The sequence below is a fragment of the Pyrus communis genome, chromosome 1, assembly GCF_041283825.1.
Source record: "Pyrus communis isolate YQ-2024b chromosome 1, ASM4128382v1, whole genome shotgun sequence".
Lineage (NCBI taxonomy): Eukaryota > Viridiplantae > Streptophyta > Magnoliopsida > Rosales > Rosaceae > Pyrus > Pyrus communis.
The window spans coordinates 7,546,957-7,688,371 of NC_142565.1; the positions used below are offsets into that span (position 1 = coordinate 7,546,957).

Here is a 141,415-nt window from a genome sequence, read left to right on the forward strand (position 1 = left end):
GCACTGTATTTCCACAGTTTTCCTTGTGGTGAATGTTTTGGTAGTGTCAAAGAAGATACAGGCCTGTGGAAATAGCAGGCAATATAGCTTTGTTTTTGTTACTATTGAATTCATTATTCATTTTAACAAAACAAAAAAAGGGATGTTTCTTAATTAATACCTTATTCCAAATTCATGAATTAATTGTCCTTATTTCCAAATCAACTTCATTTTGGTCATAATGAATAATATTTTGCTACTCAAAAGATGAGTAGGAGTTCCTATTCAAAACTGTTCTTTGTCAATTTTTAGAACATCGTGTTTATTATTTGAACCATTGATATCATAAATCATTCTATAAAGCCGTCTCTGGAAAAAAAATCAATTAAAATTAGTGTCGATTAGTTATCGAACTTTATAAAAACATATTAACGGAATTAATAAAAGCATTACAAATCATTTCATCTATATGTTTGCTACAATAAATTGACTAAACGACTCAAGTTTAATCTGTTTTTGCAGAGATAATCTTTACAAAGTGATTCTTAATACGAACGATTTTAATCATAAGTACAAAACTCTGTAATTTGAACACAAAATATTTTAAATATGAAATCCTACTCATCTTTAAATAGCTAAACATTCTTCATCTACAAATATGTGGCAAAGTCAACCACAACAGAGGAGGAATGTCTGCTTGCCCAATTTAGCCTTACAGTTGACACCACCTACCCAATCCGACCCCAAAAGTCTATCAAAGTACCAAACAAAATTATCACAAAGATCATCATTAAGAGACTAAAACCTCTGTTAGATCTTTGCATCTCTCAAAATCAAGGTGATTTTGCTCTAGGTAGAGCCATTTAGGATAATATTCTTATTGCTCACGAAATGTTTGCTGGTTTCAATACGATGAAAAGAAGAACTAGAGCTATGGGTGTCAAGCTGGATCTAGAAAAGGCTTATGATTACTTACACTGGGAGTACATTCGGTATGTTCTGCTTAGATTTGGTTTTGATAACCGTTGGGTTGATTTAATTATGGAATGTATTACTTCTCCTTCATTCTATGTGCTTATAAATGGGTGACCTCATGGTTGTTTTTATCCGAAGCAGGGAATTAGACAAGGGGACCCATTGTCCCCTTATTTTTTCATCATTTGTATGGAATCATTAATTAGACACCTCAATACCCTAACAAATAATACGAAGTCTCATATTGGTATTTTGTCCTAACCTAGAGGATTTAAAATCACAAATCTTGTGTTTGCTGATGACTGTCCCCTGTTTGCTAAGGCCACAACGAGGGGTGCGAGTAATATTCTTCAAATCCTTAATATGTTTTCTAAAGCAGTGGGCCAACAAATAACTTTTCATAAGTCGTCCCTGTATTTTTCCAAGAATACAACTTCTCCAACTAGAATTGATATTGTTAATATTTTACATATTCAACATAAAACTACTATTGGTAAGTATCTAGGAATTCATAATATTGCTTTATGGAAAGACCAAGTTAATGGTAATGAGTTACTTAAGAGGGTTAAGTAAAAACTAGCAGATTGGAAAGCAAACACTCTTTCGAGAACGGGCAGGCTTACTTTAATTAACTCTAATCTAACAGGTATGCTTAATCATGTTATGTCTTACTTTAAGTGTATTGACAAGATTGTCAATAAGCTTAATAAAGAGTGTAGGGATTATTTTTTGGGGTAGGGACAAGAAAATATTTCCAGTGGCTTGGGATTCGATCTGTGCTCCTAAGAAAATGGGAGGTTTGGGAGTTAGAAGACTAGATCATTTCAATAATGCTTGTCTCACTAAATTGGGTTGGAAGGTAATGATTGAAGAGGATAACTGGTGGGTTAAGTTAGTAAAGAGTAAGTATCTTAGAAAAGAAAGTTTTCTAGATAATAAAATTAGACATAATCATTCTTTTGCTTGGAAATGTATCTTGAAAAGTAGGGATGTTATTCTTAAGGGTATGAGATGGAGAGTGGGTAATGGTAGGGACATTTTGTTCTGGTTCCATAATTAGGTTTTTCCTTACCTGTTATTCCATCTTTTACCCAATATTGACAACCAAAACATTAGTTGGGACTTGAAAGTCAAAGAATTTATTGATAACTATTGTTGGGATAGGAGAAAGCTTTCGCAAATGGTTAGTAATGAAATTGCAAGGAAACTTTGTAATATTACAATTCCCTTGCAGGATTCCAAAGATATGCTTGTTTGGGGTCCAAATACAAATGGTAAGTTCTCTGTTAAATCAGCTACTTGGATCCAAAAAAGGACATTGACTCAATCTACAAAGCATAAGTTAATTAATAAGATGTGGAAACTTAATATTCCTCCTAAAGTTAAGATGTTTGCATGATTGTTCATTCGTAATAGACTTCAAACTAGAAAAAGATTAAGTCATATTGTAACTAATAGTGATAAGATGTGTCCTTTTTGTAACTCCGTAGATGAGGACCAAATGCATTTATTTTTTAATTGTGCATGGTGTCACTAAATTGATTTGGGACCCTTGTTCAATTAAGCCAAGCAATTTCACTAATGCTAATTTCAACTCGGTGGTAGATTGGCTAAATTCTTTAAAATATGTTGATAAAGAAGTTCCTAGTGATTTAAGCTTGTGTTTGCTTCTTTATTGGCAAAAATTGGAATGATTGTAATAATATTGTGTTCAGAAATGTTTTGCCCATCCCTCCAAGATCTAAGATATTGGCCATATCTATGGATGAGAAATATCTTAAAGCCAATGATAAAGGTTTGAGAAGAAATACCAATGATAAAGGTGAGCGATATCTGGTGTTTGCGCTTGTCGTGCGTGTGAGTTGGTGGATAAATTAATGGATTGCAGTCATTGCATGAGCCACGATGTGCTGTACCCCTCAGCCGTGGTCCATTGCATGGCTGCTACGAAGACAATACCGGAAGCACGGCGTACATTTCACTCCCTCCATATTTTCCTTCTTCTTCCTCCTTTTTCTTCTCCTTGTTTTTGGTTGTCGGTGGGCTGAGAGTTTCAGTGGCCGGGTTCAACTGCCATGGCTTCCTCTCTCGTTTCCATACCATTCCTCGGAGCTCCAACCACCAATGCCCTTTCTGGTCTTCGGACCACCTCGTCCTCCGTTCAATTTGTGATGCGCCGGAGAACCGCAAAGAAACTACGTCAGTCTCTCTCTCTCTCTCCCTATTTTTGCCCATTTGGTTGCTTACTGTTATTTAACTAGGAATTAATTTAAGTACTTTTTTTGAAGATTTATTTGCATTTTTATTTCGTCAAAGTATTTTTAGTCATTTTAAAAGTACGTTCAAACGAGCTTTTAAGCTTTTTCGATTTAATTTTTGTATTTCCTCAGTGTGCGAGCATTTTTGTTATGGGAAAATTAGAATCCCCTACAGTTTTTCTATATTATTTAGATTAAACATATGTATCTTTTTAAAATTTAATTAAAGTGTTTTAACCAGTAATCATCTCTATTTTTAAAAATTAAAATAATTTTTGAATTTATCCTTTTATCTACATGATGCACTTTTCCTTATTCAGTGGACGTATTAGTAATTAAACTATATTTTTTCTTCTTCCAAATAAGTTTTTTCGATCATAGATTTTTTTTTTTTTTTTGTTACGCAAACGTTTAATATTAATTTTTTTTTCCAAATGGTTTTTTCTTTTTCAAGTAGTTTGTGATCAACATAAAAGCTCAGTGTAATTTTTTCAATTTTTTTGTGAAATTATATAATTATATTTTTTTTTCTGTGTTTTTAAGTATAGTTGTTGACGAATTATTATTAAGTACAATACATTACGTATATATTATCTAATTTGAATTTACAAAAATCATTAATTAGTACGTTTATTTGTAATTTTAGTACGTTTAATTTGATACATATTGTTAATATTGGTACATTATTTTTGTTTTGGTATGTTTTATTTTGTACACATTGTGTATTGGTACGTTTATATTATTCTCAATCTTATTTTGTTTTAACATACTAAAAGAAAAACTTATTTCAGTACGTTTGATTTTGGGGGATTTAAAAATATTTTAAACTATTTTGAAAAGAAAATATCTTAAATCGTATATAATTATTGCTAAATTGTAGCATTATTGTGAAAATAAATTGAATCTAACCAATTTTTGTTTAATTACAATTATTTCTAACGGAAGAGAGTGTAATCAAAAGGCTAGATTATAGGAAATTTGTTACAATATAATGTGCATATAGTACCAAAATTATGACAAAAAAAGAATTTAATCAAATAACTAAAAGACATGGATATTTGATTTAGAAAATTCAAACTGAAACGCCACTATCAAAAAGATCTCTTTTGTTATCTACAATGCAGCCACTGAAATTATCCATGTGCGCAAAAATCATGAACCTTTTGTAAAATGATAATCTTGTTTCGGCTCAAATAAAATGGTCCAACCCAAAGCAAATGCATGCTTACACTGTGTCAGAAAACTCTAGAAACATTAGGAAGGCATATTGCAAGTTGTAAAATTGTGTGGACATAAAGGCAAAGTCTAAGTCGGTGTGCATTAGTTGAAAAAATCTAGCAAAATTACAGATTTGTACTAGACGGCAGCAAATTGTGTGGCTGGGCATTAGTTGGAAAAAGCAAATTGTGTGGCTGGGCAATTCCACCGACTTGGTGAGGAGTGAGAAGTACGAAGTGTGAGGAGCGAGAAGTAAGAAGAAGCAACAAAGCTTTTAAAAGTGTTTGAATGTTTCTTTTTGCATTAATTTATTGTGTGAGAGTAAAAAACATCTTTGTATGTAATACTTGAGTGTTCTTTTTTTCTTTCTCTTATGTATCAAATTTCTGCTGTGTTACATTTTTCGTTGTGAGACAAACATCTACAAAATAATGAAGTCTTTTTAAGCCCCTACATCTTTCACTCTAAAGACTATAACTTATTAGCTTCTGCAATCACTAACCAAATTCCAAAACCCAACTTTTGAGCCATGTGGGGGACCAAAACGGTCCTAGGGCTATTCTAACATTCTCTTCACATAGGAAAAAAACAAGAATTGTGCCTCTGATTTCCGAAGATTTTTCAGGGTATTAGGGTCTCAACCATAATTTGTTCTTTATTTCCTTCATTAGGTTCGATTCAAGATTGATGGCTGTTATGTAGCTAACAGGCGTCAATGTGAGTTTTGGGGGATTCAGGTGATCAAAAGAGCGAGAGAGATGAAGTGGGCGAGAGAGCTCCCTTCATTCTTCCGCTTAGAAGGACTTTTATTTTTAATATGAGTAGTGATACTAGGCATGAGAGTTGAGTTGAGCAAGAGGATGACAAGAACGATGTCATACCAAACCCAAATGATGGTTCGGTTTTCGATTTTTCAAACCCAACCTACATTTAGGATACAAGTATCCAGCTTTTAGGATACATTTACACATTCAAAAAAGATAACGAGGATGAGTAAATTAACAGGAGACATTACAATTGAAAGTTGATGAATACAAAGAGTATCCCTCTAATTAAAACCTTGAATACAATTCTCACACTTCTTCTACTGTATATAAAGAGGATTATATTTCCAACTTTTCTTCTCCAACAACTCAAATGTACGTGAATTTGAATGAAGAATGATTTTTAAAATGTATATTTTTGTTGCTCTTTATATTTTTACTTGTATCCATAGCGCATCGTATAATTTTGAGAGATTTTTCGTATCACCTTATTGGGGTCGTATCCTATCGCCAGTAATATAAATTTGATATGTTAGAGATCGTAGTAAGTTACAACTTTGTTATCAATTCTGAAAGTTTTGGTGTTGAATTTCAGAGGTGCAGGCAGCTGGGAACATTACCGGGAATCATTTTCGTGTTACAACTTTTGGGGAAGCTCATGGAGGTGGTGTTGGTTGTGTAATTGATGGATGCCCTCCTCGTATGCCCCTCTCCGAAAAGGATTTGCAGGATGACCTTGACCGAAGGTATTCGATGTAGAGTTTGTGAGGCATTTGGTCTGGGATTATTGCATGCTGGCAGTATTAGTTTCCTTGGATGTATAGGTGTTTATATCGGGACATCAGTGTATATTATTCTATGCAATAATCATGGAAAGCTTCCTCTAAAATTGTTGAGTTGTTTTGATGCAAACTTGTTATGAACTTATGGGTTGTCAGGAGGCCAGGTCAGAGTCCAATTACTACCCTTAGGAAGGAAACTGACACATGCCAAATACTTTCGGGAGTTCATGATGGTTAGATCTTTGTGGAATTTTTGTGTGTGCGCGTTTATTTGGGATTTTGGTTCCTTTTGCAGCTGTCTTCAGTGGCGTGTATTCTATTTGATGTCATATTTGACTGCAGGAGTGACAACTGGGACACCAATTCTTGTGCTTGTGCCCAATACTGATCAGAAAGGAGGTGTAAGTATCCAGTCTAGAGGGCATATATATGAAGAGGAATGAAAACGGGTGGAGGGTTTAAGGACTAATATTTCTTTGCTCGTGTTTTTTTACCTTTATTTTTTCTGGGCTGTGGAATTTGTAGTTTTCAATCTATTTAATCATGCAACCATGGTTTTTGAAACTAGACAAAGCTTAAATATTTTGAAGTTCATCTCCGTATTAAATGTGTCGGATGCATGGTGCTTGTTTGAGGTGCCCAAACAATTTGCAGACAGATTAGATAAGTTGACGAACGCAATGTGAGTGCTGGGAACTTGATTAAATTGTATTTTGGGTGCTAGAACTCGTTATAGGGTTTACTGTTGTATTTCACTGATTCATGATATATAGGATACTGTACATTAACCATCGCATTTATACTCTGCATAATTGAGTCAGTAGTACAGACGAGCAGAGTTGTATTAGTTGGCGTTCTTTATGGTGCATGGAAGTAATTCTGTCGCTGGAATATCAGGTTTATGACGAAATGTCGGTAGCTTATAGGCCTTCGCAAGCAGATCGAACTTATGACCAGAAGTATGGTATCAGATCCGTGCAGGTAATGGTTTTAAGCTTAACGATTAAAGGTTCACAGGCGTATCTGGGAATTTCAGATACATAAATCTTAACCTAATTTGTAACTGAAGGGTGGTGGTAGATCTTCTGCTAGAGAAACAATTGGAAGAGTTGCTGCTGGAGCCCTTGCCAAGAAAATTCTCAAGGCTTTCTCAGAAACTGAGGTGGTTGTAGTAAACTATGTGTATGCTTAAATAATTGCACGGTGATGCCCGAGATTCCAGTTCGTTTAATCATTGTTTTTCTCCTTATTTTAGTACAGCCTTGTCGAATTGCAAATGTGTCCCGCTATTTGTTTTAATTTTACCTGATAAACTCAAGATGGACAGGAACACCTGACTTACAGTTGTCACTGAATAACTTATGATCTTTCTGTATAGGACATCCAAGTTGGTCGCGTCTTTGGATTCTTACGAAAATACATCTTCATTTGCGTTGAAAAATTATAAACTTATTTGAACCTTGAGAGTTTTTCAGAGATAAAATGGTTGTTACTAACGTAAATTTTTTTTGATAATTTGCTCAACAAATGATGAAATTTTCCATCAAAAAATTACACATGTATTGGCATGTCGAGTGCTTAGGCTTTCGGAACTGGACTTGACATGCACCCCATGTCCTTGTCAATACATGACAATCATGTCCCTGACCTTGGATCATGGCGAACGAGTACCTGAAGATTGAAAGAAAAGTTTCCAAACTTCTCTTGCCAATCTTGTGTGTCATAGATTTAGCTACATTATTGATATCATCTGCACCTTCTTTTACTGATTGCAATTCCTGTTATAATTTTGAAGACTTTTCCCTAATGTTTGTCACATTTCAGGTCCTAGCTTATGTTTCACAAGTTCAGAAGGTTGTGCTGCCCGAGGAATTGGTCGATCATCACACTTTGACACTTGATCAGGTGCGATAATGGATATTAATTTATGACTTTCGTAGCAAGCCATTCGAGAGTAGCAACCCAAAATGGGAGTCCTGGAAAAGGAATAACTTTCCAATCTGTCTCATTCCCTTATAACTTTCCAATCTGCCTCATTCCCTTATAAGGAAAAGGAATAACTTTATTTTGTGTTCTTTTGTGACATATTGCCAGATAGAGAGTAGTATATTTAGGTGCCCAGATCCCGAATATGCAGAGAAGATGAACGCTGCCGTTGATGCTGTCAGAGTGAAAGGGGAATCTGTTGGTGGTGTTGTCACGTGCATTGTTAGAAATTGCCCACCAGTATACTCTCTCTCTCTCTCTCTCTCTCTCTCTTCCCTTCACCTCGTGTTTCTATTTGCAAGAACATGTCTTCAATTGAGGGGCAGACTCTTTACCTTAACCACTGCAAAGTTACATTGCTCTTTCAGTGATTTGTTTAATCTTCATTAAGTCATATATGGAGAATTGCCGCTCATTTTCTTGCATCTCAGGGGCTTGGTTCGCCAGTCTTTGATAAACTTGAAGCAGAATTGGCTAAAGCTGCTATGTCAATACCTGCAACAAAGGGGTTTGAAATTGGAAGTGGATTTGCAGGTTAATATTCACCAACTTTGTGGGGTACTTAAATTGGACTTGATGATTGAAGAACGGTTGCAAGAATTTCTAGTATGACGGACTTTTTTAAATTTTTTTCTCCAACTGTATTTTGAATAAGTTCTTGTTCTTGAATGCGTAACAGGTACCTTTTTAACTGGGAGTGAACATAATGATGAGTTCTATTTGGATGATCAAGGAAAAATCAGGACAAGAACAAATCGCTCTGGTGGGATACAGGTACCTGTTGTAGATTCCCGTTACTTCTTCCAAATGTAGAGTAAGTTGGTAAAATGTTTTGTTGAGCATCTCTTTATACTGAAATTGTATATGCTGGCATTCAGGGAGGACTATCCAATGGGGAAATCATAAACATGAGAATAGCTTTGAAGCCAACAGCTACAATTGGAGTATGTCTGACCTCTCTCTCTCTCTCTCTCTCTCTCTCTCTCTCTCTCTCTCTCTCTGAGTACTAATTCGAAAAGAATATTGGTTTCTACACTACGTATTCATTATTCCTGCTGTATATATGGTCAATAGGAGAATTGTGAACCACACTCGGGTCTTTCTTTCGTTTATATGTAAATTCTTGTTAAATCATCAAACTGTATTAACTGACTAATCTGTCATGGTGGTTCTGTGGTATTTGTGCAGAAGAAGCAGAATACAGTGACTAGAGATAAAAGAGAGATAGAACTTAGAGCCCTTGATTGCTTTGATCCTTGTGTTGTTCCGCGAGGTACGTCTGTGAATGATATCCGAACTCTCATGCATCATTCTCTATGCACTTTCCTTTTGTCGAACTTGTTTTCCTTTCTTTTCTGCTATTAGATATAATTCAACAGCCGTATTTCACTAAGGGGCTCGGCTGTATGAATCATAGAATGCCGCTGTCCTCAGTTTTGCACCAAGTCTTTTGTTAGCTCTAAGTACTTGATGTCTTTTCATAAAGCTTCTTTCCAAGTCTTTCTAGGCCTTTCTCTACCTTTTTTGTCCTGAGACTGTTTCGTTATCGCACTTTGTGTATTAATTACATAGGCCATTATAATTTCAAACTCTCATTTTCGCCCTTGCTTACATATGTTTTGCTTGGTGGAACGGCGCAGCTGTGCCGATTGTGGAAGCTGCAATAGCCCTTGCACTCGTGGACCAACTAATGGCTGATTTTGCTCAGTGTCACATATTTCCTATCAATCCCGACCTACAAGACCCTGTGCGGCAAGCCATTGGTTGAAGCAATGGAGGCAGCTGCTTAGCACATTTGAAAGTAGACCAACTTTCTAGTGACTCTGTCACACTGGAATAAATGTGAGAACTTCAACTTTGAAACTGAACGCAGCTCACTCAATTGAATCCAAAGCTGGAATCTCCCCTTTTCATTGGTCACAAGATATGAAAAAGTGAAATTTTATTTGAACCCATATATAATCTCTTTCTACATCCGACTTATTCTCTACAGTCTATACTCATATTATTTTTAATTAAACTATCAAATATCTCTTTAAATCCAAATTGACTACCTAAATAGAACTACCCTGACAAACCCAATCCAATATGTTAATTTAACTTTACACCAATTTAGAAAATAAAAATCCAAATGTTCTGCTATTCGAGGTGTAAGGAGAGCAGTCAAATGAATGATGTTTACTACAATATGTGAGTGATCATTCAAAAAGAGTGTAGGGTATTGTGAGTGATGTTTACCACAATATGTGAGCGATCATTCAAAAAGAGTGTAGATGTATTCAATAATGTGGTTTGTACAAAGAGTTTAGATGTATTCAATAATGTCGTTTGCACAAAAAAAAAAAAAAAAAAAATGTGTAAAGAGAGCAGTCAAATGAATGATGTTTACCACAATACGGATATATATAGACATATAGATATATAGATATTCAAAAAGTGATATCTTATTTAGTCTCTCTGTCTAAATATATATACATCCATATACATGTTCTTTTTCCCACTGTAAACTTTTGGATTCTCATTATTCTACTCTACAAGGTTACAAGGATTTATATATACATGACTTCAAGTATCAAGATCAAATCACCCTAAATTAAGGGATACAAGTGTGTAGGTAGGACGGCTTATACTTTGTAGGTAGGACGGCTTATAGGACGGCTTATAGAACGGCTTATACTTTGTAGGTAGGACGGCTTATAGGACGGCTTGTACTTTGTAGGTAGGACGGCTTATGACTACTAACAACCTTATCAACATCCCCCCGCAAACTTGACTCCGGGGAGGAGACAAAGTTTGAACACAGAGATCGAAAACGCGCCGTAGACAGCCCCTTCGTAAAGACATCTGCAAGCTGCAATGTGGAAGGCAGAAACTTAACTCGATGAGTACCAGAAGCAACTCGTTCACGAACGAAATGATAGTCAAGGACAATATGCTTAGTGCGAGCATGAAACACGGGGTTAGCAGCCATGTACGTTGCACTTAAGTTGTCACAATGCATCAAAACAGGAAGACGAACAGGCACCCGTAGTTCATGTAGTAAACTGAGGATCCAAATGGTATCGGCACAAGCAAAGGCAAGAGCCCTATACTCCGCTTCAGCACTAGAGCGAGACACTGTCCGTTGCTTCTTGGCACACCAAGAAATTAAATTATTCCCCAAGTAAACACAAAAACCAGTTGTAGAACGGCGGGTGTCTGGACACCCCGCCCAATCCGCATCCGAATAGGCAGCAAGCTGAAATGGTTGAGCAGAGGGTGTGAACGTAATTCCCATGCCCAAAGTCCCTTTAAGATATCGCAAGATACGTTTAACAGCATCCATATGGTCAGTGGTAGGACGTCCCATAAATTGAGCGACAGTTTGCACCGCAAAGGAGATGTCAGGACGCGTTAACGTGAGATACTGAAGTGAGCCCATAATTTGTCTATAAAGGGATGCATCTGGAAGAGGTGAACCTGAGGTAGCAGATAAAGAAGTCTTGGCAGCAACTGGAGTAGGGCATGGTTTACACTCAAGCATATTACTACGTTTCAAAATATCAAGAGTATATTTGTTTTGTGTCAACCGGAGGCCAGAAGATAGATGGGAGACTTCGACACCCAAGAAATAGTGTAAACGCCCAAGGTCTTTAAGTTCAAACTCCTTACCCAAAACTGCAATAAAGGTTTGAAGTGGAGAAGAAGCATTACCCGTCAACAATATGTCATCAACATAGAGAAGAAAAATCAAAATTGTAGAACCCTGATGAAAAGTGAACATGGAGTTATCCGCCCTACTTTGAACAAAGCCAGAATGGACAAGGAAAGCACTGAGGCGTTGAAACCAAGCACGTGGTGCTTGTTTAAGACCATAGAGTGCCTTATGCAATTTACACACATAATTAGGGCGAGTGGGATCAACGAAACCTGGCGGCTGCTGCATATAAACCTCCTCCATAAGAGAGCCGTGAAGAAAAGCATTCTTCACATCAAGTTGATGAAGAGGCCACCCAAAGTGCACTGCTAAACTCAAAACTGTGCGAATCGTCGTAGGTTTAACCACGGGACTAAAAGTTTCTGAATAATCAACACCGGCTTGTTGGTGAAACCCCTTGGCGACAAGACGTGCCTTATGACGTTCAATCGAGCCATCCGAATTCTGTTTCAACTTAAACACCCATTTACAACCGACGATGTTGGCACGAGGAACCGGAGGAACCAAAGACCATGTACGTTGTTTTAATAGAGCATTGAATTCATCTGACATCACCTGTCTCCATTCAGGGGACTTAGATGCTTGGCTGTAACATGTAGGTTCAGAATCTTCCCCAACCAAAGCAATGAAGGCGTGAGGAATGGGATGACGCGATGCAAAATAAGACCGAGCTTTGGGTTTAAAGATACCCGATTTGGAGCGAGTTTGAGGTCCAATATATGGAATTGGGGCAGTAACAATAGCTTGAGATGGCTCGCTAGCTGACGGGAGTAAGCTACCAGATGTAGGTGGAGCTGTGACGCTAGGACCAGAGGGAGGCACAACACCCTGTCCAGTACCAGAATCTGAAGCAGCTGCTGCAGAGAGAGGAGCAACAGGTGGTTGCAGAGAACTAGTAGATGGCGGTGTAGGCAGAGTTTGCGTCTCAGAGGGCAGCGAGTAAGGTGCATGAATAATTGGCACAAATGCAAAGTCTGATGGTGGCATCGTGGAAGAAGCAGCAAGAGCACCATAAGGATAGGAGTCCTCATTAAAAATAACATGACGAGAGAGATATACTCGGCCAGTCGGAGGGTGAAGACATCGATAACCCTTGTATTGGTCATTGTAGCCAAGAAAAACACAAGCCAAAGATCTAGGTTGTAGTTTATTAGTCATATAATCACCAAGATACGGAAAGCAAGCACAACCAAAAGTTCGGAAAGCCATATAATCTGGAGACCGTCCAAATAGCATTTGGAATGGAAAGGCCCACTTAAGAACATGAGAGGGTAACCGATTCAAAACATAAACAGCGGTGCAAAGTGCCTCAGCCCAAAATTTAGGAGGAAGATTGGCAGCAAGTAACAATGTGCGTCCCATTTCAGAAATATGACGGTGTTTGCGTTCAGCAAGGCCGTTTTGCTGCGGGGTATGCGGACAAGAAAATCTGTGGTGAATCCCTTTTTGCGCACACAAGGTCCGAAACAATAAATTATCATACTCCTTACCCCCATCACTTTGGAAGATTTTAACCATGGTCGAAAATTGATTATAAATAAGAGTGAGAAAAGTATTAAAGTGAGTAAAAACCTCTGACTTATTACGCATGGGATAAATCCATGTATACCGTGTGTAGTCATCGGTAAACAAGACATAATAACGAAAACCGGAGACTGACAAAATAGGCGACATCCAAACATCAGAATGAATTAATTCAAAAGGAGACTTAGCATAATGTTCAGAAGAATGAAATGACAGACGATGGGATTTAGCCAACGCACAATGATTACAAAATTTTTTATTTGAAACTGAAAAAGACGAGCCTAATACAACACTAGAGGCTAATACACTAAGAACTTGACGAGATGGATGCCCAAGACGACGATGCCAAAGTGATGACGACGCTAAAACAGAAACAAAAGCACGTTTGGGAGCTGACCAATTCCTAGAGGCAAGACCAAGCTTAATGGGATATAGGCCATCCTCACATGGGCCTTGAAAAAGAACAACACCGGTTTTTAAATCACGGATGACAAAACCCCAAGGAATGAACGTTAAACTAACAAGATTATCACATGTAAACTTAGCAACCGACAATAAATTCTTTTTAATTGCTGGAACATGCAAAACTTGGGATAATCGAAAAATAAACGACCCAGACTCAAAGGAAATATTACCAGTGTGCGCAATAGGGAGGGCCTCACCACTACCAACAACCACCTTGTCATGAGAACCATACCCAGTAGCCGAAGTCATTGTTCGAGCATCACTCGTCATATGATGAGTAGCCCCAGTATCGGGATACCATGTTGGATCAGAGGGAGAAGCAAGATGCATACCAGCAAAGGCACGAGAGATATCATCATTTGAACGAGTAGCTTGAGGACACAATGCAGCAATGTGACCAAATTGGTTGCAGGCCCAACACTGAGGACCACGATTGACAGGAGCAGGTCCAAGAATACCAAGGCGTTGTTGTACAGCACCACGTTGACCATATCGCCCAACACCTCCATGTTGATTCGATCGGCCACCACTAGGGGTACGGGGAAACCGATTGCCACCAGAAGCACCATTGGGGCGAGAAGAAGAGTGACCACCGCGTCCATTAGACGAACCACCAACCGTATGACGGGCAGAATAGAAAGCAGAATGGGATGATGCAGCAACCTGTTTCATGGCGTGCTTGGACTCAAAGACTAGGAGACGGGTACGCAGATCATTAAAGGATGGCAGAGGTGGAAAATTGGTCAGGGCCAAGACAAGCATTTCATATTCAGGCCCCAAGCCGTTAAGCACATACGTAACCAAATCATCATTCTGAACAGGTTGACCAATGGAGGCCAATTGATCTGCCAAATGCTTGGCCAGACCCAAGTATTCTGCAATTGTTTGGTTCCCTTTCTGAAGAGAAAGCAACTGAAACCGATGATGGGTAGAATTGGCAAGGGATTGTTGAGAAAAATTCTGACGAAGATGCTCCCATATCTCACGAGAAGTGGACAGCCCAACAGTCAAAGAAAGAATGGGCTCAGTAAGCGTAGCACGTAGCAGGCTCACAAGTGTCTGATCAGTCTGGTACCACACAAGGTACTCGGGATTAGGAGTCGTAGTGACCACAGGAGGAACCACCGTAGAAGTAACATCAAAATCAACAGAAGCAGTGGGGGAGGCAGCAGGCGCAGGGGTGGTGAGAAAGAGAGGAGGACAGGGGTGAGTTCCATCAACAAAACGCCAAAGATTTTGGCCAATCAGAAAAGGCTTAACCTGACTTTCCCAAGGAAGATAGTTGGTTTCAGAAAGCTTAACGGAAACGAGAGTAGAGATATTGGGGATTGAAAAGGTGGAAGATGAAGTTGCGGAAGCCATGAAAAAAAAAAAAAAAAAGGAGGATCAGAGGCTCAATACCATGTAAACTTTTGGATTCTCATTATTCTACTCTACAAGGTTACAAGGATTTATATATACATGACTTCAAGTATCAAGATCAAATCACCCTAAATTAAGGGATACAAGTGTGTAGGTAGGACGGCTTATAGGACGGCTTATAGAACGGCTTATACTTTGTAGGTAGGACGGCTTATAGGACGGCTTGTACTTTGTAGGTAGGACGGCTTATGACTACTAACAACCTTATCAACACCCACTCTGCAATCTGCAAGCTGCAAACACACAACGCCAGGCTTGCCTGCTGCCATCCAACTCTTCCCCAAGTGTAGAAGAATCGCATCAGCAAGAATCACCTACACTTCCAAGAGACATATGTAGTTGGTGGAGGTTTCCCCATGGTTGGGGCCTCAACTCCAAGTCGAAGTATTCTCTCTTCCTTGCTTTCTCTTGAGTTAATGGGATTGGACCAAAACCAAAGCACATGTTGAATTTTCCAAACTGCAACCCCCGTCAAAATCCAACATGTGAAAAGAAGTTCAACTCTTGATTTAATGAGATATTTCGTTTTGTTACACCCGAACTCTCGACTTTTAGAAATTATACTGCGGAAGAATTTTATATTGATGCCAGTCTATAAATACTTCTGTCACTTTGCACTTCCATACGTAGAAATCGTTCGCATGGTTATTGTTATGGGGTTATTTGATATCTCCATCATTCGCATGGTTTCAAAACTAGGACTAGTTTTGTTGTTGTTTCATGATGTTGTTATTGCTAACTCTTCCTACACTTTGCAGAAGCAATATCCATCTTGCCCTGATGAGGAGAGGTATGCCCTGCTGCGATTCAAAGACAGCTTTATTATTGACAAATCTGCTTCTGGATTTGCCGATGCTTATCCAAAGGTTTCATCATGGAAACCAGCTGAAGGATAAAATAGCACCTGCTGCTCATGGGAAGGTGTTAAGTGTGATGAGAAGACAGGTCATGTGATTAGCCTTGATCTTGGCAGCAGTTGTCTCCACGGCTCTGTCAACACCAATAACAGCCTCTTCCACCTTGTTCATCTTCAAAGGTTAAACCTCTCTGACAATAACTTCAATTACTCTCAAATTCCAACTAGCATTAGGAATTTCCCAAGCCTTACTCACCTTGACCTCTCTAGCTCTATCTTTTCTGGTCAAGTCCCTTCCCAAGTTTCACTGTTATCCAAGTTGACAAACCTTGATCTATCTCGTAATCTCGATAGATTGTCAAAACATGAGAATCGTCCCTTGTTGGAACTTGCAACATCGGATCTTGGCAGCCTAGTGCAAAACTTAACTAGTCTAGAAGTACTTTCTCTCAACTTCGTAAATGTATCTTTGGAAATTTCTCATTCAGTGGCTAATTTATCATCTTTGACAACCCTAACCCTCAGGAACTGTCACCTGTTTGGTGAATTTCCAGTGAGAATTTTTCGACTACCAAACTGAGAAAGTCTTAGTGTGATCGAACTAGTCCTCTCATGGTTCTGAAAGTTTCCTATACCAAGTTTTTCGGGAACATACCTTATTCGTTAGGAAAGCTTGATTCACTGCTAGAGTTGGATGCAGCTCATTGCTATTTTTCGAAAGGGTTGGTTCCATCTGCACTTGGGAATCTTAGGCAGCTCACTTATCTAGACATTTCAGCCAATCAATCTTACCCAGCTAACTGTATTTAGGATTGGTTGGTGTCATTTAACCGGTTCAATCCCATCTTGGCTAGGTGACTTTAGCCAACTAACTTGCCTAGATTTAGCTTTTAATAGACTGAATGGTTCAATTCCTGCGTCATTTTCCAATCTCACAAACCTTCAGATCCTTTGTTTACATTCGAATAGTCTAAGTGGTACACTGGAGTTTCAAATGTTTCAAAATCTACAATTTCTTTACCAACTCCAATTAAATAGGAACAGTTTAAAGTTTGTCACTGAATCCAGAATTGTGAATTCAACAGTTCCACAGTTCACCATTCTAGGATCGAGTTTTTGCAACGTAAGAGAGTTTCCATCGTTATTACAATATCAGAAGAGATTGGAGCGTTTGGACCTTTCTAGCAATAAAATCCAGGGCACAGTACCAAAATGGATGTGGAACACAAGCATATAAACTTTGGTATTATTAGACGTTTCTCAAAACTTCATTTCAGACCAACCTCCACTTGTCTTTCCTTGGCTGAACCTGATATGCTCAAGGATTTCGTCCAACATGTTTCATGGACCACTACCGATACCTCCACCAACCATGCGAGAATATGCAGCTACAACCAACAACTTTACTGAAGAAATCTCACCGTTGCTTTGCAATATGAAAAAGCTTATGTACCTTGACTTGTCGAGATATAACTTGAGTGGCATGCTTCCTCAAACATACAACAACAGAAGCAGTTTGAGGATGATTGATTTGAGTCATAACAAATTGCAGGGGCAGTTGCCGAGGTCATTGGCCAATTGTATGATGCTTGAGTATCTTGTTTTGTCAAACAATCGATTCGATGATGTTTTTCCCATTTGGTTGGGGGACTCTTCTGGAGTTTAAGCTTTTGGCAATTCGCAATAAACGAATTCTATGGTGTGATTGGAAAATCTAGAAAGAATGTTGATCTTCCCAAGTTGCGCATTCTTGATTTGGCTTGCAATAATTTTACTGGTGCGGTTCCATCTGTGTTTCCAGATATTATTATGAACAAGTCAGCAGATATGTACACAGACATAATTTATGATGTCAGTGGATTCACAATGGTTAACAGTGTTGATTACTCACTCACAATAGCAACAAAAGGATTGGAGCAATACTATCCAAAGATTCGGGAAGAATTTGCATCCTTTGATGTCTCAAGCAACAACTTCGAAGGGAAGATTCCAGAATTCATTGGGAATCTTAAGGAGCTTCGTTTGCTGAATCTTTCCCACAACATTCTCACTGGTTCTATCCCGTCATCCTTCGGAAACTTGATGAAGCTTGAATCGTTGGACCTCTCACAAAACAAGCTCTCGGGACGAATCCCCCAACAACTGATACAACTGACTTTTCTTGCCCATTTCAATGTGTCTCACAACAATCTCACAGGTCTTATACCACAAGGAACCCAACTTACTGCATTGAATATCACTTCATATGAGGGAAACCCAGGGTTGTGTGGAGATCCATTGCCAAAGAAAGCGGAAATCCTAAGGCCCCTCAACTTCCACCTTCAATCGTAGACGAAGGTAATTCTAGCTTAGCAGGGATATTTGAATTTGATTGGAAAATTGTTTCGGCCGGATGTGGAAGTGGGTTGGTAGTGGGAGTAGTTCTTGCAGATGTTGTCATCACAAGGAGGCCCGACTTGTTTCTTAAGATTGTTGGAACGATCAGACAAATGATAAGGAAAATATAGAGTTACAATGTTATGCATTTGTTGTTGTCGTTTGTTTTCTCAGTTGTGGTTTCTTTCCTTCTCTCTCTATATGTTTAGTTATAAGTTTGTTTCACGTTAAGTGTATCTCCCCTTATTTTCTTGTATTTTTGCTTTCTTTTTTCTAACCTCTTTTTATTTTGGAAGGTAAGGTTTATGTCCCTTCTGACTAGGTGTAACTTCATTTTTGGATTCAGTAAAATTGTCCCTCGTATCTTCGAGGTTTCTTTAAAAAGAAAAAGAGAATGTATTCATGTTTTTTAGCTTGTAGTTGATTGTGTTGTTCAAGTTTAAGACTCTGCCCTATATATCATATTATTTTAAGTTATATCAATGTTTGTTCTTAACGTTGAGTTTATTTGCCAAAAATGGAGTTGCAAGTATTGTAAATAAAGTCTGCATGTTTTTATGGAGTCCAAGGACTTAGAAATCTCTGGCTCACCTCACACAAACCAAATATCCGAGTCTCTCTTTCTCTTTCTTAATCAGTCCAGATTCTAATCCTTATAGTTCTTGATTTGTGAAGATACGTTGTTAGCTGCTTCCGAAAAATAAAAAATGAATTGACCAAAAGAAAATAGAAAATTAAATAATTCAAGGTTTATTTTTAGGAAAACTAATGAAAAGGGTTTGAAAATTTTGAGTTTTAAAGATAAGGACAAAATAAAGGGTAAAATACATAGTAACAGAATTGACATTTTAATGTAAAAATATAATTTTTTGTTAAAATAAACAGTACCAGAGTTTTTCGTTAAAGTGCCTTTAATTTTTTTGGGGGTAAAAGATTGAAGAACGGGGAGTTGTGAGATTTGGGGTAGGTGGAAGTGGGTTGGTGGATTGTATGGCAGCCACGAATACGAGACTTTTCACTCAAAACATGCTCATCAGTCATCACATCTAAATTCTCAGCCCACCTACTCCCTCCATATTTTCCATACAAATCACATTTTTATCACCCAAATATTTTAAATCGAATTCTTTTCTTTCCTCATCTTCTTCCATTTCTTCTCGTTGTTTTTGGTGGTTGGTGGGTTGAGAGTTAAGGGGGTTCAACTGCCATGGCTTCCTCTCTCGCTTCCAAACCATTCCTCGGAGCTCCAACGACCGATGGGCTTTCTGGGTTGTGCTCCTCCTCCGATCTTCGGACCCTCTCGTCCTCCTCCGTTCAATTTGTGATCCGCCAGAGAAACCCCAAGAAACTCCGTCAGTCTCTCTCTCTCTCCCTGATTTTTGTTCATTTGATTGCTCAGTGTTGTTTAGCTAGAAAGATTAGCTTTGTCGTTTTAATTTCTACTTCCTCGATTGCAATGTGCGAGAATTTTGTTATCTGCATTGCAGCAGCTACTGAAATTGTTTCGTGCACAAAAATCATGAATCTTTCACTTTAAAGACTATAACTTTACTTTAATTAGCTTTTGCAATCACTACCCAAGTTCTAAAATCTAAGTACACATATTTACATTCGGTCGAATTATTCCCGGGATTGAAAGAAACAATTGGGTCTGCTGTAATATAAATTTCGAAATAAATGGAATTTTGATACGTTAGAGAGAGTAGTAAGTTACAACTTTTAGATCAATTCTGAAAGTCTTGGTGTTGAATTTCAGAGGTGCAGGCAGCTGGGAATACTACCGGGAATCATTTTCGTGTTACAACTTTTGGGGAATCTCATGGTGGTGGTGTTGGTTGTGTAATTGATGGATGCCCTCCTCGTATGCCCCTCTCCGTAGAAGATTTGCAAGGTGACCTTGACAGAAGGTATTTGATACTGGGCTCGCCCTTGTCATGTTCATTTTAAAGTTCTTGGGGTAGCTGAACGATGCACCTGAATTGTGCATTATGACAGTTGTAATGGGTTGATGCCTACTTCACGTTCAATTTAAGGATATTTTACTAGTATGTCTTTTACATGTTCAATTCATCGTAGAGTTTGTGAGGTTTTTGGTCTGGGATCATTGCATGCTGGCATAATTAGTTTCCTTAGATGTATAGGTGTTTATATCGGGACATTAGTGTAGATCGTTTTATGCAAGAATCATGATAGCTTCCTCTAAAGTTGTTGAATTCTCGTTTGTTTTGATGCAAAATTCTTATGGGTTGTCAGGAGGCCAGGTCAGAGTCGAATTACTACCCCTAGGAAGGAAACTGACACATGCCGAATACTTTCGGGAGTTCATGAAGGTTAGATCTTTGTGGAATTTGTGTGTGTTTGTGTGTTTATTTAAAGGGGTGTTCCTTTTGTAGTTGTCTTCATTGGCATGTACTCCAATTGATGTTATAATTGACTGCAGGAGTGACAACTGGGACACCAATTCTTGTGCTTGTACCAAATACTGATCAGAGAGGACATGTAAGTATCCCGTGTTAGAGGGCATATATATGAAGAGGAATGAAAATGGGTGGAGGGTTTAAAGACTAATATTTCTTCGCTCGTGGTTTTTACCTTTATTTTTTCTGGCCTATGGAATTTGTAGCTTTCAATCTATTTAATCATGCGACCATCGTTTTTGAAACTAGACAAACTTAAATGTATTGAAGTGCATATCTGTATTAAATGTGTTGGATGCATGATGCTTGTTTGAGGTGCCCAAACATATTCCAGGCTGGTTAGATAAGTTGACGAACACATTGTGAGGGCTGTGGAGCTTGATTAAAAAGTTTGTATTTTGGGTGCCAGAACTGGTTAAAGAGTTTACTGATATTTTTCTAATATTTTCACTGACTCATGATATATAGGATACCGTAGATTAACCATCACATTTATACTCTGTATAATTGAGTCAGATGACATTCTTTATGGTGCATGGAAAAAATTCTGTCGCTATAATTTCAGGATTATGACGAAATGTCGGTAGCTTATAGGCCTTCACATGCTGATCGAACTTATGACCAAAAGTATGGTATCAGATCAGTGCAGGTAATAGTATTAAGCTTAACGATTAAGGGTTCACAATCGTATTTGGAATTTCAGATACATAAATCTACCTAATTTGTAATTGAAGGGTGGTGGTAGATCTTCTGCTAGAGAAACAATTGGAAGAGTTGCAGCTGGAGCCCTTGCCAAGAAAATTCTTAAGGCTTTCTCAGGAACTGAGGTGTGTGTGGTAAACTATGTGTATCCTTGAATACTTGCATGGTGGTGATACCTGAGACTCCAGGTCATTTAATCATTGGTTTTTCTCCTTATTGTAGTATTTTGTCAAATTGTAAATGTGTCCTGCTATAATTAGTTTTGATTTTACCTGATAAATTCAAGATAGACAGGAAACACCTGACTTACAGTTGTCACTGAGTGACTTATGACTGTTCTGTATATGACATCTAAGGACACATCAGTTGTGTCCACCCACGTTAATGACGTCTTTGGATTCTTACGAAAATACATCTTCATTTGCATAGAAAAGTTATAAACTTATTTAAACCTTGAGAGTTTTTTCAAGAAAATCTGAAAATGAAAAAATGGTTGTTACTAATGTTAATTTTCTGTGATAATTGGCTTAATAAATGAAGAAATTTTCCACTAAAAAAGATTACACATGTATTGGCATGTCCAAGTGCCTAGGCTTTTGGAAGTGGACTTGCCGGGAACCCCATGTCCTTGTAAACATGACACTCATGTCCCTGTCCTTGGACCATAGCGAATGAGTACCTGAAGTTTGGAGTCTTTTAATAATTGTTGTCCTGCCTGTTGATTGAAAGAAAAGTTTCCAAACTTCTGTTGCCAATTTTGTGTGTCATAGATTTAGTGATATTATTGGAAACTGTGTCCATAAATTATCATCTGCACCATTTTTTACTGATTGAAATTCTTGTCATAAGTTTGAAGATTTTTCCCTAATGTTTGTCACATTTCAGATCCTTGCTTATGTTTCACAAGTTCATCAGGTTGTGCTTCCCCAGGAATTGGTTGATCATCACACTTTGACACTTGATCAGGTGCGATAATGGATAGTAATTTAAAATCTTTTGTAGCAAGCCATTCAAGAGTAGCAACAAAAAATGGGAGTTGTATGTTGATACAAGAGTAACTAAACTGCATACTAAACTCTGAATGTTATTGTAGTCTATAACGTAATTACCGGGATGCTTCTCCTTTCACACTCAAGCAGTATCTCACCTCTACAAACTTGAGTGCCTCAATTTGCAACGTGACATTTTAGGCTTTTACGATTGCTACATTACAAAATTTTTTATGGGGTTGTCACATCTACTTCTATTTCCTGAGTTATTGACTACAAAAGTATCCACTCTCCCAAATCTGGGAAGAAAATTTCCCTCTTCATGAGGTGTCTCCTAATTGGTTCCAACCTGTAGCTGACCTATTGGAAGACAGACTCTCTATAGGAATACCTTTCCCTTAGTAATTGAATCCAGAGTTGTTCGAGGTTTCATGTCAGAATTTCAGATCCAAATTGATTCAAAGCAAGAAAGACAAGTACCAGTCTGTTGCTTGCTCTTTTTAGATGAACTCATTTTCTCTCAGTGCATTTTTGAAGTACTTATTGACACACATTTATCTTTTCTTATTCAACAAAATTCTTCTGAATTTTGTGTTTTTGAGCGGTTAATCAGTTGTGTGTGCTCACTCACTGAACCTTTATTTTTTCTTCTTTTGTGACATATTGCCAGATAGAGAGTAATATCGTTAGGTGCCCAGATCCTGAATATGCAGAGAAGATGATCGCAGCCATTGATGCTGTCAGGGTGAAAGGGCAATCCATTGGTGGTGTTGTCACATGCATTGTTAGAAATTGCCCTCCGGTAATCTCTCTCTCTCTCTCTCTCTCTCTCTTGCTCTCTCTCTCTCTCTCTATGTTTCTGTCAGCAAGCACATGTCTTCAACTGTTTAGATTAGGAAGCAGGCTCTTTACCTTAACCACTGCAAAGTTGTATTGCTCTTTCAGTAATTTGTTTAATCTTCATCAAGTCATATATGGAGAATTGACGATCATTTTCTTGTATCTCAGGGGCTTGGTTCACCAGTCTTTGATAAACTTGAAGCTGAATTTGCTAAAGCTGTTATGTCATTACCTGCAACAAAGGGATTTGAATTTGGAAGTGGATTTGCAGGTTAATATTCAAACTTTTTGGGGTACTTAAACTGGACTTGATGATTAAAGAACAGTTGCAAGAATTTCTACTGTGATGGAGTTTTTAAATTTTTTTTCTCCAACTATAATTTGAGTAAGTTCTTCTTGTTCTCAAATACTATACCTAACAGGTACCTTTTTAACTGGGAGTGAACATAATGATGAGTTCTATTTGGATGATCAAGGAAAAATCAGGACAAGAACAAATCGCTCTGGCGGGACACAGGTACTTGTAGATTCCCGTTACTTCTTCTGAATGTAGTGTAAGTTGGTAAAATGTTTTGTCGAGCATCTCTTCTACACTGACATTGTATATGCTGGCAATCAGGGAGGACTATCCAATGGGGAAATCATAAACATGAGAATAGCTTTCAAGCCAACAGCTACAATTGGAGTATGTCCGACCTCTCTTTCTCTCTCTCTCTCTCTCTCTCTCTCTCTCTCTCTCTCTCTCTGAGTACTAATTTGAAAGGAATACTGGTTTCCACGCTACGTATTCATTAATCATATCTATTCTACAATTTGGTATTATTCCTGTTGTATATATGGTCAATAGGAGAATCTTGAGCCAAACCCAGGTCTTTCTTTCATGTATATGTAATTCTTGTCAAAACAGAAAACTATAATTAACTGACCAATCTGTCGTGGTGATTTTGTGCAGAAGAAACAGAATACAGTGACTAGAGATAAAAAGGAGATAGAACTTATAGCCCGTGGTCGCCATGATCCTTGTGTTGTTCCACGAGGTATGTGTGTGAATGATATGTGAACTCTGATGCATCATTCTCTATGCCCATTCCTTTTTTCGAACTTGTTTTCCTTTTTTCTGCTATTAGATATAATTAATCTAAAAAAAATAGAAGCATATCCATTAGGAATGTGATTTGGTCTTCTATGGTCTTTAATAACAAAATTTGTATTAATTTAGGCCATTTCATACTCTCTCATCTTTCGTCCTTGCTTACATATGTTTTGCGTGGTGGAATGGCGCAGCTGTGCCGATGGTGGAAGCTGCAATAGCGCTTGCGCTCGTGGACCAACTAATGGCAGATTTTGCTCAGTGTCATATGTTTCCTATCAATCCCGACCTACAAGACCCTGTGCCGCAGCCGTTGGTTGAAGCAGCGGAGGCAGCAACTCTGCACATTTGAAAGTAGACAAACTTTATGTAGCATTGTATACGTTTTGTATCGGGCATTGAAAATTCATTGTCATGAAACGCATGTGTGGTGTGGGACGGCAAACCAACGTTTACAGTACTCAATCAAGTGAAACAGTGTCACACTGGAATATATGTGAGATGTGTCAACCATTTTTTTTTCCCAGTAAGTTTTTGTTCAATCATTCAATTTGTAGAAGTAAACTTTTGAGGCAATAAAATTCTTCTGTCATATCATTATCAGAGTTATTTATTTTAAATATGTGAAAACAATGTCGTTTTTCCGGTCGAGGTACGGAATAAAGTTGGGGAATGATGTGTTTTAACTCCAATTTTGAAACTAAATGAAGCTCACTGAATTGAATCCAACGCTCGAATTTTCCCCTTTGCATTGATCAGAAGATATAACTATATATCAATGAAAAATTAGTAAGGAATGCATAAACCAACACTATATAAACTTTTTGGACCATAATTTTCAAGGACTATGACCCAAAATAAAAACGGACTTGGGCCGAAGAGAAATCATTTGAAGCCCAAGTCATACAAGACCTAAGATGTGAAGTTCAAACTAAGATGGACAGAAAGGGATCCGAGGACTTTATGACATGAGTTCACCGTCACTCTTGTATCTCTTATTGGAATGGAACAAAGTCCCTCTAAAAGGAAGTCACCTTTTTTACCCCATGCAATGGAAAAATCTTGGGCGATTAGGGTATTTCCCTCTTTATTTTCTGGTCACGTGATAAGAGAGAAATTTATCCATCTTCATATAATAGAAAGAACCCCAAGTTACGCGTCAAATCTCAAACATGCCCAACACATGTAATATTATATGTTAACACGAAAAGCCCAATTGATTATTCTAGGTTATCAATTTCATTTAACGGCCAGAGAGAATAATTACCACCTAATTTCACCTATAAAACTATGCTTCCTTAGGACTTCTCCCCATTAAGCATGATAGTTGGTGACATCAAACAGGGATTCATGTCTTTTTTTTAGTCCCGTTTATGCTATATCCGCCGAACAACTAATTTACCGAATATTTAGCCTGTTATATTTTTTAAGATTCTTTTGACCAAATAAAGAAAAGAAAAATCTTGACTCTCTGTTCGACTTTACATGTCATACAATAGAGCATGATAAAACTTTTCGAGAGGAGATATGCAAAAGCTAACCTGAAAGAAGATTCCTTTATAATGTTTGGTTATCCAAATATCGTTGAAGAAAACGAACTAACATTAGTTAGTCGTACATAAAACAGGCGACTAAACATTGTATATGACATTTGTCCAAAAAAAAAAAGAAAAAATTATTGTATATGACAGACAGGTGAAGTGACTAAAACAATGACATTAGGCAACATATTTCAAATTACAAAAAATATTAATGTGGATTTTTTAGAGATGACCACCGACAGATACTTTTTTTTTTTTTGAAAAAAAAAATACCAGTTGGTGGCTTTGTCAAAGCAGTACATATTTTCGGTGGCCGGGAAGACTCAAGAGACATTTCAACCTCCTCCTAACCACCATCGTGTGATTCATCAGTGTTAGAAATCAAACCCAGCACGTGTCGTGTGGAATATGAGTTTAAAATTCATCCCCAACTCTTAGGCCACCGCATGGTAGTTACCACCGACAGATATACATGAGGTGGTGTCAAATATCTCATTTTGGTAAAGAGATTGAGGTGCTTTAGCTCTCTTATGGTGGAGTCACTTTCTGCTACATGTGGTAATATCCCTTTCAAGTTACTGTGGGCGGAGGTTTAGAATTTAGGGTCTAGGGTTTTATGGAGTGACTGTTGCTCCCTGTTCTTAAAGTGTGATTCGAAGACGGGGGTAAAAAATATTACTTAAATTACAGGATCTCAAGTGCAGGTATAAATTGGCAATGTCATATTAAATATTAGGTAAATTATGTGAAGGAGGTTGAAGGGGAAATACTCTTTTCAGTTTTTGGTTTCAATTGAAATGAGAAAAATGCTTTATATATGTGAATGCATGCATGCATGCTTGTATATCCTTAGATATAATTGTGGTGTCTACTGTTTATCATCATGATTTACTTAATTAATTATCTTATCTCCAATAATACATGAGGTCAAGTCTATTATACGCTTCTTTTCATCATTAATCTGACATTACGTTTAACAAGAAATTTTTCAATGTTGGGATATGTGTGATGAAAAATTAAGAAGTTAAAAAATTAAACTTTTCACCATTTATATAACAACATGTAGTGTACCATTTGTGTTCTCATTACAATGAAAAACTTCTCATGTTTTGACAGATAATTACTGTTAGCGACCTGACATGCACCAGTATGAGCTAGGTGGTACATGAATACATAAATAAATTAATTAGGACGTATTAGCTTCCTTCTTGATATTGATCGTTGCATGCTTGAGTACCTAATTTTCCTTCATGAAGCGTAGACGCGTGCAACCAACTCGATCGACCACATAAACCTAGAATACTCGATGACTTTAGTAACAATCACTTAGCAACTACTATAGCTAATTAATTAGGAGGAACAGTTATACACACACACACACACACACACATATATATATAGTAGTATATTTTATATATTATATATGATATGCGTGTAGGTAAATCTCCCACGATATTATGTTCACCAAAAAAAATTAATTGATTTGTTGATGCTCACTAAAGTCTAAAGTGATGTAGGTTTAGGATGCATAATCAGGATTTAAGTGTGCAGATGTATTATGATTAATTGAGGTTGATAATTATATATAATTTGATAAATTTTTTAGTGTGTTCGGAACACAAAATGATACGTGTCATTATATAAGTGGAGAAAAGTTTTATTTTTTAAGTTGTTAATTTTATAACACGAGTATCCAACACTTGTATAATGACACGTAGTGTATTACTTCGTGTTCCGAATACATTGTAAAATCTCTCCTATAATCCTACACCACGTCATCATGTCATGTTGAATTATAAAATGATTTGTCTAGCTAACAAACGCTCTTGTTTAAGCTAATTATAATATAATTATCATTATGCGAGAAAGATAGGGAGAGAGGTCTGTCATGTCATGTAGGAATTAGGATGGAGACGATCGAACGTTTAATAAACACCAGTTGGCAAAAAGAGAAATAGCACCATGCAATATTAATTAACAGATGGTTTACCAACCAAACCCATATACAAAAGCAAAACAATACGAAGCTAAAAATATGAGAAGAAGGTGACAAAAAGGAAACATATTCTGCACCCTTTACTTTGTTTTGAACAAGGACTTAGCACCAAACTAAGCAATGACTTTCGTACAACGACTTGGCCATTTTCCCAACTCCATCGTAACCAAAATAATACACGCTCCATGCTCCTACATCATTACCAAATAATACACGGGAATCTACTTCAATGATAGTGGTTAGGGTCCTCTTTTATAGTATGATTAGGTCTGACAAACCAATCGTGTTCGTATTGTTTTCATATCATATTTGTTATTTTAACAAGTTCGTGTCGTGTCAAATCCGTTATCTTAATGAGTTCTTAACAGGTGACTCAATAACGATCTAGTTCATTAATGGGTCATGTTGTTTCGTGTCATGTTAACGGATCGTGCAAGAAATTGTCATGGCTAATGTCTAGATCTGGCAAACGATATCTTATCGGGTTTTTAACGAGTGACCTAATTACGACCCGACTCATTAATAGGTAGACCCGAAATTCGTTATTGTCATATCGTTTCGTGTCAAGTTAACGAGTCATGTAAGAAATTACTAGGTCTAATTATGATCTTACGTAAAATGTAATTTCTAAAAGAATCACGCTAACATGAGACGCTCACACGAAAAGTTGTATGACTTTTAACTAAGTGGTTTACGTATTGTTTATCAAGCTCCGCGTGAAAGGAGCTACAAAGCCAAATTACCATGGAGATTAATTAGGTTTTGATGATTGATCATTGCTTTGTCGCAAGAAAGGTTATGCAAAAGGGAAGAGGTCAAAAGAGAGGATTCACTTTTCTTTTCATAAGTAGGCCGGAAAGGTTGTTAAGCATTGGGTAATGGCTAGGGATTAGACATCGAATATTACTTAAAATGCAAAAGGAGAGCTACTGCCAACCTCACAATATGCTTTGGTTCATGTCAAACTTAATTTGGTTGAACAAGATTAGGTGCATCCTCGAGTGCAATTTCTTGTGTACGACTACCAAATTCTCGTCGTAAATTTATCATAATTGAAAATGTTCATATTTTTTTTCAATTAAATCAATCGAATTAGAGATCGTTTAGTGGTTCATAATATCAAGCAAATCAATGGTTTGGTAACAATTCCGACGCTCATAATTAATGAATCGCTCATTTATTTAACACATATGGATTACCAAACGAAACGTCAAATTCAATTTTGTTTTTAATCTTACATGGTAGTTATTGGACGATTCTGGTTATGACATAAGAAGAAAATTTGTTAACACAAATAGGTAGACAAGGAGAGCATCCAAGGGTGCACCGATTGGACTTGGTGGGTCAATGATTGGTTAATTTTCACCAAAGCCAACTTATGCGGAGTAATATTGGTCTAATCAACCCTTTTGGCTTCAAGTTGTTGTACTAATTGTGTTGAAATTTGGTTAAACTGGATGCTTGCTTGAACATAAAACCTATGTACTTTCTTGCCATGTAGTAGTCATCAGGTGGGGGAAGTTTTGGAGATAAAGTAGCAAAATATTGTGGCCACAGTGATAAGATGCCCATACTAAAGAGGTAGGTTTTTTTTTTATTTATTTATTTTTTTTTAACAAATGATAGTATTTACGCTAAGGGGTGGGGAGTGAGTTAAACCTTATAATAGTCGAGCCATAATAATCTCTCACTTACAAGTGAAGAGAAATACTACTAGACTATAATAATGAATGAAACTAAATACGTAGTTTTAAGGAGGGCAGAAGTTACATGCAAAAGATTGATTACCACAAGTAAATAATTATGAACAGGTAGTGATGGTTGCATGAGGTCTCAAAAGTTTACTTTCTTTTTTTGGGAACTTTATTGGACAACTTTCTTTGGTCTTGAGAGATTTGGAGAGAGAAGGATCCTCTTTTTCCAATTGAGTAACACATTTTGAAATCCTTGGTCATGATATAAAGTGGCATGGATGAAAAACAACTTACATTTTGCTATCAACTGTACACTTTTTCTCAATATTTGCTTTTTGGCCCTTTGATCGATCAAACAACTGGTTCCTCCTCAAACTTAATAGTTGGTCTAAACACAAAGGATAGGGACCAAAAATACGTGGCATGTGTACTCGGTGACACGACAAAATTTATCCAATAAAGATGAATATTGCGTATAATATAAAGTTTATAAAAAGTTGTGAAAACTATTTATAAGCTTTATAAGTTTCATCTCTCACAAATTACTTAAATCCTTTTTGGGGCATTTCAACGAGTGATTTTGAATCTCATAACAGAACTAAAGAAATCACAAACGAAGAAATCAATGGAAGCAAGAAAGGCTCGAAAGCTTAGAGAGAGAAAGAGAAATGAGAGTTTGTTATTTTCTGAAATGGTTTTACACACTTCTTACATTGTTATCTTAGCGCGTATATATATATATATAGCTTGAGAATACTAACAGATTATCCTAACCATTCTAACTACCTTGACAGAATAGTTATAACAGTAATAACCATAGCTACCAAGTCATCAATCTTTAACTGTAAATCTGCCATGTCATTAGTGAGCTGCCAAGTCATCAAGTCATATGCTATAGTTAATATCTCCCTTCAATCGCATCTAGGATTTCCTAGTTGCAAATTGTAATAATGCTTAACAAACAAAGGACTATGTGGACCCTTTCTCAAAATATCAGATGTTTCATCATCTGTTGGAACATACACTACCTCCAAGTCTCCTTGTTGAACTCTCTCTCACACGAAATAATAATTTGTGTCCAAGTGTTTTATTCGAGAATGAAACACTGGATTTGCACTTAGTGATATTGCAGACATATCATCACATTGAATTAGAGGAGGATTAGGAAGAAATACATCCAGGTCTTTCAAAATATATCTCACCCAACTAATGTCTGCAATAGTATGTGCAAGAGCTTTGTACTCAGCTTCTGTTGAGCTCCTTGAAACTGAGCTTTGCTTCTTAGATTGGCAAGATATAGGGTTATTTCCAAGAAAAACAACGTACCTTGTCATTGATCTTCATGTGTTAAAGTCTGCAGCCCAATCTGCATCTGAGAATGCATTCAAATTCATTTCTGCATTTGCTGAGTAACAAATTCCATACTGAATTGTCCCTTGAAGATATCTTAACATCCACTTTACTACCCCAAAATGTACCTCAATTGGTGTAGTCATGAATTGACACATTAAATTTACTGTAAATGCAATATCTGGTCGTGTGAAAGTCAGATATTACAGAGAACCAACTATACTTCTATAAGTGCTTGGATCTTGTAAGGGATTGCCTTCAGTCATAAGCATTGAGGTATGATGCTTGCAAGGTGTTGCTGCAGGCTTACAAGGTTCCAAACCTATTTTATGAATAAGATCTTTGATGTATTTTGCTTGATTCACAAAGATATCTCTGTTCTCTTTGTAATGTACTTGTAAACCAAGAAAGAATGTGAGTCTTCCCAAATCCTTTAAATCAACTTCAGATAGTTCTTAAACAACCTGATTAATCTTCAAATTATTTAAGCATGTGAGGATTATGTCATCCACATGTAACAACAATATAACAATGTCTGAACCATCCTTCTTCAGGAACAAACTTGTATCAAGTAAGGATGCATGAGACTCCATTGCAAGAAGGTAACTTGTGAACTTGGAGTTCCAGGCCCTTGGTGCCTTTTTAAACCATATAATGACTTTATCAATCAAACATGATTAGGGTAGTTAGGATCAACAAACCCTTGTGGTTGTTTCATGTAAACATCATCTTGCAATTCCCCACGAAGAAAAGCATTTTTGATGTCTAGTTGCTTTAAATCCCAATGATTCATTGTAGCAATAACTAAAATAATTCTCACTATCGTATGTCTCACAACAAGACTGAAAGTTTCTGAATAATCCACACCATGTTCTTGTGAAAAGCCTTGTGCAACTAGCCTTGCCTTAAACCTTGATACAATGCCATCTGGATTCTTTTTCATTTTAGAAACCCATTTACTTCCCAGAATTGCCCTATCATCAGGTATAGGAACCAAACTCCATGTCCCTTGTGCTCTTAAAGAATCTTATTCATCTTGCATAGCTTGCTGCCACTATGGTATGCTAAAAGCTTTTCTAAAGCTTGATGGCTCTGCTATATCAGTAAACAAAAGAGAAACCCCCAATGAATAGTTCTTCTTCACCTAATTGTAATGACTGTAACTCTGGAAATGTAGCTAGTAAAGCTACATAATACTTCTTCTCAATTGCCCCACCCTTTAATCGTGTTGTCATGAGATGATTTGAAACTGAATTTATCACAGAGGTTGAAATAGCACTAGTATTGTTATCATGAGTTGAAAGTGGAAGGATTACCTCTAACTAGGAATTGTGATAGACATGCAGCAAGGGTGACATTGTTGAATCTGGAATAGAGTGATGATGATGAGGAATTTCATTTTCCGAAGAATCTTGCATTTCTGAAGAATGAGAACTATATGAACTTGATTGCAGTTAATCTTCTGGTACAATCACAGCCTAAGCTTATTGAGAATTCCCAGAGTGTGATTTGGATACAAAATTGACACTTGGAATTGATAACTGAACCATAACTATAGGTTGTCTAGAACACTGTGAATGTGACATAACATTTGCTTCTAAAACAGGTTTCTTTTGACATGGATACATAGTCACATCATGAATAACATGCCTAGACAATATCAACTTCTCTTTCTGCTCATTATAAACTATTACCCTTTTATGTCCAGAAGCATATCCAAGAAAAACCCTATGAGTTGACCTAAATTGTAATTTGTTTACATTAAAAGGTCTAAGAAATGGATACACAGCAGTTCCAAAATTTTTGAAGTGATTAACTTCATGAACTTTTCCAAAAAAAAAAAAAAAAAAGGCATTGATAAGGTGACTTCATTTTTAATACTTTGCATGGCATTCTGTTAATCAACAAAGTTGCATGAGCACAGGCATGATACAAAAACTTTGGTGCTAGATTAGCTTTTGCCATGAGTGTGATGACGGTCTCCACAACATATCTATGTTTCCTCTCAGCAAGACCATTTTGCTGAGGGGTATATGAACATGAAACCATGTGTTTAATTCCTCTATTTGCCAAGAAATCACTGAACATTTGACTCATAAAGTCTCTTCCATCATCAGACTGAAAACACTTTATGGATGCAATAAATTGAGTTGATACAAAGGCATGGAACTTCACAAAAATAGCAAAAGCTTCTTATTTATTAACCATGAGAAAAATCCACATGAATCTTGAATATTCATCTACAAAATTCATATAGTATCTATCCCCCTCTTTAGACTTTATTAGAGATGGACCCCATACATCAAAGTGGATCTTATCAAACATATTTCTAGCCCTATCTTGTTTTACAAGAAATGGATGTCTACTCATTTTTCCTTGAATACAAGATTGACACATAGACATACGTGAATTAGAATCTGTACTAACTGATATATCTGAAGATTTAATCATAAAAATTAATATCTCCTTAAATGGATGTCCAAGCCTTTGGTGCAAACTGAAACCTTAACCTTCTTTCCCAGAAAAGCAGCACAATTACTCAACTTTGCAGCAAAACTATTTGAAAATGTATTGACTGGTATCTTGAACAATTCTCCATCATCATTCTTTTCTTGGTATAAAATCATCATCACTCATTCCTTCGTATAAAATCACCGTTGTGGCCTTATCCTGTATAAAAAAGGTCACATCATCACAAATAAACCAGCAAGCATTGTACTTACATAATTTCTTAGCTGATAGTAAATTAACAGTGATTATAGGCACATGCAAAACATTGTGTACTATGAAGGAATGATGTGATGATGTAGGAATAATTAAGGAGCCTATATGCTTAACTATCAAACCTTCCCCATTTCCAATTATGATCTTGTCATTCCCATTGTATGTAGTGGCTTGATTGAGATTATTAACATTGATTGTCATATGATGGGTATCTCATGTATCTATGATCCAAGTATCAGATGCAGAAAAACCATGACCATTTGATGCATGTGCCTGTTGCTGTTCAATATTATCATATGCAATCATTGCAGTCAATGGAGGAGGTGGTGAAGTCCCTTGATAGGTGAAATTGTTCCTATTGGTAGCATTCCAATGCAATATGGCCTCTTCTCCCACATATTTGACACATTATAAACCCTAGAGAATAACCACTATTATCAGTTCTATGGTAATAATTAGGTGACGTGTAGCCCTTTCTTGAACATATTTAACATTCTGAAGAAATTGAAAACTTGTAACTTGTGTTACCATTCCAATGACTGCCTTTTGTACCCTCATTTCCAGAGAAAAAACCATTATTCCCAGAGTATGAATTTCCAGAATTTGAATTGCCATTTTGAGACTGTTTGCCATTGCCCAAGAAATGTCCACTGTTGTTGCCATCTCTATTTCCATTTCTGTTGCCAAAATTTCCATTACCAGAATACTGTCTTGAATTAGTATTCCCATTATTAAACCTTTTATTGTTACCAGAGAAATTTCCTCTTTGTTGATAAGACCTATTTTCATTGCCAATTCCTCCCTGAAAACTTCCATTATAATCTTGCTAACTTCTCTGAGTATTAGAATTTTCTCCATGTTCATAGCCCCCTTGAAATCTTTGAGAACTGGATCCTTCACCTTGTACCACCATTGCAGACATAGATGTACTCAGTGAATGCATTCTTGATTCAATGCTTGTTTCAGCCCCAAGCAGTTGTGCTCAAAAATCTTTCAAAGATAGTTGTTTCTCTATCAAGAATCAATGTCTTGATCATCTCAAAGTCAACAGGCAGTCCTGATAGCACGGCAATCATATAGTCATTATCAGATACCTTTTCCCCAGTAGAAATTAGTTAATCCCTTATAGCCTTCAAATTTAACATAAACTTCTCAACAGATTCTACACCCTTTTATGAAGAATAAAACTCAGTCTTCAATTAATTTGAACCATAGAAATAAATACAAACCTTTCCTGCAAGCATGTCCATGCTTCTTAGGAAGTCTTACACTCAATGACATATTTCATGGCATCATCAAACAGGTTTGCAATCATTAAACAGAGCAATGCCAAATCCTTCTTTACCCAATTCTTATATGTTGTTGTGACTGCTTTTGTAACACCAGTTTCTGTATTGATTACAAACCTTGGAGGACAATGTGATACCCTGTAAAGTAATCAAACAGATCATATCCCCTTAGCATCGATTGGAATTGATAACTCCACTTAACAAAATTGTCATCTTGGAGTTTCACCGTAAGCATACCCAATAATCCTTCAATCTTCACCGACTCAGACATTGTTGAATACCAAGAAAATGTTCTACAAACCAAGCATAAGAAATTCCCATAAAATTCCTTCAAACAAACTTCTGAATAACACTACACTTCGGCTTCGACCTTATGAAATGTAGAAAAACTCAGAAAAACTAATGAAAACTTTTGAATGTTCCTTGCAACTTCGGCTTCGGCCTCTGAAGCGCATAAAATCAACAAATCTTCAATATTTAATACAGAAAGAATGGCCTTGGCCTTGTATTCTTTCAATCTTTAACACTTTCAATCTTTACTACTCACATATGGCATCGGCCTTTAATTCATCAAGAAAATATATGCTAAACCCAAAAATCTTCTCACTTAGACATTTAATCGAATATCTGATAAACTGAAAAACCAAAAAACAAGAACTAATGAACCTGAGAAAATTTACAACCTTGAACTTCGAAGAACACTGAAATCTTGAACATGTGAGATGAATCCACCCAAAAATCCTTCTAGGAAGCACAGCGAAAAACAATCCTACGATCTTACCTCGGCGAGTGATACCATCATAACATAACTAAAGAAATCACAAATGAAGAAATCAATGGAAGCAAGAAAGGCTCGAAAGCTTAGAGAGAGAAAGAGAAATGAGAGTTTGGTATATTCTGAAATGGTTTTACACATATCTTACATTGTTATCTCAGCATATATATAGCTTGAGAATACTAACAGATTATCTTAACCATTCTAACTACCTTGATAAAACAGTTATAACAGTAATAACCACAGCTGCCAAGTCATCAATCTTTAACTGTAAATCTGCCATGTCATAAGTGAGCTGCCAAATCATCAAGTCATCTGCTATAGTCAACAGAATCTACATATAACTTAGTCTAAATTATTTATGAATGCACTACAAAAATTAGACAAACATACTTAAAAATGAGTGGTTAAGGAAAATTTCAAATGATACCATGAAATGTGTCACTTGTAAGTCCTTAATTTATTGCCTTTGTTGTCCATTTGTAGTATTTTAGTAGTATCTTTATGACTTCATCACCCTCCCGGTGTCGCCCAGCACATCACGACTTGAATGGATACGTGGACATTCCGGGTCAGGGTATATTAATGTGGTATCAGAACCAAGGGGCGAGCTTGTACTGGCACGCAATTGGGTGGGTCCCATTTGGCCCCATGTGTTAGGTGAGCCCCGACTTGGGTCCGCATGGTTGTCAATGTGGATCTCCCACGTATGACTCACTAATTGGGTCCCGCGTGCAGAGGCATGTTGAGTATCCTACATCTGATTGGGGAGAAAGAAAGATGAGTTTAAATATGATTACCCCACTTTAACTAACACCGAGATCTTTTGTGATAAAACCCCACACCTGACGATTTGGGCAGGTGGCAACTATCAAGTTAGGGACAATATCATTGTTATTGAAAGTGGGGCCCTCAGCCAGCCTCTTTGAAAATTTGCAACATGGTATCGTTTCTTAGTACTTTAAAGTCTCCAAACTTAGGAGAAGAGAACCTGAATTCGCTCACACCAATATAATTACTTTTATGCCTATTATTATTGCTTCAAAATAATTATCCTTTTTTTAGTGTCAAATCACAACTCTATTTTTTGTTCTTTTGTTTTGGTCTCAGCTTGTATATTTTAGGATTACAAGTATCTTCAAGGAGATGTCAAATTTTAAAATTTAAATTTGACTGTCTATGTGGTATTTTAACATCTTTTAAAGTTTTACTCTCCACAAGATATATCAAATTAGATTATGATTTTATTACATTAAACATATAATAAATGTAAAAGAAAACAATAATATAATTAACAAAATGCATTTAATAATCAATTAAAAACAATTTGAAACTACTGTCAATTTTTTACTTGTAATCCACGTCATGCCACATCATATTTGATTTTTCAATTAAAAATATTGTTATTGACTTTTTTTTTTTTTTTTTTTTTGTTAATATTAAGTGAACGGAGCTTGGCTGCTGAAAAATCAGCAGCAGCTCCTGCTACTAGCAAATTACAGGTGGACACGTGTCCAAGTAATTGATTTTTTAATCCAGATTGGACAGTGTCCACCTGTGATTTGCTAGCAGTAGGAACTGCTGCTGATTTTTTCAGTAGTCAAACTCTGTCCATATTAAGTTAGATATTTTGACATCTGTACTCTGAAATGGTCACCCATGTATAGGTTAAGGTAGTGGATTCTGGTGTGGACAATGGAATAGGATTCTCTCCGGATCTTATTTGTGTGGATCTGAATGATCAATCAATCGTTTTCATTCATCATACATCGTGCGGTTAGAAATTATTTTTAATTTTTAATTTAAAATTATATATAAATAGTACTTAATGAAAACTGACCACATGATGTACGATAAACAGACACTATTAATTGATTCTCCGGATTCCCACAAAGAGGATCCTTGTCTGTGGACAGTAAGCGTTGAGTGTGAGATAATACAACAAATATTTGGGTCTGAACAAAATCTTCACTTTCATTCTATTAAAAGTAGTGAAAGAATGTGTTCATTGCAGCCGCGCTGACCTTTCTCTGTGAAGAATACACAAGTCAGTCATGCGCAGATATCATGACAAAAGAATTTCAAACTGGACAATCCTTTCCATCTATTCTTTAAAGTCATTAATGCCAAAAACTTAAATCGTGCGGATACACTATATCATAACGTCTTGTGTCAATTAAAAACCGTCACATAAAAAAGTCGTACAAGACATTATCTTATTAGCACTCAACATCACAATGACAGCGTATTCGTCCCATAAAACTGAAAGAAAAAGTGAAGAATTCCACAGCCACCCGAACAAAACAACCAAACCAAACACTTCTTTAAATTAAAAAAATGTACAAAAAAAGTTGAAACTTTCTTAAAACGATTCTGCAACTTCAAAAATAATACACTTCTTCAACATGCAGGAAAAACAAAAGAATACTACTTTTCTCCCCTAACCCCAGCAAGCCCCACCCATCAACAACTAGAAGGAACACAACCCCCCTACCCATGAGAGATGGATACGGTCAGTTGCTTGAAAAATATAAACCACACCCTGAAAATTACTCTTCCCACCCACACCCTGAAAATTACAAAAAGCCGAGGCAGACAAATAGCTTTGACTATTTTTTCAACTCTGGGTCTTCCACAGTTGTATAGGCCCTATAGGGTAGCCAGCCCACCACCCACCACCCCTCAAGTTTCTTGAGACAAGGATGAAAAGACAAGAAATGTAAAAACATCTGGGGGGGAATGTGAAAAATACAAAAAGGAAAAGGGTATGGGAAGAAATAAAAAAAAATGGAAGCAGATTTTCCCACCCATGATGAGCACTCAATTTTTGAAACTGAAAATTTGATATCTCAAAAGCTTTTGAAGCTCTCTCACTTTGGTCCCTTGCCATTGTATAAAGGTAAAGACTGGGAGACCACAAATGCATGTCCTCTGCCAGGCAAACAAATCCCACTCAGATCTCTCCCCTCCTCCCGGACCCCCACCCCTTTCTACAAATAGCTACTAGTCCTTTTCACATTACTCTTCTCCTGTTTTTTCCTCCTTTTGATGATGTCTCTCCATTCTCCTGCAATATTTGGGACAAAATATTTACTGTGACGGTTCACATCTACAGGTAAGAACATACATTGGAATTGCATAAAGTTCAGTGATTTGCACTTCAATTTTTCCAAGTCTTATGTTCAAACTGAAGGACGTTAATGTTTCATGCTAACATCAATTGGTAGTAAAGGGAACGAATCAACACCTTACAAACCGTTACAAGATTTCTTAATTTTTGAAAGCGAGACTTCTTTTCTTCTACGTACTCGTACAAAGTAACTACAAGTACAACTTGGAAAAGTAAAAGGAAACAGAGAGAATAGTTTGAACAAAGACGAGGATTGATGAAAGAACCAATGTAAAACTTCAGAAATTTGACCAATTTGGCTTTTTCCAAGGTTTTACCCCTTGTCTGTTAAAACTTAAAAGTTAGTTGGGAGGTGTACTGACACAATTTGCTAGTCCTTTCTGGTTACCAACCCTTGACACTTCTTACCCCACAGGTATACCCCCACGTAGTTAATCCCATGTGATTTTCCATACAATTATTTACTGTTTAAAACTCCTTCAACAAGATTATCTTCATCCTATGATCCTAACAAAAATTCTATTATGCTCTAGTGTATCCTATGCACAGCAATTTGCGACCGTTAAAGTACGGTCCTAATCCTCTAGGCTCTACCTAACACATGGGTCTTAAAAATGATTCATTAAACAATGCCAAAAGCATATGGCCCCAGTGACTTGTACACGAAATAAACATTTCAATCTATGTCTACGTTAGGAGACGGTTCTCATCGAGCATTAAAAAAGTTATGGACTGCGAAGCACTAAGTGTACAGAATCTACAGACATTGATGCAGCATTGAAATAAAAAATCAGTTCAAGGAATGAATTGCTTATTTCGTGCACTTCATTTAAGCAGTTTTAAGAAGTTGAATGTTCCAGTTCTAAATTGGCTAGTTGGATGAGTTCTTCATAGGCATTGTGTAATTGTGTGGGGCAATGCCATTGCAACACAGCAACCCAAAACATTCAAACTAAACATTTGCACGGATGGAGGCAGAAGAAGCAACCCTTTTTCTTTTCTCCGGACTACGGACATTGCCCTTAGGAATTAGGACCACAAAGATTTGATTTCCTGACAATATGACCACAGCACCCTTCCCTCCCATGCCTATACAAAAACTCAAGTGTCGGTACGCCGACAGCGGATGGGGCTCTAAGCATTCATCTTCTTTCTTTTTCATTTTTTCATTTTTTTATTTTTTTATTTTTTTTATTTTTTAACCTTCGTTTTTTGTTTTGGTTTCTTGTGTTTACAACAACAACCTGGTTGTTGTAAAGGACGAAGAAAATGACAGGTCTAGGCCACAGAGAAACAAAAGTTTGAGAATTTTCAATGCATACGTGTCATGGCACCTAATTATTCAATGTCTGTAACCCTATTTGCTAACAGGTAATACCAAACAAATGATAAGATGGCATGTAAACATTATTAGTGGAACCCCTAATCTTTTTGTTAATTTAGTTTAATTAATAACATGAATCCCACCAACAACATTTCTCATTTTAATTGGTTAATACTGTGCATGCCTAGTGCCTAGCATGATATGATAAACAAGCAATTAGGGGCCAAGACTTTCTCGCACTCCAACAGTGTCACAACTACAGAAAGTACTTGTTCTAATTATATTCTGACAACCAATCATATAGCAGATCTACCTAAATTTCATGACTTTAAAAGATTCAAAAATGACAGAAAACAGAGCATAGGGATGTGCACGAGTTGTTTAGTCAGCATGCGTCAAACTCAAATGCAATACATGAGTCCGACTTATTTGAACCGTAAAATTAGTAGTATATTTTAACCGTTAGATCTTTGGTTCGAAAATAGAATACCCTTGAGCACCATTATCACGAGACAAGTTCCTACTTGTTTTCTTCAAATTTGTGAGGTCTGAGCACGACATGAATATGAAAATTGGTAAACAGAACAACAAGCACGTACCCTTGAGTTCTAACTTGTTTTGGGAGCAGCTTGCTTGAAGGCAACAGTGGGAGCTATTCTGCAACTCCTCCTCTGATGCTCGAGCACCAGTTCTCCGGCAAACCAATCGAGCTTCTCAAAATTGCTCTGCTCGCCGATCCTCTTACCGCCAAAGAGCACCGATTCAACATTCTTCTGTTTCAGCATTTCCTCTGCCACTCCTACCAGCTTCTTAACGTTGTTAGGACTTGGGTCTGTATCTGCATTTGGCCCGCAACGTCCTAAGCTTGTCCCATTTGCCTAACATATTACAAGTAAACATCCGGTTATTAACCATTTTTGAAAAACTAATTTCTAAATTGGTCTAGAACATAGACATGCACACCCACTTAGAAATTTAGAATTCAACCACAGTTGGTGCCTACATTATGATATTCCAAACAAAATAAACAAGAATTTGTACAAACAGATGCTTTGCTCAATTTTAATAGTAAAATTTAAAACCAAGCAATGCACAAATTTGGAAAGATTCAATTGCTAATAAAAAAAAATGTACCCAACAGTTGAAAACAATTTGGATTGGCAGCTCCAAATTCCAATTTAGGACCACCCTCATAGATAAAAATATACCATGATGGAAAACAGAATATGGCAAAAAGTTGTGGGTCAATTACGATAACCTTTTTTTATCCAAGAGTTAGAAAAAGGAAAAATATTACAATTGAGTCCATTTCGTTTTCTAAAATGGAGAGAAGTGACCACAGCCAAATTAAAGGGAAACCCCACATTCTTTTTGTAGCATTAAGAATTTAAGATTAATATGGTTTGGAGCTAATTACAAAAATGGATGTTAATTAAGGTTTAAGTAAATTGTGACCCCATCTCTCCAAGCATTTCTACCTATTTACTAGTTACTGAAATAATACAGGTTCAGAAATCCACACAGCAATCCAGGTCAAGATTGGTCCAACTTTCCACAGCAGGGAAAAATAAAGGCTGACAATTAAGGTAAAAGAAAAGGGAAAGAAAGTAAAAAAATAATGGACCACTGCCCCAAGAAGCAAGCTTCAAAGGTAATAAAATTTAAAGCTAAGAAAACAGCAAACAGGGGAAAATCATCAACTTTCTCAGGGAAAATCAATGGGATGCAATTGCAGTGGGACCAAAGTTGCCAAGTAAAGCAAAAAAAAATTAAAAGCCAAGAACCGAACCAATTTACTGAGACACCCGTCAAATTTAGGCTTTAGGCCTTAGCTGTTCTACAAAGACAGAAAGTCCTAATCAGCTAACCTACTCCGGACCAATCAAAATCCCTTCCCTCTCGGTCCTTGAATCTAATCGAAAAAACAAAACCAGAGCTCTCTCAAGCTCACACAGGGCGTATCCCTAATCGTATATCGCCCATCATGTGACGTGAGATGGTAAAGGTAGAAAAAAAAAAGAGGTGTTTTCCGCACACTACCAAAAGTTTGCAAAACATAAGTGTGCGAAAATCATTTTTCGGTGATAAAGCAAAATTTTGCTCCATTTGGTCTGCGCACTTGCAGCATAGCAACACTTTGGATCGGCAATGCCCCCCACAACACTACGCGGGGCCAAATATTTTACGTTACAAAACACCCGCATTTAATTGCATGAAAACGAGACCCATGCCCCTGGCGCAAGTTAGCGCCCTCTATACGTGTGTGTCTACACATTTTACATGTCGTTCTTAGCATTACCCAGCCTGGCTAACAGTGTCGTCTCGTAGTCAGTTGCAACAGAAACGGCAAAAAAACAGCCAAACCTCGAAAATTTAACTCCGTGACAAAAAAAAAAAAAAAAAAAAAAAAAAAATTAAAATTGGGAATTAAATGCGCGCAATGCGCGCTTTAGCAAAGGTGTGGCGTGTTTCGTACCTGAATGCGCACGTAGTTGCTGCTCCCGGACTGACCAAACGCCATGGCGACGGACTGGTCTACCAGGTCGGATGACCCGTCGCCGGCGATTCGGGCCATGGGCCGGGCCCATTCCTTGGCTCGCCACTTCTTCACTTGCTCGTACGCGTACCTCGCTTCTTCCAGAAACTGGCCGCTTCCTATTGAAAGGACCATTATGTCCTCGACCCCTCGCACGAACGGGAACTCCTGCTTGTTGTGCAGGACATGCGTGATCGCCGCCGCGGTCGGGTTGCTCATGGCCAAGCCGCCGTCCACGGCCAAGCACTTGGTCTGGTTGTTGACGGACTGCATTTGGACCGGTTCGAAGACTCCCGGTTCGGCTGACGTGGCGCGGCAGACCTCCCAGAGGCGGAAGTCGTAGCTGTCGGTCTCGAGGGCGTCCGCCCTGGAGAAGAGAAACGGCGCCGTACTGGAGAGGTCATAGCACGGAATTAGAACCGGCTTGAGCGTGTCTTTCAACGTCAAGGTCCTGTCGTCGTCGACGAACGCCTCTTTCATCACTTTTTCCAAACCGGCCGTGGCGGACCCCGTTGAACCCGAGCCCGAACCAGAACCTCGAATGAGGCGACGCAGCAAACCGGGGGAGGAGGCGGAGGTGGAGGAGCGGTTATTGTTGAACAAGCTCTTGCCGTGATCGGAGAGGAAGCGCCACGTGTCGTCGGCCTTGAAAATCGGGCGGGCGTGGTCTCTGGTGGCGAAGAGCATGGCGGCGAATATACCTCCGACGCCAGCTCCAGTGGCGACGTCGAAGTACTCGGCGATTCTGGCGTCCGGATTCCCCGATTTCTGCTTCAACGCTTGCTCTAGATACGCCAAGGCCTTTCCGGAGAGAATCCCTCTCATTCCTCCGCCGCCGTCGATGCTGAGAATGCAGATTTTGCCCCTCTGGTTTTTGATCGCCGCGACGCCATTTTCAGATTGGGGCTGAACGCCCACCAGCTGGGCGGGGTCAGGTTTGGGGTCGGAGACCGGCGTGGGGGACGGAGAGACCTGTTTGGGAACCCAGAGCTTCTGATCGTCGTAGCCAAACAGGAACTTGCTCTCCAATATCGAGAATATCTCGTAGCTCAGCTTATCGGTGTCGATGCTCGGCTCCTGGATTTCGGTCGGAGTCGAATTCATCATCGCCGCAGTCGTCCTCCCCCAAAAAAAATGATCAAAATTTCGCCAACCAAAAATCTCGGTTTAAAATTTTCTGTTTTGATCAGACAAAAGGAATGAATTTCACTGCCATTTTATTCAAGTCTCCGCGAAGGATATAAGAGGGAAAGAAGGGGACGAAAGAAGGGAAAGAAGGCACGCCAACAAAGCAGCATTAAAAGCTCAACCAACGCGAAAAACCAGAAAAGCCAACGAATTGCAGAGGAAGAAGAAGAAGACGAGCAAAAACGCAGAGCTCTGCAGACTCGCAGAGCATGTCTGTTTTTTATATACCCTTTTATTTTTTTATTCAAATTAAATAAATATCAATCACGAGACGATGTCGTTTTTTGTTTCACCCCCAGTAGGTGGTTATTTTACCTTGTTTTTTACACTGTCCAGTGGGACAGGGACGGTTGAGGCCGTTGGTTTTACTCGTCTCGTTTGATCGGAAGGTCAGGAGTCCGCGGAGTTCTGTTCGTCCGTGATGAACGGTCAATTGGGGGTTAAAAAGAAAATTTCCATCTTTCGCGCCCTCGTTGGAACCGCGTGGGGCCCCGCGCGCCACATCCGTCGGTGAGAGAACGTAGAAGCACTACTGCCGATGCTCGTCTCCCCCTTCTGTTTTCCATTAGGGTCTAAATTAGGTTTTTTCTGTGACAAATTTGACCCTGATTAGGCTGGTGTTGTGGGTGCCCACTCGTGATTTTACGTGCTGACGTGTAAGGTGGGTTCCGCTGTTGGGTCAATGGGATTTCCATTTCCTTAGTACGACGGTAAATAGTGAATAGTATATACCACTACTTTGGGGAAAGGGATCCTCTCCTGATCCCCTTCCATCGAAGTCTACTAATCACACAATTCGAATTTTTGAAATTTAATTCAACGATTCGTATTGTATATCAATATATGAAATTCCATCAAAGTCTATTGACCACACAATTTGAATTTTCTTTAACATATTGCGTTTTTCTTGAGCACACTGCATATTGAAGTTAGGCGTTTTCCCTCCATTTAGTATAGCTTTAGAATATTAATAATGGATGGTGTTGTTCGCATCCTAATTTTATCTCTGACACATTCTTATTAATTTGTAATTATAAATCTTCTTCAATTATCCGATAACTGAATTAAGAAAGATATATAAAAGTAAAAAGTGACGTGTGGTACTCTGAAAATTCATTGGTCGACCGGACTTGGGAACAGTGAGATCTGCTTGCCGGTTGGTTCGGACAACTACTCTCATAGGGTGAAAAGTGAATTTTACAACTGTCACTGTAATAAGTAATACTAAATATGGAAATAGTGGATAACATTTGTTACTCATTAGCAATAAATTAATAAACAACAAAAAATCACAGAGGTTTTTTTATCTTTTTATTTCTTTTGTCGTATAGGATGGAGACAATTGGTTGAGGAGGTTGACTGAATGATCACCGATTAACCACGACCGTACTTGGGCTGCCCCTCCGGTGATGCCAGATTTCACAAGCACTCTTTCTTCTTAAAAGTAAAGTGATATTTACATATTTTTTTACTTTTTATGTATGCTCGTTAATTATTAGTCATTGATCTTCGATATAAACAAGATAAATACTTCTTTTTAAAAAAGTGCTCTCTATCATTATTGCAATTAGACCTGGTAAACGGATTGTGTTTGTTTTGTTTGTGCTGTTTTGGTATCATACACGATATCTTAATGGGTCGTGTCGTGTCAAATTCGTTTGTTAATGAGTTTTTAACAGATGACCCGATAACGACCTGATTCGTTAATATGTTTTGTTTTATGTCAGGTTAACTTATAACGACGCAATCTATCAACGAATTGACCTGAAACCACTATTCTAAAAATCTATCCCTTGCTCTGTTTAGACTCCATCTAGGTACTAGGCGGCTGATCATCTCTCCAAAATTTGCTAATCAAAACCGAACAAAAAAGTTTGGGTTTCGATGCTTTCGGTTTTGGTAATTTTTGTTCGTGGTATTCGGTTCAGAAAATGTTATCCGTACTTCTTAAGTGGATATAGACAACTTAATTGCTGGATTTGGATTACGTAAATCTATGTACTTTCTCATACTGTCTGACTTTTCATCGTTCTCCAACTTGCAACATTGTAGTCGTCCTTGTACTAGAGGTGACCAAATGGATGAAATTATTCGAAACATGTTAGTGTAATATTTTCAAATACAAAGCACACGTGTACGCAGAAAGCCAAGTTTTATTTATTCTGCCTTTTTTTCATAAAACTACAACAAGGTTTTGTCAACTTGAATAAATTATTGACTTTTTTAAGTCAATACGGACAAAGGGTTTAATCTTTTGTACATTGTACTTATTTTTTGTGTGACATTTTTTATTAATTTTTTCTGTGAATAGGGGAACGATCAGTGACAAACCACGGTTATTTATCATTTTTGGGGTTCGGAGGGGCTATGGGGAATTTCACCCTCCTTATGACCACAGTCAAACAAACTCACCAGCTTGGAGCATCAAACCCATGACCTCTCACATTTTTGTGTTTATTGGGAAGCCACTGTCCACACCCTTAACTTTGTGTGATTTTTCAGCGTGACGGTAATACGGATTGGTACACCACCATATGTCCGTATACAATTGAAGGGACACTTTAAAAAAAAAAAAAATTCCTCCAATTATATAATATCATGTGGCATACCGCATACTATCTCATATTTCGGTCATACTAAAAAAAATTTCTCATTAATTTTGTTGTCATAAACTTAATATATATCAATCGATTAGTAAAATCACATAAAGGCCACATATAAAATGAGTGCAGAAGATTTAATCTGATGGACAAAAAATAATATTTACTTATGGTTCAAAAAACAGTCATTGCTTGTAAACCTCAAAAGGTGCTGATTGTGGAAGGAGGGCCAATCAAATTCAAAGCAGAAAAATGTGAAAAGGGGGAAAAGGTCTTTGAAAACAGTAATTTGCTTATGGAATTTTTGCCCCCAAAAGCCTGAATTAGAGATTGATTAGCTTAGTTAAGCATAGTTCCTTCCTTTATGTCTCCTCCAAGAGTTGACAATTTTTATCTAATTAGATAATTTAATTAATTATTTGGTTGTTGATTAGGCAGTTCCCTTATGTATTATCCACAAAAATATTTGTGATTTGTTTAAAATAAGTAAGGGAAGGACAGTTTTAGTGTTGGTGTTCCACTAATACTCACAACACATCGTTTTAGTGTTCCACTTTTCCTTATTGCTTTGCTTAGTGCTTGTAATCTACTACCATCATGTTTTTCATGAAGATAATACATCCAATTTCAAGCCCCTATGAACAACATGGGTAGATGATCATCAGTGTTGAAGGGAATGAACGTCATTATCAGTCATTCACATTGATCAACATTCGATAATCACCAACTAAAGCAAACAATAGTTACTGGCAATCGTTTCCTTACATTTACAACTAATAATCAAAACATGAAACGAATTATGATTATTTTACGAGTCGGGTAGATACATCAACAGATGATAATCGCCTAATTTGAAATAATTGAAGGCTATTAGTATCTGTTATATCTTCTGAACCCACTTTTGGAACACATTATATATGCCTAAGACATTCTTGATGAGTTGGGCTGTCATGTCCAATGGGCCCAAATACTTGACCCTTATGGATATTTCCTTTATGGTTGGCTCGTCTAAGGTTGTTTTTCTCGTTGGGTCAAACTATTTCTCTTGGGCTAAAGTCCGTAAAAATTGGGGGCATTCATATATATTCAAACTAATTTCAACAAGAGTAGACTAATTTTTTTTTTAGTACATCGATATTTTTATATTAAAGAAAGAGGGAGTTCAGCTAAGCCACACAATGGGTAGCCTAATTTGGTATCGAATTCGTCATCCACGATATTCGAACCTAAGACCTCTCATTTTCAAGTGAAGAGGAATGACACCAAATTAATTTAGAGAAAAACACGTCAAACCACACACACCGCTACTGAATTGAAATGGAAGAATGACACCAAATTAAGGAACTTGCAAATTTAAGGGAATTTAGGCCAAATGAGGAAGAAACGGATGACAACAAGTTAGATTGATAGGAGGAATTAGAAATACAATATCAAATGTATGAAAGAGAGATTTCTACGTCAAAGACACTTATTAAGTTGCCATATGAGAACCAGTCTCACGTGTTTTTGTAATGCAAGCTATCACGTGGTGCATTGCTAGGGAACGATTTTGCACCACTTGGAATTTAGGCAAAAATGCCACCTGAAAAACAATATTCTGACAAAGTTGTATCGATATTTTAAACGTTAAAATACTCTTGAAAAGAGTGAGTCGTGTGCAAATCACGTACTAAGTTTTTAGATGAGAAAGTAAATGGAATTAGACTACAAGTGATACATTGTTTCAAACCTTTTTTTCTTTGTAAATTACAAATTGCAACATGTCCGTAACTCAGATAATGACATGAACAAGTCGTACGACATTTTCAAATTTTATTGCAAATGCAAGTTTTTCGATATTTAGAAAGAACAATCAAATCAAAATTTGAATTAACAAGTATACGATGATGTTGGTCTCCTATCCCACACTCTAATTTTTTGTAAATCAAAGAAAGCTTCTCCTGGCTGCAGCTCCATAGCGTCTCCGTCTAATGTTAGCGCGGCGTTTCTTGTACACGAAGCCACCAAACCCGATCAGTCCTACCCCAATCAGCACTCCAAACACTATCCCTGCCTTCTGTCCACCACTCAGTCCTCCTGAAGACCCTTCGCTATTTGTAGGTGGCATAGGCGGTGGTGATGGTGGCAGAGGCGGTGGTGATGGTGGCAGAGGTGGCTGTGATGGTGGTTGTGATGGTGGCAGAGGTGGCTGTGATGGTGGCAGAGGTGGTTGTGATGGTGGCAGAGGTGGCTGTGATGGTGGTTGTGATGGTGGCAGAGGTGGCTGTGATGGTGGCAGAGGTGGCTGTGATGGTAGTTGTGATGGTGGCAGAGGTGGCTGTGATGGTGGTGATGGTGATGGTGATGATGATGGTGATGTCGTTCGCCCTCCAGTGGGCGCAGGCCGTGGTGCGCCCAATCCTAACTGGTTGAAGGAAGTCACAAACTTGACATAGAGAACCAAAACTAGGACACAATAGGAGCATAAATGAAGCAGTTTGGCCATGAGAGAGCTTTCGAGTTTTCGATGATGTACAGAAAGCAATCAAGAACTTGAAATGCAGGTTCATATATGCACAAACTATAACTGTTTAACCCTCACAGAACCAGAAAAAGACAAGAAGCAGACGGCAAAAAAAAACCTGGTACGAAGTTAACAAGGTAAAACCAAGGATGAGAGCTAATCGCCCGCCTGGGTTTTGTCTTGCTGTTTGATCTTCTCAAAACATAGTATAGTTCGCCGACCAATTGAGAAATGTTGTATTTTTATTTTGTTTTCCTTGTTGGTTTCTTACTGTCTTTTCCTGCAGCCTTGTGTTTCTGTTTGTTTTTTCTTTTTCTTCTATGGACATGCCAATTTTTCGATGCATTCACAACTCCAGTTAGTTCCGCCTTGATCAATTGTGAGATGTCCGAGACCTACAGGAAAATCAAGTGGCGATGAACAATTCACATTTCCAAAGTAAAACAGAAGTTTGTGTATTATGGAAAGGATTACTTAAGCATCGGTAAAAACAGAACCTTGCGATACAAGAAATGGCGAAAAGAAAACATTGCTTACATCGGAATAGTGCTGCAGAACTGGTGAGTGATCACATAATGTCATCCACTTGATCACCAAGAAGATCAACCTATTCATGACACACATCAACCAATATTAAACTTGAAATGATTTAATCATGAACATATCAAAACCGAAAATATTAATTTACCACAGCCGAGAACCCCAGTTTCAGCCTTCCAGAGATCATGACATCTCCTAGTAAAAGTGTCCCGATGAATTGTTCTCAAGGAGGATACAAGTTTGACGAGTGTATCTAAACTATCCTTCATCTTGTCCAATCTGTAAAGAAGTAGGATTGCAATCTGGTTAGTCTACCAGAAGCCTACTAGAAGTAAATTAAAGCTTGAGTGAGGAATGACTTGTACATAGAACAATACCTCGAAAAGTTCATTTCCAACTTATCGCTCGTTCTGTGTTCAAAATCAGCCAATGCTTGTGATTTGTGAAAATCTGAGGGCAGGTGGAGATAAAGAAACAGATGAGTTTAATTGAACCTCTTCGTGTGGTTTAGGTTGGCAATAAGAAGGCTCTTGGTAATGACACTCTCCATCTTAAAAGAAATTAAACTTCGTCTTCCACTCCTTCATGGTTTCTCTGATGAAAACCGTATAGACATCCTCCCTGATAAAACCTTCTGCGGATAAACTGTGTAGTAACAGTATGATCCAATTCATCCTTGGCGGTTGATGGTCTCGGATGTGGTAAGCCGTTCTATCTCTTGTCTAATATGGCTTTCGGTTTCATAGCTATCTATGCATTCATTCCATTCCTTACACATTTCCTGCAAAAGGGTCCAGCATACGTCCTCTCATTGTGCCTTCCAGGAATATACTATTTGCAGCCCTCAAATCCTGACACTGTACTAATGTAATCTTACTATTTGAGCCATAATCCGTGATTCCCTCGCGAATGATGGTGCAATATATATCTTCTCTGGTTCGAGATTCATTGCTGACACTTTCTATGTTCTCCTTCCATTGATTGACTACTTCTGTGGGGAGAACCTTGCACATGTCCTTCGAAATCGCATTCTCTAACTCATAATCCTGTAACTCTATGTCATTTTGTTTTATCATACCTTGAAGAAGAGTAACATAGGTCTTTCCATTATCACGGCTCTCATATCTTCTTCTTCTTGCTCTAGCTCCGCTTTCATCCGCTCATTTTGTAGTTTTTCATAAGGTATTTTATCCATCTTCTCCCATCCATCTTCCAAAGTATCAAGTTCCAAATTCTTGTCGCGACTTGCATCAGACTTCAGAAACCTGTGGTCCGAAAGAGTTTCTTCCTTGTGACGGAACTTACAATCTCTTAATTTGTCTAGTCTTAAAACAAATTTTTGGACCTTTTCTTTCAAGCTGTTTTCTTGCATCCCCATCTCTTCTCTCTTGCTAGACAGATTCAACTTTTGTCGAAGAATTTCTCGCCTCAGCAAATTCAGCTCCTCTGCCTCTGCACTCTTCTTCCGATGATGGACTAGTGATTCCTTATCATCTTCGAAACATAATGCCCTCCCTCGTCTTTATTTACCTCTTTGTGGAGTTCCTGCATTGACTCTTTAGCCTTTAAAGACCGCTGTTTTTCCAGCTTTCCATGACTGTAATCTTCTGGTGAATGTTTTTTCGCCTCCAACGCTGTCTGCAATGAATCAATACTTTTCACTTCCACCTCATTCTGAGCTACGAAAGACTAATTTGCGGCGCAAATTTGCAGCCTCATTCATCAAATCGGACCAATACTCCTTCAAGCCAAGAGAAACCTGATTCTCTTTTTCTTGGAAATCCGTCATAAACCCTTTGAGCAAAATAGACATTGTTTCTTTCTCAAAACTGCATCTCCATTGCTGCTCGATTGGCCCGACATCAGACTTGAAAATGGCATTCTGCATTTTCCCGAAAGCAAGATCCAAGTGTCTGAACCCATCTGCTCGATCCTCTTCTTGTCACACCTTGTACTACTTCCGGATTTCCTTCCTTGTCCTTATAATCCGGCTCGAGCTTCTGCCTGATATTCAAAACCTGCTGATCCACTGAATTCTTCAACTCAGAGAAAAACTCATTATCTCTATCACCACCATCACCATTGTTGTACCATATATTGGGCTCAGTATTTGGGCTTCATTACTTAGCCCATGATTCATGTAAGAGGGGAGGAAACCATTATTCTATAAAATGGCTCCCTCGCACTCACTAGGGGAGAGAGACAACAAAGGGAAGCACAAGGGGCAACACACAGAGAGCTCCCTTGCTTGTCCATTGTAATCCACACATTTACTTAGTCAACACCAGTGTGGACGTAGCCTCAACTTGAGGTGAACCACGATACATCTTGTGTTATTTGCTTCCCTGTCTCTATTCATTTACATACTTATCCACACTAATGACCAAAGCAATCTAGCGAAGGTCACAAACTTCACACTTTCTGTTGTACCAAAGTCCTCGCCGATTTTATGCATCAACAGCCATCATCTTCGTCATCATCCCCACTCAATCTATTATCAAGAATGTACTCTTCAACCGGCTCACTTCTAGTTATTCTTTCGAGCTTAACATTACTCTCACGCAGCGAAGCCAACTCCAAATTCTTTGCCTTGATTGCCAGCTGAGACTCCTTGAGCTGCCCTTGAAGGTGGGTTTGGATTTCAGACAGGTCTTCTAAAAGCTGCTCGTGGCTGCTCTCGACAGCGTAGCTGCCTGTTTCTGGTCGAACAAACTTCAAACACCCTTCTAGCTGCATTACAGCCAATTCATAAAATATGCAGATCCCATTCAAGCGTTGGAGAACGCCTTCTTTCGACTGCATTTTTTTCGTTGCTTGGTGCACAATCCACATCATGGTCGAATCCATCGTCCTTAATTGTTATTTTACTAAAAATCAACAAAAAAATAAAGGAGTAGATGCAGAAAAACTCATCTTCTATGGTGGAAACAAAACATATGGTAAATTATTAGCAGAAAAACGATCTCTATTTTCTCATATTGCCTAAGAAACGTGGGTGATCTGCTGTATGACCTATTCTAAGGTATTGTTTTTATCAATTCAATTCAATTTTATTCTTACAAGGTTAATCTTTTTTCATTTATTTGATGCAAGAGATAATAGAGGAGCGGGATTCAAACACGATACCTCAAATACATGCACATCACACGTCACATGCCCGTAACACGTAAACTACAAATTCATACCCTCATAAACCCTTAATCTAATAGTAGCCAAAACCCAAATTTGGATCCCTTTAATTGGACCAAAAATAAGGTTTGGGAATTTGGGGTATTGAACCTTTTTCATATGACAAACGATTGGATAATTTACTCTAAACTGCGAGAAACAAAGAGGAATTTGAGCGAGGGACCTCGAATGCAAATGCAACTACTTTTAACCTGCTTAGCTAGGAGTTAACATTTTATGAAAGTCACATGAAGCAATATAAATTTTTTAATTAATTACTAATACATTTATTTGAAACTGAATCCTCTTTAGACCAATAGAACTGAGCCTGCTGAGTAAAGGATCCGGACCGTTGAAATTTTATCCAACGGCTACAAACAGAAAACTCTCTAAAAAGTTATAATAATTGTAAATGTTGAATTAAATTTTAACTGCTCAGATCCTTTGCTCAGCAGGCTTAGCATATTTGAATCCGAAAGGATCCCATTTATTTAAACTTGAAGTGACATGTCATACTTTCATTGGCTGCATATGCTTCTTCTTCCTTCCTACAAGTTCAGCTAAACTAAGGACCAAGCCCTAGAGTTCTACACTAGGCACCACCACCTCCATTCGCCGCGGCGGCGCGTTCAGCTCGGGTACGAAGCCACTCCACCATTTCACCGAATACCAAATCCACATCCTCCTGGGACTCGCCAACCAGCTGGTGCCACAGGCCCTCATGGATCCTGAGCGTTTTGTCCTTGCTCGACGCGCGCCTGTACAGCTCCTCCGCGCACGCGGGGTCGCAGACAACGTCATCGCCGCCATGGACTATCAGCAGCGGCACCTCCACCTCCTCGAATTTCCCCTGCAGCTCCTTGCACACTCTCAGCAGCTCAAGCGCCGTCGCAGCGCGTGGCCTCGCCACCGGCCTCCTCGGACTCGCCAGCGCCAGCTTCCGCTTCCACTCCTCCTTGAACGACACGTCCGGGAGCGACCCACGCGTGGGAACCACCCGCCACGTCGGGATGACCGCGGCCACGAGGAAGAGCAGGTGCTCGAGCGGCCACGGCGGCTTGAACTTGGGGCTGATCCCGCACATGGCGCCGTTGAGGATGAGACCGTCCCACGCGCCGCTTCCTTGCCGGAGCGTGATGAGAAGGGCGATCGCGCCGCCGAGGGACTCAGAGTAGAGGAACGAGGGGCGGTTCTTCGGCGCGTGGTTGGCACGAAACGAGTCGAAGAAAGAGATGCAGTCGTCAACTACGAGGTTGATGTCGGGGATGTGAGCGACGAGTCCATCAGAGAATCCATGGCCCTGGTGGTCGATGGCGCAGACGGCGAAGCCGGACTTGGCGAAGTGGACGGCGGTGAGCTGGACGAACCAGCTGGTCTCGCCGGTGTAGCCGTGGACGATGGCAAGGGTCCCGACGATCTCGGTCGGAGGCAGCGGGGTCCACCACTGGGTGAAGAGCTTGAGGCCTCGGGGGTTTGTGGTGTACTCGGAGGCGTGTGAGACGTTGTGGCGGGAATAGAAGGCCTCCGGAGTTAACGCGCCGAAGGGGCTTTGCTCGTTCGCCTCCGCAATCGGGTGCGCCATTTTGAACTTGCGGTTGCTAAAATGCGCTGGGTGGGTTACTTATTCTTGGTGCTGGGCCTGGTGGTTGGGCAGGGTTGGGTTGAAGTTGGTTGTGATGGGTGGGTGTGATGGATCACAATATTAATGCTGGATGAATGCATTGCAAATGCAATGCTTTTTATAGAGTTGTGCTAGTGTCGGTCGCATTTAGACTTAACTTAATTGTTCAAAGATGTGTAGAGTTGTCATAATCATTCAAAGGTGCGAAATCTAAAGAGTTATGCTAGCGGCAATCGCGTGTTGATGCTATTATAGTTGTTGGAAGATGTGTTGTGCTAGCTTCAGTTACACGAGACACCCTCATAGTCGATAAAACTAGAGAACAAATGGGGGTGTAACTATATAGATATGTCAAACCAACCCTACTGCCACTCTACTGTTAATCGCCCATCAGATAATCCAGTGTGGGCGATGATGCCTAATGTATTACGGCTGAGCTTCATAGAGCAATTTAATGTATATTTTGCTTGTCAAAAACTTGAAACTATGTTTTTATGCATAGAATGTGAGTTTCAGATTGTAATATTGTCAAATTATCAGAGAAGTGTCAAAGACCCACTTCTAACAGTACCGATATTGTCTCTAACTTATTATTACCACATGCACAGTTCAACAAGTGCGGGTTTTATCGCAAAAAGGCAGTGTTAGTCGAATATTTAAAGTCCTCTTTTCTCTCCCATCCTACAAATGTGAGATATTTCAACACCACCTCATGTGGGACCCAATTAGTAAGTGACACATGGGAAATCCATACATCGGCAGCCACGTAAAGCCAAGAGGTTTCACCCAACAAGCGGGGCCAAGGGACACACCATCATTAGGCGGGGCAACTTGCTTCTGATACCATGAAAAAAAATGTAGTTTCACCGTAAAACCAATTGTAAACAATGTTATTATGTTCATAGAAAATTAGCAGTACAAGCATTTAGTGTCGTATTAGCACCCGACAATATAGAGGTCCAGACATCCTGCTCCATAGTTGAAACAAGAATTACAATTTTTCCTTGTATCATCTTCGTCTTGTTGACATATACCCCCAAGAGAAGACTCTACATATTAAGACCAAACCTAATAAAGACTGTACATTATTGTCTGTGACATTCGATTCCTAGACTCGTTGTCAAAATATAAGATCAGCCTCTTCGTCTGCACAAGCTGAAAGAAGAAAACCCTCATATCAGACGATTGAATTTCGAGATCAAGTCATTACTTGGTATTTTTAAGAAAGAAGAACACACAGCTTGGTGTTTGTTCATGCATAGGCAAACGGAAAATGGTTAGTGTATGAACTGAAAGACAACTGCTGGGAATAAAAAGGATACGAGCGGACATAACCAATCAGAAGAGACCATCGACTATTAATTGACAAAGCGGATAGAAAAGATTTCATTGATATACAAATAGAGCCCCAATCAGCATCAAATCAATTAACCCGATCACCGGCTCATAGTCTCAACTCTGCCAGTACCCCCCCCCCCCCCCCCCCCCAACCACCTAGAAAGAAGTCTGTCCATGACATGCCCGAAGCAAGCATATGATCCTCTTATCATTACAGTCTTTCACAACTACCATCACACATTTCATTTACTGCAGTCTATAAATTTAAGCAAAAGGATGTCATTCATATTGTTTTCCAACTGCACCGAGAATATACCACCACATAGACCATTCAAATTAGAGACTTCTTACATACCCATTCTTCACATATATGTCGACATGCTTTAGGGCATAAATCCATAGGGACGCCAATAAGTTTGTGAGAATATATGATCATGGATGACAACGCTGTACCTCGCACTGATATCCTCCCCCAATTTAGCACTTTGTCACCCTGGAATTAGGCATTCCCACTATTCCCAGCTCAACAAGACAATACTGATAGTTAAACCAAAAACTGTCAACCTCTACGGAAAAAAAGTCCTCATGTTAATCGACAGCACATGCCCTCCTTGTTGAATCTTTTGAAGTAATTTACATCTAATCTGCTGATACCGCTCATCAATGATATCTCATTCAGTCCTCCAGTCACCACCTTTACCAGCTTCTCCAAACAAAGTACTCTAAAAATATTCTACATGAAACGACTGTCACAAGAATCCTTGTCAAGCTGATCAATTCTTAGGCAACAAGCCACCACCCGCCCACCTTTTACAGGCTCACAAAAGCAGGTAGAATCTTTGAATCCTCTAACTAAAAGATTGACCTGGCCTTGATAACAATCAGTTTATGCTTAAACTAATCGATAAACAAAAAAGACACGACAGGATTCCAGCATCATCTTGTGTCCAAATGCAATCAAACCAAAGGCACACTGCTCGAATTCCGAACACCTATTCTACACTATCGATAAGTTTTCTTTCTCGCACATAATTAAGAGAAAGCCACATTAAACTCCCTAAGCAACGATTATACAACAACATCCCTCAAAGAATTCAAATTCAACCCCAATTTTCCACCCAAGTTAAACACTAATTCCCCACATACAAAACCAAAGAAGCTCATATAAACAAAACCCAAATCATAAAATTTCAATTCCAACACAAATTTCAAAACTTTATCATGTCAAATCCAAAGGGGCTGAGATAAATTCAAGTTTACCTCCACAGCAGAAGCAGCAAGAAAGAAGCATCAGAGTCTCTCCGCAGAGTCCAGCGACCATTCTATCTCGTCCATGAGCCTTTGGATTGGTCAAGTCCGCCGCTTTTCCGTTGACTTGGCCTCGTGGGCTATCCAACTGTTTGGCGGCTCCGCCGTCTTTGCCGTCGAGCAGGTTCTGCTTGACTGATTTTTGTGATTCCTTCTCGCTTTTCATCCTCTGGAGGTTCCAGTCGAGCTTCCTCAGGTAATCGAGCTTGAAGGAGTCTCTGATCGTCGCCGACGGCCATAGATGCATGTCTCTCTCTCTTTTTGTGCACTGGTGGTCTTCGACGACGGAGGAAATGGAGGGGACTGTATGTTTCGACAAGAAGAGGGACGCGTAATAATTGGCTCCCTGAGCAAAGTCAGATGATTGGCAGAACCGACACGTTCCTCCCCAACGACGTCGTTGGCCTTCATTTTGTTGAGCAGATAATAACTTATCGATACTTTTATCACAAGTAAAATATTTTATGTTCGATTTATGAAACTAATTATAAACCTGTTATCGATTCCTAACAAAAAATCAAGAGTTATAGCTCACATTTTTGTGAAAAGAGGAAATTGTTGAGTTATTACAAATGATTTAGAAGTGATCCAACCATTTTACAAGGCCCATAAGGATTTTTATTGAAACTTTAGGTTGAAAATTTGAAAATTCAAGAAAAATACTAATAGGGCTCAAAACAGAGTTATGAATTTTATGAAGCATGTGATGTGGTAAGAACTTAGTAAAACAAATAAAAACGGAGAGATAGATCATAATTTTTGGAAAAAATGCGATTGTTGAGTTTTTTTCAAGATCTTTATATTTTAATTAATTATCACTTAACCAACCTTGTTACCGAGTTCAAATTTCCTTCCTCCTAAATAAGAATAGGATATGCTCATGAGTAAAAAAAAAAAAAAAAAAACTATTTGTGATTATGACTAAATTGAAATGAAAATTTTATTGTATAGTACAAAAATACGCTCATAAATAATTTACGTGTTATAATATGAAAAGATAACGAGGTTATGCTTTTGGCATGATATTGGTATCAATTTTTATTTACACGTAAAAAAAAGAAAAATTATAGCTTTTGACTGCGTTTTAGTTTCATGCAATAATTTATCATTGAGATGAGAAAATTCCCTTCAGGACTAAAGGCAAGTGTCTAAATACTTTATGTAACAAAGGATAGTGATATTCACACACTCATTTTTATCCTACACACTCTTGTTAATTTTTTTGTCATTAGTCTTCTTCGATTTATTCGATCCGATAACTGAAAATTAAGAACATGTGTAAAAAATAAAAACGAGTACGTGAATAATACTATCATGTAATGAAATGTGGCCTATTGCATTGAGTGGATGGGCGTCCCCATTCTGTGGATTGGGGGATGGTCATGTGTGGTTTTATTGGGCATGGCCGCATGGGATGTAAAGAAGGCTTGGAGTTGGACAACTGTGTTAAGTAATGGGTTTGGATCAACAAGTGAATGAGACTTGGAGTATGACGATCCAACAGGATCTTCTGTGCATCCTTTTAATAAAGATCTTGGAGATTTGTGAATCGTGTCCATTTATCGTATATTATGCGATTAATTTTTGTCAGGTACTGTTTGTGTTTAATTTTAAATAAAAATATTTAATATGATTTCTGACCGCACAATGTACGATGAACGGACACGATTCACAGATTCCCGAGATCCTCACAAAGAGGATTCGGCGAGAATCCGGATTTTACGATGATGAATTAGAATTGACAATGACGTGGAAAGAGTTGGTCCGTTAGATAAATGCATGTGTTACTCTCAAATTCTCAATCAAGATTTGTTGGTGATTTATAGTGATGTGTCGTTTGGTGGCCAAACTAGAGATGGTAAAGTGTAGTGATTAGCTCTTTAATTGCTTTTCTTCAAAGGCAAGTTAACTACCCCTTTTATTTAAAGCATAAAAGTCAATACACTCAAACGTGTTACATTTAGCCTTAATTTGGTACTGTGATGATTATGGAAAAAAATGGCTATAAAAAAAAGCTAGGAGTTTTTTTCTATTTGGTAAACATTTAGCTTCGGTTTTTTTTCACAGTTTTGGGTGAAAAAAGCCAAAAACACAAAGCTGCAAAACCCAGCTTTGAAAAATCAGCTTTTTTTTCACATCTGTTTTATAGAAAAGTTTATCAAACACTATAATACTGTTTTTTTTATTTTATCAAAAACACTTTTACAAAAAAGTTTACCAAACACTTTGCTGCTTTATTTCACAGCTGCTTATTCTCACAGCACAGCAGAAGCAATTTTTTTTCAAAGCATAGCAATACCAAACCAGCGGGAATTGATCCAGCGGTTAAAGTTTCTATCTTCAACTCATTGTATTTCGGGTTTGAACTCTCCCTCCTCCTAGCGATTAGTGTAGAATATGTACTAAATAAAAAGTCGTTACATTCAATATCAATCCCAATTAAAGCAAATAATAAGACCCACAAAAACTAAGTTAAAAACTACATTGCAATGCACCATATGACAACAGAAATGAATGCCACGTTGCGTATCTGATACATACAATAATTTCTCCTGATCATAACAGTACATTTACGGTGATGTTTTGCTATGATCACAATACCATCTGCAGCTCCAAAAACGATGAACGGCCTTCATGATCACTCATCGACGGGGATCACACACAGCCGGTCATGTGGAGCTTTGATTCTTTGAGCATGTATACATATGAACACACACATATGTCTTGATTAAGATTGAACAACAATCAAATGCTGGTAGCTGCAGACGATGAGATTAGATAAGGGTTGCAAGTTCAGGGTGTGCAAAACCAATGCCCAAGTGAGAGAGACCGAAGGGATTTTCGTACCTGTAACTTTGGAATGTATATCGCTCAAGCTCAATGACGTTTTCATACCTGAAGTTGTGGAGCAACGTGGGTGTCCAGAGAAAACCAAAGTGAGTGAGAAGGAAGCAGACGAGGTTGGTGATGGGTGCCATAAGAAAATTTGATTAATTTGTTGGTAATTTTTTGCAGTTGAAGTCTGAAAAGGAAGTGGCAGGCAGTGTTTGCTAAATAGAATTGCAGGTGGGGGTGGTTGCTTGACTTTGAAGTATTGCATTTGCATGCCGTGCTACCACAGGCAATCATAGAAGCGTGCACACCACAGCACCGTTTGCTTTGCTTATTTGCTTTTCAGATAGGTCTCTCTCAGTTAATTACATCAATGTGAGCATTTTTATCTCGAGTTAACTGCAGGTTACTCCACAAGTTTTGGTGTCGATTGCAGATGAGCCACGAGGTTTTAATTTTGTGCATTTTACAAACACCTGATTTCTGAATTGTACCAACTAACCTTTCCGTCTATTTTACCGTTAAATTAGGCATTAATTGCTGATGTGACATATATTAGGCTTGCATTTTAACTTTTAAGCACACGTTCATAAAAGAATTAAAAGAGTAAAAGAGTACAAATTACTAAACATTGAAATTGAAGGTCAACGGGTGCATAAAATGTGAGCTTAATCAACGTCCAATTACAAGGTGAAATTGACAGAGATGTTAAATTTATGTAATTTAGAAACCATGTGGTGTGAAATACAAAAATTAGAACCTCATGATTCATTTTGCAATTGACTCCCAGACCATACAGTGTAAAATACAGTTACATATTCTATGTTTCATATCATTTCTATCTATCTTTCTAATCACACATGACTAATGTACGAGAGTGAGAGAGCAACAACTACCAATCCTTGCATCTACATCTTAAACTTAAATAATTTTACAAGCACAATTAAAAAAAAAAAAAAAAAAAAAACCAAAAATTAAGTTAAATATAATATTACAGCCATCAGGCCCAGGATCCCCATTTTTGGGTAAATAGAGACTAATGATAGGACTCACTCCACGTCGAACTTTAATGATCTGAATCGACTATTTTATAAGTATTGATTCATAGATCATCTTTTCAAAAATTCAATTTAATCTGAAACTATTTGCCTATTTAATTATCATGATGAAATTTCAATGTTTCTTAGAAAATAAAGTATTAGTCAATTTCTTTGTACTTATTAGACGCCTCAAATATTTTCAATTTGGCCAATGTTTTGCAAGGATAATTTATGAGATGCAACTTGAAAAATAGGTATGTTGAGAGCTCTACAACTAATTTCCATTTTTATAAAAATCGGAGATTTCTTTTCTTAAACGGCTTCCTTACGGCCATATACAGATATTGGAAGACAAGACGTCCACATTCATGGATTTGAGGTTTCATGAGCTACTAAAAGTCGCATATGTCACACTAACAGCTACATACATACATACATACATATAATATATATATACATACATATAATATATATATATATATTATGTGGTGTGTGTTGGGATAGATTAGATTTTGTTGTTGGGAATCTTGGGAAGAGGGTGAGGTAGTAGATAGTAGTAGAGTGTAGAAGGAAAGCGAAGGCAACGAGTTGTATAGTGTATTTGCGCCAACGGACAAATATAGCAGACTCCATGAGACCATGACTTGATCAACCAAATCAAGCATCCCAAGATTTGCAAGATTATGATTATCTCTAAACGGGAGTGGTTGAGGATTTGAAGAAATATCTTAAATCGAAAAGTTTAGAAAGCTTATAAACACCCCGAGTCATTAATATTATTGGCGTGAGACTGTAACTTTATCTTCTTTTATAGTAATAGAGCAAATTTACCATGTGTAAAACCAAAATTTCATAAATTTGCCACGTGTAAAACCAACATTTCACGTGTGTTTCACACCACCTCATACCTCATTGAAGAGATAAGGCAATTAGGTACAATTCCCTTTAACAACATATGCATTTGGAAGACTCATCCGTAATTTATCCACCTGTAGCTCCATATTTCGCTACGCATAATATCTAAGTTAGTTTGGAACAAAAAGTTAACAAACCTTACAAGCGCTTATAGCGAGTTGTGCCAAACTCCCCATATTTCCACCCTTAATGTATTTGCTTTTGGTTACTAGATGCAAAACTAGCATTCGCCTTTCTGCTTTTTACAGTGCTCAACCCACTAAAGCTTCAAGTGGAGCTCACTGAGCCATCATATAGCAAGCAAAAGTGACCCCAAAATTATAAAAGCACTTGTCTTCAAGCATGATATGAGTAGAAAGCAGAAAACATGGAGAAACTCTTCAGAAAATGGCAATGACATTGAAGTAAACTCAAAGGCAAGTTCGTGACACTATCTACAAATTCATGGCCTCTCAGCCCCTTTTTCTGATGGAAAGTTAATTGAGAGAGGACCAAATGAAACCTTCATACACAAAGCATAAGTTAAGCAAAATTAAATATAAATATCACCCTTCATAATAATTAACATTGTTTTCCAAATCCCATCACATTCTCAGAAAATATTCAAATTCAAACACTCGGGTGGCTCCTGAATGATCCAAGGGCCTTGACAGCTCCTGCTCTCAAGATAAATTGGTGGTAGAAGGCTGCAATTGCTGCTCCGATGAAGGGTCCAACCCAGAAAATCCACTGCAACCAACAAAAGAGTAGACAAGAACATATATTAGCAAAAATTCTGTGGAGCTCCGGAATATCTTAACGTTATATAAAATTTTAAAAATTATAATAATAATATAAAAGTGATGAATAATTAATATTGGAATACATACTTGGTCATCCCAAGCCTTGTCTTGGTTGAAGATAACAGCAGGTCCAAGACTTCTAGCAGGGTTGATGCCAGTGCCAGTGATTGGGATGGTGGCCAAGTGGACAATGAACACGGCAAACCCGATTGGCAGTGGAGCCAAAACCTTCAAAATTCACAACAGTCCACAATTTAGCCACCTAGAATACGAGAGAATTTACCATGCAACCGGTTGTATATTCTTTCATGTCTCTCTCAGACACGTGACTTTAGAGATAGACACGAGAAGATATACAGCCAGAGATAACTAAGAATCTCCATCGGAATGTATACAATTGTAAAACATGTATAAAATGTAGACAACAGGACGGTTTGGAACAGGATGGAGGAGTTGGAAAATGGACTAAAACAGTACTTAGAAAACTAAGAAAAGACATGCCCCGTGATTGTGAAGCTAAATAAAAACAAAATTAGACAACTTTCATTCCTTTCTGACTCAGCATATCAAATGTTTGGAACTGTTTAACACGAGAAACAAATCAGACCTTAATCAACATTTTAATATTAGACAATAACTAAACCAGTGGTTTTTGAGGTTGTTAAACGAGGTTTTGCTTCAGATGAATGTGAAGCGCCCACAGATTGACGTTGAGACCTCGAGTGAGTCAAGATTCATGACGATACTAGAAGAAGGCATAGCACGTTAGGAATGATGGAAAGGTGAAAAGTTGGGAGAAAATAATTGAAAAAGTTGAAGCAACTTGTTGAAAGCAAACAAAATTAGGTGACTTCCGCATCTATTGCATTGCATGATACCCTGAAATGCTAACCAGAAAAGAACAGTTGGCCCAGCTCATTCTTTTCACCCTACTCATAAGGGAAATGCTATTTCTTTAAGCTAGACCAATGAGAGGAAGAGGGTTTGAGTGAGTTGACGAGAGAGACCCTAAATCGTCAAGGCAATCCACTACTTGCAAAATGCAATTCTCAACAATGTATCTTTTGCCGTGAGACTTAAAAAAGAGTTTTTGGTTCTAATAATTTCAAGGGCAACATGTAATATTTGACGAGATTGTGCTATGTAACCGTTGCAATATCCCCAAGGGAACAGTAAACTCAAGATTTTGCCCAAAGGGTATAATAACCAAAACCACAAGAATATGATCCTATTGAGAACATCTATATGTGATGAACATATGTACAACAAAACCCTAAAAGGATTAGCAGTAGTGTGCGGGACACCTAACCTTGTCCAAAGGTTAAATAATGGTTGAATAAGGGTATAATTTTTCCACAATAAGTTAGAGAAAAATACAGGCCGCTTTGTCCCATTTATTAAATGAAGTTTAAAGTCTTGTACCAAACAAATCATGCACTTGTTCAAAACAAACCAAAAAATTTAAAGTAAATAATGTGATAAACAGGGAATATATATATATAATTAATGCATTTACTAGCTCGTTAAAAAAATAATGCATTTTCACAAGTCAAAATTTTCAAAAACTAGGACATGTGATTAAATAATGCATTTTCAAAAAGGATTTAAATTTTAAAAAATAATAATAAACATGTGATGAATTCAAATAAAAAAGTTCCCTAAATTAAAATGGTTTCAAGAAAAATAAAAGCAAACAAAAATTAGAATCCCAAAGAGACATGCTTGTGGATTCTTATTCAAAAATTCTCAAGACACTAGATTTTCTCCAATTTTCTCAGCTCCTTTGTTTTTTATTTTTTTTATTTTTTTCGAAAGATAAGTATTATTAAACTCAAATCGCAACGTTTATAGCAGAAACTAGAGTATTGAATAACCATTCTGATTATAAAAAAAAAAAAAAAAATCCCATGTATGAAAGCCACCTATACGAGAGACAAACAAAGCCACTAGATGCATATAATATAAAGATTAGTACAAGGAACTGGTAATTGCAAATTATAGATGAAAGGTGCATATGTACCGGAACATGAGAGTCTCTAGCACTCCTCTTGGGGTCAGTGGCAGAGAAGACGGTGTAAACAAGCACAAAGGTGCCAATAATCTCAGCAGCCAATCCAACTCCGGTGCTGTACCCATCGCTAAGTGTGTTGGCACCGCCGCCGTACTTGATGTAGTAGCTCTTCTGGAGAGCCTTCACCAGCCCAACACCGGCTATGGCGCCCAACGACTGAGCCACCATGTACAGAACAGCTCTCACCAGCGACACCTTCCGAGCCAGGAACAGCCCAAATGTCACCGCCGGGTTAATGTGACCCCCTGTTCAATAAAAAGTTACAAAACCCATGTATAAGCAAAATTAAATCCCACAAATTAAACCCGCATGAAAAAATAAAGCAGCTTTTTCAACAAGTTCTACATGTAGCAGCGAAATCAGACAAACCCCACGTCAAAGACTTCATCTTTTTAGCTAAATTCTACACATATATACAAGAAAAATACAGAAAACCCACATAAAGATAAACTGTTTAGCTAACTTCTGTATTTTACAAGCAGAATCACAAAACCCACATCCAAAATGTACTTTTTAGGTAATTTCTGTATTTTACAAGCAAAACCAACATCAAAGACTTCGACTTTTTACTAGTTTATATGTAGAGATAAAAGCAGAGAGAGCCAGAAGAGAAACCAGACCTGAAATCCCAGCAGTGCAGTAAACAAGGACAAAGATCATGCCCCCAAAGGCCCAAGCAATCCCCAGGATCCCAACCCCACCGCAAGCGTCTAGTTCGCTCTGGCTCTTGTAGCCAATCACAGTGAGCACAGTGACGTAGAGAAAGAGAAGAGTGGCTACGAACTCAGCTATTAGAGCTCTGTAGAAAGACCATTTGGCGAACTCCGTCGGGTCGAAGAGCGGCGCAGGCGGCGGGTCGTGGTAGTCCTTGGCTGAGAAGGAGCCCCTCTCTGCAACTTCCATGTCCTTGGCCATTAACAAAGCTTAAGGTTCACAGAGTTTGGGAGAAACAGAGAAAAACAGAGGCTTTTTGATGTGGGAGAGGAAGTGAAGAGAAAGGGGGTATATATGGTGCGGTGAGAGATTAGGAATACTGGAAATTTTGAATTATGTTGAGTGAACCCACCTACTAATACTACTGTGTCTTCTTTTCGCTTTCACCGACCATGTGTGACCTGGCTTTTTACCACACAGCCCACCTCATCACCTTCCACTAAATTTACTTCAACTCTCTCTCTCTCTCTCTCTCTCTCTCTGTTCTTCCCACTCACCTACAACAATCTCGATTCTTCTTCTTAAAATATAAGAAATATTTTGCTTTGGGAAAACTCCCGCATCGGTTTCAAGATGATGAAGCTTTGGTATTAAACACTATTTTGAGCTCCATTACACAACCGAACTTGACATGATATTTTAAAAAATGTGATGCCAGAGAGACACTTATTTAGTTATATTTTACAAATTATATAACATAATTATTAATAATTAAATTATTACTTAATCGGTTATTAACCTGCTTAATTTTTATTGACGATACATCATATGGTTTGTAAATGTAATTTAAAATTTTAGCTTGTATTGGATTTGATAAAAAAAAAAAAACAATTCTTGAATTAGGTATTCAATTACTTAGCATCACTCTTTGATAAACAATACTTAAAATAAGAAATTAACTTATAATTTGTAAATACAAAGGTGATGTTTATAATTACTTGAGCTATAAGTTTTTAAAATATTACAAGACATTTTTTAATATTTTTTCTCAAAATAGTGAAAAAAAAATTCATGGAAAAATGTTGGTAACATAAAATATTTATGGTATCAAACAATAAAAAAACCCAGCCAAATATGCGTTAAGGATAATGTTACTTACACACAATTTTTTACATCAAACACACCTTTACTATTTTTATCTATTGATTTCTTTCAATTCATTCAATCTGATAAAAAAAAAAATTTAAATATAAGAGATAAAAATAAATATGCAAATTGCACGTCTTAACAGTATTGACATGCATAAAAATAAAGTAGAAAAGTTGTGGAATCCGAATTGAAAACCACGCGCCGATATTCGCTCATTCAATACATGAGAAAAAACACAAGAGAACAGTGCAGCACGTGCAAAATGACCCAGTGAGTCGTAACTCGCGACGAGCCAAAAGCACAACTGTGCGGCAGAGAGAGTACAGCTGTCCCTTCGACTCGTGAGTCAGTAACCCTGGTCGGGGCAGACGACTCACTGTACCCACGAGCAGACGCACGGAAACGAAGGCCTTTTTGGAACTTTCGTGCGAACGTGGCGCGCTCGTATTGGGTGGACACGAAACGGCAATAAGTGCTGGATTTGAAGGACACGTGGAGGGATGTGAGCCGTGCGTAGGTACAAAGGATGATCGCATGGTGATGGACGGCTGCTTCACCGGAAAATCAGCGATGGTAGGCTGAGAAATGGGCGGTTTGAGATAGCTTGGCGGTTCTTGAACGTTAATAAAACAGCCGCGGGGGAGTGGGGCCCATTCATGGTTTGGCTTTACTGGATAATAGAGGCACATTGACACAAGTGAATACGGCGTCGCTTTCCAGCTCATTTACCAAGCTTCATTTTTCACCCTAAAATAATAATAAATAAATAAAAACAAGCTTCATAATTATCCTTAGAGACTCTGGTTGGTGTTGAATGTTTTTTTATTTATTTAATTTATTCGATTTGATGGTCCAAAATAAAAAAACGTACTTAGTATTTACTTTTTTTTTTGAGGATGAGCTCATTCTCTCTTGCAAATATCCTATCTCAACCTTACAAATTTTGTAAAGTCATTCAACTTTTTAATATTTATTTGAAAATCACTTACACAAAAATTCATTTGAATCTTATGTTATTTAGTCATTTAAATGTATAGAACGGATCGGCAGGTAGATATCAATTAACATATTCATCATTAACTGTCCATTTATTTGATACACTTAGATGATTAAACAATCTCCACTTCGAATTTTTTGGAGTGATCTAATAAATTGAATGATTTCAATTCTTGATTTTATTTGGTCAAGATATGTTATTCCCAAATGGGGAATATATGAGAGGAAAATTTTGAATATAAGAGAGGGAATTTGGGTGTCGCTACGTAGTTATCCTTATGTACTTAAAAATGGTGTTGTGATTAGGAATACTCGCATAAAGATAACGCGTTAGTGTTAGGATAAAACTTCGCATGCGAGGCTGGACATGGTCAATGTTGTATTATAACGCATTTGTAACGTTTAAACCAACTCTTCAACCCAACTTATGTTTTCATTCTAAATCCGCTACTAAGCGTGTTACGATATTAAAATCTTCACAAAAAATAAAAATTAATTGTACCATTTCATCAACACAAATTAATCATTCAAAGAGAAAGAGACATCCTTGACCGTTGGAGAGAATTTCCAAGAAAACATGTTATTGTCATAAAAAACAGATTGACTAAAACATTTTCCCATAATTTATTTATTTAATTATAGTGATTTGAGAAGTGGAAGGGACGTGATTCCCAGAATTAGCAAACCCTAACTAATTATAAAATGGTGATGATGTTTTTAAGTGTATTAATTTAATAAAATGTGCAAAGTGATGAGAGCCGCAGACTTTCTTGGCCTCGCTAATCATTAGTTATTCTCCACCATTACCGTGACATGTCCTGATTAATTAGTGGACAATCTGATGTGGATTAACAAAAACGAATCAGAAGACAGATAAGCACAGATTAACAGATCAGACAAAGCCATATGTCATTGGTCGGTCGGGCAGCGAAGCAAATATTTGATCCTCGAACGTCAAAGCACATGACATTCCACCAAGGCAGATATCCGTTGCTAACAACAATTGTTCATGCTTTTGAATGATTAGGCCAATTTAATTGTTAAATTCAAACTCTCACGTTTATTTAGGGTTAACCGTATATTTCATCGTCCACTTCAACTCACTATGTTATAGGTTCAAAATCTTCTTTTTCGTAGTTTAAATGAATTTAGTGTAAATTATCTTCTTTTTTTTTATGAAGAAAATAATATATTTCATTAAAAACGCCTAAATGCACAAACAAGGGCATGGTGGTTTCGGTAAATGACCTTAATAGAGTTCGAGTTAATCTCGATTCAAAGGTGGTGACGTTAAGACTTGTTCTTTTTGTTCCAGTATTAATGCACATGACTCGAAGGTTCAAACATATATAGATTTTGAGTTAACCTTGATACCTCTCTAATGTGTGAAGCTACTAAACGTAAACTCAAATCATTATATGATTTTGAGTTTAGAAGAAGAATGTTATATTTGAGTTTGGATACTCCGATTCATTGAAGGAATGCAAAGTTATACTTTGATCTAAAAAGAAATATTCTATTGCATTATAGATAAACTTTTTACCTTTTTAGCATTGACGATTTTATGTTAGAAGTTATTTACATGTGTATGTGTATGCGCGAATGTTGTAAGCACAATTTAAACAACTTTTCTATGTAATTTTTAACGACAACATAATATCGGACGTTTTTCCTAATAAGGAAAAATGAATAATACTTAAAATTAAGAGTTTGAGAATGTTGGATTTTTTTTTATTTTTTTTTTTATTTTGGTATGTTTGGTAAACTGTGATTTGTTTCTCTTCATTTCTCGTTGTCTTGTCAAAAGACCAAAAAGAAGGGAAATGACAAAGATTGAAAAGAATGAAGCAGGTGAATGGAGTTTCAACATCCACCCGATTTAAACCAGAAGACACGATTGCCTTGTCAAATTGGCAATCTTTAGTTGTTGATTGGATTTGACGGAAAAGGATCCTCTTCGGATCCTTTTTTCTGGGGATCCTAGAAATTCAGTGATCGTGATCGTTCATCATACATCGTACGATCAGTTGTGCGATCAGAAATCATTTCAAAATTTAAAATTTAAAATTAAATACAAATAGTACATAACGAAAACTAACCGTAAGATGTAAGATGAACGGTCATAATCACGATCACGGGATCCCTAGGATCTCCTTGAAAAAAATCCTACGAGGATCATTTTCCGGATTTGACAATAATAATGAAGGAGAATCGATTTGTTAAACTTTTGATGTAATAAGTGAGAGATTTTTTAGTGTGCTGAGAACATAGTTTGGTGCACTAAGTGTTTATAATATAATTGGCTGAAAAAAGAAAATTTTTTTAAGTTTTCAATCAATTGTATATGACATTTGGTATATCAAGTCATGTTCCCGATATACTAAAAAATTTCTTGTAAAAATTCATTTGTTTATATTCTATAATACATGTATCTAAGATTTATATCACAACTATGTTTATCATCATGACCTTTCATTCATAGTTTCAGCAATGTTAGTATATTATTTCATAGAGCTAAGGTCCAGTATATAGAACAACATGTTTCTACAACTTTACCACGGCTAAGAAAGGAAAAAAAATATCTGTTCACGCGTATTACAACACATAAAATATCTGTTAATGTCACATCACAAACAAAAATTTCCCCAAAAGTTTAAGTGCATGAATTCTGTTTTTTAAAATAATGGAACCACGAAACTCCCTGCTATAACATCGTATTAAAAAACTATATAATAAATGAATATTTAAAAAAATAATAATAATAAAACTGATAGACTAGTGAATGCTACATGCTTATCGTTTTTCTAATAAATGAATATATAGAGCACAAAAATTACGTTTCTGATGTGATCACGAATATGATGAACCCACCATCACCGCCGACGACCGCCCCAGATTTAACCTAGTTAGTAGGCCAACAAATCACCGCATGCCACGTACGAGGACCGGCTGGCCTTCCAATCATCCTGTGCAATGATTAGGTCACCGGACGGTGAGACTGTGAGAGGACCATCACCACGTCTCCAGACATATCCCATCAGCTGCCGATTTTTCAGTTTTAAATTGTTATCGCTCGGAATTGGACGGCTGTTTTTATTCATAAAATAGTTCAAGTTGATTTTTGGTACGTTTGATTTTCATTTCGCTTCACGAAAAGAAATAATATTATTGGTCGATTTTGCTTGGCAGGGAGGAAAATACCCTTAAATTCATGGAATTATCAGCGGATTTTATTACTTTTTTTTTGTTCCATACAAAAAACAGAAAAAAAATATATCGAATGATCAATTCACCATTGAGAGGATCAACCAAAAGACGCACCTTCAAATATTAGGATAAATAGATTACAAATGGTCATAATATCACAACTAGTTCATTATTAGATATATACATATCAAAGCCAACCCTAATACAATCTTACAAGCAACAAGGAATAAAGTATGCATTTACACCATGATTAGGTTTAAATTAATAAATGTTTTTTTTATAGACAATGACTACAACACTAAGTTCGTTTAAACTACGATGAGGGTTGAGAGGTATTTAAACTTGTATGCAGATGGGAAGCAAAATAATATAACCAATTTGACTAAACCAACGCTTATAGAAAAACAATGTTTTAAGCATTCTTGACTATGAACGGGAGCTTTGAGAGAGTTTCTTTTGTTTTTTTTTTTTTTAATAAAAATTTGATAGCTCCTTTTAACATTGGCAGTGCACATGTGCATGGAGAAACTCACAGGAATTTGAAGCTAACATGTTGATGATATATAGAGAAATGCTAAGGAGACTCTCTGAAAGTGAGATTCTCTATAAACTCTTTGTCATCTCACAGTTTAACGTCAATTTTCGTGCCAACATTATAAAACATTATGTTAAAAACATGAGGTGACAGAGCGTCTATTGTAAATTCTACTTTTGAAAGAATCTCATTAACATTTATTGTTGGAGATATTGAGTGATCATGGAAAATTGGGAAATATTTGCAACAGAAAAACAAAGTGCCTTGTCAAGAAAGCAAAGCAAAACGTGCTTTTTCTTTTCAGAATCATCAATGGATTCGCTACTTTCTACATCCCATATACACAGAAAGTCCAAAAGGACTGCACACTTGATGCATGGTGGTGGAACATCATGACTGCATTCATTTTGATGTGCATGACTCTACGATTTGTTCCACTAATTAGTGAAACAACAATTCTTTGGACCACTTATTGCAGATTCTAGGTCGTCTTTCTTTGTGGTGGCCAAAGAATTAGAAAGAGATTTCTTGGCAGTCTCATCCTTAGACTAATATTGGACAAATTATATATCAAACATCCCTTCCAATTCTTGGGTGGCCCCATGAACCATTTGTGTGTAGTCATCTTGTGACCACAATGACAGATAAACACGGGTGTTATAGAGACAATCTATGAAAGTTTAGTTTTTTATCTCTCATCGTGTCACTGCAATGAGAGATATAAACACTTCAACGTTACAACTTGATAAATCCAGACCAACAAGAGTTCATTTTCATCTGTCTCTCATTATGTGAATGCAGTGAGAGGTAAACACATAAGCGTTGTATGGCCGACCTATAAAAGTTTTTCTTTAGAGAAATAAACACTATTGTGGGGGATGGCCCATGTGGCATTTGTGTGTGTGTCTCTCTCTCATTGGGTTACCCTGCAGAGAGAGATACACACACAAGCACAATAAGGCCGTCATGTGGAAGTTTCTCTCCTTAGTTCAATACTCTGATCATATAATATAACGGCATAGTCAAGAATGTGTTGGGTCCATTATCTAGATGATGACATGGGTATAGCATATGTATTCAATTCTACATAACAAGTCGATCAAACCAAACAAAAGTAAATGAGAAAAATGAAATCTTCCACAAATCCTGTGTGATGGGAAAGCCAAGACCTTGGTCCTAAACTGAAGGGCAAAGGACAAAGCCGAAAAGGAAATGTAGCGAACAGGAAGAACATGAGCCACATGCCCGGCACCACCACAATTCTCAAAGCAGATAAGAGAGAAAAGACAGCACATTCATAAATAGTCCAGGGAGAATGTATGCCACAACTAACCGTGGCCAGAAACCCTTGTAGCACCACATGGGACTCACAATCACAAACAAACAACACACAAAAAAGGAAGCTCGTATTTCAAACATATACCGACATGCATACAAAATCTACAGGCCTATATAAGAATCCTACAATTGTCGGCAGCTTCGTTAATCAAATTTTTTTTTAGCATACTTCGGAGTATGAAATATTCTGAATGTTTCGGTGTTTTTAAACAAAAATTTAACTGTTAAATCCATCTTCATTATAGACGTTAAGACCTTCCATAATGGTTTTATTGGAGTTTAATTTCCATATATAGGAATCAGAGTATTTGAGTTTGATTCGTATAACAACGTTGCTGTAGTGGTGCGAGTTACGATTACGAGAGTAATATTCTATAAGAATCAATCTCATGCAGGCCATATATCACACAAAACTAAACAATAGAACTCACCCATACTAAACTAAAATTTTTCGGCATAGTCCCAGTTGGGTTCCAGTTTAATAGAAATCAAACTCAAAATCTCCGACCTACTAGTAGCCATTTTTTCTATGTAATTCAGGGCATTATAAAATGTCAAAGCAAGCATTCTCCCGTTAGAAAATCTTGAACTACGAGTTGAAAAACGTAATTAAGAGACCAGAATTCACAAATGAATATTTGTAGAGGACAAGGCGCAAGAGCAATATATCACAATGAAGAACACAAATCACGTTGCTGTAGAATCTACCGTTCTCGTTCATCATATCCGTCTCGGAGTTTACAAACCGATCATCGACTCAAAATGCAGATACTTTGCCATGTGTGGGTTTCTAAACAGGATATACACAACCCCACAACTGAAAATCTAACACCAACGATGTACATCTGACATGAGGGGCAACTCTCCAGTATTTGCGAATGCAAACGAACCGGGGATATTAACCCAGCTATGCAAACTTGAACCGCTTTACAAGAAGCAAGTTACATTGGAGAACGGAAACCAGCATCAATTGCTTGCAAGACTGGAGTGACGTCAAACCTGAAGTTTCTGAAACTCTTGCCTGCTTCTGTGTCTGGAGGATGAACTTCGGGTTCAGGTTTAGTTGGTTGGCTCTCCACTATCATGGTGCTACTCCCTATCGAGCTGCTTTTTGCATTCCACACGCTGATTCCTAAGAAGGATGAAAAACAAAGCTCATCAGAGAAGTGGAAAAGAAATTTCAGTACACGTGGGTTTTTACAAGGATCAATGACAACTCAACATTAGCGTGAGTGCTCAAGTTCGATTAAACTTGTATACTACAATATGCCAGCACTACTGTAACCTGGGTATGAAAACCGACGTCTGGTGGAAAATTAAGTATGTTCATATGCTTTGATTTCTCCAAGTTTGTAAGATTCATCTTTCATTTTCCTTTTCCTTTATCCCACAAGTTTAACATAAACCTGAAGTTTATAGGCTACCGAAAGATTTCAAAGGAAGGGGAAGAACCTTTGAGAGGCATATCAGGTCTTGGAGCAACCGGGGACTGATGTGATAAAATCCATGATTTCATTGTTCTGTTAGAAAACATCGATCCTATTAGACATAGCAAAAAGTTGGAACAGTTGAGAAAGTAATTAAAGTTATGAATCAAAATAACTTACGCCAGAAAAGGTGACACCATGTAAAGCTTGAGGCCGGTGATGCCACGAGATATCACATCATCACTTGCAGGCTGAAGATCATCCAGCCGGTGCCATGCAATTTCCTGCAAACAAATACAAATGGTGTGCGCTTAGCCAATGATATTGTGCAGGAAAAGAGGGGCATATATTCTATGAAGCGATAATGAAGACATTAAATAAAATATAGAGGTCACACAGCCAAGAAAATAAAAACCCACAAATTTAGTACTCAATAAAGAGATAACTCTGCAACCTTACCAAAGTGTAACCTACAATGAAAACTACAAGTAGTGTTCCTTCAGAATAAATTTCACTAAGAAATTTAAAACTCCGTGAAAACATAAATGATGAAAAAAACGTGGATGCATTAAGAATCACATACACTGATCTCCTTTTTGGTGAGTGGTGCAAAGGCAGTATCCTCCCTCACACCAGCAATAATGTACAGCCGCACCCTTTGCTGTCCAAATATAACTTCAATATACTCGTCTTTGTCAAGAAGATTTGTAACATCAAAACCTGTTTCTTCCAGGACCTGCATTCACCACAAAGAACCAGGTCATTTATAACATATGGAGGTTCACAAGAACTGTCTAGATTGCGTGCCTTCAGAGAGAAAAAATGACACCTACTGGTGTTAAGTTTCATACAATAAATTTCCTAGTAACATATGCAATTTCCATTGGATGAAGCCATAAAACCAGACTATTCTCCTAACTCTATCACAATGACAAGGTCCAAAAACATCCTCAGTCTCCTACATGTCAGAGAGTCAGGAAAAAGTTGAGTTCTGAAATGTTTCCTTCCATACACACTCCTAATGTATCACAAAAATATAGGGCAATAACATTGTTATGGAATGGATATGAATCGTAAAATCATAGCGCCTGTAGTTTATCTTGTCTTCTCAGCAGCAAATCTTATTACCTTAAGAAGATGAATATACATGCATCATGGAAATAAAATGTCAGATTGAATATTAGTTGTGCACACACCACCCACCCTCTGCCCTCACGACACATCCACCCGCAGAGAGAAACATAGAGATTTAATTTTTTACAAATTGTCAATTTCACTGGTTCAAGGCTGTGAAACCTTGCTGTAGATATCCAGGGAAAAAATCGATCTGGATTAAAAAAGAAACTGCCATATGGAAAAATCTTACTTCTCTGATGGCACATGCATGGTCTTCTTCATCTTTGTTCTTTTTGCCACGAGGGAAACTCCAGCTTGATCCTTTCCATCCCTTCACGAGTAAGCACTGCAGTTGGCCAAATGTAAATTAGTACAACAGAAACAATCGCACTGCTTTAAGAAAGCTCTCATATTTGACCAATAACTTCACCTCATACGGAAGGTTGTGCACGGACATAACAAAAACTTATGATATCGACCAGTCATCAAGTTTAAAGATACCAAATGGTTTACAACATTAGAAAAATAGCTTTTAAAAAGTCGTTCACGTTCAAAAAGGGTTGAACTTGGGAGGTTCTAGAATCATTCACAGAAATCCTCACCCTTTCAAAGGTTTCATCCAAAATGATTGCGCCAGTTACAGGAACCTTGACCTTGTAAGAAGTGAAGTCCTTAAATATGTCATCTATATGGGCAACATAAGGTTTTAGAACATCACAGCTGTTAAACACTGCAAAACATTAAGGAAAATAAGGCTGCACTAATAATGGGAGGAAATTATAGATGGACTAACAAAAAGATAAAAATGGAGCAAGGGTATGATAAATTGGAACAGACAAACCATATGTGGTACACAAAAGGTCCATAGGAATCTAAGAGAAGTACACAAGTGATACAAGAAATTCAGGCATACAGTGTTTTTGGTTTTGGTGGGGTTGATACACATCAACATGGCATAGCTAAGAACTTCAAGCTTTGCCAACCATAGTGTCAGCAATGCTTTCAGACGGAAATTGTCAAACTCTCCATATGTGCAGGAGCTGCAATAACCAATTTGGGCTATGCCATGCATGCGGAAACAATACAATGATGCTACAGGAAAGCAGGTATTAAGCTAGATATTGCCGGTACAGGAGAGAGGGCGTGTGGGGACAGATATTTGTATGTTGACTTCACCACGGTGTATAAGAAACAGAAAGGAAAATTTGAGTCATTGACTGCAAAGGATACATAAAGAAGTGAACTCCTTCAAACTAAATGACTTCAGTGATGGATTTTTCTCCACTGAGTTGTCCTCATAAAACCAATGAGCATACTCCACGAGAAATAAAAGCCTCTCAAATGATTGCAGGTCTTCTTTTGGCACATTTAGAACAAACCGACTGCCAGTAAATGGTAAAAGAAAAGATTCAGATGCATATCTAAACAAGTTAGAATAACATAGACAAACCCTAAGCAGAAGGAGGGAGAGAGGAAGACCAAACCAATTGGCAATTTGAATCTTGTTTTAATGAAATGAAACTGGGATGCATAAAAGGAAAAGCTTTGTAGAGAGAAAATTGCACAATTCATCAACCTTCCAAGTTCAGTACATGATCGTTTGTTGTACCTAGGACTCGTCACTAAAAAGCGAGAGGAGAACAATACTAAATCTGAAAAGAGTGTGTCTTTACGGACCTGCATAGATCATCAAGGAGTTCTTGGGGGGGGAGGCCGTTCTTCAGTAAAGCACTCGATGACCGAGGGAGGCCAGACATGGCTTCCCTTTTGCTTCTTGCTTTGTTTCCTGATATATTTAAAAGCAAAACAAATGTAAATGTGGGTAATTTAGGATATGCTCCAAAGTTCAAAATCTGTAACCTAGCTAAGCAAAGTAAAATGAAACTAAATACGAAAAGTCTTTAGTTCCATAATATTCGTTGACGCACATCTTTTAAATCCTCAGCATTTAAGGCTACACTGCAGACGTTGCAGCTACGATGATGGGCTTTCTTCATCTTTTAGATTTTTTGAAAAACAATGCACTAACACCATAAAACACACAAACTTACACTCAAAAGCTCTAGAAATATCCCCTCATGAATTTAATGAAAATACTCGAACTTACTTTTTTCCTTCTGTTTAATCAATTCAGCTTGATTCCACATTACTACAACCATTTCCCCTCTCAATTACTTTCTTTTCTTCCTTTTGTCAAACAATTACAGCCCAAAAGCACAATTTATAACATTTGTGACAATTTTTGAAATGAAATAACAACATATGTATCGCATATATATACCAATGAGGCTAAAATACCCAGAGAGCCATAGTACAATCAGTCGCTTCTAACTCTGAGCAAGCCAAGCTGACTGAATTCAACAACAACCATGATTCAATGGATTATCTTTACCACCAAATCTAATACAACAATCCTAAGAAATTACTACAGCATCCATCCCAGTGCTTTCAAACGTCGTAGTTTGAAGCGGCCGAGATCTCGCGCCAGTAAATGACCCAACAAATTGCACAGAGAGAGAGAGAGAGAGAGAGAGAAGATACCTTAGTGTTGAATGTTGAGTTTCGTCGAGGGAGTTGTGGATAGAGACTACAGTTGCTGAGTTTATTGGAGGGGCTTTGCGAAGAAGAAGGTGGGATTTTGCGGAGGGGGAGGACTCAGATCACTCAGCGCCTGTGCGACTGCCGAGAGGTGGAAACCTATGAAAACTACACTTTATTTATGTCCCCAATGTGTTTTCTTTTCCTCAATATTTCAAATTTTTCTCATATGGTATGTGCCCCTAAACTCGAAAAATCAATGGTTAAATTTTGTATATTATTATTCTTCAATTTTATTTTTTTAAATATCCAAAATCACACAAAAAATCTTTTTTAAGCTTTGACACATTGACTGCATCTTTAGTATGACTGCATCTTTTTTGTAGACATTTTTCGCAATTTCACAATTTTTTGATGATTTGAAGTGAGGGTTGTATGGAACAAAACTCGATACGACATAGTTGCGTTAACTCTATTAAGATGACAAAAATGATCCTTAAAATGTTGGCAACATGCCTAAAAAAAATGACGGATTTTTTGACAGACATTAGCTATGATGATACATTGACACTGTAAATATAATGTTAGTGATAAAGAGAATGAACCAAAAAAATGCTACAACGAAATCAGATTATTGGTGAAGACTAATGAGAATGAAGCTTTACTAATTCAGTTAACTGCTAAACAAACTAATTACTGTGCTTAATCCAAGCAACTGTTAACCAAGCGAGCATGAAAACTAACACAGCCATGATTCTTAATACAACTTATTTATTTGTATGGCTTTATAGGTTAACATTAATAATTAAATACTTAACAAAATCCTGCAGAGCAATAGCCCATGGTCAGTTTGTGTAAACAATATTTTGTAGCTATTTGCACATTCAGCAAGCTAACGTCCTCCATTTTCATTTTCGTCGTTGTGAGCCCTCCATGCCAACTGTCAAAAGTGAATCTTTTTGTTACTTCTGCAGACATTTGGAAAATAACTGTTTACTACCTTGCCTTGTATTTGCTTGTAGGAACTCGGGTGGCAATGACACTCCTAAGTAAGAAAGTTGAGGTTTCACCATAAAATTAATTGGCAATATGGGAAGTAGTCAAACTTACTTATAAGCCCATGCAAAGTCTTTCATCCAATTAATGTGGGACTCATTCTCAACACGCCCCCTCACGTGTAGCAAATTTTTAAGCCTATGTGAACGATACAACAAGGTGACGTGGAGCGCGTGACCGTTTGGCTTCACGCGTGGGACAGCCTGCTTTGATACCATGAAGAAAATTGAAGTTCCACCATAAAAACCAATTAGCAATATGGGAAGTGACCCAACTTATTTATAAGCCCATGCAAGGTCTCTGCTTACATCAATGTGAGACTCATTCTCAACCATGAGTGGCTAGCGAATGCTATAGTTGCTGTTGTTGTGTGCCTGACTTTGGTGTATCTCTTTTCATATATTCATCTTCCAGGTTATTGTTCATCTCAAAGCAGTTGGATTTTTACGGTGTTGTTGCGTTCTCGAGTGAATGGTGCCATATATCTCGTATTAATTTTTACGAAGAGAACTTCACTACCTTGTTTTATATTTAATTTTAAACTAACTTGGATGATTCGTCACTTTCTCTCTAGGTGCCAAGAGAGTGATTGTCCTTTCAACGTGCGTGCTGTTTGACCTCTCACTTGCTGTTGTATTTTTTGGTATATCGTTCCACCATTTACCACAGACACATCCAGAGCTGTAAATGTAAGTTTCTGTTAGCAGTGCACCTACCTCCTGGAGTGTCCGTACCTCTTACTTCCTAATTTTGTACGTCGTATAGCAATGAAACTTTGTACCTTGTATTTACGCTCATAAAGCTGTTTTTTCTCTGCGAGATCCATGACGTTACTGAAATATCACTAATTGGAAAATATTTTTGTTTGTCCTTTCAATTAGAATATCTAGATGTATGGATATTTACAAATACTATATGGTTTATGAGGTTGTGCATGTTGTAGATACAAGAAGCAGCTTTGTATGAAAAACGAGATCTTAGGTCGTATATGTCTCTGTGTTCTCTTACTCCTGGAAAGTTGACGAAGGAGGTTGAGCAAATTAATGAAGGTTTCAGATGCGGTGGAGGCAAAGTTGTTGATCTTGTAACTTTTTCTGTCAAGTACGGTTGTTGGACTGATGATGACAGTGACAGTGGGTTGAGCAAATCAGATATTCCCCCACCATGCACGTTGACGTTGGTAGCGTACTCATGGTAATGAAAGAACAATGCGAGTACTGCTTGATACAAAAGGTTCAAGACGGTGGACTCTTGCTATCAACGCTGATGAAATAGAAGATTTCACATTCAAAGGTACAGTAAACTTCAACTATGTGCATTATTTGATCTCGCTGTGTTCGCACTCGTGTTTGTAGATGAAGTGCTAAGCTGAAAAGTTCAGTTTTGTACCACGTATGGATGGACTTAGCTTTCTCTCACAAACTTTTGACCTCAGATGCAGAAAGTCCGGAGGAATTGGTTCTTTGGCTGACATGAGCAGCGTAGATATGGATGGCACATTATTCAGTATTCCGGAGGACAGAATGCACCGACAAGGTTCGATATTGCACTCTTCTGGTCACAGAACTCTCTACCCGGATGGCTCACGAGGTTGAATGGAAGAGGGACGAGCCCACTCCCCTTCTAAAGTTAAGAACTGAGATGGGCATATTGACTCCTAAGTCGAAAGAGTTCTTTCAAAGCTTCATCCTTGGGGATCGCTGTTTGGCAAGTTCATGTCCCCCACGCCCTTGCATTTTTGAGCTGTCTTCCTGCTAATTTTTAGGTGCTTCGAATGTAATTTATACGTTTTGCTTGCAATTACATAGGAACTTTCAGATTGAAGAAAATCAAATGAATCATGTATAAGCAGACACAAATTAAACGGATATATGAGTTTCAATATAGCATTACCGTCATCATTTTCAAGTGTAATTAAGCATGCAATTTTCTATTGAAGACATGATCAAATAACGTTGCGCTTATAGTGATATGTTGTTCTACTCGAAACCTTAAAGTCGAGTTCAAATTATAAATCCTATATGCATGATACTCGTCTTTTATTAGAGAACAGAAGTTCATCCATACATACTATTAACACATTATCAATGACAGAAACTCCGTTCCATAGCCATACCATTGTCCAACAGCAATTAAAACCTTTGGCTTCTCTACAGACATCATTTGTTCACATACAAGATTTGCACGTGAAGGTTGAAACGACACCTTCACCGTTTACAACTTTACAGGCTTAACTTACACCACAAAAACATGGGTTTTATCCATTACCCCAACGAAAAAGAATGGGGTTTTACTTTTACCCGAAGTGAAATGGAAGAAACTGAGATACACACGTGTGGAAGGAAAAGTTAGGGGTCTGTTTGATACTATACTTGAATTTAACGTTTTAAACTCAAAAACAATTTTTGAGTTTTAAGCCTAAAAAACTTGTTTGGTATGACTATTTTTAAAAACTAAACTCAAGACTAACTAAAAAAATATAGTATATTCTCTAAAAACATAAAAAATAAGTTTTTAAACTAAAACTCACTCATTTCTTTTCTCTCCCTCCTCCCCTCTCACTCCAAATCTATCTTTGTCCTTTTTTTTTTTTACCTTTTTTGTCTCTCCTCCAATCCATTCTTTTCATTTTCTCGATTCTTTCTCTCTCCTCTTCCTCTCTATCTCGTCCAACCCTCTCTCTTTACTTTCTTTCCTCATCTCTCATCTTTCCTCCTCTTCTGCGACCTCCTCTTTTTAGATCTCTTTGTTTAGTTTAAATCGTAAGATTTAAAAATTTTAAATCACAAACCAAATAAGTTTTTTAATCTTAAAAAAAATTATTTTCAAAAAATGATCTTAAAAAATATTTTAAAAAATAATAAATTTTTTTAAATAGGATGCAAACAGGCTCGACGTAATGCAGTTAATTTTGGCGTGAAACAGTGGCTTCCTCATCAGATCAAAACACATTGGCTTCCCTCATCATGTGACATAGCTGAAACAAACCCCCAAAAAGAAAGAACCTGAATCCGATATAGAGAGAGGGGGAGGAGAGTGAGACAGGGTCCAAGAAATGCGGACGATACCGTTGGGAATATCAGCAGCATCCCCAACTTCCTTAAACAGCTCCTTCCTCAACACTCTCAACCTCAACAGACCAAACCCTCTTGTTCCTCTTACTAATTCCACTTCTGCCAGGGTTCCTGTTCCTGCCTCCACCTCCACTGATGACTTCTCTTTCCTTAACTTCTCCAAATCTGGTGGGTAATCCAAAAGTTTCTGTCTTTTTACTTGTTTATTTCAATTCCTTAATTTCCATGTCAGAAGGTTTTTGGGTATTTTGTAAAATTTAGTTTTGTGTTGACTCCTCATTTGGGTTATGAATAATCAAGCTTAGTTTTTCATTTCCCTTTAGTTTTTCTGATTTGTGTTGGCAATCAACAGAGGTTTTTCCGTTTTGGGACTGGTTTTGTAGGAAGCACTTCGTTCATAATCGTTCTTGCTAGAAGCGCTTTAATTAGAAGCACGTTCGTGTTCTTATTAAAAACTGCTTTTCTAGGAAGCACGTGCTCTGATCTATAAACACTTTTAAGTGTCGATCGTCAAACATGATTAGAAGTGCTTTTGTTTGTCTGACGCAGCTGTGTGATTGTCTGTTTTATACTCAAAAGTCATACGGGAAATTTGGGTTTTTGAGATTCTATTTGGATGATTTTTTTGGTTATTGGGTGTAGGAGTTTGCAGAGCCAGTCAAGTGGCTGATTTATTTCCCACGGTGTCTCCCGAGATTGTGGTCCGGGAGGCACGGTTGGAGGATTGTTGGGAGGTGGCTGAGACTCACTGCAGCTCTTTCTTCCCCGAGTATTCTTTTCCCTTGGACTTTGTTTTGAGGATTGACCGGCTGGTGGGGATGCTGGCCGGATTTTCTCTGCCGAATGGTTGTAAGAGAACTTGTCTGGTTGCTGTGATTGGTAATGCTGGTTATGAAACGTTCCTCTTCAGGAGTGATGATTTCAAGGTTGGCGGTTTTGATGGGAAGTTCAGTCTCAGTAGGAGGTATGTGGCTGGAATATTGACTGTGGATACCGTTGCTGATTTTCTTCCCAGAAAAGGACCTCTTCGTCAGAGAAGGTAAGTTCATAATTAGAATTTTTCTTTGACTGTTAAGCCCTGAGCAGCTTATAGTTTATGAGTCGAGTTGAATTTTGATGAAACTTATTTGTTAGCCATTATAGAGTTGAAGTAGATCAGTACTGTCGTCTATGAAACACCGGTCTCTTTTGTGCAACATCATATGAACTGTTTATCATCTTGTTACGGAGAAAGGTTTTTATTGTATATCAGAAGCTTTTTTCATGACACAGCCATCAGATTAACAGGATATAAGAGGATCGATTTGTTAATTTCTTCACTGATTAGTGTGGAACCACAATTAGCTTTTCTGGTCCGCTTTATCAGCGCACAAAAAACCATTATCTTTGCAATTGTTTGGTTTCGCCCCTACTTCTTTTGATCTCCGACATCATTCCCCTTGGCCTGTCTATAGAGAACCTCATCCAAACCAATTACGTGGGTTTTTCCCAGGCCCTTTCCCAGCCTCAACGCCCACCCTCGTTTCCTTCCCTAGCCCTTTTCCGTGTCTGTTCTGAATTTCATCGCATCAGCTGTTGCAGCTCAAATATTCATCTCTTGTGCATGTGCAAATGATGTGTTCTTATCTGTCACAAATGTAGTTTCTGATACATAGGCGAAAAGAAATTCTTAGATTCATATCGCACATTAGAAATGATATGGTGTTGGCTAGTACCAACCGTAGACCAACTATGGATATTCAGTTTCTTGTAATCGATGAGAGTTCAACTCTCCGAACCCTTAAATCCAGTGACTTCAGATGTTCAATCCAAAATGTGGCTAGTTCATCTGGTATACATTCTTATTTACGTATGTGCATGGATTTTTCAATCGCAGGACTGGAGTTGCGTACGTATCAAACGTTGCTGTCCGGGAGACATTTCGACGAAGAGGAATAGCTAAAAGGCTAATAGCAAAGGCAGAAGCCCAAGCCAGGAACTGGGATTGCCGTGCCATTGCACTGCACTGCGATTTGAACAATCCCGGGGCCATAAAGCTGTACAAAGGCCAGGGTTTTAAAAGCATCAAGGTGCCGGAAGGAGCGAACTGGCCCCAGCCCAAGACCGGTCCGGACGTTCACTTCAACTTCATGATGAAGCTTCTGAACCCCAAGACTTCTGGCTTAAGAAACGAATAAGACGGACAAAAGAAGAGACATTTGGAAACACAAAAGAACGAGGAACAAAAACTAGGATGTTTGAGAATAGGTTGTATATAATTATGTAAGCTTAAGATGAATCTGTGCTAGTAGCTTGTATTTTTCGTTGGATAAAACGCTAATTTTGTAAATATTTGGGGGGAGGTACGGTTGGAGCATCTTCATATCTTGTGAAGATATACTTCCGCCCAATTTATATTTCTCCAATTTTTTCAGAGCTGCGTAACATGTCGTGCCTGAAACTGCAATCACCGCCATGGCGGAACTAAAGACAGCCATGGTACCAAAGAAAAAACAAAAACTGCTGTTGCACGTATACAAATTCTAAAACAGAGAGACCATGATCTCAAAACATTTAAGTGACGTCTAAAGGCTCACATTTCAAACCAAATCAAAATTGCAACGTTTTACCATGGACAAGCAGATGTTCTCATACGATGCTGCTTAGAATTCCATGTTATTCGACATGTTTATGGTTCTAAACCGCCATAGTATGGTAAACTCAATCTTTCTACAGTGGTATTATAGTGCCATAGGTGCCTAACAACCTATGCCGGAAAACATTTTGAGGCATGAAGATGCCGAAGAAGCCAAAGGATTTTCCACTTGGATAGACGTAAAGCTTATGATGCTTGGACAAATTTGTCTAAAGCAGATGTATCCAAAGCTGGGAACTCCTTCACGGCAGCAAGCACAATGTTTCCAAGTGAAACGGCTTCATTGTTGCTCGGTGCCTACAGTGTAAACGTCGTATTAGTTGCCTTACATTAAGAAATGGTTGCAAGACATGAGTTTCTTGCCTACCTCTATGTTCAAGGGAAGTACAGGATCATGAAGCGAGAGCCTAAGAAGAAACCATCCGCCGTAGCCAGAAACTCGGACCTGTTTCCAAGTGCACATTGGGGAAGCATGAGTTTAAGAAACTAAACAAAATGAAACAGTGACAATAAAGTCAGTCTCGACGAAAATAAACTTACCCCTTCGTAGTTAACAGGGGCTTTTTTAAGCTTCGGATCAGAGTTGATATAGTTCTCCAAATGTTTCAACACTGCTTCTCCATAGTCTCGGAAAGATCTGCAAGCTTTGATTTATCAGAAACCTTAAAGCATTTACCCATGTACACAGACATGCAGAACAAACTCTTAACAAGGATTAACATATACGGTAACATACCCCCCTTTCAGATCTGGATGACTTTGATTGATCTTTAATCTCAACTCAACTGAAAAACCTGGTTCCTCAAGACCTTCCAAAAGACCGGTCAAAACTTTGCTGCCACCGACTTGCCCTGAAGCTCTGGCTGAAGCAAGTTTATTCAATATTTTGACCTGAAAATAATGCCACAGCAGCTAAATTCAAACAGTAGGAGCAGCAACAACAAATTCACCAGAAATGATAACGAAAGCCGAGTGAATTTTTCACATTACGGGATTGTATGTCAATTAATGGACAATCAATCTCAAGTGTAAGAATACCCTAACACAGTGTTACACTAAAAGCCTACCATGAGGTATGCGCCATCGTCAAGCCAGTGGTTTTCCTTGAGAGCTCCATGGCCACTTGTCTCAATAGCCAGATGTGATTCCTCACCAACAGAGTTCTGTAATCAATATAGAGACTTCAGTTGAAAAACAAAATAAGATACACAATGAGATGAGAATTATCAACGCAATGCTGGCTAAGATGTGATATAACTGTTTATTTCACGGGCATATTTGGAATATAGAAAACAATATAATTAGGGAAAACACTATGCCCAAAAAGATCTATTGCCAGTTGCTGTCGACGGTTGGCTAGAACTAGATTGATTAGGAAATTTTGTTCGGTTCATTGATAGTTCCTAGATTATAATGTACAAACCATGCCTGGAAGGCCCATACTGTTCCTAATGCTAGATTCAGGATAAAAGATCTCCCTGGAGTCCGTCCTTTCTAATATGCAAAAAATATCTCCAGGACTATGGGGCTTCTAAAGCTAGAAGCACTTGGATGCAAGATCTTCCGTGAATTATTCCTTATTGATTTTTTATGAATCATAAAAAGTGTAAGCAAGATAACTAGACAGTTTTTCTTACCAAACGAATAGCTTCATCAATGACATTTTTGTAGCCTCTTTTGAAACGATGGTGCTTTCCCCCTACAAGAAAATGCTAATCGGTAACTATTAAACATTCCATACAATAAGAGAAGTACACCATTTTCAGTTTCTTTCGTACCAAGTTTCTTCTCAATAAATGTGGTGAGACCGTCTGAAGTCACGCTGTCTGTAACAATGGTAGTTCCCGGATGCTAAGAAAATTAAACCACAAAAACATATTGAGATAAAACGTGGAAACACATGAAATGATATATTTTGAAATACAAGAGCCTTGTTGCAAAAACAGAAGAAAAATCTTACCTCCTCAAGAACAATTGCAGACATCAAGGCAATCAGACGATTCCTATTGAACTCCAGGCCGGTTGAATCCACCGCAGCAGATCTAAAAGAAACACTAATTAGAAAGAGGCAAACAAACTTAATGTAAAATAGATCTGTGGGCGGCAAGAAAATGTACCGATCAACATCTGTATCAAAGATGATCCCCAAATCAGCTTTGTTATCAAGGACTGCCTGGGTGATAGCTTTCATTGCTGTTTTGTCCTCTGGGTTCGGGATATGATTTGGGAACATACCTGATCCAAGATCATATATTTTATTAAAAATCCCGATACCGTATTTACAACTTGAATATTCTAGCGTTCAACAATCAATATTACCATCTGGCTCCAAGAACTGACTTCCAGTAGTGACTGCACCAAGAGGTTCAAGCACTTTTGCCTGATAAAATTGAAAAGAACACACTTATGATTAACTTGAGTACGTATTGAACAAATATCAAACCTTTTTCATCAATGCACATGGCAGACTGCCATCAAATTACAAATTAACGTCAAATAAAATTCTCTAACAGTAAGCAAAATATCAGTGTCCAAAACAAGGAAACTTACAGCAAAAAATCCTCCTGCTCCATTCCCTGCGTCAACTACAATATGAAACCCCTCCAGTGGCTTCTCTGAGATTATATAACACCGCACAACAAATTAGGAAAAAGAAGACAAAAGCGCCTCAAAGGACAATCATTTAAATGGAAGGGCAAAGAAGGAGCTGATTATAGAAAATTAAATGAAAGATACTAATAATAACAGTTTTATACGGAATGCAAGTGCTGGTGTTTGACACTTATCAAACAAGTCAATTACAACCAACATCTCACTTCATAGTAGGGATGAAGAACTGAATTTCAGTACGTTTCCACAATGATGAAGATTCCCTAGAAGTCGTACCTATATTTCCTGCAGCTTTGCGAACTGCCTTTACAAGATCAGATGTATATACACTCATGTAATCAACTCTTTTTACGGAGGCAAGTACTTTTTCTTTTGAGCTCGTCAAACCTTCAACTGTAAATTTATCATAAATATCTGCAGCACGCTCTAAGATGTTCTTAATGTCAGGTTTCCCGAGCCCGCCAGAATTTGTGAAAAATTTGAACCCATTCCTGTTGTAAGGCAAATGACTTGCTGTTGAAATAACATCAATATATTGCATCAGGGGAAGCCAGCATAGATGAGATAGCCTAAAGGGAAAAAATATAATCTCAAAAAATAATCCGGAATTTGATCCTGCGTTATCTAATTATGGATAGACAATAAGGCCAGAACTATAGGTGGTAAAAAAACATAGTTTGCAAATGAGCTTGCATACCATACCTGTTATCATAATAGACCCGTCGGAGGGGCATAAGAAAGATTCATCTTCAGTAATTGTGCTATTAAACATTGCGGGTGTGGATGCCAATCTACATAGAGGAAAACAGTTTCAATCAATATCCGGATCAATCCACACTTATTGGTCATACACAAACCAGTATCTATTTACAACAAAACTATCAATCCAAATAGTTATTCCAGAGTCTATCAACATTAAGATCAACAATATAATAAAGAGAAGTTCATCACCCACCCGTATTGAACAACATCCAGACCAGCACTGGCAATTCCTCGCGAAATGGCATCCTGGAAGTTGATTTATCAAATAGAACGAAATTATCAATAATTAAGGAAAGTACTATCAGTAAAGCTTTTCAGATACGTTATTGAAATAGGTAGTGTGAGATTAACTTTAACACCTAACAACGGTATATTATCTATCCAAAAATATAATTCTCTTATATTTGAACAACACTGAAAATTTTCAGAAACTAAATATAGTAAGACAGGCTACCGATCCAATAATTCTAAGTGCTACTCCTATTTTGACCCAAACAAGACAACTAAGAATGATGAACACAACAAAAAAGAGATTTCTATTTTCATCTGAATCTTACTTATAATCAACTTGCAATTCCACTCTGCCAACATCTAAGTTTTCTTCTGAATTTCCAATTTAAACAATAGTTGCCATGTTTAAGTTTACAAAGTTATTACTAAAATGTTGTAGAAAATGAAGCACACAAAAGTTACTTGGTAAACACATATTCAAGATAGTGTGTGAAAGATATAATACTTAACCGAGCAATCCAAAAAATATCACATACTGCATAACCAGAGAAAGAAAAATAAAAAAACCCATACTTGAACAGACTGACATTTAGTTAGGACATACCTCTAACTTTTTTGCAGATATTCGAGAGTCATGGCCAACAGAAATTCTCAAACGTTGAGAACCATCAGCTTTCTTCTTTTCCACTAACCATGCAGCAAAAGCAGCTCCTATTGCTTCTGAAACAGGTTCAGTCAGACTGATTGGCTCTCCTTCAACCCCAGCAACAGCAACACCTCGAATATCACTGTATATGTAAACATCAGACCACAAAGAAAAACAAATCAAATCAATAATTCCAAAAAATGTCACGTGCCGAGAAAGTTGGAAACATTTTAACTTCAAGACTACTCTATGGTGGCATCATTTGTTACCTGCCATTTTGAAGCTTTGAAAAATCAATTTTGTCAAGATTTGGCACTGCAGTGGTAGATGGAGCAGCTGCAAGAAAATCCCAAATGAATATCATACATTATCCAAAAAGGTAACGGTTAGTAGGACCATAATGAATAAGTTGACAAGAGATCCAAAATTTAATAATTTGAAACCTAGGTCATCCAAACAACCCAAATAAAAACTCGCCCATGCCAAAGAAAAGATTTTTATGATGAGCACGAAATAGAAAAGTACGTATTTTAAGGAAGTGTAGAACACCAATTTTAAATCTGATATCAACCTTGATAATGAGAGTCTAGAACAGACCGTTGCACTGAACAGTTCTTCGGTTTATGCAACTGCTCTGGTGTTTTGATAAGTTGCGCAATTGCATGGATGGAATGGAAGTACATGCTAACTTCCCTTGCTGGAAGGGAAGCATGTTGCGCAAAAAAGGGGCAAAATTGCCCCCTTGACATTGGGTGTCAAACTTCCTACTTAGTTGGTGGCACTGAGACACAGAAACATTTTGGACAATCTTCCCTGACATTGCTGCATAGAAGTTTTGTAATTTTATCAGATCTCACGGTCATAAAATATAATCAAGAGAGTTTGTTCATCAACGGGTTTTCGTGAGTCTTGAAATCCACCTCCAAATTTCACCACAATTATTTGTGAGATAAGAAGGGTCAATTCTACAGAAGAGTGCAATCTTTTGGAATTTCGAATTACAACATCGGAGAACTGACATTCTGAGTAGAAGAGGGTTTCATCTAAATTTATTTCAGTAATGCCACACCATGTGATAACTACTTGATCAAAACTTGCATAATATCAACAAAGCACATAACAGATGATAGACAGAATTAGGATTGAATCCTCATATCGTCGTCAGCAAAACACAGTTCACAATCTAAACAACGATTCAATGCGTATTGTCGTTATCATTCATCAACATAATCTACTTATTAAGAACAATTCCATTCACCATTAATCCAAACCGCCTTAAGATTCAAATTATAAAAATACAAATAAAATAATCACCAGTTTCGTATTCAGTAATCCAGCAGCTAGGATTGAACTTCAAAATATCAACTGACAACTAAATTAATTAACAAAGAACCCAAATTTATATTCTCTAATCACGCACATCCCGAACAAAGTGACCCAATCTTATGCATTAAAAATCGTCACTTTCGTAAAGCAAATCTACAGAGCAAATAACAACTTACAAAAAAGAACAAATCTTTATCTAATGGGAAAGCTAGGAGGATTGATATTAGTTCAAATTTCAGAAAAAGAAGCAGAATTTTACCTTCCATCTTGTAAACCGATCGGCGTTTGGGAGAGAGAGGTAGGCGGAGAAGCCGATAGATGCAAGAAGAAGACGGTGGTGGAAGAAGAGGGTAGGTGGATGAATATTGAAGGCCACGGACACCTGGCTATTTCTACGTATTTTATTTGCCTACAGGTTTCCGTCACTCAAATATATTTGCGAATCAAGGAAAACACTATCAACAAACAGTAACTCTATCTACTACGGTACTACCTACCAAGTTCTAACACTCTTTCTGGTACCTTCTATTCATATGACCAACCAAAAAAGGCAGTCTTTAGCACGGACATGATCATACAAAGCTCTCATTTTCTTTTATACGTTTGGAGTACTTTAAACTAACGGAAGGTTCAGTGTAAAATTAAGAGCACTAGCGTTGCAAGATATATACGGTCGATCTCACTTAGTGGAACAAAATTTTGTTGTTGTTTGTGTTTTAGTCACGTGGTTTTTTTTTTTTTTTTTTTTTTCTTATGTATCTATGAATGTAAAGAAAATTAAAAATCAAAATAATTTCAATACTCATGTGTTAGTAAACACATAAGAATTCAAGACATAATAGTTTCAGTTTTCGATTCAAATTAGTAAACATGTCATTTGTTAAGAGTATGGGTTGAGTTTAAATCTCAGTAACAAGAAAATGTATTAAGTTTAAATTTCATGAACGAAGGTTGTTAGATAAAACATTCTTTTATCATGTTTCAATTTATGACCACATGTGGAGTGGAAGATAAACCACCCAACCAGACCGGTCGACATCAGTAGAAGAAGATTGAGACGAAAGTTGGATGAACCCAGAAAACGTGTCCACAGAAAGAATGGGCTCAATTACACAAATTGGACTAAATATCTAATGGGCTCATTCTGTTGGCTAATTTTTTCTGACCCAATGATTTAAGATAGAATTAGGATTAAATCGCACATCTCACTTGTAGCAATTAAGCAACTTGATCCATAAACGTTGTACGAATAGGTTTTTTCTCATCAGAAAACTTTTACGGTTCGTTATCTCATTGTGTATAAAATTAAAAAATAAACTTTGAATACGTGCAATCACTTACAAACAACACGTATTAAATAAATTTACGCAACTATGATAAGAACCCAGTAATTTCATACTCACCGTTTTGTTTCTTTAGTTTGACTGTTAGAGTATAATTCTCATTTCCGAATTCTCCTTATTAGTTAACGTTTCTTGTATATCAAGTAAACTCAACCCTATATATTGTAACCATTGTACATTAATTAATACAAAAAAACATATTTCTTCGTTGACTCTACAAATACACGTAGTTAGAAATGAATGTAACATGTTTACTGTCTAAATAAAACATAATGTCACATGCTCAGCCTCAACATTTGCTTTGTGGTGTTCTTTGTGTTGACTTTGAGATTAATCAATGTCTCAAACTCTGTTGTTAAACTTAATTATATTTTATGTTCTCATGTATGCAATGCGTGCAGGTGATTAGAAAAGGCAAAATTAATTAAGATTCAAATGGAAACACAGGTTGTAGTTTGTTTGCAAAAACTCATGTCGGAAATCCGAATCGATACAATTGACTAATAAGGAGAGTAGGGACGCAAACTATGGAAATCTTGGATCTTGGTCAATAAAATATTCACATAATATTGAGAAACACATCATCATTGTAAATTTGTTATACAAAAAACGAGTTCTTTTCAAGCCACGATATTCACTCTTTTTGGACCCAGAGAGGTTATGGGAAAATTTCATCCTGTCTGGACCACAGTCAAACAGACTCACAAACTCGTAGCATCAAATCCGCGACCTTACATATTTTCTTTTTCTTTATTGAGAGCCGCAGTTCGCTCTCTTACCGCTGGGCCACTTACTGTGGTTACAAAAAACAAGTTTCAATTTTCAATTTTGTCTAATATTATAGTTGACCAACCTGGATTTTGTTTTATTTGAAATTTGGTTGTATGTATTAAGATTTTAGAGTGACGGTTGGTCTATTACCAATCACATTTATATTGTGCTATTACAAAATACCGTTGTAATTAGAAATGAAACATTTTAATATAAGTTGAAATTTGTTTTGTAACATAGTCGATATGAGACTTTTTGACATTATTTGTCAGACACAACTTTCATTTGTCAAATGAAGATCCAAATTCCACGCAGAAATGATGTGTGATATGTCCATCTTTTGCTGTCTTTTTAGTTTTCATGAATTTGGTTTGTCTCTTGGGTTGGTTCAGCTTGTGAGATTTGCTACACGTCAACTCGCAATCTTAATTTTATAGTTGAAAAATAATAATATTGGTGTGGAGTTACCTAGCTCATGAATTTTTGTCGGTTTGAATTTTATGATCTCAAGCTTTTTAAGTAAAATAGTTTAAATCCCAAAACCTATATTTGTGGCAGAATAGTAGATCAAAATAGTTGGGATTCTGGAACTTATCTTTCTAACAGTCATCAAAACTCCAAGAGCGTTTCAGGGTTCATGATTTCCAATGCCTCAAAACATGGTTTAGTGGTTCAACTCGTCTAAACAAGAAATCCTTAGAGATCTTTTAATGAGATAATAGATAAGAAAATATAGTTAAAAACTAAAATCGACACTGGTTACTAGTTTTCTTCTCTCTCTTCATGTTCAGTTGCAAATTAAAATTTGAAAGATATGACTAATGTACGATTACAGCATTATAGTATCACCTGATATAATTAATTTACGTGTTATAATATGATAATATTACTTCAAAAATATCAATTTTCAAGGATAAAACCATGAATTCTTATGCATAATCTAACTAATGAAACAATCACACAATTTTACACCCTCTCCAAGTGTTATTTCGAGGTCTTGTTTCTTTTCTCGTTCAATGTAAGGATGAGTTGAAAATTTGCATTAATTAAAGTATCAAAAGACTTCAGATAATATCACATAATACATGCAATTTTTTCACCACAATTGTGACTTTATTTAGGTAAAGATATTGCAAAAAGCTAGAAAATTAACACAATATAGTACGGTGGGAGTTAACTAAAATTTGAAACAATAGAAAATGAAACTCTAAACAAGGATTAAAATAAAAAAATTATTATAAATTAAAAAAAGGAAAAAAAAAAAAAGAAGCAACTTTACAAGTTGAATCTTTGAGCATGGATTCTACCATTGAAGTTTTTAGTTTATTACTTCTATGCCTTTTTCAAGATCCATTGGTGCACTGGTGCAAAGGCAAACATGAAGCATCGCCGTCTTAGATGTCAAGCCATATAAAGTCTTTTTGCTGTCTTCAAAAACTCACTGCCAAAACAAACAATACAATTGTAAGTATTGCTCATATACATAATGCAAAGCTTAGAAAATTAATGAGCATTCAAGTAAATGATTTCAAGGCAATAAAACATGTGTGAGATTACCAGAATGGCTCGTCTCCCGTGTGTTTGACAACACCTGATGCATCTCGGTAGAGCACATTTCTTAACTTCTTTGAACTTTCTTTGCCAAACATAGTGGCCAGCTTTCCATACAATTCTTGGTATGATCTAAGGACAGAGAGATCAAGGGTCCCCACCTCCCCTGAATCAATAAACACTTTGCAATAACCAGTCTCCAAACTAAGATCACTTTGATGGTAATCTGTCTTCCGAGGAGACCCTCCATCAGAACAGTTTTCCACTGAACCATGACCAATTGATGTAGAACCAGAGCCATCAGAACAATTTGTTGTTTTCTTTGAATGTCCATCTGATGAACTATCATCACCAGATGAGCTCTTAGATATCTGTTCTCCTGTAAAAATTAGCTGACCAAATAATACTATGTGAGGTCTCTTTATCTCATCATTATCCTTCAAATTCGGGGTGGGAATTCCCTTTTTCAGACAACAAGAGATATTATCATTGCTTTCAGCCTTGCGCATGAAGCTGCCCCCAATGGTTTCAAGAGGCGCAAAGTGACCATGTTGTTGAAAACCAATTGGAAACAAACTCGATTGCAGTTTGTTGAAGAAGAGCTCCGATGAAGATAGTCCAAACTGAGCATGCCTGGCTCCCTGTATGACTGCAGATAGGTTGTCCGATACATTACATAAGAGGTTGCTTGAATTTAGGGAGTTGCTACAAACTGATGGCATGGGAAGTTGTCCAACAAGGGAATAGTCTGGGATATGTTGAAGCCGCAACTTCTTTCTTGGAGACGAGAATGGGGAGAGATGGATGGCTGGTATGCTCGATACCAATTCAACCAACCACGGGCTAACACGTTTCACATTTTGGAGCAGATCTGGTTCATCCCATGAAACCTGAAAAACAATCTTTCATTTAATGTCTAACAAATGATAATTTCATATTTCTGTTCTACTAAAACTTGTAGTATGATAGATATCAGTCGTGAATGCATAAATACAATCTACTCACAAAGTTACAGAATTTTACTTGCTAAAAAAGGTATCTATTGAATACCACAGATGCACATTTATGTTCCAGGATGACGATTTAGCAATAGTTTGGGAAGTAGCAGTGAAGATGAATTACATGCAAGTTTTGCAAGGTTAAACTCAATGTGATAAAAACTATGGAGCAGGTATGTAACCAACCTGTAGAAGACGCCATGGAGACTCGGGCCAACAGATGGGATCTGCAACCTGAACAGAAGATATGGTTCCCATGAACCAGCTTATCCGAGAAGAATCCTCAGTTTCAAAGGGCATTTTGAACCTCATTCCTGAGCACCACCGTATTTGCATTGCAGCTCTCACAGCTGAGGCCTTAACACAAAATTCCGGTGTGCTTGCACGGGGATAGTACGCAACCTCAAAGGGCTGGCCACTGGCAGCAAGAGTTGCAGCTTCTATAACATATTCAGCCCTGATTTTTCCGTTCGCATCACCACTACAAGTCTTTTCCATCACTTTATTGCCATTCTTCCTTGACAAGCCAGAATAAACCCCATATTGAGAGCCAGAATTTCCAGATGCGTATTCAGGTCCACCGCCAATTCCCCTCTTAGCCCTTCTAACCCCAACACAAAGATCCCCCTTTTCTGCTCTGAAAAACACAATTGAATCCCCAGCAACAAGCTTCTTGTGGTTCACAAAATTACTCCACCCCGTTGTCAAAAGGTGACGCCGAGGAGTGCCTCTATAAATATGCCTAAAATCCCAAATCTCTCCGTGCACATCCTTTGCAAGAATGTTCTGAACTGGTGGCTCAGCCGAGTAATCCAAGCGCGGGAAGATAGTCTCCGCACAGTAACGAGGCACAGAGAAGCCTCCCCCATTGTTAGCATCCGATTGGGTCAATGTCTTTGCAAAAGAGGTGGGTCTCTCAGGATTCTCAACTGTACCATTGTATCCCACAAACCCATCATCCTCAAGATCAAAACCACTCTCTCTCACCGGAATCAGCCTCATTTTCGCAAAAACCTCATCTGTTTCGGGATCTGCCATGTATCTAATGGCAGATATCTTGGAGAGAATGAGCGGTGGAATTCTGGAATTCCCAAAATCTACTCTCCCGTGGGCGTACTCAGCATGGCCCTGAGGAAAGTAGAAGACTTTCGTGTTAATGGGCGGCAATTGAACCATGCCGCCGGCACAGGCATGCCAGAATTGAGAGTCCAACCATTTCTCTGAGTTGCTCCTCAAAGGTTCTCTCACAGAATCCATAACTGTAATCATTGTGTCAAACAACCGATGAGTCTATGACCCTCCAAAGCATAAAAATAAATCCTTTTATGTCTTATTGCTTTCCTCAATAAAATGCAGCTGTTAACACATAAAATTTACAGAAAAACAATAATCAAGTCAGATATATTACCGCCAAGGGAAAACCCAAACTTTTTCTACACCAAAATTGTGAAAACTTAAAATTACAAAACACAACTGACAACTACAGAAGAAATGTTTCAACCTTAATTGAGTCATCAATGAAAAATTCAGGACATTTATAAGTATAATTTCTGGGATTATGAATAAACACCAAAAAGATGAACAGTTTCGGAAACAACAGCAGAAAATTTAGATCAAAGAGAGACGACAAGTGCATGTAATTGACCTGCTTTTTCAGAACAAGCTGAGATATGAGAGACAAAAAGTCCGACAGGATTTGGAATTCCCCTGAAATACCAAGAGGGTTGGTGTGCCTCCTGTGACTTTGTGAGCGTGAACTGTAAAGGGCCGGTCTCTCTCTCCTCTCTCTCTCTCTCAAGAAAACTGAACTGGGTTTTCTCAGACACACAAAACAACAACAACAACAACAACAGTGAACGCAGAAGAAGGGTGAAAAAGGAGGCAGTTGTTACTGTTAGAAGGTGCCGAGGCTGAAGCTTCGTTGCCGACCAGAGCAGACTGGGAGTGTGTGTAAAGAGAAGAGAGATTTAGACGACAAGAGACACATTCCGAAACGCAAAGCCACCCTTTTTATATTGATTTTTTTTTTTTTTTTTTTAATATTTCAGTGTCGCGGGGGCCGGAGATTTGCGTAATCTTTTCGATGGTTTCGGATCGCAATAGTCCAACTGCCTTCGCCGAATTTCAGGTGAATTCCCTTTCTCTTTCTTTTTCTTTAATATTTTTGTTTCTTTCATAATTTCACTGCCCATGATTTTTTAAAATTTGTTCTATTTTTATTTCTAAGAAGTTTTTTGGTGTAGCCAGGCATTCTATCAGGTGATGTTACTAATTAACGTTTCATAGTATGAGATGATGATCAACTCAATGTTAATATGTCATGAATTTATAATGTAATATCAATTAATAAACTGATTACATCATGTAACGACTACACAAATATATTACGCTCTTATTTTCTATGTACGTTGATGAAACATGTGCAAATAAAAATCAATCTTGCTTGGAAGGCACAAGGCTCGTGGCCATGCATTAAACAAAGCAAGCCAATTAAGTGGCACTAAGCATTCCAATTATTTTTAGTTCATGCATTAAGAGAAGGCTTCCCCACAAAAATCAAGGCCATTTATTTTATGTCTAGGTCACAAAACACAATTCGAAAGGGATGAAAAACTCAAGTCAAAGTTGAGAGAAACTGAACAAATATTTTTCCTTATTAATTATTAGTATGTTTTTAGATTTCTTTGGTCACAAAATCTCCTTAACACATAAGAGAATATGTGTCATCAATCCATCCATAATTCAGTAAAATCTGCGGAATTAAGCAGTACAATATCCGAAAAAATCGTTCTTCGTTTTGACAATGTTATTTCACCAAAATGTTGGTCAAAGTTTGTGCGCAAAGAGATAGGAAAAGTTGGACTGTTGGAGTAAAAGTAATAAGTGTTTACTTCTACCAACTCTTTTTCCCAACGTACGTGACCAGAAAAATTGCTAAAAACCAACATTGTTGCGAGAGTACCGGGCAAATTTGAAGAAAAAAAAATCGAGTAATGGATGGATAAATTTAGAAAAAATATTTACTAATTAATTTAAATGTGCTTAGAAATTGAGTTTGCGCATATGTCTCAAAATTGTTAAAACACATTGCGAGTTTCATGCACAATTCTGAAATCAAGGCAATGGTTTTAACCAACTTATGTGGACCATAATCAAGTTTAATTTGTCCGATGCCCTAACTCTTTGGGCTTAACCATGGTTAACAAACTAACTACGGTTTAGTTTGTACAACAAACCATATGTTGTTCATGATCAGTAGGTCATAGTCAACTCCCAACAGTATTCACTGGTTGTTATTTGTGTTCCTTTTTTTGCTCCTAGGCATGATGATCTTGTCGTACTATTTGATTCTAAAGATAAGAACATGTTAAACAATTTTGGAAAAATGGATTTGTATAAAAAAAGGGAAATCAAACTCTTATTGGATATGCATGTTACTGTTGAAATAGAAGTCACTTGGTACAGTCTAGTAGTATTACTCCTCATTTGTAGGTGAGAGCTTTTACGTTCAATTCTCGCCAAAGATAAATTTGAACCACGTTAATGCAGATAATATTGTTCGTTAAAAAAAAAAATGGTGAGAATGACGGATAAGAGTTGAGATTAATTAAGTTAAAATAAGATGGAGTTGCCCTAATATTTTAGGGTACTTCACCAACAGTTCGTCTAATTCAATTTACCCCCAAAATAAATGTCTAAACTCTTATGGATAATATATATATATATATATATATATATTTTATTTTATTTTATTTTTTTTTTTGTGGGGAAAAGTTTAAAAGTAGGGAAGGCTATCCCATCCCAGGGTCAGGGCATGCCATAAACCTCTTTGAAGACTTATAGGGGGTCTTAGCCCTTTTTTTGGTTTTTAAAGATCGGCCACCATGAGGAATTGTGGGCAGCACAACTCGAACCTAGGCCTTAGTCTAGCGAAGAGGATAATCCTTACCAACTCAACCAACCCCTCATTAGCAAACTGTTATGGATATTTCGTCCACGTTTTGAAATTTTTTTGTTTAAGGTTTAGTGCTTTATATATACAATACTAGCAAATATACTATTGGCTTGTTTGCTAGAAACTCTATATATCATATATAATTACGAGAAAACAAGAGAGAATTGATTAGAATTAGCATTTGGATCGTAGCAAAGTCATCATACAAGAATACTAAATTTGATATTGACAGGAGATTATGGCAAAAAATTAATGGGATTAATTTTGGATTAGAAAGTGGACTTGATAATGTATCAAAAAGCGATATTGAGACACTAGGACAAATTAATATGACAATGGAATGGGATATAAAGAAAAGCCAAATCATTCTGCTAATCACTTCGGTCCGTCTTTTTGAGGGATATATATACCCTTCTCTTATCAAAACACAATTTAGGATATTAATCAAAACCATGAATAGTGTGTATGATAAGTTGGTTTAGCAGCATTCGGTCTTTACTTAGTTATAGAGGAGATCTTAAATTCGACTCAGATGGATATGAGAACGATATATTTATAGTGAATTTGATATTGAGTTGTGCCCCATTATAATTTTCCGTGCATGGATTAATCTTACTGAAAAATGGGAACCATGCCCAACTGAATAAGGGTTACAAACTCATCATCCTGATCTCAAATTACCATCAATTTTGCCTCCAATTTGATAAACACCTAGCAGACATTCTTGAGAACCAAAACTGTTAAAAGTAAACATAGAAAGTGACCACTCAATGGACACGAACAGTTAACACCTACCAGACATATGTTCTACAAATGGACACGAACAGTTAGTTAGAGGAGATGCAAACACTGACAACTACAATTTTGTCAAAACCCATCAAACCCTAAACCTCTTTCTCAACAAACTACACGACTTGACCCCCACAATTTATTATTTTAATTAATTGGCCTCTCATATATATATGTGGTCGGCCAAGTTTCTTGCTCTTCCATATATGCGACAACACAAGTTCCTAACTAACCCTAAGCCCCATTCATTCAAGGGGTCTCTAATTAATTGGGGGTTGTCTAGTTACTTGGGGGTCTTTGAGAAGGACTTTCCAACACGCAATTAACGTTATAATTTATATGGCATCGAGGGGTGATGAAGATTCAACGATTACTTGTTGCGATTTCGATGGAATTCGTTAAGTTGCATTGTGATGTGATCACAAATGCTCAAAAAGTCGAAATGCAATACTTCTTGCTAGGAAATCAGTTCACTAGTGAGGAAAGCTAGCTAGTTTTCTCTAGTAATAATGGAAGGAAAACTTTTCTTGTAATTCACATAAATTAAGAGGTGTTTGGGGGAGATAAGTTGTTATTAACCAATGTGCTAGATAATGGTCAAGTCTGCCAAAGTGAGACGTTTGAGACGTTGGTTTAGGGCAAAACTCCTTTGTAGCCGAGCTGTAAGGATTATAAGTCTTGCTAATTATCTAGCGTTGAACTGAATTAGGATAACTCACACGATTTAATGTATGTTGAAGTAAGAAATGGATGCCAATTTTCAAATTGTGTTTAAGTTAAAATGTAAGAGATGGAGTAGTTATGAAGAAAAGGTTTAGAGCCCTTTCATTCACCTAGGTGAAATTGACAATGTAATTGTGTTAAGCTTCGTTTATAATTATTTCATCATCTTCCTTTGATTTAGGCAAAATTTAAAAATTGACACTTATTTTATGTTTAGCATGTATTGAAATTTAGTGAGTTATTAAGTATAATATAGATGTAAAAACATGGATTTATAAACAAAAAAAAATATAGTGAATTACCATTTTGTGATAATATCAATTAAGGAGTGAGGTGTTATTTTTGGTTTTAACCCTTTGACTGATTGGCATCAACTATCAAGTAAAAGCAGTAACACCGACAACTGACAAGAAGCAGCTTCACAAGCAACTCGTCGCAACAGCCCACAGCATCAGTCGCTGCCGTTGCCGGAGATTGCTACGACATGTACTTCTTCAACCTCATTAACGCGGGGTTCGTTTGCAACACGTGGCGAGCATCAAACGGAAGATGGTTGTAAGGGATGGTCCCCACCCATACTGCTGCGTTGTAAACTCGCCAGTGAGATGATGGGATGGGTTACCGGATAATGGGCATGGGGACGTGACGCGTCTTGGGGAGAAGTGGGGCCCATCACCGAATCTGTGTCGTTTCTTCTGTTGACCCAACAACAGTGAAAATGTCAAAAACTCAAAACCCGCTTACGAAACCCTAGATGAAAAAAGCTGAAAGCTGTTTTGGAGGCCGACTCTTTGCACTTTTACCCGGGGGTTCACTCAAGCGACTTCGAAACTGTACTTAATTTGGTAATTACTACATGTTCATTCTATTAGGTGTAGAATTTTATTATAAAAGATTTTGATGTTAGTTAGAATTGAATAATTATATTTAAACTCTTTATTTTTTTTGCACCCACCAATGTGGGATAGCCAACTGAATCTTCACACGTGGTTTTTTTTTTTTTTTATTAACTCTTCACGCGTAGTTTAGCTTGCATAATTTCTAATGATATGAGTTAAGTTACAAGAAAAGTGTAGTAAGATATTTTAGGAGTACCAACACTGTATACGAATTAATTATTATTAGAGTTACAATGTAATAAATTATCTTTTAGTTTGAGTTTGCTCTTGTCAATCATGATATCATAATCGGGTCGGGTTTGTCACTTCCTCTAAGACGTGCCTTGTTAAAGCATGCTAGGTCATGGAACCTCCTTATTGTGTGTAATAATTTTAAATGATAAATGCTAATCCCTATACGCAGCATGAACCAGTCAAGTTAATAATAGTGTTCTTATTCGTGAATTATATATGTCGATGAGTTTGAGGTAGCAAATAACCAAGTTTAGAGTATTTAAGTAAGCTCTTTGTAGCCAAACTGAGACTTTTGAGATGTTAGTTTAGGGCAAAACTCCTTTTGTAGCCGTGCTATACGGATTCTAAGTCTCACTCATTATCTAGCATTGAACTGAATTCGGATAACTCACATGGTTTAATGTAAGTGAAGTAAGAAATGAATGTCAATTTTCAAATTTTGTTTAAGTTAAAAGGTAAGAGATGAAGTAGCTATGAAGGAAAGGTTTAGGGCCCTTTCACCTAGGTGAAATTGACAATGTAATCGTCTTAAGCTTCATTCATAACTATTTCATTTTCTACCCTTAATTTAGGCAAAATTTAGAAATTGACACTCATTTTCTGTTTAGCATGTATTGAAATTTAGTGAGTTATTAAATATTATATAATTCTAAATACATGGATTTATAAATAAAAAAATAGTGAATTACCATTTTTGGATAATCTAAAACTGTATTAATGAAACTATTTTTGTCAACCAAAATATAATGAAAAGACATCTTTGTCTTTTATCACAAATAAAAAGTTAGACAGTAATGTAATTTAACAAAACAAAATTTTATTTATTTTTTATTTTTTTAAACCTCACCTACATGTAAGTTAATTATCTCTAATTTAAAAAAATAAAAAATAAAAAACAACATTTTTCCCTCCCTCCTCACTCCCAGTTCTCTCTCACTCTCTTCCTTTCTCCTTCAATTTTAGCAATCAAAAGTAAAAAAATTTACACATTTTGTGTGTTGGTATATACTAGTATCAATTAAGGAGTGAGGTGTTATTTTTGGTTTTAACCCTTCGATTGATTGGCATGAAGTAAAAGCAGGAACATCGACAACAGCCAAGAAGCAGATTGACAAGCGACTCATCGCAACAGCCAACATCATCAGTCGTTGCCGCTGCCGGAGACTGCCACGACATGTATTTCTTCAACCTCATTAACGCGGGGTTCGTTTGCAACACGTGGCGAGCATCAAACGGAAGATGGTTGTAAGGGATGGTCCCCACCCATACTGCTGCGTTGTAAACTCGTCAGTGAGATGATGGGATCGGATACCGGATGATGGGAATGCGGACGTGACGCGTCTGTGGGAGAAGTAGGGCCCGTGACTGAATCTGTGTCGTTTCTTCTGTTGACCCTACAACAGTGAAAATGTCAAAAACTCAACTCCGCTTACGAAACCCTAAATGAAAAAAGCCGAAAGCTGTTTTGGAGGCTGACTCTTTGCACTTTTACCGGGCGATACATTCTAACGACATCGAAATTATTTCTAATTTAGTAATTATCACATGTTCAATTTGTTAGATGTGAAGTTTTATTACAAAAAAAATTTAGTATTAGTTAGAGTGAAGTAATCATATTTAAACTCTTTATTTTTCTTTGCACCCACAGATATGGGATAGCCAACTGAATCTTAACGCGTGAATTTTTTTTTTTTAATGAACTCTTCACGCGTAGTTTAGCTTACATAATTTCTTATGGTATGAGTTAAGTTACAAGAAGAAGATATTTTGGGAGTACCAACACTATTTACGAATTAGTTATTATTAGTGTAACAATGTAATAAATTATTTTTTGGTTCGGTTTTGCTCATGTCAATCGTGGAATCATAATCGGGTTGGGTCGGGTTTGTCACTTCCACTAAAACGGTCCTCTTGTTAAAGCATGCTAGGTCATGGAACCTCCTTATTGTGTTTAACAATTTTAAACGATAAATGCTAATCCCTATACGTAGCATGAACCAGTCAATTTAATAATAGTGTTATTATTTGTGAATTATATATGTCGATGGGTTTGAGGTAGCAAATAAACAAGTTTAGGGTTTTTAAGCTCCAAGCTAGCGTGGGTGAGGAGACACAATAATTGGGATTAACAGTATCATTGAGGGGCTGGAAAGCAAAGCAAAGCAAAGCAAATGCAGTAAATATTGAGTCCAAATTAAGTGGCCGTTGCAAATTTGCAGGAAAATTGGTGGCTCCAACTTGACCAACATTGATGGGGGCCGGTGCTGCTACACATGGCGGGCACATAGGCAGCGGCAGCTCCTACTCACATGCCGCTCCGCTAGCCACGGCCGCTGCTTCCTCCATTTGGGAGCTTTAACTTCCAACTGGTCAACTTCTTAGTTTACCTCTCTCTTACTTAATTATCCACTACGATTTGTTTGTTTAACCAATAAGACTGACAAACATCAATGCTATTGAGTCGTTGACTGTATAATTAAATGGTTTGATTCATGATCCCGAGTCTAATAACATTGTTAATTACATGTTTTCTTCAATTAATTAATGTTGTATGTGTATTCTGATGAGGCAATTGCTTTAAGAAGCAAAAGAAACTTGTCACACGTGAGCTTGGTTTCTCGATCATATTATCAAAAATGTGGATGCCGGCCATAATTTTGGGGTTGAGACTTTTGAGTGAGCTTGTATATGGTTACGATTGGATATTTGAAAAAGATTACGAAATAAATCATACAAAATGTGTGTCAAGATTTGTATCCCCGAATCTTAACCTATATATACATCATATGTGTGTGTATATTTGTATGTAGGAAATGGAATGACCTGGGTGATCAAAGTAGTTGGTTCATGTGCTAAAACAGCTCATATCAAATCACACAGAAGTTGGAAAAAGTCTTCGATATGGTTGTTGCATGCTTATCATACTCATAAGAGACTGAGATCTACATATGTGGATCACTTATAATCTCACATCTTTTTGAGTGTGGTAGTCCATGTAAATAATATTTTCTAAACTCGGGATCTATGGAATAAAATTATGAGACAGTTGTTCTTGTTGTACTCATCATCTGACAAATCACGTGATGAGTGTTATACGAACAACTGCCCTATTAGGTAAGTTGATTAGTACTTTAGGTACAACTGCCCCGTCGCTTATGCCAGTTTTTGTTGACAAGTTGTATAATACAATACGATCAATCGCAATATGTATGGCTTGCTAATACTGTTGCTCTCCCTTTTTTTTTTTAATTTTTTTAATTTATTTATACTTATGGGCCTAAAGCAGATGGGTTAGTGCTCAATTTGGGCCTAGCCTACACAATCTTTTGGGCTTAGCACAAGAATTTGGTCTCGAGCCCCAAACTAACCTTTTGGACTTTGAAACATGTCCATCCTTAATCAAAATAAAGAAAGTTTTCCACAACGGTTTATGCGTGGTTGAATATTTATTGAGAATGAACTTCATATTGACGGAAAGAAGAATCTTGTATGTGCTGATAAAGAATTAAACTACTCTTTATATTGTCAATTAATTTTATAGTGAAACCTCAACTTTCTTCAATGTATACGTTGAGCTTTGATTCTTGTAACACTGTTTCCGTAGTGCTGTAAATTTAATAAATGTGGCCAGCTATTTAAATACGAATCAAACTCATGATGTTTCTCGATAATTAAACTCACTTTTATTGTATTCAAAATTTCGACCTATTGCACAAGTTTGAATTAAATTTTCGAAATCCCTAAACTACTCAGTGTACAATTATGTAATAATCAAAGTAAAGATTAAAGCTCTGTTTAGTTTGTAGGACGGGATTGAAATTGATAACTCTCTACTTTGAAGGTATGTTGAGGGGAGAAATGAAAAAAATTAAGTCCAATTAGGTGGCAAAGGATGGATGAGTTTTCTTCATGTCTAATCCAATCTTCTCAACAATTAAAGGATCTAAAGGGATGAGTTTTCTTCACATCTAATCCTCTTCTATTACCGTCCATATGAAGAAGAAAAAATCACTTTTATTTTCAATACACCTTGAAATTAGAGAGTTATCAATTTCGATTCAATTTGACGTAGCAAACTAGCCTATTGTTTTGATAATAACACATTTGTTTCGTGCAAATGAGCAACATAATTGAAGTTGAACTTTTTTTGGTCCCCTTTGAAATGCATTGGGCCTAATCCTGTACATCTCAATAGTTGCCAGTTTGGACTTTCTAAAGACTATTTGGTTCAACTTTTGGGTCCCCATTTCCACAAGTCAATTTTCAGGCCAACCCATATTTGCACATTAAATCATGCCCTTAAACCAAAAATTGCAATTAGTTTAAACTAAACAACCCCACATTATTTGGGTTTTAAACCAAACTTATTAGGTTGCCCAGACTTTTCATTCTAGAGGGAGAAATAGACGTTTCTCACACAAATTATTTGATTTTTTAGGGTTTTAATTAATTTTGTAATGTAATTGAAATGTCTAATTAAACCTTCCGAATGAAAGAACAAAAAAACAATGCAATTTTTTTTTTAATAAAATGGGGACAATAGGTGCCGAACCACGATTATCCACTCATTCCGGACTTGGAGAAGGTTAGTTGGGAATTACACCTTATCCGTGATCACGATCAAACAAATTCACAGCGTATAAAATATTGAACCTATGATCTCTGTCTCGAGGAACAATGCATTTAAGATTATATAATTTCATATGATTCGGGAAGTCGAGTCAGCAGCTTAATAAGAAAAATGAAATTAAGAGCAGTTTATTATGGAATTGGAATGAAATAATTGATGGTAATCGTATTTATTTGGTTTATTAAGCGCATAACAAATACTATCATGGTTTGGTAATAAAAGTTGATATTTTTCTTTCGGTTGGTCTGCGTTTGGTCAGATTGAGACGTGTTGCCAAAGCCTTTTGACACACAACCTTAAAAGAACTTCTAACCCCAAAATTAGCCAAACCCAGTCTCCGATTCTGAACCATCATGGGTGACTCAGTGGTTGAGACGAATTTTAGACCCGTATTTCACACGGTACATTATAAGTTCGATTATTGGTTTGGTGGATCATACGATATGGTCAGGAAGAGGCTGAAGTGCCTCTGTGAGTTTTCCCGACTCTCGAAAGGGTGGAATGTCGTAGTCAAACCACCAGCTGGTCTCCTTTATTAATTTTTTTTTTTTTTTCACATATAAAATGTTTGATTCCAGAAAAATTATAGCGGAGACTTTATGGTTGTGTGATAGTTTAAATGACAAGTTCGACGATATGCTAATAAATCTCAATTGTAAATTAAAACTTATAAAACACTGTTAATTTTAATCGGATAGTGTCTATCACTCAACCTGTCACTTGACATAAAAACTTCTACAAAAGTTTTTAACATTTTCTAACCCCTAGAGGCAACTCAATATGTAATTTGGGGAAAGTTGCAGTGGCAATTTTTCTATTACGTAACAATTTGAACGACGACCCTCCTTCATGTACTACAAAATCCTAATTATAAATGAGAAATTTATAACTCACAACAAATTTTAATTCGATATTGTAAATTCTTTAACATTTTGCGTGATACGAAAACTTCTATAAAAACGCACGTATCATAATTATAAAAGAATCCATAACTCAAAATAAATTTTAAATGATTAGCGTCTATCATTCAAATAACTTATCACGTGATCGATATCGCTTATGGAAGTTTTTCTCGTAGTACTCATGGTGGTAATTATGCCATTTTATTTCAACCCTAGTTGGGGCAGTTCAGTTCAACTTCAACCTATCAATTTGGCACCCTAATATTAATACTAATTAATAAAGTAATGTCCTAAACTTTGATTAATATTAATACTAATTACTAAAGTAATGTCCTAACTTTGAATTTCAATGCCATAATCTTAATGAGTTTGTTTTGTCAGATTGGCATGTGGAACTTTTAAGTCTTTAACCATAATTGAAAGACGACTTTCAAGCCTCTTGTATAAAATGACTTTAATCCACCGGTTTTCTGCTACAATTTAGATTTATATATAAGAAAATTAATGAAAAGGGCTTGAAAACTTTGAGTTTTAACGATAAAGACAAAATAAAGGGTAAAGTGAATAATACCAGGATTGACTTTTTAGTGAAAAAATGTGGTTTTCATTAAAGTGAACACTACCAGAAGTTTTTCGTTAAAGTTCCATTTATACATGTAAAAATATATATATGGAACATATATGTGATATCACTTTTTTTACACAACTTCGTATACACATTTTTATGAGGTCCACTCCGTAATGTATTTAACAATCCGAACTATCTATTTTTAAAACATCATTTATAGGTCATCTTTGCAAATAAGACAAATCCAAAATCATGAATACATTCATTTGTAGTGAAGAAAATGGACGAATATGGTTCTACAAAGAAACGCTAAATCCTTAATCCATAGACAGTTCAGATCATTGAAATACATTACAAAGTGAGCCCCACAATAATATGCGTCAAAAGTTGAAATACAACGGATTTTTATATACATATAATCCTTTAGTGTTTTGATCATGAGGGGTTAATTAACTTTTAAGCAAGGTTGTTGCGGAGGGACCAATATTAATTAATTAGCACATTCTTGGCATCACTTAAGCAAACTGGCAAAACATGAACACTAAAAAAAACATAGCTAAGTAATAAGGAAAAACATTACGCAAGTGCCCAAGTGAGAAAATCAGAATCAAATCCACCAAATAAATAAAAATATACATGGATTGTAAATCTCCCAACCTCCTAACTAAAACCCTAAAACAAACAAGACCAAGAGTTTAAAATTAGTCCCAATTTGAAAAAATCCCAAAAGAAAAATTAGGGTTTTAGTGGGGAAGAGGAAGTGAAATCTCTCCAAAAATTTGAAGACTTTGCAGCTGATAAATATGCTATTTTTATGCTTGATTGGCTTGAAAGATGGATGAAATAATGTGTAGCAACTTTAGCAAGTTCATCTTGGACCACTTTGTAGCACTCACTTCATGAGCATGACTTTTCAAAACAAGTGGAAGTTGGGGAGGTTGGCAACTCTCAACTGGTAGAACATTATGTGATAGGGTGTAATGGATTGTAGGTAGAATTCCATTATACCAACTAGAGTTTTGGAATTCTCGTTTGGGCGGAATAATTTGTCTGAAACGGAATGTATACCCTCTTTTTTTTGTCGCACTTGCGGAGAGTGACGTAGATAATAGTGTTTGCACCTTCTAGTAGGTGAAATTTTCGTTCTTGTGTCGGAATTTAAGGATGTATACAGTCTCTCGTGTGACGACTTATATAGCACGTGAGGAGAGCAGTAGACGAGAGAGACCAATAGAAGGGATACACCCGCGGGTGAGTTTTCTCTCGTATTTGCGTCATTGCGTCGGTATGTGCTTTTCTCTTGTACGTTTTGAAAAAGGTAGGAAGTCTAGTAGATAGGTGCAGATTATGGCACAAATTGTTCGATTCAATTGTTGATGAATGATGATTGAGGAGCACCTTGCAAGCTTCAAATGTGGAACAACGACTTTACAGCGACAGAAAATGATTACTCAAATGTGCCAACAAAATTGATTGAAACAACAACAGCAACAACCAATTCCCATCATTGATAATTAAGCTTTCCTTCTTCTTCAAGCCAAACCTTGTGGGAAATTTGAGTGCTTCAACCGGAAGGGAAGAAAATTAGGTACGCCCCAAGGCCGAAGAACCGAAAACAAGAGCGAAAGAAACCGATACGAAGCATAACAAATCTCATATTTCAGTACTCATTTCAGAATTTTGTCTACTACAAATGAACTGCAAAAAGAATTCCATTGCAACGAAGAAAAACGCGAAAAAAACGAATGCAAAACGAGACAACACAGACTCTAAAAACCTTAAGGACCTACTAGCCATCATCATTGTCACTAACATCTAAGAGTCTACCATTAAACTTGCATCTCTCTAACCCTTCATCCTTTTTTTTTTTCCAGGTCTCTCCTTCTACTTAGCTAAATATATGGTCATCTATATTGGCTCCTTACCCCCCATTTTGCATCCCTGTACAAAAAACCAATGAACAAAGAAATGAAATGACGCTACGGCAAATAACATAAACTGATGACAGAGAGAACGAAAAGCTGTGGACTGTGGAGTGTTCCGACCAGGGAACGTTGTACTCTACTGCATCCTCCTCCCCCTCACATGTAATCCAGCGAAATGCTGTGGTTGGTATTGGGGATGAGCTCTGGAGTTTCGGTCATTGCTGTTGTGGTCTCTCCAAAGGGAATCAGTTCGCCACCTTTGTTTCTCATCTCGATAACCTTCTTGTGGGAATTGGAGTGCAAGGCCGGAACAAAGGTGGGACTGGCAGCAGGCCGGTACTCAGGGAAGAGACGGCCTGACTTGTAGCGGACGCCACAGGCATTGCATAGGGTTTTCGGCCCCATTGGGCCTGCCCTCCACTGGGGTGTCTTGGTAATCTCACAATGCAAGCATTTCCTCACTGCTCCCTGAGTAGTGCCGGAACTTTGATTTCCCTCCGCGGGAGCCTGGGGAAGCGTCAACTTGATCTTCTTTTTCTTCTTCTGCTCCCCGGAAGCTTGCTTTGGTATCTTGATCACAGGACGGGACTCTGCGAAATTCTCAGAATCCGAATGGACCTTGGGAGGGAGCAACGGCTGATGCTGAAGGGCCTCTGCCTCGGTAACAGAGGAAGCAGGGGAAATGAGTTGAATTGCGGAGCGAGGGTTGAATGTGGCCGGGCGGGGGCGCTTGCTGCGAGCGCGTCCTCGCTTGCCAGGGACCACCGCGCCCGGGCTTTGCGGCACATTCTTCTCGACGGAGCAAGAGCTGCTGCTGTCGAGGACGGAAATCGGGCTGGAGGTCTGGAACTGCTGGTGGGACGATTCCTTGTTGATGAAGGAGCTGTCCGGTTTGTTGATTGTGAGGCTTCCTCCAGAGAAGGAATCCTCACAAAAGTTTGACAGCCATTCCAATTGAACAATGTCTTCAATCTGTCAAACAAATACATAAACAAAATTCAGACAAATTAAACAAAATTAAAGCTTCTAAATTTTAATTAATTCAAATAATTTTGATGAACAGAAATTGTGCTCTTTGAAAATCGGGGGTACTCATCACATGACATGTCCCATATTTCACCATGCAATCATGAGTTGTTTTTACTGTTCATTAAACCCTCCACCGACATACGAAACGGTGTAGTTTAGTGGTTAATTGACCGAAATACCCTCATACCGGAGGGAACACAATTTTATCTTCTAAGGATACCCACATGATCGGCACATGCGGCAACCCAGAGGGCCATGCCCACCTTTACGGCTGGACTTGCCAGCCTGGCACGTCAACTTCTAATTTTACTCAATTAAATAATATAAAAAAATCACGATTTTTTTTGAAAAATAAAACCTGTCCTAATTTTTACGTATGACGTCATCCTCACATTCAATTCACAGAAAACCCGTGAAACCGACAGTGATAGATGCCACGCAAGCAACGAGAGAGAAAGGGGGGAGAGTGTGACTCACCGGAACGTCGAGCTCGGCGGAGAGGTCGGAGGCGGAGTTGCAGGAGAAGACGGCGTCGTTGGGAGGCTGGAGCGAGCCGGAATGGCTGGGCCAGAGGGAGGAGGAGTTGAAGGCGGCGTTACAGTCGGGGGCGGGGCCGAGGACCGACTCGACGTCGTCGGTTGGGAAATCGAGGAGGTCGTCGATGGTGTCGAAGAGGCTCCCGCAGTCTATATCGTCGATATAGTTCGGTCCGATCATTTTCTCCGTCGCAAATTGTCCTGAGGAAAACACGAAAAGCCAGAAAATATAATCAGCCACGGAATGACCTTTGAGTTTTACCAAATTTAAATCTTCATGGCAATGTGGCGCATAAAGCGTGTGGCGCATTTTAGCAGGGGTGCGCAATTAAACGTAAAGTTTAAAGGTTCATACGGTTCGCCTTTACTTGTATTTCACATTGATGAGGAAAGAAGAGGGAAGAAAAAAATAAAATAAAATTAAAGTAAAAGGGACCGAAAATTAAGGTGAATTTAGAGCTTTCAGTAAAGTGCAACCAACACATGGCGTAAGATAGCGCCAGCTGGTACCAACTCGAGCTCCGAATTTTCCACCTTTTTTCTTTTCCTTTTTTGGAAAATAATAAATACAGAGAAGATAAGGAATTTTAGGTGGAAAGTTTGAGAAAAATCGGGTGGCAGAAGTTGAATTTGAAGCGAATTCTGAGAATCTCCAGGAAATTGAGAATTTAAAATTTGAAAAACCAGTTCACGTTTTTGAGCTTCCAAATGCGTTGAATTTCTGAAGCGAATGCGAACGAAAACGAACGAAATTCAGTAAAAGGAGGAGAAATACGTAAAAACTGGAGGGAATTGTGAGTTTTCCTTCATTTTCCGAGCAACCAAACAGAAAACAGCCATTGCCGACAGTTTTGAAACTGGAGAGAAAATTACAGAGGGAGTGGAGAAATGCAGAGCCAAACCTGTGAACTTGTTTTGGTTTCGAACTCTAACTTCACTCTCCCGCCTAAACAAACCCGTAAGAAGAAGAAGAAGAAGAAGAAGAAGAAGAAGAAGAAAGAATCCCCAAAATTTGCAGAGCCACAAAAACCTCCTACTGCTTCTGCTTCAGGTGCTGGTGCTACTAAAACTACCAAAACCCTATTCCTTCTCAGTTATAAGAAGGGGAGAGAGAGGGGGAGGAGCAGAGAGAAAGAGAGAGGGAATTTAAGAGAGAGAGAGAGAGGGGGGGGGGGGAATGGGGAAGGCTAAAAAGGAAGGAGGAAGAGAGCGAAGCTGTGGGTAATACGGTAGGTGAGCCTCCTCCTTCGATGCTAGCTGTCTCCTGCTATCGTCACCTTCAAGCCACCATTCCCCTCCCCCCACGGGTCCCACGCACTCCACCGCTCTCTCCCTCTCACACCTTTTTTTTTTCCTTCTTTTTTCTGTGCATTTATTTAAATTTCGACACGGATTTTCACCCCGAAAATAAAAATTAAACAGAGAAAAATAATAATTGAAAAAAAAAAAAAATGGAGGTGGGGTTTTGGGTTTTGTGTGTATCCGCTTACTTTTTCGCTTTCAGTTTTCTATCTCTGAACTTCTGCTTTTCTTCTTCTTCTTCTTCCTTCCGTGCTTTTGCATGTGAAGAGACTGAGACAAGATTTTACATTACTTATAGAAGCCTCCTCTCAGCTTTAACCGCCGTTCTTTCTAACTTTCTCCCTCCCACTCTTTTACCTATTGCTTTTCATCTTTTACAGATTACTTCAGAATGTCACAGTAACGTTATTTCAAATTAAAACTTATACTTATATAATAAGTTTAAATAAATACATGGAAAATTTTAATTGGATAAGATTGTACCACAGTGATGTAATTTTAGGACTATTTTTACTCACCACCATTTAATGTGGTATATACTCATCATCCTACTTATCACTGTTAAATGAGTTTGAATTTCGAGATTCGTGTAGTGGATAAACATAAATCTCAAAATTCAAACTCATCTAACGGTGATAAATAGAGTGATGAATATACACCACACTAAATGATGATGAGCAAAAATACACTCGGTAATTTTCTGCTACTAAAAGTTAATTATGTCATTATTTTGTACATGTGGCGATATTTAATTGGTTCAAAATGTTGTCATTGACTGCGCCTGGTAAAATTTCTTTGGCCCCAAGTTTTCTGTCAACCTAGGGCTCCGTTGTTCTTTTCTTACAAGGCGTTTTAGCGCGTCACGCCGTTTTATTTCCTCCTCGTTACGCGGTTACGTTGCCAAAATTACCACCCGTTCAACGTGGAAACGTAATTAAATTTTCAAACGAGTAGGGCATTTTTGGCATTACAAGATTTCTTTATTTTCTTTTTCTGTTTCGTTTTTTTTTCGTTTTTTTTCAATGCCATAAATGGTTTGTTATTATCTGTTGTTTTTTTTTTTTTTTTCTGGATTTACCTTCTATATTTTTGCCTAGGTCAAGTTTGGTAAATTAATCAAATTGGTTCATTCGTTCCACTTGTCTATGAACACAATTAAAAGGATATGATTTGGTTTTCACTATTTGTTAGGTGTATAATTACATACGTCTAGATTTAGTAATAGGTTGCAAAACGGATGTGCACTCGCGATACGGAGATATTATCTCTGAAATTAGGTGTAATTAGGGATTCATCAGTTTATAAGAGCATGTTAGATGGTTTAGAAAGTAAAAAGATTATTACATAAGTCGTCGCAACGCAAGTGACACACGTATAACACATGGTAACTTAATTTAGAGAGTGAATACGAGCAAACAAATTAAGAGAACTCCAATTCGTAAAGTTTATACTTGAAACCTAATGAAAACTGAATGCCACTTAAATAAATAAATAAATGTGGGTCAATCGAACCTCGAGTGGAGATTAATCCCTCCCTTCTGGTGTGGGGACATATCGTGGCATTTACGAAAAAATAAGGGCTCATTTGGTTGTACTTTTTAAATGACGGAAATCGCTTTTAGAGAAAATATTTTTGGGTTCCAAAAGCACTTTAAGTGCTTTCTACAAGAAGCACCAGTTATCTGCTTCTTTCAGGGAGCACTTTAAGTGTTTTTCCAAGATTTATTAGCATTTTTACTAAGGATTGTTTCCAAAAATATTTTCACAAAAAGTGCTTTCAATTATTTTAAAAGTACATCCAAACGAGCTCTAAATATACAAAAGGGAGACATTGGATGCGGTCCCTAGCTATGAATATTCTTTGACTGAAACCTTATTGGTTTTCAATTTTTGATCCAAGTCCCTGAAATTAATGTGATAATTGATTTCTATGTATGTTACTATATTTTTTAAATTAAAAATTGAAATTTATAGTTGTTTGTATTAATGAGATTTTAAATAAAAAACCATAATTGGTGGGATTAAAAATATTAAAATAAAAATATGCTATTGTATGTGTGTGTGTGTGTGTGTAAACATGGGTACATTCATCAAAATTAACCAAAAAATTATTGTATCAAAACATGGGTACATTCTTCAAAATCACAAAAATAAATAAATAAATAAAAAGATATTAGGCTTAATAACATTAGTAAATTTCTTCGACTAAACTTAACATGGATACATTCTCAAATCAAAGAAAAAAAAAATGTACCCATATAAGTTAAAAAATGGAATAGAAAAAAAGTTGAATAGATTTTATATATATATAAAAAAAAAAGGTACATTTTACATATAACAAATTTGTATATTTAAGAATGAGTACATTTTAAGATTAAAAATTTGAAAAAATGTCATGAATGGGTACATATAATTAGCATGGGTACATTTAGCAAAATTAAAAATGGGTACAAATTAAAACTGAAAAGAAAATTGGTACAAATTAAAAAAAGGGTTGCAAATTAAAAATGGGTACAAACTAAAAATAAAAATATATGATAAAAAAATTTAATCATAAATATAGATATACTAATTGTAACATTTTTAACATTAAATGAATATGTTTAGAAATAAAAAAATATATATTATTAAAATAATTAATTATGTTATTAATACCAAAAACCTTGATAAAATTGAAAAAAAATCAAGTTTTAATCAATGAAATAACAAAAGGAAGGATAAAAATCTAATTTATCCTATACAAAAATAGGCCTCCTGCTCCATGTAGGACCCCACAAATTTATATGAAGCAAAATATTCAAAATTGTTTTTTATGCTTTATAATGTGTCAAATTCCACCCTTTTCTTTTCACTGAATTGTTTATTAATTATGTCACTAACTAGTGAGTGTGATTGATAATCTCACACCATCCAAATTTCATCATATGATTCAAATCAACCGTTCATGTGTCACTGTGGCATAATTTCTGATATTATTAACCATTGTTTGAAATTGAAAATGTTGTATACGTACAACCAGAAATAAACCATATATACAAATACTTGGTGCAGTGCAGCGTCAGTAATTTAGGGTTTCACTTAGTTGACACTCCCTCTTTTGATAGAACAAAAGGTCAACGATTAGTTTTTGTGTTTTCAATTTTGACACCACATAGCTTTAGGGTTAGGTCGACGCGGTTGAAAATCTTTCGTTGAAGAAAGTCGTGTTACGATTAGTTGTTTCCGCACGTAAATGATTGTCAAACTTACATTTAATCTTAACGTAACAAATTTGCTACATTTACAACGTAGTTCAAATTGTTAATTATTGTAAAACTAACATTTGATCAATCTTCTAAAATTGTCAGCATGCATAAACCATTGACGTTGACCAAATTCATGATACAGTCTAAATGGTCACACACTGGTAAAATGCCTAAATGGCAATACAAGATGGACTTTGTGTGAAGTGGGTAATCACCACTCACGAGCTGTTATTTCTGACTTAGTTCATGGGGTAGCTTAATATCCTATTACTTTAGCATGATATAGAGCCTGTTTGAACGTGCTTTTATAATGGATGAAAATGTAAAAATGGTTTTTGGAATCAATTATTGGTAAATATACAAGTGGATTCTGAAAAAGCACTTGAAGTGCTTCATACAGAGACGTGCAAAAAGAGCTTTAAGTGCTTTGGAATACAAAAACATTTTCTCTAAAAACGCTATTGTCATTTTAAAAACATTTCCAACTGAGTAAAATATATATATATATATATATATATATATATATATATATATATATGCATTTTCTCTCCAATCTCCACTACCTAATGCCATTGGGATTTTTGGTCAAATCAGAGCACAAGCAAAAGAAAAAAACACCATAGTGCACCTCCACCAGTACGCTTAATTAAATTTTGAAAAGCCTTTACCAAGCTAATTAGACCAGCAAATCACATGTATTAACTTTGTAATTAATTAAAAAAATAAAAAAAATAAAAAAATAAAAAATAAAAAATAGAGAAAAAAAGGTTAATAAAAGTGACTCCACAACCGAAGCATGTTTCATTTGGGACTCATGGCAATGATGGGCTTCACTCATATTATCGTCTTTCTTTCACTCTCTTTTTAACTTTGACTTGAGCTCCACTCTTTTGCATCGATCCCTTCCAAAATACTCCGTCTCAGAAAATTCATTAGGGAAAAGGGGGTCGTGATTCGGTCTAAAATTAAACATTTTGTTTTAATTAAGAACAAATAAAATTAAATAAAATGAAGAAAGGTCTTAGTGTTCTATGAAAACCCTTTTCTTTTTCGTTTAACTTGGATTTCACTCTTTGTATCACTTCCTTCTGAAAGACTTTACCTTGTTCAAAAACTGAATTTGGGTAAAAATCCACATTGACTTTTAGCCTGTCATGGTTTAGGCGTCTTGCAACTTGAACACGGAGTGGACCGTTGGAAATAGATGTAACATTCCAGTAATGCTACTTAGACGGTTAAAACTGAGTAAATTTGGCGTCACGCTTTCTATTAGAAATAGAGCATACCATTGTATGTAAAACTTATCTGAATCAGATAGTACTTTAGACAATATGATCAGCTGTGCGTGTGCGCTTAAATAATGTTATTCGAAGAAAAGTATTGAGATCAAATCAACTATTTAAAAGAAACCCTATTGGCTAATCTTGAAATTTATAAAATCTAAAAAGATAATCTTTGAAAGCTTTTGGGGGCTTTTTATTCCCTCATTTATAATATGCACCCCAGCATGACCTTTCTCAATTAATGTTTAAACAATATTGCAAGGACGTCCAAGGACAACCATTTTTTTTGCTTGAACAAACAATAGTATCTACATTAAAGGGATGAGGGAGTGAGCTAAGCCTCACACTGGGTCAGTCATAATAATGTTATTCAAATTCGCGTTTCGCTAGAATCGAGCCTAAGACCTCTCATTTAAAAGTGAAGAAGAATGTCATTAGACCGTAGTACTAAAACGCCAAGGACAACCGTTTTAGTATATAAACAAACCAAAGAAACCGATAATGGACACATTATTTCTTCCCTTCAAAGATAAGGAAGCTATAGATTTTGTGGTACATTATTTACATATATGTGTCTGTATATGTATTGATACATACTAGAGCCAATTCTGAGATTTCAGGTGTGATGACCCGTCCCAAATTAAAATATATTTTATTTTTGAACACGTAGAAATGACGATTTTACCCTCGTGAGCGTTGTGATGTGAATGTATGTATATGGTTTAAATTATTGCCCCGTTGACAAAAATTTATTGATATTTGAGGTTACGAGGGTGTCGACGTGAATTAGTGGCCGAGTTGGATTCATAGTGGAAATATTAGTAAGGACTTCACAGCAGTTCTGACAGACATCCACCAGTGTAGGGTTTCTTTTATGATCTGTATAATTATCACTTAGTCTTATGGACTGCACTTCGATACCTATGCTCTGATAGTGTGTGTCTTTGCTCTAATCACTTTCACTCGTGCTTATAGGCTAGTCTAAGGTAAGATAACTAGAGGTTTTTTTATTTATTCACATTTTCATATCATTACCACTTCCGCACAATGCACTTGGTTACGTCACCCTCACGTGACGCCCAACATGCCTTGATTGATGTCGGAGTGTGTCATCAGGGGCCCTGTGCGAAAGTAAATTGGAGGCCCTAAAAAGTACAAATATATATATATATATATATTTTTTTTTTTTTTTGTTCAAAAAAATATTTTTTAGTTTTCAATTGAGCTTCTATAAATTCTAATAGCACAAACAAATTTAACAAATCAACAAATGGAAAGGTGGGATATTGTTTTTCCTTAACTATTTAGAGGGTCAGGGTTCGAATTTTCATGTTATAGTATGAAATTTTTATATTATTTTGTGGAAGCTTATGCATTTAATAAAAATAAACTGAAAAAATGATGGAGACGAGTTTCAAACCCATTCCTTAGGCCGCTGCAAAGAAGCAATAATACTACTTGCGCTAAGACTCAAGTTTGTAATATTTTACACATGCTACTATATGTACGTAAATGCATGCAAATTTGAAAAATCGGGGGTCCTTCCGATTTGGGGGACCTGTGCGGTGGCACCACTTGTACCCCCTCAAAGCCGGGATTGATACATACGTACGCGAATTATATTAAAAGACAACTTTTCTTAAATAAAAAAAAATTATAAAACATACGATGATATAAAAATTTAAAAACCACCGAAACCCTAGACTCTAGCACCGACGAAATGCATGAAGGCAACGTGCATGGAAATGGGCACACATGGGATGAGACCCAGTGCGCTCCATTAATTACGCGTCGGATTGGATGGCCATTTTACCGGCACGACGTCGCGTCGATCAACACTGTGAAAGTAACATCTCCTACGACGTCCCGAAATTACTGATCGATCGAGAGAACACCAGATTTAATCACACTATGATCATGTGTTGTTGGCACGATTTAACCTACACTAATGTTAATTAGCCATATAATACGAAATTAATAAGATTAAAAGCAAATCACAATCTGGCTAGTTGCTCTCTGGAATCGACAATCTGTCGGTAAGAAAAATGCCAAGGGAAATAGCACATCGGCTGCTATGCACATGCCACTGTGCCCCAATGGTACTATTGAGTGACAAGGTCACCATGCATAATTTTTTTTTTTTTTTTTTTTATAACAACAATGGCCACGAATTGTGTTATTAATATCAAACCTAGTAGGTGTTTGCTAAATTTTGGTCAAATAAATTATCAAATTATTATAATTCAAGTCTTGTAGCTTTGATTAGCAACCAATCCCCCCAAAAAAGGACTTAATTTTGATTCTTGCAACTCTAATTGAAACAGAGTGAGCCTCATTGTTATTTGGTGAGTTGAAGCTTGATTGACTCATCCGATGTATAAACCATATTCTTTCTAATTATTTATATTAAAGATTTTTTTATATAAAATTTAATAAAGTGATAGCTAAAATTTTATTTACATGTTATCAAATCAATCGCAATAGATTCAAGTCATTGAAGTTTTGATTGGAAATAAACCCCACCTAAGAATGACTTAATTTTGATTCTTAAATATGTTCGACTTCATAATTGGTGTCTTAATCTCCAATTTGACAAGTACATCAGCGCACATTGTGTACAACTCTAATCAAAACCAAGGTTCTAAAAAACGTTAGGCGTCAGTTGGACGGTGGGTAGGGGTCTAATGCCTAGGCGACTAGGCAGATTTATGTAAATTTATTATATATCTTGTAAATAAGTGCCAATCTACACCTAAAAAAAAAACTATACTTGTATGGATAATAAAAGAATGATAAAATGCAAAAATAGAAGTAGAAAAATACACAAAGTATATACATCCAAAAAGTTCAATATTTAAAAAACAATAAGCATATAATCATAATGAAAAGGATTATTGGATGATAGACTAAATTCTTCTTGTTCATGATCCTTGCATTGGATTGGACATAGACTAAATTATTTAACCTTGTTGTATCTAATTTATTTCTTTTCTTTGTATGTATCCCCTCAAAAGTGCTCAAATTCTTTCACTATTGGATGAACTTGTAGTAAATCCATCATTTGCAAATTAGGTACACCATTTCCATAAGTATACCACCATGAAACCAAACCAAAAAAAGCAAAAAGCACACAATTAACAAAAAATTAAAAATAAAAAAAAAACCGCCTAGGAGCTGCCTAGCTTGCCTAGACGCCGTCTAGTAACGCCTAGCTCTAGACCTATTTTTTGCGGCGAACCTTCACCGTCTAGCGCCTAGATCAATTTTTAGAACACTAATCAAAACAGATACAGATTCATTGCTAATGGGTGACTTGAAGCCCCGGCTGCCTCATTGAACATATAAAAAATTAATTTTAATTTTTGTTATATTTAAAATTTTACTAATTATTATTTCAGAACACAAATTAATGTTAATATTGAGTGTGTTGGTCATTCATCGTCTCTAAAGTCCAACATTATTCTGCTAGACAGTTGTATTTCACGCGCCAACAAATCACGTTTTTGATGTTAAGTGTTGGTTGTCATGTATCCATGGAGTTGATTAGCCGAAAAGACCGCGTAACCTTCGTATTTTCGAGGACATATTTACCCTTTAGGTCTGCTTCCTTTCATTTATGATAATGGGTATTAAAGTAACTTCAGTTCTTTTGCTGAGGTGTTGGTGCCCGGCGCGACAAGTGGGGGAAGTCATGATGTCTAAATGTCATATGCAACGTGCGTGCGAGCATATAGAAAGAGTCTATGTTAGAGCGGGACCCACCTTCCATGATCCACCGTCAACGCTTATGACGTGACATTGGTGGATTGTCTACGTACGGTGGACCCCACGCAGGGAATCAACTATTCAATGCCAGCTAAACTGTGAGCAAGTTCTAAGGCGAGAGAGCACGAGACGTGGGGTCAGGTCACGTGACCCTACCTCGGGATTCGTGTTCCCTTGCTTAGACGCACTACTTTTGCCTATTTGAACTAATGGTTGGCCGTCACGTTGCACACTCTTACTTTTCTGAATAAAGCATCGTCATACCATTGGAATCCTTTTACTTTTTTTTTTTTTTTTTTTTTTTTTAATTTTCATTTTCCACCTTCTACTATTCATGAGCTAGATATTTTAGGAATTGGATCAACTCCGAACTTTAGTTTCCAGAGCCTAAGAATCACTTCATTTGGACAATTGATAGGGGTGCAAAAAAAAATTAGAACCATTCGTTTTGTGTGGTGGACCACGAAAATGAGTTAATAAGGACCGTTGGATTGAAATTGTGCGGCCTAGATAAATTGATCTCTATGCTTTGGACATTAAGGTCCGGAGCGGATTTAATTCCGATGTTTTACATGGGCGGTGTGGCCACTAGCACAAGGCTTTGTGGGGCCCGGCAGCACTGCCGTACAAATACATTGTTGGCGACTGAATTGTGATTTGGGTGCCCTTTTGTGGGCCATACCATGTTTGTGATGGACTGGTTTTAGTCCAAAAATCAGTGCATAATTTTGGACAACTATTCTATTACCCAAAATATCGTGGGTTCTGAAAAATGTTCCTTTTTTTTTGAAACAATAAAAATATACTAAAGGAAAAACCTACAGGTACAATTGTTCCTTACAGAATCAAACAGAAGAGCATGAAGAGCAAATGAAGAAATACAATGATCCCAAATATGATAATCAGTAATAAGAAGGCCATGGTGAGTGAAGGCATCCGCCATAAAATTAGCCTATCTATAAATATGCCTCCAGTCAATGCAATCAAAATTGGTCGCCGTCCACTTAATATCTTCAATAATAGGAACCAGTTTCCATGACGTCGCACCTTGATCCAACACTGATTGAATGACCAACTTATTCAGAAATAGTTGCACCATTCATATTTAAAGCTCCACCTCCAATAATCTGCCCATTATAATTCCTTAAGACAAATCATGTTGCCGCCTTGTCCCCAGCCACAGAACCATCAAAATTTAACTTAACAAAACTCTTATCCGGCGGATGCCATTTAACAATTATGGAAGTATCATCAATATTCTTCTCAAACCTTTACCAACATGCTTTAAAGAATATAGTCAGTCTATTGCTGAGTCGAAGTTAGCAATAGTGAAATTGCCCGGCTTAATTAAACAAGGGTCCCAAATCAATTTAGTGACGCCACAATTAAAAAATAAATGCATTTGGTCTTCATCTAAGGAATTACAAAGGGAACACATCTTATCACTATTAATTACAATATGACTTAATCTTTTTCTAGTTTGAAGTCTATCATGAATGAACAACCAAGTAAATATCTTAACTTTAGGAGGAATATTAAGTTTCCACATCTTATTAATTAACTTATGCATTGTAGATTGAGTCAATGTCCCTTTCTGGATCCAAGTAGCTAATTTAACAGAGAACTTACCATTTGTATTTGGACCCCAAACTAGCACATCTTTGGAATCTTGCAAAGGAATTGTAATATTGCAAATTTTCCTCACAATTTCATTACTAACCACTTGCGAAAGCTTTCTCCTATCCTAACAATAATTATCAATAAATTCATTAACTTTCAAGTCCCAATTAATGTTTTGGTTGTCAATATTGGGTAAGAGATGGAACAACGAGTAAGGAAAAAACCAATTGTGGGACCAGAACAAAATGTCTTACCATTACTCATTTTCCATTTCATACCCTTAAGTAGACCTGTAAAACTACGTAAGATAAGGGGACTCTGTCAAAGAGGCACACTCATCTCGATGGCTTGACGGAACACAGCTCTCAGGAGTTTTGGAACAGCTGCGACGCCGTTTCTTCTTGATGAGCCTATTCATGTCGCTTCAGAGAAAGCTTTGGCAGCTAAGGCTGTTCTGAAGGCTAAGGTTGGATGTTCTCTTCATCAATTCAAATCTCGAGACTCAAAAAGAGAGTAAGCAGAACCAAGTCAAGATGATACAAATCAACCGCTTGTACGAATTGTTGACTCCTTTCTTCGTAAACCCTAAAATCTTTTGCCTTCGCTTCCTCTTTTTGCAAGCTTCAAGGATTGGGATTGACATGTTTCTCTCTCTCTCTCTACGGGTAGGTCGGGTTTAATCTGACCCGTTAAGCTAACGAGTCATCCGAACCCGACCTGTTAAGCTAACGGGTCACCCAAACCCAACCTGTTAATCTAATAAGTCACCCGTTAACACCCGTTTCAATTTTTTTTAATTTTTTTTCGCATTTCGATACAATTACACATTAACTGCAAGGATGTGTAAAAGGGTGTTAACAAAAATGAGCTGCGACTTAGATTTATCCTCCGTCTGGTTCTGGAACTCTTCCTGGAGGCTCTCGAGCTCCTCTCTGCAAGTGAGAAATTTCAAAGCATGTTTCTCTTCCAACCATGGATTTATCACTTCCCTTTAAAGCATCTTTCTCTGCAAGTGAGGACAACTTTACAGCCACCTCTTCTTCACCCGTGCTTTCTTTAATGGCTACAGTAGGAAATTTCAAAGGTTTGTGAGGACAATCTTTGAAGAAAGAGTTTGTTACCATGAACCTAAACACCTGCAGGAGGTGGCTTTTGTTTCTCCTACTTTCTGCACTAAGGAGGATGGAGATGAGGGTTGACCTGCGGATGAAAGAGCGGGAGGTACGATGCAGGAGGAATTGGAGTGGCTCGAGGGAGGAGATTTCTTGGGAGAGATGGTAGAGGGAGCGGAAGACCCAAAGTGATGCAAAGTGGCTCGAGGGAGCATTCCAATATAAGTTATAACGGGTCTAACGGGTTGACCCAAAGCGACCCGTTATTTAACGGGTTCACTCGTTAACGACCCGATCCGTTAAACATCCACCCAAATGCAAATATTAACAGGTTAGGTCGGGTCAGGTTAACGGGTCGGGTCTAAAATGCCAGGTTTACCCTTAAGAATAACATCCCTACTTTTCAAGATACCTTTCCAAGCAAAAAAATGATTTTTTCTAATTTTATTATCTAGAAAATTTTCCTTTCTAAGGTACGTACTTTTTACTTACTTCACCCACTAGTTATCCTCTTCAGTCATAACCTTCCAACCCAACTTAGTGAGACAAGCATTATTAAAATGATCAAGTCTTCTAACTCCCAAACCTCCTATTTTCTTAGGAGCACAGACCAAATCCCAAGCCATTGGAAAGATTTTCTTGTCCCTACCCCAGAAAAAATCCCTTATTAAGCTTATTGACAATCTTGTCAGGACACTTAAAGCAAGACATAACATGATTAGGCATACCCGTTAGATTAGAGTTAATTAAAGTAAGCCTCCCCGCTATCTAACCATGTGCATTATATTTCACATTTTTGATGAAAATTTATTGCATACACCAACTATGTAACCTATACAAATTATACAAAAAAAATGTGTAGAAGGGCATTGTTTGAACTAGACTTGACAATTTCTTACACGGTCCATTAATTTGACATGACATAAAACGAAAATAACGGATTTCAGGTTAACATGTTAATTAATCAGATCGTTGTCGAGTCACCATTAAGTAACCGTTAATACCGGGTCACTTGTGATTATATCATTTACTTTGATGATGGTTACATTGTCGGTTTTTTTTATTTTTTTTTATTTTTAGGGTTTAGAGTATGTGGATACTAATTTAGTGCCAACGTAGTATGTAGATATTAAATTAGTATGAAGTTTTGTATTTGATTATTTATTGAAGTAAAATATATTTGTGAACACGAAAGTTTCTTGAAACAAGAAACCAGAATAACGTGTACAAAATAATATTTTTGTGTTTATGATTTTGGGGTTACGATCTCTCTCAAATTTGGTCCTCTGATTCTATCTTCGTAGGGTGTAGGTTTGTGGATGAGTTGTTGATCCAAAGGGCCGTCGGGGCTTGATCTAAGGATGAACAGTTGATGAACGGATCTTCAAGGGGCGTTGGGCTTGATCTTGAAGAATGGGTGTATGGATTTCTTCAAGGGGCTTTTGGGCTTGATCTTGAAGGTTGATGGATGAGCAGATCTTCAAGGGCTTTTGGGCTTAGTCTTGAAGAACGATTGGATGTGTGGATTTGTTTGTGCTGTTGATCCAAGGGGCCGTTGGGGCTTGATCTTAGGATGAACGATGAACACTTTCTTCAAGGGCCGTCGGGGCTTGATCTTGAATAATGGTTGTGTGGATTTCTTCAAGGGCTTTTGGGCTTGATCTTGAAGGTTGATGGATGAGCGGATCTTCAAGGGCTTTTGGGCTTAATCTTGAAGAACGATTGGAGGTGTGGATTTGTTGAGGTTGTTGATCCAAAGGGCCGTTGGGGCTTGATCTTAGGATGAACGATGAACACTTTCTTCAAGGACCGTCGGGGCTTGATCTTGAATAATGGTTGTGTGGATTTCTTCAAGGGCTTTTGGGCTTGATCTTGAAGGTTGATGGAGAAGCCTATTTATAGGCTTTGAGAATGAATCACCACCACAAAATATTTTTTTCCTTTCCAAGCACCATTGCCTAATTTTCCCACTTAATGCAATATTGAAATTGAAGTGGTGTAACTTATGGCCTAATTTCCCACTTAATACCATTTTAAACTTGAAGTGGTCTAACTTATGGCCTAATTTCCCACTTAACACCATTTTAAACTTGAAATGTGTATGCTTTGTCATTGCCCAAATGAGAAAAACTTGCTTTGATCCGTAATGGATTGAAGTGTGCTTACCTTGTCATTGCCCAAATTGAGAAGAAAAACCTTGTTTAATCATCCAAGGGTATTTCTTCCTATTTTGTTGAGTCACATGCCATGTGTACAATTTGTACGACACGTGGCGTATGCCATGTATGCCTTGACACGTCAAAACTTTAATGCGTTGGGTGAACATTTGTTTTACTGAAATTTCGATGTCTACAATATTTTCTTGAATGGATTTTGGGTCGGATCATATTACTCGTTTATTTTAACGAGTCGAGTTCGGGATTGTTCCTTAAGTCTTATTAGTTATTCACTCCAGATCGTGACAACTTCGAACAAGGGTGCTCTTGATTTGTCCCCCATTGGACATATCGTGGAGGACTCTAAAGCGCTGCTACTCGGGGTCAATGGAGCAACTGCTTCCAATACGCGTCGCCAAGCCAATGTGGCTGCCCACCGTCTCGCGCGCCATGCCTTCTCCTCATATGGTAAGGGTTTAATTTGTAATATGTCCCATAGTTTAAAACGTCAGCCGGAGGGTGGACTAGGGGGGGTTTTGGGGTCCCAAGATCCTATGGAAGTCGTCGGACGACCCTATGACCTTCGGTATGGAACTTGAAGTTGCCTACAAACTGCTCAACGAAATTGCTATTCGGCATAATTCGTCAGGTCTTGGGACATGCCTTGGCAACACGATGCTCGACAAGCCTCGACATCATGCCTTAGAAGTATTGAACATATAGTGATAATGTCAACTAAATGGTGGACTAAATGTTTTATATTAAGATTTTATAAAATTAGGATCCTGAATCCGCCATTTTAAATGCCCATATCGACCCGTATGTTGTTAAATAGCAGTACCAATAGCGAAATGATGATGACAAAGTGGGCTGGATTGAAGAGAAAGGTCGAACAATTGGGATGGAGGGTGGGACTACTTTGGGTCATAATGGATAAACATACATAGAAAAAGTTAAGAGATTAGAACTTTGTGTTGAGTTTTAGCTCAAAAGGTTTCGTGAGTTTCGTCTTAAGTACTTTTATGTTCTATGGAATAACTAAATTTCTTAATCAAATCGTATTCACTAAATATATAGAAATAAGATTGAGATAATGATATAAGTAAATATTATTAATCACTTAAGTTGCAAACCTCTCGTAAAATTTCATTATTTAAAGGAAACTTTTAGTTTAAATACCAATTCTAAAAAAAGTTTAGCTAAAGTACCATGTTTTTAGTTGAAGGTTAATATGACACACCCCGACCGAGATCGGAGCGTGCTGGCCGTCACACGAAGGTGACGTAGCCATGTGCACGTGCGGAAGCTAATAAAGTAGTAATAAAAGGTACGAATAATTAAAAAACTAGCATACGAAGTACTAGAATAAGTGCTAGTATGTGCGGTACAATTCCAGAGCAGGTCTATAGCAGCCCAACAAAAACGACAACAGTAGTATGCCCGAAGGCGACCCTACAAGGGTGAGTGTCTGTCAGAAACGCCGAAAAGCCCTCTGGGGAAACCACCGCAACGGCTAAGCAACTAGAACCTGGAGGGGCGCAAAACAAAAGCGTGAGTGGGCAAAAACAAAGCTCTTTGAAAATCATTTAGCAAAATACATTCTAACCCCTCGCCGTAAAACCTGTATACTTCCCAGAAAATATATATACGCATAGTACATGTGTTAAGCATGCTCAAATATATGCCATATGCTCGATAATATGCCATGCCGACATCTCATAAAGATATGCAAGTGCTCAGGTATAATCTTATCAACATCGTGTAATCTGGCAGCCGGAGTCACCTAACGTGACCTGTACGGCTGCATATAGAGCTCTAATCTCAATCTCAATATCTGAACCTGACCACGAGTCGGAACCACTTAAAGTGGTCTGTACGACAGGACTGGGTGTAAATAAGTGCTACGATCACGTGAAGCCTGGGCGAATAATCGCGGGTCACCTACGAGTCGGAACCACCTAATGTGGTCTGTACGACAGGCCTGTGCACCTAGCTTGGATCCAAGCTGAGCCTAAGGTGCGAGAGGTGAACATCACGTGAAAGCCTGTGCCCTGCTCAGGGCGGGAGCACTAACACCGGGGGTGCAGGTTATGAGCTCTCTAAACATCTCAAACAACTGCTGAAAGTAAATGCGAATACCACTTACCTGGCACTTACCTGTGCGTCCACAGCACCCAATATGCATATATATATGTATGCCACTACTAATGCGTGCAATGATGCATAAACGATAATAATAACATGCATGGCATAAGGCAAATAACCCTTTTTAAATCAATTTCTGGGAATATAAATGTATATAGGTATATACGGAAAACAAAAGCCCACTCACTGATACGTGGAAGGGTCGTAGCCCCCCTGCCTCGCGTGACCACGCTCGTCCTCGGGGTACGTGTCACCTAAATGCGAAACAACTATAAAAACGTTAACTTTAAAGCACATAACCCAATTCTCGTAAAAACTTCTCATACATTGCTCAAAATGGACAAATGAATATACCAACGTGCTCTACACAACCTCAGGATCACAACCATATTTTTAAAATAATTTTTGGACCCCGCACGCGCCCCCACGCGCCGTCCTATGCACGGCCCTACGCGCCTCCCACGCGCGGCCACGTGCACTGCACACTGACGGCGTCAACTGACGCCGTCAGGAATATTCCTTTAACCTGACGGAATATTCCGTTATACTTAACTGACGCCGTCAACTGCCGTTAGGAATATTCCGTTAAGTCTAACGGAATATTCCCCTTTCTTCTCCGGCGAGACGCCGGCGCCGGCGACGGCGCCGGAAAACTGGGTAATTTTCAAACTAAGTTTTCTCCTTCGTTTTTCAACCATTTTTCACGATCTTTATACCAAAATGAAGCTTAGGACTAGTAGAACAACGCTAGACCAGTTTTAAGGCCTAAAAATCAAGGAATTATACCTGTCTTCAAGGTCAAAACTCGGCCAACTTTGCACAGGACGATCCCGACGTCCAAATTCACCCAACGAACCACTCCCAAGCTCCTGGGAACCTCACAAACATAACCACAAGCTCAGAAATCCCTAAAACTCAAAGCACAAACTTTGCATGAACAGTACACAAATCGGCCATTGTTGAATCGACGTGAAAATGATGTGTTTCTCACCTGAAAAGGGTATGGCTAAGCTTGCCTCGACCTCACGAGTTGAATGGTGTCCTTGGTTTCCTCGATCTGTGATGATTTGGGTGGTTTTGATGTTTGTCCGTACGTCGAAGGAAAAAGAGGAAGAAGAAAGGGAGAGAGAGAGAGACACGGGACAGAGACAGAGAGAGGGTGATGAGAGACAGTGTAGGTGCAGGTGTGTGTGTGTGGCCCAACACATGCCACCACACACAAAACAACCCCACAATGTGACGAAAAACACACTAGGGGCAAAATGGTAATTCCACACGTACGTTTTAATAATCCCGGGACGGGATGTCACAACCTTCCCACCTTAAAGGAATTTCGTCCCGAAATTCAAAACAATAAAGCAGCAACCCTTAGTAGTCCAAGAACAATCGAGGGTACAAATCCCTCATCCGATCCTCTGTCTCCCATGTAGCTTCTTCGACTGAATGGTTTCTCCACAAAACCTTCACTAAATTCACTGTCTTGTTCCTCAGAACCTTCTCTTTCCAATCTAGTATCGTTACCGGCTCCTCGTCGTACGTCAAATCTGGGTTAATCTCTAACGGTTGAGGAGGTATCACGTGAGATGGATCAGCAACATAGTGTCGGAGCATAGACACGTGAAAAACATTATGCACTCTAGCCAACTCCGGAGGCAACTCCAACCTGTAAGCTACCTCACCGACTCGTTCTGTGACCACGTATGGTCCAATGTACCGGGGGCTCAACTTCCCTTTCTTTCCGAACCGCACAACACCTCTCCACGGTGAAAGCTTCAGAAATACCCAATCTCCGACCTCATATGTTCTGTCTGTAGCATGCCGATCCGCTAAACTCTTCTGCCTGTCCTGAGCTGCTTTCAAGTTAGACTTGATTACCTGAACATTCAGAGTAGTCTCCTCGACAATCTCCGGACCCACTAAAACTCTTTCTCCAACCTCTGACCAACACAACGGTGTGCGACAAGCTCTGCCATACAAGGCCTCAAATGGCGCCATGCCAATGCTCGAATGAAAACTATTGTTGTAAGCAAATTCCATCAAATCTAACCGCTGGTGCCAAGCATCACCAAACTGCAACACCGAAGCTCGCAGCATATCCTCCAAAGTCTGAATAGTTCTCTCTGACTGTCCATCAGTCTGTGGATGATACGCCGTACTATAAAGTAATCTCGTGCCCAAAGCTTCCTGAAAAGCTACCCAAAACTTCGATGTGAAACGTGGATCACGATCCGAAACAATACTCACAGGGACACCATGGTACTTCACAACCTTCGAGATGAACAACTCCGCTAAACGGCTCAAAGAATACTTCTCTCTCACTGGAATAAAATGAGCCGACTTAGTGAGTCGATCAACTATCACCCAAATGCCGTCAAAGCCATTTTGTGTACGCGGCAACTTGTACACAAAATCCATGGTGATATTTTCCCATTTCCACTCTGGAACGGGAAGTGGTTGCAACAACCCAAACGGCTTCTTCCTCTCTGCTTTAACCTGCTGACAAACAGCACACCTGCTCACATACTCGGCTATCTCCCTCTTCATACCCGGCCAATAATAAAACGGTCGAATGGTATGATACATTTTAGTAGCTCCTGGATGCATGGCATAAGCCGAGATATGTGCTTCATCGAGAATTTCTTTCTTCAATTCTCCACTATTAGGCACGAACATTCTACCCTCTAGCATCAACATACCATCTGAATCACGAACTCTGAGGTCTCGCCTTCTTCCTTGCTCTCTAGCTTGAATAAGTTCTTGAGTCTCCTGATCAGCTACCTGAATCTCAAGCACCCGATCAACAAGTATTGGCCTAACTTGAAAATTAGCAAGTAGAGCCACATCTCGGTCTTCTGCTTCTAACCTTATTCCCGTAGCACGCAAGTCCGCCAATAGAGGAATACGACTAGCGTACAACGCATTAATGCGACCCTGAGACTTCCTGCTAAGTGCATCAGCCACTACGTTCGCACGACCAGGATGGTAGTCAATCGTGCAATCGTAATCGCTGAGCAACTCCAACCACCTCCGCTGGCGAAGATTAAGCTCCTTCTGAGTAAAAAGATATTGGAGACTCTTGTGATCTGTAAAGATCCTGCACTTCTCACCGTAAAGATAGTGTCTCCACAATTTCAACGCAAAGATGATAGCAGCCAACTCCAAATCATGTGTAGGGTAATTCGACTCATGAGGTTTCAACTGCCGCGAGGCATAAGCAATCACCCTACCATGCTGCATCAGTACACATCCCAGACCATTCAAAGAAGCATCGCTGTAAACCTCAAAATCACCACTATCGTCTGGGAGTGCCAAAACAGGTGCATGAGTGAGACAATGCTTCAACTGCTGGAAACTCTGCTCACACCTCTCATCCCACTCAAATTTAACATCCTTCCTCGTTAACCTTGTCAACGGCAAGGCAATCACCGAAAAATCCTTAACGAATCTCCGATAATACCCCGCCAACCCAAGGAAACTTCTCACCTCGGTGACGGTTCGCGGTTGCTCCCAACTTTCTACAGCTGCAACCTTCTGAGGGTCAACCAAAATACCCTGAGCAGAAATGATGTGCCCCAAGAACGCAACTTGATCTAACCAAAACTGGCACTTGCTAAACTTAGCATATAGCTGGTGTTCCTTCAACCTCTTCAACACCAAAGTAAGATGTCGAACATGCTCCGCTTTCGACTTAGAATACACCAGAATATCGTCAATGAAGACAATAACAAATCTATCCAAGTAAGGTTGGAACACCCGGTTCATCAAATCCATAAAGGCGGCTGGTGCATTCGTCAAACCAAATGGCATAACCAGAAACTCGTAATGACCGTAACGAGTTCTGAATGCCGTCTTAGGGACATCATCCCTACTGATCTTCAGCTGATAGTAACCAGACCTCAAGTCTATCTTAGAGAACACACAAGCACCTCTCAGCTGATCGAACAAATCATCGATACGAGGCAATGGATAACGGTTTTTAATCGTCACCCGATTCAGTTGCCTGTAGTCGATGCACAGTCTCAAAGTTCCATCCTTCTTCCTCACAAACAGAACTGGAGCGCCCCAAGGCGAAGTACTAGGCTAAATAAATCCCTTATCCACTAACTCCTGCAGTTGAACTTTCAATTCCCTTAACTCCGCGGGAGCCATACGATAAGGAGTTAAAGAAATAGGATTAGTACCTGGAAGCAACTCAATAGTGAACTCCACGTCTCGATCTGGGGGTAAACCAGGTAAATCCTCCGGGAAAACATCAGGAAAGTGTCTGACCACTCTCACATCCTCAACTCTACTAGGAGCGGCCTCATCCAACACCACATGTGCTAGGTACCCCTGGCAGCCTTTAGACAATAACGTTTTCGCTCGCAGCGCCGAAATAACGCCGTGTCTCACCCCACTTTGCTCACCCACAAAAGTAACCTCAGGTAGTCCAGGTCGGTGAAACGTAACTACTTTCCCGTAACAGTTAATGTTGGCACGATAGAAGTGTAACCAATCCGTGCCCAGAATCACATCAAAATCCACAATATCTAACGGGATAAGATCAGCTGACAAGGCAACACCCTCTACGATCACTGGACACCCTGGGTAAACACAAGCTACGACACATCTCTCTCCTCTAGGCATAGCGAACTCTAAATCGTACCCTAGAGGTGTGGGGCGAGGTTGCGTCACTTGAGCAAATGTATGAGAAATTACGGAATGTGTAGCTCCACAATCAATTAAGACTCTAGCAAAACAACCAAGAATGTTCAACGTACCCATAATCAAGTCTGGGTTGTTCTGTGCGTCCTGCAGAGAAATATTGTGAAGACGCCCCTGTCCCTGCTGACGCCCGCCGCGGCCTCTGCTCGCCTGAACGCCGCGTCCCTGAGCACCACGCCCCTGACTGGGCTGACCCGACTGTCTCGAAGACCCTGCACTGCTAGTGGCAATCTCCCCCTGCTGAAACTGTCCTCCCTGATACCACTGAGAACCACCCGCTGGGGCTGGAGGATACGGCATATAGCCGCCTGAATACTGGGGATAGCCACCCTGGGAATAGGGATCCTGAGGGTATTGATACTGCCCCGGAGCATAAGGGACAGCATCACCCTGATAGTGGTAAGCACCACCTCGGCCCGCCTGGCCGTAACTACTAGGACCCTGGATCTGCTGAAGTGGTGCAGGTGGTGGCATAAAGGTCTGCTGCGGTTTCTGCTGCTGCTGGCCCTGGGGACAATTCGCCGCTCTATGTCCCACCTGTCCACACGTGAAGCAACCACTGCTACCACGTCTACACTCGCCGAAATGCCGGTTGTTACACCTGCGACAAACTGGGGCTCTGCCTCGCCCACCATCGCCCTGCCTCTGGCCTCTAGCACCACCAGAAAATCTACCCCCACGGCCCTGTCCAGTGGCACTGAAGCCACCACTCGAAGAACTCGAGCTAGCTCCACCTCTCTTGAAGTTCTGAGTCTGACGGGGCCCGAGCGATGCCTGACCTTTGCCTTTGTCGTCTTTCTTCGAATTGCCGTCTTTCCCTTCATCACTATCGCTCGACATATTCTCAGAGTCTTCGATCCTCAACAATATCTCATAGAAGTCCTGGTAAGTCCCGCTGTGGACAGCAGTCGCCATCGAACGCCATTTCTTCTTATTACCCTGGCGGAAGAGACGGAGCATCTCCGCCGGATTACCAGCGACATCAGGATGATAACGAGACAAATCCGTAAACTTGCGGTAGTACTCATTCGCTGACATCTTCCGCTGCTTCAGTTCAGTAAACTCCTGTTTCTTTCTATCGATGTACTCAGGGGGCACATACCTCCTTTTGAACAAATCTGTAAAAACATTCCAATCCGTCCTCTGCTCTGGAGTCAACCTACGAAGCGCCTGCTCCCACCAAGCTGCAGACTCAGTATCCAGGAACCACGTGGTCGTCTCGACCCACCTCTCCATAGGGAGATTTCCCTGGTTATGCAATACACGGAAGGTCTTCTCTACGTGTTCTAGCCAGCGCTCTGCATTCTCATGCCCCTCACTGCCCTTAAACTTATCCAACTTTAGATTATACATAGTCTCCAGAGGAGTCCTCTGGGGAGGGCGCATCACTGACTGAAGGGCTGTAGCGAAGACTTCCCCCAACTGAGTAAGATCGGGGAAACTAGGCTCAGAAGAGCGACGGGGTTCCCGACGAGGCGGCATAGTTCTGACAGAAGACACCAAAACCATTAGAATACTCACAAGGACACAGGACTGCCAAACCTAGGCTCTGATACCAAACTGACACACCCCGACCGAGATCGGAGCGTGCTGGCCGTCACACGAAGGTGACGTAGCCATGTGCACGTGCGGAAGCTAATAAAGTAGTAATAAAAGGTACGAATAATTAAAAAACTAGCATACGAAGTACTAGAATAAGTGCTAGTATGTGCGGTACAATTCCAGAGCAGGTCTATAGCAGCCCAACAAAAACGACAACAGTAGTATGCCCGAAGGCGACCCTACAAGGGTGAGTGTCTGTCAGAAACGCCGAAAAGCCCTCTGGGGAAACCACCGCAACGGCTAAGCAACTAGAACCTGGAGGGGCGCAAAACAAAAGCGTGAGTGGGCAAAAACAAAGCTCTTTGAAAATCATTTAGCAAAATACATTCTAACCCCTCGCCGTAAAACCTGTATACTTCCCAGAAAATATATATACGCATAGTACATGTGTTAAGCATGCTCAAATATATGCCATATGCTCGATAATATGCCATGCCGACATCTCATAAAGATATGCAAGTGCTCAGGTATAATCTTATCAACATCGTGTAATCTGGCAGCCGGAGTCACCTAACGTGACCTGTACGGCTGCATATAGAGCTCTAATCTCAATCTCAATATCTGAACCTGACCACGAGTCGGAACCACTTAAAGTGGTCTGTACGACAGGACTGGGTGTAAATAAATGCTACGATCACGTGAAGCCTGGGCGAATAATCGCGGGTCACCTACGAGTCGGAACCACCTAATGTGGTCTGTACGACAGGCCTGTGCACCTAGCTTGGATCCAAGCTGAGCCTAAGGTGCGAGAGGTGAACATCACGTGAAAGCCTGTGCCCTGCTCAGGGCGGGAGCACTAACACCGGGGGTGCAGGTTATGAGCTCTCTAAACATCTCAAACAACTGCTGAAAGTAAATGCGAATACCACTTACCTGGCACTTACCTGTGCGTCCACAGCACCCAATATGCATATATATATGTATGCCACTACTAATGCGTGCAATGATGCATAAACGATAATAATAACATGCATGGCATAAGGCAAATAACCCTTTTTAAATCAATTTCTGGGAATATAAATGTATATAGGTATATACGGAAAACAAAAGCCCACTCACTGATACGTGGAAGGGTCGTAGCCCCCCCTGCCTCGCGTGACCACGCTCGTCCTCGGGGTACGTGTCACCTAAATGCGAAACAACTATAAAAACGTTAACTTTAAAGCACATAACCCAATTCTCGTAAAAACTTCTCATACATTGCTCAAAATGGACAAATGAATATACCAACGTGCTCTACACAACCTCAGGATCACAACCATATTTTTAAAATAATTTTTGGACCCCGCACGCGCCCCCACGCGCCGTCCTATGCACGGCCCTACGTGCCTCCCACGCGCGGCCACGTGCACTGCACACTGACGGCGTCAACTGACGCCGTCAGGAATATTCCTTTAACCTGACGGAATATTCCGTTATACTTAACTGACGCCGTCAACTGCCGTTAGGAATATTCCGTTAAGTCTAACGGAATATTCCCCTTTCTTCTCCGGCGAGACGCCGGCGCCGGCGACGGCGCCGGAAAACTGGGTAATTTTCAAACTAAGTTTTCTCCTTCGTTTTTCAACCATTTTTCACGATCTTTATACCAAAATGAAGCTTAGGACTAGTAGAACAACGCTAGACCAGTTTTAAGGCCTAAAAATCAAGGAATTATACCTGTCTTCAAGGTCAAAACTCGGCCAACTTTGCACAGGACGATCCCGACGTCCAAATTCACCCAACGAACCACTCCCAAGCTCCTGGGAACCTCACAAACATAACCACAAGCTCAGAAATCCCTAAAACTCAAAGCACAAACTTTGCATGAACAGTACACAAATCGGCCATTGTTGAATCGACGTGAAAATGATGTGTTTCTCACCTGAAAAGGGTATGGCTAAGCTTGCCTCGACCTCACGAGTTGAATGGTGTCCTTGGTTTCCTCGATCTGTGATGATTTGGGTGGTTTTGATGTTTGTCCGTACGTCGAAGGAAGAAGAGGAATAAGAAAGGGAGAGAGAGAGAGACACGGGACAGAGACAGAGAGAGGGTGATGAGAGACAGTGTAGGTGCAGGTGTGTGTGTGTGTGGCCCAACACATGCCACCACACACAAAACAACCCCACAATGTGACGAAAAACACACTAGGGGCAAAATGGTAATTCCACACGTACGTTTTAATAATCCCGGGACGGGATGTCACATGATAAATCCACCACATTGTCCTATTTTTTCACCCACATTTTAATGAAAATATTAGTGACATGTTTATCTTTATAAAAAAAGACTTTTAAACCCTACCCCTTTTCTCTCCCCTCACTGTCTCGCTGTGCGTCGTCTGTGGTTTTCTCTCTCTTCCGTTTCATCTCTCCCTTAGCTTCAACCACCACAACCAAAAGTTGTTGGTCTAAAACTTTCTTGTAGCCTAGACCGCAATAGTTACCTATTGCTGGAGAAGGCAAGAGACTAATGACCATCCAAATTTCAAAGGAAACAATGAGCTTGTCTGAGATTTTGCCCTTGTTTCATTTCAATACCAAGATTGGGGATTTTTGGTTGAAAACAGAGGCAGAGGATCAGAGGAAGCACGAGAGAATGTGGTGGTGGAGGAAGGGTAAGGAGAAGAGAAGGAGAAAGAGAGCAACGGAAGGAGAAGAGGGATGGGATGATAAGGGGGAAGAGGGATAGTTGTCCTTCTCGGGCTACTCTTTCTTCACTACTTTGTCCTCTTGACTTGCAACCATGGCTACCAATTAACACATTTGGCTACTACAGGAAGTTCAGGAAGGGACTAGGGGTGCAAAGAATGAAGGTGTGGTGCTGTGATAAAGGTTATTTTAGGAATAACAGGTTTTAGTTTATTATTATTTTTATAGTGGGTGAAATTATAATGTGGGTGAAAAAATAGGACAATGGGGTGGGTCTATCATCCTTCTTTTAGTTTAAGTACCAATGAAAAAGTCAACTAAAATAATATACTAAAGGGGTCTTTTGATATGGGCCCAGACTCCAAAGTAACTAAAAATTGGACCTATTTCAAAAGTAAAAAATCATTAAAAATTGGACCTATTTCAAAATGTGACCTATAAAATTGAACCTATTTCAAATTTTCCCTGTACTAAAACCATACAATACAAAATAGTTACATGATTGCCACTCAATCCTACCACATTTTTCAACTTGCCAATTTTTTCCTCCGATCAATTGATCAAGTTTTTCAGTGACCAACCAATCAAATTGTTCAGTTTCAATATCACTACCCAACAGTGACCTTAAAAAAACATGTTAAGTAATGAATTTTCTCCTAAGTTCTCTAATTTTAGTGTGTATATATGTAAAATAAAAAAATAAAAACACACATACAATAAACTCACAAAAATATTATTGAAGATAAAAAAAAGTTGCGCATAATTTTTTTTTAAGTCTCTGTTGAACAGTGATTTGAAATTTTTGGCGATTGAAATTTTTTTTTTGCCACAATGACGGTGGCCGATGACAATTTCTGACATTGGCATCGGAGGCATGTGGGTTATGTGCATAAGGAAGAAAAATTTAATGTTCTTATGCTTACAAGTATATTTGTCCACAATTTATAGCTTAACCCAAATAAAATGGAAAGAAATTGGGTAAATTACATTTTACCCCCTCGGGTTTGGGGTCGATTGCAACCTTATACAACATCTTTAAAACATTTAAATTTCATACATTTACTTATCATTGTATTTCAATTTCATACATCAATTAGAAAATCCGTTAAGTGATGACGTGGCAAAAAAAAAATTTATGCATTTAAATACCCAAAAATATAATAATTTACCCTATTATTAAAATAAAAAAATTAAAAAAAAACCCATCTTCCTTCCCCGACTCTTTCCCCTTCCCTGCAACCCAAACCCCCTATCTCACCCCACCTCACCCCACCCCACCCCCACCCCCACCCTTACCTCCCCCGCAACACCCACCCCCCCCCCCCCAACACCTCCCTTGCAACCCCCCACCCCACCCAAAAAAGCGAGAGTTGCAGAAGACACACAGAGGTGCCCACATGAAGACAAGGAGAAGAAGACGGATCGGGTCTTGTAGTTGCTTTCTCCTTCTCAATCCACTTCTCTCTCTTTCTTTCTTAGTCCAATTCTATTCTCTCTCTCTCTCTGTCTCTCTCTTTCTTAGTCCACTTCTCTTCTGTCTCTCTCTTCTTTCTCTCTCTAGAATTCCCTTTACTTTGCCCTTCCCAAAACCCCCACTCCCTCACTTCGTCTCGGGAATTCAATTCCCCCTTTTGATTTTTGGGTTGAACATCTAGGTTTTTTGGGGTTTTGGGTGGGGAAGGGTGGGGTGGGGGGCTGCGGGGAAGGAAAATGATTTTTTTTATTGTTTTTTTATTAATAATAGGGTAAATTATTTTATTTTAAATGCACAAAAATTATTTTTTTTGCCACGTGGCACAAAGTTAGCAGCCACATCAGCACAAATGTGGAATTCATATTTGCCACGTCATTACTTAACGGTTTACTTAACAAATTTTCTAAAGAATGTATGAAATTGAAATGTTTTAAAGATGTTGTAAGAAGTTGCAATCGACCCCAAACCTAAGGGGTAAAATGTAATTCACCCAAAGAAATTCGTAGTTTTCCTCAAAACTTTTATTTGTTTTTTTGCTAGAAAATAAAAACTTTTATTAAAATTGGTCTTTATTTACTTAAAAAAAAAAAAAAAAGATATTATCTACATTAAGAGGAGAGATGGGCTTAGTCTCAAAATGAGCTAGCAATAATGTGGTTCAAATTCGTCTTTGGCCTGCCACATAGTACTGCAGTCCAGTTGTATTCTTTTTCACTTGTAAGTGAAAGGTTTTAAGTTCGATTCTCGCAAAATGCGAATTTGAATCACATAATTGCTAGCTCATTGTAACGCTTAGCCTACTCCCCCACTCCATCAGTATATATAATAACGTTTGTTCAAAAAAAAAAAAAAAATCGTCTTTGACGAGAATTGAATATAAAACATTTCACTTGTAAGTAAAGAAGAATACAATTAGACCGTTGTACTAAGTCGTTATTAAAATTAATATTTAATCTAAATTATTTAATTTACGAAGAAGTAAGACAAACATGATTTTAAATTTAGTAGGAAAAACATCTGAAAACTGTTAAGAGGTACGGAGTTTGTCACGACTCACGAGAGTCAAAATGAACGCACCGACGGGTTTAGGATCCCCGTGTATCGGTATTAGGGCCCAACTAAACCTTCTTGACCGGCTAAAACAAAAAATTTGGCGGACCCAGTCACCTCTCACTCCCGGTAACCCTCCCACTCAAAGTTCAAAACTACTGTCGGCACCGACACGCCAGAATCTTTTCCGGTAACCTTCTATTTTTATATGTGGCATCGGATATTTGACAGATCTGGACGGTTGAATGTGCTTTCTTTTCCGTTAGTCGCCGTTGTACGTCTTACACACAGATGAGATGCCCTTCTTGGGATTTGTGCCGATCACAAGTACAGGATAACGGATGGGGTTGGGGGTGAGGGATTGGGTGTGGTTCGCTGTAGGTTGGTACGGTGTGTGTCAATAGTAAATGCATTGATTGGTGGGAGTGGGGGACCATAAACTAAGCCAGGCATTTGTTCCTCATCACGTGACTTACAGCTGACATAAAAGGGACATCTCCTTTTTGTTTTTGTACGTTGGACTAGGGAACACTGGCGGAGCCAATAATAAGACTTTTCTAGGCTATGGTATAAAGAGAGTTTTGGCTCTCTAGTTTAAAAATATTAATTTTTTGGGTTAAATTTATAATTTATAATTGTTATATTTCATTTGGCAAATAAAATTTTGATGATTAAAGCTGTTTCTAAGAGTAATAAGAGCTAACCGATGTTAAATAAACTCATCACTTTAACTAATATTATATTTTAATAGTAATAAATTAAAACTTCCATATCACAAATGGTTCCTTATTTTATTCACTTGAATGTTTTGAAGGTTAGAAACCTAGAAAACATAGCATAAAATTCTTACTTCAAATTATTACATTCAACTTTTTACTATTATATAACTTTATGTAGGCAACAAAGGATTAAAAATTTGATTTCGCAGCAATAATTTTAGCTTAACTCATCCACCGAATAATTTTTGACTATGCCATTGCTAGTGAAGCTTCGTACAAAGGAAGGGGAAATATGGAACTCTAAATAGTTTATTAGATATTGATATAACTCTTTATTTTTATTTTTTAGATGATTGATAGTGCACAAACTCATGGATCAGTTTTATCAATTTTAAATCTTAAGAACCTAAGTGGTGAGTTATACTAATTTCACAGACCATTTTAACTAAAAAACCAAACTAAAACATATCGTATATAGTAAATCATCTATTTGTTAGATATTTGTTACGTAGCGTCAGTAGCTGTAAAAGATAATTTATCTTAGAGGTAGGCATGTGAATATGTCAATGAGGTTAAAAAAAGATTGAAAGTCTGTTTGTGCTCAGTCAGTTTATTTATTTTTTTTGTTGCTCATTTATATTCAAACCGGACTTGTTATAGTATGTCAAGAAATGTATGGATACATAACTTTATTTATTTAGGCATGAGCTTCCATGATGCCGGAAAAAGGCTAAGGAATGAACTCAAGGCCAAACTGAATAAAAGCAATTAAACAGAATTAAACTGAATCGAATCGAATCGAACTAAATTGATTATTTATTCAGCTTAGTCTTCAGTTTTTCGGCTAAATCGAACTGAATTGGACGTGTCCACCCGTACTTCTTCACTTTTATGTCCTTAATCTTGTTCTTTATCCTTGGATTAATGTAAGTGGTAGGGATTATAAGATTATAGGATGGTACTAAGACAAGCTCAAAGTTCGGTTCCCTCTCGTGTAACACAACAAAATGTTTTGCTCCATCAACATGATATCATGGTTTGTGAGGTTCAGAAGATGTAACATCTATAGTGGAAAATATAACAATTAATTTCCATCATGTAGTTAAAAGAAATACGGCTTATATCATCATACAATATTTTTTTTTTAAAAAAGAAATGCATAACATGGTGTTGATTATGAAAGTCATTACGTTCAGGGACAAAGCCAAAGATCTGCATAAATGGAGACCTCCTGAAACAACAAAATCACAAATTAAAAAGCTCAATGATATGTACTAAACAATTATATATTAATCATTCATAAGGTTTTTCATACAACATATTATGATATCTCTTGTCGCGTTTTCATGTTTTGAAAGTGTTGTATGACAACTTCATTACCAATACCATCTAATATCTCTCTCTATAAAAATAACCATGTTATCATTCATTCATTGATCTCTCATCTAATCTCTCAATCAATCTTCTGAAATTTCATGAGCAAAAATGTTCTTTCAGCAATGACAGTAGCACACAAAAAAGTTAATGTTAATGCCACAAGCAACTAGAAGAGTACATTTTTTGTTACCACCAAAGGGCATATGCCTCTCTTAGGCCCAAGGTGGCTCCGTCCATGATTACGTTACAAAATGAATCCCAACGTCCTTTAGTTTCTTAAGATGAATAGACCAGTAAACTGAAGTATAAGACATCTAAATTTGAGAACAGAAATACTAATAGACTAAGAGCTAGTTACTATCTAATGCATAATGTCTTTGAAAGTCGTCTATAAAGAGATATACACTTCCCACACTTCCCATATATTTAGGGACAATGTCATCTATTTTAACCACAATTCTTCTGTCTTCATA

The 141,415-nt window shown here is 37.9% G+C and overlaps 13 protein-coding genes and 3 pseudogenes across 22 annotated transcripts in view; 5 read left to right on the forward strand and 11 right to left on the reverse strand.

The window, feature by feature from the left end:
- The window catches only part of LOC137721532 (aminodeoxychorismate synthase, chloroplastic), an 8,297-nt gene extending 8,140 nt beyond the window's left edge, over positions 1 to 157 (forward strand). The window contains 1 exon segment of the mRNA XM_068460624.2: positions 1 to 157. This exon segment is cut by the window's left edge and continues 153 nt beyond it. The gene's annotated coding sequence lies outside the window, so the exon portion shown is untranslated.
- A 2,770-nt stretch (positions 158 to 2,927) lies between these two features.
- Positions 2,928 to 9,936, forward strand: LOC137721093 (chorismate synthase, chloroplastic-like). 4 transcript variants are annotated; one of them, XM_088695454.1, is made up of 13 exons: positions 2,928 to 3,153; positions 5,790 to 5,940; positions 6,133 to 6,209; positions 6,319 to 6,377; positions 6,874 to 6,957; positions 7,046 to 7,138; positions 7,801 to 7,881; positions 8,071 to 8,202; positions 8,394 to 8,496; positions 8,642 to 8,736; positions 8,841 to 8,906; positions 9,151 to 9,235; positions 9,603 to 9,936. In XM_088695454.1, exons 1-13 carry the CDS (start codon positions 3,030 to 3,032, stop codon positions 9,728 to 9,730), a joined length of 1,278 nt encoding a protein of 425 aa, XP_088551580.1. In that variant the 5' UTR covers positions 2,928 to 3,029; the 3' UTR covers positions 9,731 to 9,936. The 4 variants fall into 4 exon arrangements, with proteins under 4 accessions (XP_088551580.1, XP_088551584.1, XP_088551582.1 ...); XM_088695456.1 differs by lacking the exon at positions 2,928 to 3,153 and adding an exon at positions 5,588 to 5,690; XM_088695458.1 differs by lacking the exon at positions 6,133 to 6,209 and having other exon boundaries at positions 2,942 to 3,153.
- A 5,557-nt stretch (positions 9,937 to 15,493) lies between these two features.
- On the forward strand, positions 15,494 to 18,556 carry LOC137719736 (receptor-like protein 54; annotated as a pseudogene).
- Positions 18,557 to 19,222: 666 nt separating this feature from the next.
- On the forward strand, positions 19,223 to 24,937 carry LOC137720406 (chorismate synthase, chloroplastic). The gene is made up of 13 exons (XM_068459474.2): positions 19,223 to 19,654; positions 20,059 to 20,209; positions 20,556 to 20,632; positions 20,743 to 20,801; positions 21,285 to 21,368; positions 21,454 to 21,546; positions 22,307 to 22,387; positions 23,081 to 23,212; positions 23,419 to 23,521; positions 23,673 to 23,767; positions 23,870 to 23,935; positions 24,203 to 24,287; positions 24,535 to 24,937. The coding sequence occupies exons 1-13, from the start codon at positions 19,510 to 19,512 to the stop codon at positions 24,690 to 24,692; spliced, it is 1,329 nt and encodes a 442-aa protein (XP_068315575.2). The 5' UTR covers positions 19,223 to 19,509; the 3' UTR covers positions 24,693 to 24,937.
- Positions 24,938 to 33,858: 8,921 nt separating this feature from the next.
- LOC148699070 (uncharacterized) lies at positions 33,859 to 34,933 on the reverse strand (annotated as a pseudogene).
- Positions 34,934 to 38,010: 3,077 nt separating this feature from the next.
- On the reverse strand, positions 38,011 to 44,117 carry LOC137720884 (patatin-like protein 6). Its single transcript, XM_068460004.2, has 3 exons — positions 42,640 to 44,117; positions 40,763 to 41,041; positions 38,011 to 38,776 (listed from the first exon to the last, which is right to left on the reverse strand). Exons 1-2 carry the CDS (start codon positions 43,804 to 43,806, stop codon positions 40,772 to 40,774), a joined length of 1,437 nt encoding a protein of 478 aa, XP_068316105.2. The 5' UTR covers positions 43,807 to 44,117; the 3' UTR covers positions 38,011 to 38,776; positions 40,763 to 40,771.
- Positions 44,118 to 50,200: 6,083 nt separating this feature from the next.
- LOC137719737 (uncharacterized) lies at positions 50,201 to 52,377 on the reverse strand (annotated as a pseudogene).
- A 570-nt stretch (positions 52,378 to 52,947) lies between these two features.
- Positions 52,948 to 54,420, reverse strand: LOC137720390 (caffeoylshikimate esterase). The gene has a single exon (XM_068459455.2). It carries the CDS (start codon positions 54,278 to 54,280, stop codon positions 53,291 to 53,293), a length of 990 nt encoding a protein of 329 aa, XP_068315556.2. The 5' UTR covers positions 54,281 to 54,420; the 3' UTR covers positions 52,948 to 53,290.
- Positions 54,421 to 55,197: 777 nt separating this feature from the next.
- On the reverse strand, positions 55,198 to 60,002 carry LOC148699071 (uncharacterized). The gene is made up of 3 exons (XM_088695477.1): positions 59,813 to 60,002; positions 56,918 to 59,724; positions 55,198 to 55,474 (listed from the first exon to the last, which is right to left on the reverse strand). The coding sequence occupies exons 2-3, from the start codon at positions 57,210 to 57,212 to the stop codon at positions 55,440 to 55,442; spliced, it is 330 nt and encodes a 109-aa protein (XP_088551603.1). The 5' UTR covers positions 57,213 to 59,724; positions 59,813 to 60,002; the 3' UTR covers positions 55,198 to 55,439.
- A 2,127-nt stretch (positions 60,003 to 62,129) lies between these two features.
- On the reverse strand, positions 62,130 to 65,967 carry LOC137720535 (putative aquaporin PIP2-5). Its single transcript, XM_068459620.2, has 4 exons — positions 65,226 to 65,967; positions 64,555 to 64,850; positions 62,622 to 62,762; positions 62,130 to 62,481 (listed from the first exon to the last, which is right to left on the reverse strand). Exons 1-4 carry the CDS (start codon positions 65,518 to 65,520, stop codon positions 62,362 to 62,364), a joined length of 852 nt encoding a protein of 283 aa, XP_068315721.2. The 5' UTR covers positions 65,521 to 65,967; the 3' UTR covers positions 62,130 to 62,361.
- A 7,183-nt stretch (positions 65,968 to 73,150) lies between these two features.
- LOC137720464 (mRNA-decapping enzyme subunit 2) lies at positions 73,151 to 77,808 on the reverse strand. Its single transcript, XM_068459533.2, has 9 exons — positions 77,569 to 77,808; positions 76,705 to 76,813; positions 76,258 to 76,409; positions 75,630 to 75,757; positions 75,278 to 75,373; positions 74,495 to 74,647; positions 74,092 to 74,195; positions 73,937 to 74,004; positions 73,151 to 73,616 (listed from the first exon to the last, which is right to left on the reverse strand). The coding sequence occupies exons 2-9, from the start codon at positions 76,782 to 76,784 to the stop codon at positions 73,426 to 73,428; spliced, it is 972 nt and encodes a 323-aa protein (XP_068315634.2). The 5' UTR covers positions 76,785 to 76,813; positions 77,569 to 77,808; the 3' UTR covers positions 73,151 to 73,425.
- Positions 77,809 to 81,524: 3,716 nt separating this feature from the next.
- Positions 81,525 to 84,100, forward strand: LOC137719982 (GCN5-related N-acetyltransferase 4, chloroplastic). The gene is made up of 3 exons (XM_068458969.2): positions 81,525 to 81,863; positions 82,338 to 82,734; positions 83,572 to 84,100. The coding sequence occupies exons 1-3, from the start codon at positions 81,677 to 81,679 to the stop codon at positions 83,870 to 83,872; spliced, it is 885 nt and encodes a 294-aa protein (XP_068315070.2). The 5' UTR covers positions 81,525 to 81,676; the 3' UTR covers positions 83,873 to 84,100.
- Positions 84,101 to 84,253: 153 nt separating this feature from the next.
- On the reverse strand, positions 84,254 to 90,492 carry LOC137719981 (phosphoglucosamine mutase family protein). Of its 3 annotated transcripts, XM_068458965.2 has the most exons (18): positions 90,165 to 90,492; positions 89,177 to 89,401; positions 88,849 to 88,915; positions 88,538 to 88,721; positions 87,896 to 87,948; positions 87,643 to 87,731; positions 87,217 to 87,453; positions 86,881 to 86,945; positions 86,650 to 86,710; positions 86,448 to 86,565; positions 86,291 to 86,372; positions 86,109 to 86,181; positions 85,968 to 86,029; positions 85,398 to 85,493; positions 85,067 to 85,221; positions 84,871 to 84,967; positions 84,698 to 84,775; positions 84,254 to 84,627 (listed from the first exon to the last, which is right to left on the reverse strand). In XM_068458965.2, the coding sequence occupies exons 1-18, from the start codon at positions 90,169 to 90,171 to the stop codon at positions 84,517 to 84,519; spliced, it is 1,860 nt and encodes a 619-aa protein (XP_068315066.2). In that variant the 5' UTR covers positions 90,172 to 90,492; the 3' UTR covers positions 84,254 to 84,516. The 3 variants fall into 3 exon arrangements, with proteins under 3 accessions (XP_068315066.2, XP_068315068.2, XP_068315067.2); XM_068458967.2 differs by lacking the exon at positions 89,177 to 89,401; XM_068458966.2 differs by lacking the exon at positions 90,165 to 90,492 and having other exon boundaries at positions 89,151 to 89,264.
- Positions 90,493 to 93,272: 2,780 nt separating this feature from the next.
- Positions 93,273 to 96,352, reverse strand: LOC137719979 (auxin response factor 18). Of its 2 annotated transcripts, none has more exons than XM_068458964.2 (4): positions 96,214 to 96,352; positions 94,755 to 95,924; positions 93,577 to 94,460; positions 93,273 to 93,460 (listed from the first exon to the last, which is right to left on the reverse strand). In XM_068458964.2, exons 2-4 carry the CDS (start codon positions 95,835 to 95,837, stop codon positions 93,421 to 93,423), a joined length of 2,007 nt encoding a protein of 668 aa, XP_068315065.2. In that variant the 5' UTR covers positions 95,838 to 95,924; positions 96,214 to 96,352; the 3' UTR covers positions 93,273 to 93,420. The 2 variants fall into 2 exon arrangements, with proteins under 2 accessions (XP_068315065.2, XP_088551614.1); XM_088695488.1 differs by having other exon boundaries at positions 94,755 to 95,827; positions 96,214 to 96,257.
- Positions 96,353 to 108,907: 12,555 nt separating this feature from the next.
- Positions 108,908 to 112,361, reverse strand: LOC137720313 (GATA transcription factor 8). 2 transcript variants are annotated; one of them, XM_088695509.1, is made up of 3 exons: positions 112,249 to 112,361; positions 110,700 to 110,959; positions 108,908 to 110,165 (listed from the first exon to the last, which is right to left on the reverse strand). In XM_088695509.1, the coding sequence occupies exons 2-3, from the start codon at positions 110,937 to 110,939 to the stop codon at positions 109,350 to 109,352; spliced, it is 1,056 nt and encodes a 351-aa protein (XP_088551635.1). In that variant the 5' UTR covers positions 110,940 to 110,959; positions 112,249 to 112,361; the 3' UTR covers positions 108,908 to 109,349. The 2 variants fall into 2 exon arrangements, with proteins under 2 accessions (XP_088551635.1, XP_068315467.2); XM_068459366.2 differs by having other exon boundaries at positions 111,661 to 112,350.
- A 14,112-nt stretch (positions 112,362 to 126,473) lies between these two features.
- Positions 126,474 to 134,838, reverse strand: LOC148699072 (uncharacterized). Of its 3 annotated transcripts, none has more exons than XM_088695534.1 (5): positions 134,752 to 134,838; positions 133,876 to 133,947; positions 132,147 to 133,576; positions 127,574 to 127,640; positions 126,474 to 126,769 (listed from the first exon to the last, which is right to left on the reverse strand). In XM_088695534.1, the coding sequence occupies exons 3-5, from the start codon at positions 133,570 to 133,572 to the stop codon at positions 126,763 to 126,765; spliced, it is 1,500 nt and encodes a 499-aa protein (XP_088551660.1). In that variant the 5' UTR covers positions 133,573 to 133,576; positions 133,876 to 133,947; positions 134,752 to 134,838; the 3' UTR covers positions 126,474 to 126,762. The 3 variants fall into 3 exon arrangements, with proteins under 3 accessions (XP_088551660.1, XP_088551649.1, XP_088551671.1); XM_088695523.1 differs by having other exon boundaries at positions 127,574 to 127,655; positions 134,752 to 134,834; XM_088695545.1 differs by lacking the exons at positions 126,474 to 126,769; positions 133,876 to 133,947; positions 134,752 to 134,838 and having other exon boundaries at positions 127,570 to 127,640; positions 132,147 to 133,572.
- Between the last annotated feature and the right edge of the window lie 6,577 nt (positions 134,839 to 141,415).

What these genes read in the sequence shown, in the direction of transcription:
- LOC137719979 (XM_068458964.2), bottom strand. Translation starts at nt 95,837, where the DNA reads ATGATTACAGTTATGGATTCTGTGAGAGAACCTTTGAGGAGCAACTCA. An exon ending in CTCCATGGCGTCTTCTACAG is followed by an intron (nt 94,461 to 94,754) that starts GTTGGTTACATA and finishes ATTGTTTTTCAG; the next exon opens with GTTTCATGGGATGAACCAGA. An exon ending in ACGGGAGACGAGCCATTCTG is followed by an intron (nt 93,461 to 93,576) that starts GTAATCTCACAC and finishes TTGTTTTGGCAG; the next exon opens with TGAGTTTTTGAAGACAGCAA.
- LOC137720884 (XM_068460004.2), bottom strand. Translation starts at nt 43,806, where the DNA reads ATGATGAATTCGACTCCGACCGAAATCCAGGAGCCGAGCATCGACACC. An exon ending in GCAACTACGTGCGCATTCAG is followed by an intron (nt 41,042 to 42,639) that starts GTACGAAACACG and finishes GTAATATGTTAG; the next exon opens with GCAAATGGGACAAGCTTAGG.
- LOC137720464 (XM_068459533.2), bottom strand. Translation starts at nt 76,784, where the DNA reads ATGTCTGGCCTCCCTCGGTCATCGAGTGCTTTACTGAAGAACGGCCTC. An exon ending in CTCCTTGATGATCTATGCAG is followed by an intron (nt 76,410 to 76,704) that starts GTCCGTAAAGAC and finishes ATTTACTGGCAG; the next exon opens with TCGGTTTGTTCTAAATGTGC. An exon ending in TGGATGAAACCTTTGAAAGG is followed by an intron (nt 75,374 to 75,629) that starts GTGAGGATTTCT and finishes GGCCAACTGCAG; the next exon opens with TGCTTACTCGTGAAGGGATG.
- LOC137720406 (XM_068459474.2), top strand. Translation starts at nt 19,510, where the DNA reads ATGGCTTCCTCTCTCGCTTCCAAACCATTCCTCGGAGCTCCAACGACC. An exon ending in CAAGGTGACCTTGACAGAAG is followed by an intron (nt 20,210 to 20,555) that starts GTATTTGATACT and finishes ATGGGTTGTCAG; the next exon opens with GAGGCCAGGTCAGAGTCGAA. An exon ending in AGGCTTTCTCAGGAACTGAG is followed by an intron (nt 21,547 to 22,306) that starts GTGTGTGTGGTA and finishes GTCACATTTCAG; the next exon opens with ATCCTTGCTTATGTTTCACA.
- LOC137720535 (XM_068459620.2), bottom strand. Translation starts at nt 65,520, where the DNA reads ATGGCCAAGGACATGGAAGTTGCAGAGAGGGGCTCCTTCTCAGCCAAG. An exon ending in CTAGAGACTCTCATGTTCCG is followed by an intron (nt 62,763 to 64,554) that starts GTACATATGCAC and finishes TGAATTTTGAAG; the next exon opens with GTTTTGGCTCCACTGCCAAT. An exon ending in ACAAGGCTTGGGATGACCAA is followed by an intron (nt 62,482 to 62,621) that starts GTATGTATTCCA and finishes TGTTGGTTGCAG; the next exon opens with TGGATTTTCTGGGTTGGACC.
- LOC137721093 (XM_088695454.1), top strand. Translation starts at nt 3,030, where the DNA reads ATGGCTTCCTCTCTCGTTTCCATACCATTCCTCGGAGCTCCAACCACC. An exon ending in GAGAACCGCAAAGAAACTAC is followed by an intron (nt 3,154 to 5,789) that starts GTCAGTCTCTCT and finishes GTTGAATTTCAG; the next exon opens with AGGTGCAGGCAGCTGGGAAC. An exon ending in ATCGCTCTGGTGGGATACAG is followed by an intron (nt 8,737 to 8,840) that starts GTACCTGTTGTA and finishes GCTGGCATTCAG; the next exon opens with GGAGGACTATCCAATGGGGA.
- LOC137720313 (XM_088695509.1), bottom strand. Translation starts at nt 110,939, where the DNA reads ATGATCGGACCGAACTATATCGACGATATAGACTGCGGGAGCCTCTTC. An exon ending in CCGCCGAGCTCGACGTTCCG is followed by an intron (nt 110,166 to 110,699) that starts GTGAGTCACACT and finishes TTTGTTTGACAG; the next exon opens with ATTGAAGACATTGTTCAATT.
- LOC137720390 (XM_068459455.2), bottom strand. Translation starts at nt 54,280, where the DNA reads ATGGCGCACCCGATTGCGGAGGCGAACGAGCAAAGCCCCTTCGGCGCG.
- LOC148699072 (XM_088695523.1), bottom strand. Translation starts at nt 133,572, where the DNA reads ATGCCGCCTCGTCGGGAACCCCGTCGCTCTTCTGAGCCTAGTTTCCCC. An exon ending in CAACCCAGACTTGATTATGG is followed by an intron (nt 127,656 to 132,146) that starts GTACGTTGAACA and finishes ACGTTTTTATAG; the next exon opens with TTGTTTCGCATTTAGGTGAC.
- LOC148699071 (XM_088695477.1), bottom strand. Translation starts at nt 57,212, where the DNA reads ATGCATCTATGGCCGTCGGCGACGATCAGAGACTCCTTCAAGCTCGAT. An exon ending in TTGCTGCTTCTGCTGTGGAG is followed by an intron (nt 55,475 to 56,917) that starts GTAAACTTGAAT and finishes TTCTTCTTTCAG; the next exon opens with CTTGTGCAGACGAAGAGGCT.
- LOC137719982 (XM_068458969.2), top strand. Translation starts at nt 81,677, where the DNA reads ATGCGGACGATACCGTTGGGAATATCAGCAGCATCCCCAACTTCCTTA. An exon ending in CCTTAACTTCTCCAAATCTG is followed by an intron (nt 81,864 to 82,337) that starts GTGGGTAATCCA and finishes TATTGGGTGTAG; the next exon opens with GAGTTTGCAGAGCCAGTCAA. An exon ending in GGACCTCTTCGTCAGAGAAG is followed by an intron (nt 82,735 to 83,571) that starts GTAAGTTCATAA and finishes TTTCAATCGCAG; the next exon opens with GACTGGAGTTGCGTACGTAT.
- LOC137719981 (XM_068458965.2), bottom strand. An exon ending in TCAAAGCTTCAAAATGGCAG is followed by an intron (nt 88,722 to 88,848) that starts GTAACAAATGAT and finishes TTACATATACAG; the next exon opens with TGATATTCGAGGTGTTGCTG. An exon ending in CATCCAGATCTGAAAGGGGG is followed by an intron (nt 84,968 to 85,066) that starts GTATGTTACCGT and finishes CAAAGCTTGCAG; the next exon opens with ATCTTTCCGAGACTATGGAG.